Genomic DNA, 134,715 nt, shown 5'->3' with positions numbered 1-134,715 from the left:
GGGGTGAGTGTTTGGGAAACACTCAGCAAGTGGGGGCCGATCGATTACCACAAATACATATAAATATAATTTAAAACCCATATTGAAAACTGATTTTTCAAAACATAGTATCTTATATCAGATCAGATCAGAATCGAAAAAACAGAGATTATCAGACAATTCAGAACAGAACGAATCAGAACAAACGAAAACACTGTTACTCATCTCGTTTTCCATGGTCAAATTGTCCCCAATATGTTAGTCCTCTAAGGGGTGAGGCCAAAACACAGTTTTATACCCACTGATGGGGGCCGAAACACAGTTTTATACCCACTGATGAGGGCCATATAAATTTACAATCGTCGTTCAATATCCCACTCGAATCATAACAGTGCACCACAGAATCAGATGCATCAAACAACTCTTATCGGAATTTTTGAATGAACTCAGCAGAATCAAAGAACATTGGAAATAGAAGAACATATCGTACATCGATCGAGATTTTATAAAATATATAATAGCATTTTCCGAAAATGTTTTGACACACATAGACGCATGTCATGAAATACTTATACAAAGTTTAAGTTACAAAGAAATACATAGCAAAAGCCCACTTACCTGATTTCGTTTGGATTAAGGCGCTAGAGAGACATGCTAAAAGAACTTCGTTCGAACAAGGTTGCGGTAGAGCTTCGACTAGGCTGCTGCAAATGCTAAATTTCGAATTCTTGAAGTTATGGGGAGGGAGTTTGCTTCTTATATAGGCTTGAATAATCAACTATAAAGGTAAGCTCGTATCACTCCAAGAATGTCGCTGATTGCTTAATCAACGTGATGATTGTACTTTTCTCTCCCGAATGAACGTGTCCTCTTCTTGATTCAAGATACACACCCGAGATTCACGAGTGATTTTGGTTTTCCTCAAGTGCAAATGGAGAGTGATTTTGGCTACATTAATTTCTTCCAAGATTGGTGCACTTCCATATAGTGATAAATGATCAGTAATGAAAGGACAATGACTATTCAAATTTTCATGATTATGATTGTATGGAACTAAAAAAATGTTGTATCAAAAATGATCAGAAATTTTCTATGACATATATAGATTTTCTCGTTGCAAAATTTCGGTCCATACACATATGTGATTTTTATAAAATAGTGAACCCATATATATATGACTACATATAAGATAAAATTAACCCTCGTCACATGTCGTTTTCTTTTCTTGACATGCTTTGATAAGGCGCATTTTGGACCCGTTGCGTGAATTGGCAGAAATGCCCTTGCTTCCCGATTGCCTTGCACGTGACAAACTTTTCCTCTCGAGTGGTTTTGAGTTTATTTAAGTTATATGAGGGCGAAAAGTAAAATTTGATGCCATTCCAGTTCCGAGCTTTTTTGACTCTGAACTGCAGAATAGAAGAACGCTTACCCCTTGCACACAGAGCTACACACAGCGAATTTCACCCTTTTCTGTGTTAAAAATCGCTCACATTTTGTTTACTGAGCTGAAATCTGAGCTTTGCTATAACTATTGTTTGGATTCACTGTTCAATGATGTGAAATTTAGCTATTTTTTTAAACGGTTAGGGTTTCTGCTGTTTTTCAAAACCGTAGTTTAATTGGAAATCCCCGATTTGGATGGGGAACTGCTGCAGATCTCCAGCGGCTGTAGCCAGAGAAGACGTAAAGTCCTCCAATTTCTCCGGCCACGATCAAGGCCGGAAGGACAAGTCTTCGGGTAACATTAAGAAAACTATCACCGTTTTAAAGGATCTTAAGAAGGAGAACATTGAAGAAAAGTACTTGGTTGATAGAGAGCTCGGGCGTGGTGAGTTCGGAGTTACTTATTTGTGCGTTGAACGGGATAGCAGGGAACTGTTGGCGTGTAAGTCGATTTCGAAGCGGAAGCTCAGGACAGCTGTTGATGTGGAGGATGTGAGGAGGGAGGTGGCGATAATGAAGCATTTGCCCAAAAATTCAAGCATTGTGAGCTTGAAGGAGGCGTGTGAGGACGAGAATGCTGTGCATTTGGTGATGGAGTTGTGTGAGGGAGGAGAGTTGTTTGATAGGATCGTGGCGCGTGGGCATTACACGGAGAGGGCTGCTGCTTCGGTGACGAGAACAATTGTGGAGGTCGTGCAGTTATGCCATAAGCATGGGGTGATTCACAGGGACTTGAAGCCGGAGAATTTTTTGTTTGCGAATAAGAAGGAGAATTCACCACTTAAAGCCATTGATTTTGGTTTGTCAATCTTCTTCAAGCCAGGTGAATGAATGATTTTAGCTACTTTCATCTTATGTTTGATAGAATGATTTACAAATAATAAGAAATCTCGTGGTATTAGCCGCCGATACATAGGAACTTATTATATTTCTTCTTTGATTAACTAATTATTTTAGATCACTTGTTGACATGGAAAAACTGTATCTTCCTATCATCCTATGTATTTCTCTGTTTATAGAATTGGCCATCAGAAGATCCACCTCATATTTCATAAAAGTGAATTCATTGATCTATTTATTTTAGTCTGACAGGGTTGTAGAAGATTCCGTACCTTGATCATATATAGTGTACCTTAGTAAGGTTATAAGAGATACTGGTTGACCAAGTGTTTGAGTTGAATAATATGACTTAAAAGGATGGAAGAGAGGACAGTGTACTTAATGATCTTTTGTTAAATTCAAAAATGAGTTGGAATAGTTCAAATGTACTAGGTAAGGATAATTCTCTAGTCTGGAATCAAAAAATTTCACTATGTTATTTTGTTTTCTTTTTCTGTGAATTGCACATGTTAGTCCTTTATGTCGTTATCTCAATGTTGTGTGACTGCAAGTTAATGTGCTTCACTTCTACATTTGAAATCTAGTTTTTTTTAACCTTAAAACAGCATCACGATGATAAATGTTCTAATTGTTACCACAGAAATTGAAGTGGTTAACCAAACGAAACTAGCTTGTTTATATAGGATAGGGCATACTAGCCTTTGTCCAATCTGTTCTTAAATGAAATATTTGACCTCAGTATTGTTCTTTTTTTCTGATTGATATGGATGATATGATTTTCCCTTATCACATCTTTTCTATTTAAGTCCTTCAGGAATCAGTTAAGATAATGTTTTTGGTTGGGATGGCGTGTTTTTACATTATATTTTTGAAATTATGAGCTATAAGTAGTTGAAATTTCAAGTCCAAAATGAATTATTACCATCAAGAACTATGTTTTCACCCCGTTCATATATTGCACATCTATTTTTTTCCATAGTGTGAATATTCTTAGCTTTAGAAAACATTTCGTAAAGGACAACAATGATGAACCCACAGTAATAATCTTCTTCTTTTTAGTTTAATTAAGTTTGTTATACTTCCTCGCTCCTTGATGATGAATCCTGTTAGTTTTATATCGTACAATTTTGCAACTTTCAATATTCCATCATGATCCTTCATTGATTATATAAATTTGTAACTAATGGAATGACCCGGCCTTCTGGCTTTCACCGACCAAGTGGTTTCATCTTTTCTCAAATTGTCATGCTATAATCTAAATAAACAGGTCAGAGAATCCTCTGGTTAGGATTATAAGGAAGTCAATCTACCTGCTTCATTATGGAAACCTGTTGCTTTTAAAGATGCTTTATGGTTGGTGAATACCTTTTGTGGTATATTAATATGCGTGATTGATCCCATTGTGCAGATTGATGTTTCTTCAGATTCTGATTCCAGACATGCTGGATACGTGTCTATCGTTATCAATATGTTTCTCGTAACTTATGAATGATAGTATGTTATTAAATGGAATCAACTTACGTAGACCTTGTATATTAGGTGAAAGGTTCTCTGAAATTGTGGGGAGCCCTTATTATATGGCTCCAGAGGTGCTCAAGAGAAACTATGGGCCAGAAATAGATATATGGAGTGCGGGCGTGATTCTGTATATCTTACTGTGTGGAGTTCCTCCATTCTGGGCTGGTAACTGTTGTCGACTTATTTTACTCCTCTTCTCTCTGAGTCAGTTTTCATCCCCCACACCTGCTAGTTCTATAGGACTTGTTTTGCAAGAGTGGTTGTCATTTGCCCATAATGTGTCCTGTTTTATTGGGCAGAGCATGTTTTCAACTTTATTAATAAGCTTGAAAACTGCTTTCCATTTACACAGAATCTGAACAAGGTGTTGCTCAGGCCATCATACGCGGGAAAATAGACTTTGAACGTGAACCGTGGCCAAGTATCTCAGATGGTGCCAAGAGCCTTGTCAAACAGATGCTGGAGCCAGATCCTAAACTTCGATTGACGGCCAAACAAGTTCTTGGTATGTTAAATTTTACATCTACACTGTTACTTTATTGCATTGAATTCGTGAAATGGTAAAATAGTTGCATTTTCTAACTTCCATTTCAAAGCATTTTTTTGTTACATTTGAAAGTTATTTACTGATGTTTATTGACACATGAGTTGTTTGAGATTATCAGCTAACATGAGATTTAGCTATATATTTGAAGATCATAAAATAAAACTTTGTATGCTGTTGTATGGTTGCTATACAAGTGAGAAAGCAATATGTAGAACACTGCAGTTTGTAGATGTCTAATGAACTGAGATGTGAATTGACTTTTCATTCTTCATCAGTTATATATTCTGAACAAAGATGAAAGATTACATCATTGTTCAATAAATGTAGAATATGCGATCATATGGTTTTCTATAAGTTGTTTTTTACATATTTGTACCTCCATTTACAAATTGAATAGTAAGATGGCTCTTTTTTTGGTGAATTTAATGCATTCAAATGAGACGGACGTGATAAATATGAAAGAATATAATCTATAAGAATTGCTATGACTGCACTGTCTTTTTTACTGGAAGAAGTCAGGTTCCTTAGATGGCTATGCAATCTTGCAAATCTGTTATTCATAATCTCATGTGGTTTCAGGATGAACAGGACTTTGTTTGAACATTCAATTTGATCGTTTTTGCAAACTTATATTCACAGAACATTCTTGGCTCCAAAATGCAAAAAAGGCTCCAAATGTTCCCCTTGGTGATATTGTGAAGTCAAGACTGAAGCAGTTCTCATTAATGAATAGATTCAAGAGGAAGGCTCTTAGGGTTGGTTATGATCTTGTTAGTGACATAGTATCTTCTGCAATTATTTCTTTCATGAAAATTTTGTGATCATGATTCTTTGATTAGGTAATTGCTGATTTCTTGTCTAATGAAGAAGCTGAGGGCATCAAAGAGATGTTTGCTAAGATAGACACTGATAATGATGGCATTGTTTCATCAGAAGAACTGAAGGCTGGATTACTGAAATTCAATTCACAGCTTGCCGAGTCTGACGTACAGATGCTCCTTGAAGCTGTAAGTTTGATGCTTCATAAACCACTAAAAATGCATACAGCTTTCACCTCTCGTATTGATGTTCACATTCTTTGCTTTGACTATTATTACAAAGTTTGCGCATACAACTCCATGAAAAGGAATGAAGGTTTCTATTCATGATCTAAGTAATTTACGTTGTAATGCAAGATGAGAGGTAATCCTGGTGGAAGGTTAGGCATACCATTGACCGAGTTTGTGTTGGTTGCTGGGGTATGGTTGGCTATGTATTTGTCGTTATTATGATTGTATGCTTATTATTTCTACTTCTTCTTGATGTAAGTTATATTAGCTGTTGTAGTGGCAGCAATAGAGTTATCTGGAAAGAGGTGGTGCTACAGTCATAAAATATTCACTAGTTCAACACTACGGTTTATGGATGCTTTGGGATTGTACGTGAGCTACAGATGTTGTCAGAATGTCCTGAAAACTAAATATTGTAAAGTAGATCAGCCACTTGAGCTGTCACTTTGGGAGGTTTCACATTACGAGGTTCCTGGTTTCAGGGACTGGAGGCTGAGTTGACAGATAGGAATGAGTTCGATGGTTTTGGATTATACTGGTTTGGATCAGGGATAAAAGCTCTGAATCAGATCTTTAGTTAACTCGATTTTGTTCCTCCGGCTGAAAATTAAATAAACCTTCCATAACCAAAGTCTTATTTTAATCTGTGCAAAACCATGAGTTGTTGCAATGTGGTGTATGAAATTTTTTAATTAAGTTTTCCAACCGTAAAGTATTTGAAGTTATCCTTATTTGACATCCAGTGGGAAATCTCATATCATTTCTCCCTGACAGGGTGATGTAAATGGTAAAGGTACCTTGGATTATGGGGAATTTCTTTTCATTTCACTCCATGTCCAGAGGATGGCCAATGACGAACATCTTCGCAAGGCATTCTCTTATTTTGACAAAAACAGTAGCGGCTACATTGAGCCTGATGAGCTGCGAGATGCATTGATGGAAGATGGAGTAGAAGATTGTACAGATGTGGCAAATGACATTTTCCAGGAGGTTGACACAGACAAGGTGAGAACTAATCCTGTAGCATCTATTTATCGTACAATTCGAATATATTCTCATCATTTATGATAAAAAATTCAGGATGGGCTTATTAGCTATGATGAATTTGTGGCTATGATGAAAACTGGGACTGATTGGAGAAAAGCTTCTCGTCATTACTCTAGAGGGAGGTTCAATAGTCTGAGCATAAAGTTGATGAAGGATGGTTCTATTAACTTGGGTGAGTAAATAAATATACATGATGGACTGTTTTCTTCATTTGTATGAATAACTGAGTTGTTGCCCACGTGTATTGAAGTACCTTCTTTATCATTATTTGTGACCTTCCTGGGGTTCGAATTGATTGGTGGCTTTGTAAGGCTTATAGATGAGGCACGTAGATGTGACTAGCCTCTTCACGGTGTCAATTTTAGTAAAGCATGAAGCGTTGTAGCTTATTGAATGTGTTTGATTCTTTTCTCGTCTCTACCAACAACTCGAATCTTTCTCCGTTGACATAATGAATCAGGCATTTTGAACTGTAGTACATATAGGTGTATAACAGAGCCCTTGAATCTTTCTATGATTTTGTTTTCGAGGTTCGGATATGGCTGGGTGAATGCAAACATATGCTTGAAATCTGAGAATTTGTGGACATATCTATCTCAACTTATGGAACAAAGATTGTTCTTTCTTTTAGTTGAGTTGGTTGAAACTTATGCTAATCCCAATTTGAGTGATTCATTTCTTACTTGGCTGGGGGTGAAGCTCTTGAGACCAGCTGAGTGACTCGTCTGGAAAAATTTAACCTTTGTTTTAAATTTCATAATTCGTATATATTGTGCCTGTCCCAAACAATTGAGTTACTTTTTAAAAAAAAAATTAAAAATGAAAAATTCCAGATGATTATAGATTTGATTGGAGCATTGGAGAGCACAATCTCCTAGATTACAAAAGCACATAATCTCTTATAAATAATATTTTTTTAACAAGTATGTCATTATTAAATGATAATTTCCGTGATCCTTGAAAAATAAATAAAAAATATTTAAAACAAATTAAAAGTATAAATTTATGGAGAAATTACAAAAACTTTTGAAAGAAAATTCTAAGAAACATAAATTATTGAAAAAATAAAAAATCGATGGAACTATGTGCATTACATAAATATCTATTACACATCAAATGATTACAAATACATGCGATGCAGTTGGTTGTAAATAAGTATAACTAAATTTTGCAATTTAAAACCTTTTTAGAAAGAAAAACTTGTCAAATGAAGCATGTATTTCATTCAGTATTAGTTATTTTCAGTGAAACATGTATCACTAGATTTTGTATTTTCTGATTTTCACTAGCGTCTATAAGTTTTTTTCCCCAAATTTTGTTGCAATAAAAGAGTAGATTATTGTCATATTTTTATTTTTTATGCGTAATGCAAATAAAATAATGACCGAATTTTGAGATTAGTAATCTAATTCGACAAAATCCTTTCTTACTTTAAAAACTTAGAATTTTTTGTAATTTTATTTGTTTTTTTGTTGGAGTGTTAAGTGAATCAAATAATCAACATTTGATTGCAATTCAACAATGATCATCAGATGCATAAGCTACATACGGTGACAGCACTCTAATGATCAATTTCATGTCATCAAAACATCAAAAGGCTAAAATTACAAAGACGTAAAATCATTACATTACAACTGAAATCTGAATAATTAGAAGATAAGAAAACAAAATCAAGCAAATTTTCACGAAGTGATACACAGATTTTAACAAAAAAAACAATATTCATCAATCCAGTAAATCTGGAAAAAAGCACTAAAAACAACTTCTAAGAATTTATTGATTCTCCGGAGATTAAAAAAGCACCTTTCTATGCAGTAGGTATAATCCTTCTCCAATCTCCCTTTCATCACGACCGATGAGCCTTTTCAGATTCTAAGGACTCCACGTTCTATCTTGCAACAAAAACCATGAGAATACAAGATACCAAATTCCTCTTGTGAAATCTGATACATTCTACACATTTTTTAGGATTCTTTACATTTTATTCGCGCGTTTCAATCTAACAGATACAATGCCAATCACGTTACCGTCTTTGTTGTTGCCAAGTAACATCTGGGTTTCTTTACAAGTCTCCTATATGACAAGAACCACTCTCTATGTGTGCACATGTGGAAAAGGACATCCCAAATCAAGAACTCATTCTCGATTTGTTTTCCTTTCATTAATCACTCGGAGAACTTCTGAACCTTGATCTCCTTCAGGCACTGTATCACTATTTCCATTATTATTCTGCTTGTCATGGAATTGTTTCTTGCGTTCTGGGCAATCTCGTTTTTTCAGTCCTTCAACTGTTAGCTTTAGAACCGAGATATACGTGTTAGAATCTTGATTCCCTTCCGCCTTCTTCTTCAATTCCTTAGAAATTTGGGCTGGTTGGACTTCTTCTAATTTCAAAGAAAACCAGCTGCCAAATATGAGAGGATTGGATATATTCTCAAACTCGCTGGACTTCTAATGTACAGATTCTCCAATTTCCACCTAACCGCAGCACCCAACTTCTCCTTTGAAACTTCCCTGAGAAGTGAGAACTATATCCCTCAGACATAGAATCAAGGCGATCTGTGTTTTATTAAGAATGTCCTCTTCTCCTCACCCGAAAGCATGCTTGGCAGATTCCTCTCACCATCCAAAGCAATCTCTCGACCATGTTGAATAAGTAGAGCCCTCGTTTTCAAACGCCACAATCCAAAGTTGCTTTTCTCGTGAACTTTACAACATCAAATTTAGCGGAAGCTATTCTTGATCGAATTTCCCAGATGTAGTCTGACTTTGAAACTAAATTGTTATGGAAAAAACTTGTAGGCAAAAATCGGAAATAAAATGAATCATATCGATACCGCAACACAAATGGTTCCTAACCCAACTAGGACACTTGATTCCAGGTACGTATCCAAGAATCAGAGTTGAGGAGAGCTTGATCTATTAATATTAAAGAAGTGGGCTAGGCTTTGAGCGTGGAAGAGGTGAGAGGTATCCATATGTATTGTTGGTGAACTCAAACTTTTCGTCACGATCATCAGGATAATCATGGATATCAAAAATATAACGTTCCACTTTTCTCACTGTCTCATCTTCTATATCTTCGAACCATCCTCTACTGAAACATTTTTGTTTGTCTTACACGCATCGGTTTTCCATGTTTTCACTTCTGACTCTAGTGCAATGAATTACGATTCCTTTTTTTTCTTCTCATTATTTATGGTAAATTCAAACAGGAAGAACCTCGAAAATTCGGCTCCTTTATCATCTCAGGTTTGTTCTTTTATTAATCATTTGCTATTTGATTTGTACATAATTTCATTTGCAAGGTGTGTGCACGGTTGCTAGTTATTAACTTATTATTAAAGAAAGGGCCAACTACTTGGTACATAAGAGAACAAAGCTAGTTGATATGTGAGTCTCGTTTAACATTTTTTCCGGCCATAATTCAAATCTCAACGGAGGAGAGTTTTTATGTACCAATAATAAATATACATATAATACGAGGATAATATATTGACAAAATATGGAAAATAGAATCTTGTATAACTCAAGTTAGAGTAGATCTCTTGTGAAACAGTTTCACGAATCTTTATCTGAGAGACGGGTCAACCCTACCGATATTCACAATAAAAAGTAATACTCTTAGCATAAAAAATAATAATTTTTCAAAAATGACCCAAATAAGAGATTCATCTCACAAAATACGACCTGTGAGACGTCTCACAAGTTTTTACCCTCAAGTTATCATAGAACTCGAATAAAAAATTGGATGAAGCATAAAAGTATGAAAATATTCGTTCTCATACAAGTTTTTACCCGCAAGTTATCATAGAACTCGAATAAAAAATTGGATGAAGCATAAAAGTATGGAAATATTCGTTATATTTATCTTTCATGCCTAATAGTTCCTTATTTTATCATGATTAACAATTTAGTGACGAGTCTCAAATGGGCCACATAAAATGCTTGTTTTTATTCGGGAAGGGTGTCTTGAAATAGAAACACCAACCAATATATATTTTGATGTGGATAGACGTCTCACCTTTAAAATGAAATACAGTTAATATATTGTTATAATATTTTCGAAAAATATATTTGTTCTATTTCAAATAGTAGCATGGGAATACAGAGATTTTGGGAGGGAAAACAACGTGACTTTCATACATCCATACTGCGAAAAAGTATATTTATAAATTGTTTTTTTCATTCTTTTCATTTTTGTTATTGGCGACCGAATAAGATTCTGTGTATGTTTATATTTTTTTAAGGTCGATTAATGTCAAATGAATGATAATGACCCGTACACATGAAATAAGGGGTTAACTTTGAGAAAAATAATTCATTTTGTCAATTATCCGCGGTAATATTGCTTTCCAAATAAATTTTTAAAATTCTTTTATCTTGTCGGACCATTAGGTTGGTAGTAATCCTAAGTCGAGTTGAGTCATATCCATTACGAGAAAAACTCTCGTCATTTATCTGTTTATTTGCAAGAACTCATCGAACTCGAAATCCGGCTTAAAAAAGAAACAAAATCTTATAAATTCAAAGGAATGGAGCTCCATGCAAGACTCGAATCATTCATTCAGTTATAATCCACATCGATAAATTGGCACGATGATAAGAAAATGTGCAAATTCTTAATATTTATATTTATCTATTAAAATGTGCAGCCCCAAGAATATAAATTTCATTACGTCGCCATTGAATGCTAAAAAGGTGCAAACTGATTGCATCAATTAATATTAGTAGGTATCTTGTGAGATGATCTCAAAAATCTTTATCCGTAAGTCGGGTTAACTCTGCTCATATTCACAATAATAAGTAATAATTTTTTCACTGGTGATCCAAATAGGGAATTCGTCTCACAAAATTGACTCGTAATACCGTCCCACAATTTTTTTTTGTTAATTTATCCATCTTCTATGAGGAGCTGGTTCTTTATTTGGTTTTGAGTTCTTATGTGCCTCAAATATTTGATTTTTCTCAATAGTAACTTGAGATATGTTCATATATATATGTTACAATAAGCTGGCCTTATTTTTACTTCTAGTAATTTTTCACTAAATGACAAACGTGACATCACATATATCAGCAATATTTAGCGCCACATCAGTTCCATGCAAAATATTACTAAAATAAAATAAAGACCAGTTTATTGTACTAAGACCAAAAATTCAAAGAGACAAACCTACAATACCAAAAAAATAATAATTTTCTCTTCTATGGACACACACTTCAAAAATTTACTTTAGTTTTTTTAACTACTAACTTGCTCTGTCTGCTGGTTGGGATCATATGATGTAGCATACTGAGTTTATTAATGATTTTGATTTTCCAAATATTCCGTTCTGTTCGAATCAAATTTGAATATACAATAAAAAAAATAGTGTATAATAATGCATAGAGTTCACATATTTTATTTTGTTGAATAAAATAAACTGATAAAAAAATATATAACTAAAAGTGTTGAGTGCAATAATTGTCCTTGCTTGATAAAGCGATCAAACCGTGGTGCTTGAGCTGCTGTGCGGTTTAAAAGATTTGAGTTACACTATTACCACCAGTTATAATTTTTGGTAAAGCGGCAAGCACTCGGTCCTACAAAAAATATTTAAATATGTAATGTGTGTGTGAGAGGATGTTGCCCACGATGTTTATAAGAGTAGGTTTTTTGTGAGACGGTCTCACGAATATTTACCTGTGAGACGGATCAACTCTACTGATATTCACAATAAAAATTAATACTCTAAGTATAAAAATAATACTTTTTTCATGGATGACCCAAATAAGATATTCGTCCCACAAAATATGACCTGTGAGACTGTCTCACACAAGTTTTTGTTCTAAATATATTAAATTCATGATACTGATTATATATATTATTAGTTGAATATGTGAGATGGGTGCCGGTGGAATATGAAACACGAGTAGGAAGGATGATCAAAATTGATCTTTACAACCCCACAAGACCAATTAATAAAACGAGATTTTTTTAGAAAAATGTGGAAAAAAATTATTTGGGTAGAAATATTAAATTAGAATATATTTGGGAGATGACCCAATCAGGTCACTCAATAATCACATGTGCTTGTGTAGGTTTTTATTTTTTGACGCTGCTTGTATAGGTTTTGATCATGATTCAGAGAGTGATGCAGTAAATAAAACTGGTTATCCTAAATAAGTGGATCCGGATGATCGGTTGATCTGGGTAGTAAGTCAATTGGCATGATCTGACGATCATTCAGTATTCCTAACAAATAAACTTTGGGGATCTTCACATACGTCACAAACAATTTAACTAAAATTATCAGATTAATAATTAAAAATTATCAATTATATATCAAAGCTGTTCGAAGGGCATATTAATTAGATATAAAATGATTTAATTTAAAAAAGCCTTTTTAAATAAAAATTTTAAGCGTCTTTAATGAACATATAAAAAAGTGACATTTTGCCAAGAGAAAATGAAAACAAAACTGTATTGTAAAAAATATATTTTCTATATATATGTTTCTCCCATCGCCGTTACCCGCTGCCACTTCTCTATCTCTCTGTGTTTCTCACACACAACACACAGTAAACGAAGAAGATGAACCGCTTGGAGAGCTGGCCCGAACCAGTCATCCGTGTTCAACATCTTTCGGACAGTGGGATCCGGATCATACCCGAAAGATACGTGAAGAAACCCCAAGAAAGACCCAATTTTGACGAGCCAGTCTCTGGCAAAATCCACATCGAGATTCCTGTGATCGACATGAATGATCTGTACTCAGACGACGCGTCGCTCCGCTGGAAAACGGCCGCCCTTCTGGGCTACGCGTGCCGCAAGTGGGGATTCTGCCAGGTGGTGAATCATGGCGTGAGCCAAGAGCTGATGGCACGGACGCAGGAGGCGTGGCGTGAGTTCTTTAAGCTGCCGATGGAGGAGAAGCAGAAGCTCGCAAATTCGCCGAGCACGTACGAGGGCTACGGGAGCCGCATCGGGGTGGAGAAAGGGATATCTTTGGATTGGAGTGATTATTTCTTCCTCCATTATCTTCCTTTAGGGCTGAGGGATCAAAACAAGTGGCCTAGTCTCCCTATTTCTTGCAGGTATATATTAATAAGTCTAACTTGATCTCAAATTATATTTCATTAATTAATCCATCGCATTAAAGGAAAAATTAGCCTTTTATTGAAATAATTAGTTGGTCTTTTTTTTTTTTACCTTTTTTTTATTTTTACTGTTCATGTGAAGTTGGATACTTCAACAATATTTTCATTAGTAACATTCTAGAATGACCAAAAAAAAAAAGATTAACTTACTCCACTGAAACCAGTATTTTAATGACACTACGTAACCAAAATCCTAAATAGGACAACTTATGATAATTTCTCCCCTGAAATTTTAAATGATTGTAGGGAATTGGTGGGAGAGTATTGTAGGGAAGTGGTTAAACTTGGAGGAAAGTTAATGAAGGTTTTGTCGGCTAATCTTGGGTTAAGAGAAGACTATCTTCAGGAAGCCTTCGGAGGAGAAGACATGAGCGCATGCATGAGGGTGAACTATTACCCGAAATGCCCTCAACCGGATCTCACATTAGGCCTGTCGCCCCATTCGGATCCGGGTGGAATCACCCTTTTATTACCCGATAACGATGTGTCGGGCCTCCAAGTCCGACATGCTGATAAGTGGGTCACCGTCAAGCCCGTTTCCAATGCCTTCATCGTCAACTTGGGAGATCAACTTCAGGTCCTCTATGATGATTATTTTTTTTTATGTATATATCACACAAACACACACTAAGAGATTGCTATCACGATAGATTTTTATGTCTCTATGTATCAGGAATGCAACTACCATCACAACTAACATTTATGGACTCATAAACAAACAGCCGCAAAATCAAGATTTTTCAGAGATAAGAAATTTAAATTCTTAATATTTATATGCATATATTAACCGATAAAATGATTTTTTTTGGTATATTAACTTGTCTGATTTTGGTTTTAATCTTCTTTGGTTTTTGTACATTAACTTTTAATTTTCTGCCATTTTTGTCAAATTTTTGACGTCTTGTCAGTTTTTTCTGATGCCATATCAGCATTCTCTTGTGTCGCATCGACAAAATCAACAAAAAATTACAAGTTAAAAGTGGCAAAACCAAAATTTAAAAATTTAGTGTATATTAACCACCCCTTCGATCGGCTCCATCCATATGATGTATCTAAGGAAGTTGAGCTAAATAACTTGTAAGATGCAGTGAAATATTAGTAACTGTCTATACTTAGTGAGCATGCCAAAACATGACAACATCTGAAGGTATCTATATCGATCTGATTAGACGAATATCAAATTATACAGATAATGAGCAACGCGAACTACAAAAGTGTGGAGCATAGAGTGGTGGTGAATGCCGAGAAAGACAGACTATCGCTTGCTTTGTTCTACAATCCAAGGGGTGACATATTGATCGAACCGGCCGAACTGCTCCGGACCGAAGAACGACACCCTCGGCTATACCCGCCTATGACCTTCGACGAGTACAGACTCTACGTTAGGACCAAGGGTCTTCGTGGAAAATCCCAAGTTGAATCTCTCATCAACTCGCCTTGATGGTGAAATTAATAATATGACATAATTATTAGTAATAATTTTAACTGTTAGTGTGGTTATATATATATATATATATATATATATATATATATATATATATAGTGGAAAATGTTAATGTAATTCTAGATATGTTTGTGTGTGTTATTAATATTTTATGTATTATATTTGATAAGTATTATTTGGTGTCGAATTTTTCTTCTAAATAACGTGTCATTACGCTAGACTGATTTTAATTTGGAATCTACTAAATCAATTCCAGCAGAAATTATTTTGTTTTTTTTTTTAAAAAAAATCATTCATATAAGATTAGATTGGATTAGATTAGCTGTTTGTAGACAAAACGTTTAAATGAATATTTTATTTTAATAACAAAACGTTTAAATGAATAAAATATTTTATAAAATATGAATATCAAACACCTGTAATGGATAAGACAACAGCAGCAACTAATGCTTGTCGGGCTTGCGTGTTGCACTAATTAATGTGCCCAACTCCCCAATATCTTTTACTCGCACGTTTTTATTTTTGTGGACAGGATAAAACGGCGCCGTCATACGGGTGGAAAACATTTTGACCTTATCCAGCAATCTGGCCAAATCGCATCTTCCCCTAACAAAATATACATTTTGGTTTATCAAAAATAGATGATATATTATTTATAAATATTTTTAATGGGATCGACTTTTCCACAGGAAGCAATGACGTAATGAACGATATAGAAATGTCAAGATAATGAGAAGACGATATAAAAAGATACATTATGACATCAGATTATAAGCGAGAAGATAAAAAGGAAATCTCAAATCAACCGTCAAGTTTATAAATGATCAAATTATGATCCAACTATTAGTAGTTCAACACATAATGGAGAAATTTGAGCTCTTATATTATTTTAAGATTGAGATTTGGATGATTGGATCTAACTCCACTCCAAAAATTAGCTCAAAAAAATTGTCAAAATCTATATACAACTCTTAAAAAATTTTATCCAACCAGTGTTGTACGACTAACATGATTTACACCTTGAAAAGATAATGATTTATACATTGATACTACAAAAAAATGGATGGATTAGCGACGGTTTTAATGTAACCGTCGCAACATTCGCGACGGTTTTTCTCAAACTGTCGTTATACAGCGACGGTTTTCAGGAAACCGTCGTCCAAAAAAATAAGCGACTGCTTCCTAGACACCGTCGCTTTTTTAGCTACGGTTTAATAAACAACGTCGCTATTTTAGCTACGGTTTACTAAAAACCGTCGCCTTGTTAGCCACGGTTCATTAAACCGTCGTAATATATTGCGACAAATTTAATAAACCGGACCAAGCGACGGGTTATTAAAAGCCGTCGCTTTTTTAACCACGGTTTAATAGACACCGTCGCTTTTTTAGTCACGATTTACTAAAAACCGTTGCCTTTTTAGCCACAGTTTTTTAAACCGTCGTAATCTAGTACGACGAGTTTCAATAAACCGTCGCTACTCAAAACAAGCGACGGTTTATAAAAACCCGTCGCCCCTATGTGCGACGGTATAATACAACATGTCGCAATATACGACGACAATTAAATATAAACCGTCTCAATATAGCGATGGTTTTGTATAAACCGTCGCCGATCTGGATCGGCGACGGTAATGTTCTAACCGTCACCGATTTAGATCGGCGACGGTTTTGGGTAAAGCCGTCGCTATTGGCGACAGTGTAATCTTAGACCGTCACTGTAATTCTTTAAATATCGAGGTTCGTGAATATTTTTTCTTACGTGATTTTCACAACTCTATAAATTTCTCAAAGTTTCGGTTTTTTATTTTGTAATAACTATTTCGTATTTATTTTGTAGATTTGTTACTCGGTTCGATTTTCCAGGGTTACGTGAAAGCAGACATATCTTCGCGCAACATCAGGTTTAAATGGTTTTTTTTACAGAAAATTTAATACATGATTTTAATTTTTACGTATTAATTTATTTGTATAAATTTAATACATTAATTTTTCTTAAATTTAGTATCTTCGCGATCCATTAGGTGGGACTTTCATTACATACCGTCGCTATTTCAAGCGGCGATTTTTTTAAAAAACCGTGGCTAAAGTTAGCGACGGTTTTACTTATACCGTCGCTTCATATAGCGACAGATTTGTTTAACCGTCGCTTATTATAGCGACGGGTTCAAACAACCGTTGCTTATTTTAGCGACGGTATAAGTATAAACCGTCGCTTAATATAGCGACGGTAAACGTATAAATGTTGCTATATTTTGGCGACGGCACTGTACAACCGTCGCTATAGAGCGACGGTCTTCTTCATAAAAACCGTCGTTATGAAGCGACAGGAGATGAAAACCGTCTCTTTCAGAAAGCGACGCCAGGTTCTGTTATGGACGGCCAAACCGTCGTTACAACCGTCGCTAATTTTTCGGTTTATGTAATCGAACATCAAACAAGAATCAAAAGTAACAGTGAATAAACAACGTCGACCCAATATGCCACTACTCATGAAAGTACGAACATCGGAATCAAATGACAAACACCAGTGTGTATTAATCTTAATTAATGCTTGTCATTCGGTATAGTCTGTCATGCTAAAAAATAGCATATTTGCCCCCCAACATCAATTTTTTATTGCATATTTCTATTCGTATTAATGATTGCAATATCTAAAATCAATTATTTTTCTCAACTAACTATCATATATATGATAATCAACGTTTAATTTATGTATCCAACATTTTTAAATGTAAAATATCATAATTACATCATATGTTCAAAAAATAAAAATAAACCAATTATTAGAAAAATAAAAATATATTACGCATAAACAACACATAATTACCATATATATTATATTATACGCAAGAATCGTATATGCGTCGATACCAGTGGTTAATAATAAATTCGCAACAACATAATATATCATAAATTAAATGAATTAGTGGGGGAAAAAGGATGTGGATTTAAAATCCATCACCTTTCTCTTCAGAAGCACTATGAGTGGGAGAGTCCTGCTCTTTCGTCTTCATAAAGACGAGGTCTGAGCGTCTGACACCTCTTTGCTCGTTTTCCATTTCCGGAAAAGTAATCTTTGTTCCATCTTTCCACCCAGACTCGATCGCAATGGTGAGAATTTCCTCCACAGTGGTTGGTCTCCTGCAAATGGAAAATTGGTCGAACAGGCCTTAGCAAAATTATTTTGTGTACGAAATAAATTGAATTTTGCTATAAAAAAATAAAGATAATTGCATACATTATCTTTGTGAAATCTCAGAATTTTTAAAAACCATATATGGAAAATTTGAGCTATTAACTTAATTATCACAGTTTCAAATCTTGAGAACACACACAAATGACAAATCATAATAAGCTCTCATTTAGTCAAATTAAATCACGCAATATCGAAATTATCCCCTCTTAAATTAGACAATTAAGTCGAACAGCTTCGTTATTCAATGCTATAATACAGAAATTTTATTTATAGACTATAGTGTTCAGCTCGATCGATAGTTTCAAGTCGAGAAAAAAGATTTTTTTTTTTCAAAGCGAAGAAGACAATGGCTTCTCTATACTAGTATTTCAGGGCATTTTAAACATTTGCTCTAGTTAAAAACATACACTTACCATAGTGTGTTGGGTATAGAACGTACGAGCAAAGTTGTGTGTGTGTTTGTTGTTTGTGTATAAGAGACATGATACATACATATGTCTGTGTATGTATAATATAAATGAAGAAAAAGTGGAAAAAAAAACAAATTTAATAAGTTTTGTATGTGATATTCAACGGGAAAATAATCATTTCGGTGAACTTAGAAAATTTGGAATTTAATTAGTTGTCAACTAGTAAAATTAGAGTAATTGATGTCATAAATAAGGAAAATTTTTATTAAGATATTTGAATTGGGTCTATAAAAAAATTGTTTGAAGTTTTTAATATTTTAGATATGTGAATGAGTTTTTTTTTTTTTTTTTTTTTTTTTTTTTTTTTTTTTTTTTAATGTGACAAAGAGTAGAGAAGATGAGAAAGTTTGGAATGATATTGAAGGGATGCATGCCCTATGACTATGTTGCTTTGTATTATATAAATAAATAAATAAATAAATAAAAATAAGATTTTTAAATGCGTTTCTACAAATTCTCGCCGCTGTCATTTGAAGAGCCCCAAAAACAAGACAAGCTAAAGATAAGATTCGCGATCGCTAAAACAAGCACTGAAATCATATCCTACAATGGAAATCCAATTGAGACACCGCCACCCACCACCCAACCACCTCCGCCGTCCGTTATCCGCCGCCGTCGCACCGCGCTCAGCTTCTCTAACAGTCAATTCCGTCTTAGGCGGGAGAGCCCAGGAGCTCATCCAATCAGGCGCTGTCAGCCCCATAGCGCCAAAGGACGCATCCTCGGCCATTGAATCTCACGGCTACGCACTGCTCGACGTAAGGCCGCAGTGGGAGTGGGAGAGGGCCCGTGTCTCAGGCTCCCTGCACGTGCCACTCTTCGTGGAGGACAAGGATAACAGCCCTCTCACGTTGTTGAAGAAATGGGTGCATTTCGGGTACATCGGGCTGTGGACTGGGCAGTATTTCACGATGATGAATCCGGAATTCGTTGAGCAGGTGGAGGAAATTGTTCCTGACAAGGATGGCAAGATTCTTGTGGCTTGTGGAGAGGGATTGAGGTAATGAAATTATGTATAATTTGGGATGATGCATGGCATTTTAGCTTCAATTTTTTAGATAATTTTTTGAAAATGTGTTGGGTTTTTGAATCAATATGTTATTTTTTTAAAATACTACTTTTATACTTTAGCTCTCACATACAAATTTAATGAACGATGGGTTATTTACGGAAATTGTTATTTGGGATGAATTGATAGAATGTTTTTAATTAACATTTTAGTAACCGTTTCTAAGCTGCTTAAAGAGTACATAAAAAATTACGAGTATGTCTTTTGGGTCTCACGAATCTTTATCTGTGAGACGGATCAACCTTACTGATATTCACAATAAAAAGTTATTCTTAGTATAAAAAGTAATATTTTTTCATGGATAACTCAAATAAGATATCTGTCTCACAAAATACGACTTGTGAGACTGTCTCACACAAGTTTTTACCAAAAATTATCGAGTAGAATTTTTTTATAGTGTTTTTTAAATATCAAGATGCGTTTTGTGCTATAAACTATTTTTAATATCAGTAGTTTTAAGCTCGGTTGACTTATCTGATCTGAATATTTTAACAACTTATATTTAAAATAACTTATGAACCAGCTAATAAAATATTGGGATATTTTAAGGTCTTTAAAATAAATTTAAAGAAACAGTCTCGAAATATCTTGGCCTTCAGAAGAACCTATATTTTTCATCAGAAAAAAATAAAGTCCAATGATGAAAATAGTAGACTTGCATACGCATGCAATTTAACTCCATTCTCTCTGGATGGATGAACAAGTAAATTTTGTAGGTCTGCGTTGGCCGCTTCAAAACTACACGAAAAAGGATACAAGAACTTGGGGTGGTTGTCTGGAGGTTTCAACCGCGCGACGGACATCGACTTCCGAAAAGTCGAAGGAACTGAGAAGCTGCAATATGCCACCATTGGGGGTGCATCCTATATCTTCCTCAAGCTGCTTACTGCATTGCAATCTGTGGGAAATGTGGAGAACAAATGAGTCAAATTCTTAATGATTTGCGTCAATTTTAGCCATTTTTTTATGATTTCTTGAATTCATTCTCCTGGAAACCACCGTAACAGACTGTTATAAAAATAGCTCCATCTTTTTGGTAGGTTGATCATGATTTTAAGAAGATCTATTGTTACGTCTACAATTGATGCATGGTGGAATCAAATTCGAACTTTACATTTGGTACGACTTTTGTTCCAATCAAGTTATGATTCGAAAGGATTTGAATAATTTTTTAAAAAAATTAACAGTGAAATAAATAATAATACGACTCGTGAGGTAATCATTTAATAACTTATACCATTCCATGAACTATTTTCAGTATCAACTGTTTAGTGAAAAAAAAAAGGAAGTAATGATATGATTAAATTAAATTTATATAAATTAAGTAGCTTAAATCATATAAATTGAGTTATTTATGTAACTTTACAATTCCGATTATGATTTTGATTTGTTATACCTAAGTTAGAAATTAAAAATAAGTATTTATTAATATTAGAACTTGTACCTAACTCAACCCCAAAAGCTAGATGGAGGATTGCCTAAGTCCATACATGCAACTTTCAAGAATTTTATCTAATTGATGTGGGACAACTAACACACCCCCTCACGCCGATGAATGTACATCTGGAGCGTGAAGTTTATAAATGACCAAATTATGGAAAGAACGAGTGTCCTATGGGTAATCTAACACATAACATAAGCCTTAATATCATGTTAAGATTGGAATTTGGACCTAACTCAACTACAAAAACCAACTCAAGAGGAGAGGATTGCCAAAGTCCATATATGCGACTATCAGAGATTTTATCTAATCGATGTGTGACAACTACCAGTACTCGTTGAATTTTATACTGTAACAGCTAAAAATGCACAAACCCACACAGTCCACGGACAAATTGAAACCATCAAACAGTTTAGGCCAAATTGAATTTATAACTCTTGTCAAATATGGAAAGGTATAGGTTGGATAATGTCTAGGGTACACCAAGAAATTTCTTTGCATTCTTTGCATTGTCTCTCTTTATTTTCTTTTAAATACTACTGTTAATTGGAGTAATTTTTATTACTTTTAGGTCTCCGGGGAACTGCAGCATTTGCATTTTTCATTACTATCTATTTTATAAAAGGATCATTCTATGCTACACCAAATGTGTTTCACCTTATATATTTTAATATAAAAAGATCAATTAATCATCTGAATTCAAATCAAAATATCGTGAACTTCACAAGAAGATCAATTATATTGATCATCTGAACCGAATGAAGTGCGCTTAATAATTATTTTTTTCCTTCTACAGTCATAGCTTCTGAATTCGTTTATGTGTTGTGGTTTGGCTTTCTTATTATTATTATTTTTTTAATATCTGGTAAAACTAATTCTGGGCTTATTCAGTTTTCCACAATTCCTCTAGATCCTTCATTTGCTAATCTATTAGTGTCTAATCCACCTCAGTTTCGATTAGGTTTACAGAGTCTCCAATGTCCCATAATCCATCAAATATATGGGCCAAAAATGCATCACTTGTCCTAAATACATAGCAAGTTGCCGCTGAAGGAAGCTAGAAAAATGAATTTGTACTCCATTGAATTGAGGGATGATAATTATTTTGTGAGATGGAGATGCAAATCATGATTTTTGGTTTACATGCTGAATTATAACAAAGTGAAGGATACTAAGAATACCTTCCACATATGTTATATCCAGATAAAACGCAAAGACAACAATCATCGATCTCTATTATGAGCACGGTCGTCGGAAAATTATGAACAAGACTTTATCTTTGTGGGGACCCGGACGCTAATCAAGTTCTTAATCGTCATTGAGACTAATTAATCAATTATAAAACATGGTCTAAATTTTTTTTAAAATACAAAGCGGAAACGTAATGTAATTTAATCAAATTACATATTAAACATGAACGTACAAATCTTGTGTTATCTACAAGAGTTCAACTAGGTCCAACTACATATCAGTGCTGAATCCTACGTTGCTTCGAAGCCCGGATCTCCACGCTATCTAATCTTCTCTCATCCTCTTCTTGACCCTGATCCAGCCCCACCTGTTGTCATGCACACATACAAAACAAGACAACAGCCGGATAACTCCGGTGAGATATAAATATCCCAGTATAAACAATGTAAACATGCAATCATATAAAAGCATATACGAAAGCATATAAGCATTATCCATAACATGTCTCAAATCAGAAACATAAATCAATATCAAACATTTAATAATCATGAATGGTATAAATAATGTAAATCAACATGTCATATCAGACTCAACTCAACCGACACGTCGTCTCAGACTCGACTCAACTGATGCGTTGTCTCAGACTCGACTCAACTCTATCCTAGGGATCCCGATGTCTGGGTATAGGTAATTATATCGAATCTCAGTCGATAGGAATGAATCAATCCCTAAACGGCATCGATATAATTAATATCTCCAATGTCTGGGCGAATCAGCCGCAGAATTGACGACTCAGTCAATAACCTGACGAATCAGCCAGTAATTAGGCGAATCAGCCAATAATCAGACAATCAGCCTGTAATTATGCGAATCAGCTTAGTTTTAGACGAATCAGTCCATAACCAGGCGAATCAGCCGGTGACTAGGCGAATCAGCCTATGACTCAACGACTCAGTAATCAATACATGCAATCAGTAGCTAAGCAAATCAATCAATGACTAGCGAGTCAGCAGTCATTACATGCAGTTACTATAAATCAATAGATTACATTTATCAATCTTATCATACATTAGCTATACATCAATAGACTCCAGTCATAAGTCTCACCAATTGCAAATATCAATACAATAAAGTAAAGTATGTGATTTAGGGAAACTCGAGTCGAACCACACTCGAGTTGTGCAACCCCAACTCAACATTAATTTATACCTTTCTTTCTGATATTCTGACTCGGTCGCAGTCTCGAACCCCAAGCCTGTCAATACTCAGTCTGACAATAACGATATCAAGGGTATAATATCAATACATCATTCAATCAATACGGGATATAATCAGAATTCAATCAAATTCTGTTTCAACAACATAACGTCATAGTCTCAATATACCCAGCATTATCTTCTCAGTCAGATATCAATTCTAACGTCTTATACTCGATAATCACTCAATCTTGATATCAATTCTTATTCAACTCAACTCTAAAAATCATAACAATTTCATATGGTATATGTTCCTCAGTCCGGTTTCAATTATACGATGTCTAACATGACAAGAACATCATATATGAATCATATCAGATTCTGACAATACCATAATTTCCAATCATATCAAAACGTAGCAAAACTTACGTCTAGTTGTAGCCTACGTTGATAGGAACTCAGTACCGCAATCGGATTCAAAATCGGACAGACGGATTTCTCACAAAAGGCGTAAGGATTTTCAACCCTTTTTCTGGAACCTTTTTCTCGATATTCTTTCCGTATGAATTCTTAAAATGAATTGCATGTATATATATATATATATATATATATATATATATATATATATCTCGCGCATGCAACAAGGCAAGTGGCACATCCTTCCTGCGACACGCCTCGCGCTCGAGCGGTAATAAATTTCCGCCCGGGCGCGAGCTCGGCGCTCGGGCGATCAAACGCTGCCGCCCGGGCACGGGGCGCTCTGTCTCCCTGCACTACTCGATGGCGCTCGGGCGGTCAAAAGCTACCGCCCGGGCGTCCAGCTTTCTGCCCGAAGCCTCTTTTATTGAACATTGGCGCTCGGGTGGTTAAAAACTACCGCTCGGGCGCCAATAGTTCTGTCCAATTCTGGTATAAGTCATATACTTGGCCCCGTTCGGTCTCGGCATAATGCATCTATAATCATATCAGTTCATCATCAATAAATTATCTCAGATTACGTTAATCATCTCAGATTACGGTAACCAAATCCTTGGGCATTACAATCTTATTATCCAATACATAGAAAATTGCATTTTCAAAAATAAATATATAGAAAATTGGATAAAAATTTGTTGAACTAAGTCGAGATTAAACTAATCAAATGAATTTTGGGAACAAAGGAGAGTGACAAGGGTGCAAAAAATTTCTATAGAGAAGGACAATTTTTAAAAATCTTCTGTAGTGGGTTGTTCTGTTTTATATAGAGGAATATGACTAAGGAGAAGAAAGAAAAAAAAGAAGAAAAGGTACTGCATTGATTTGTGTATCTTAGAAATGATTTGTGGGGGCTGATATATTATATTAGCAAAGGAACCAAATGTTCAGAAATGTGAAAAAAAAAACCATTTTTAATGTTAACTCATTTTTGGGATCATTATTATATTTAAATCACGCATTAACTGAGATTAATTTGTAGGTTACAAGCCTTGGGACATATTTTATGTTGCTTATTTTGAGGTTTTACAACTTACATATGCAACAATCACCAATCTCATGAAATCATATCTAATACAGACTTTATAGGACGAGGCTGGTTTTATCTTATGGTAAGATAAATACAGATGATCGGACAAGGGAACAGAGAATGGCTTAAATTATTAAATTTATGACATATATAAAAAATTATAGTATTAATTTTTCGATTGGAAAATTTATACAAGAATCATAATATTAATATTAATAAATTAAAAGAGCGATCTGATTTTACCAAAACTCGAGGATATTCTTTGTTTGGGTTCTTTTTCTGTATTTTTGGGGGAAGGAAAAAGAAAATATAACATGAGATGACTGTAATATTTGTACATTAGGCCGATGACTTCTCAAAAGGGTAAGTATGTACCTACTAACCCTGTCTCAGAATAGTAATCAAGAACAACCAAGTTAACCATGAAATACAGCTGGAAAACTACGAATTCAAAGATTAGATTTGATGCCATTTGTCCACTCTATTTTCCAACTAGAAATTGAATTAGAGAAGTTCCTAGTAGTTTTCCCATCAGAATCAACCTCATAATAAGGCGAATCCTCCGGAAATTCAGTTGGCATTGATAGCCAGTAGAGGCTCGGCTTCCATTCAGACTCTTTGAGTATCTTCAGTATCTCCCTCACGACGATTCTGCTCCCCTCGTTTGAAAAATGAATTCCATCTCTAGACAAGACACCAAGAACATTGTTAGTAAAAAAAGTATATAGTCATCCATGATAATTGCATTGTTTGGTACTTTGCAAGATGTCGAGTTATTGCATCTTGTATAGGAATGAGCTTTGTAGTGTAGTGTAGTCGTAGAGAGCAACATTTCATAACCGGGAAAAAAATGGAAGAAACATAATAATATAAACAATGAACTTACGTTAAGCAAGCTGTTGACCAATCATCTCTCTGCTGAATTGCTGCCCAAAGATTGATGACTTTGATGTTTAGTTCCTTGCCTAGTGCCACCAATGCTTCAGCATATGCATGGCAGGCTTCGTTTGTACGAGCTTGGTTATTCAATGATTTGCTGGTTTAGAGAAAAGGGTTAAGTAAAACACCAAACCTTCTAAGATGATATGTTCAAAACATGGAAATGGAATAAATCAAAGGAATTTGAGTAAAATTCACCCGAAAAATTTGTCGATCAGTTGTTCGTTCACGGGAGGAGAGGTAAGAAAAATCAACCGTGTCTTCTTCGAAAGACTCTGAAAACAAGAGTAATTAGCACACAAAGCATGATATTAATGTGCAGGAAATTGGGAACAAGCACGTTGCGGCGGCAGAGATTTTGAAATCATGCATGGATAAATTCAATTGCTCCTCCTAAATCCAAAGTATTTACATATTCACTGAAACAGCAAATTTTCACCAACTTAGGTTGTCCAAATCACTTTAGCTCATGATTAATGATAAGAACTTACTCCACAACTAAGTTTGAAATGATAATAATATAATAATAACAGAAGCATTCTCTTACCTTAATGTGATTAGCAATCTTTGTCATGTTTTCAACATATTCAAGAAGAGGAACATGAGTGCCTAAGCCGCTAGGATGAGGACGCATCGCATCATTACCACCAAAATATACAATAACGAGCGAAGGCTGGACAACTGCATCCTAAACACACAACGTAAATCACCAGAGAGCATGTTGCATTAGATTCAACCCAGACCTATGAGGCTCAGGAAGAGGAGGTGAAAATTGAATTTTTTAGAAAAAAATGCTTCGAGCCGAGGGTCTTTCACTGGATCTTCCCCGAGTTCAACGGTTGGAATCAGGGTAACCATGTATTCTTTTCTTTGAAACCAAACTGTATTCACTCCATTAACAAAATGAGGGTAGTTCAAAAGCGTTGTCAATAGTAAACTTCCTAAAATAATGAACCCGAATAATTTTCCGGCAGATACCTTGGGAAAAACTTGGTGCAACACTTCCAGAGCACGCCTTGAATTCCAACCCGAATATCCGCGTAGTATTATATCCGCCTATGATGATCCCAGAAAAAGAAGGTTATTAAGGGAAAACTCCTAAATTCAGAGGAGAAAAACAAGAAACCGAGGAGCACAAAGGCACATAATCTATTTCCTATTTCCTTCCTAAGCACCATAATAATTCCATTATATACCAATCAATGCATCTTCTTAGTCAGTATCATTTAAATAAGCTCCTATATATGATCAAGAATATGCGAAACGAGTTCATAACACTAGACCAAGATCATTCTTTTAATACATAGATTCGACTAAAATGCCATAAATCAATATAAAAATCGAGAGATTTCATCCTTTGTGATCCTAATAATGGAAATTGAGGCAAATTACATAAAATCCCCACATATCAACAAAATCTACTGCAACAAATCATACTAAAACCTGGGATTTCTACGCACCATCAATCTATCCATTCTTATCAAGGACACCATAAAGGAAAATCACAAACCGACCAACAATAAAGCTACAGCCAGTAAAGGGATCGAAAATTCTTGAATTTTAAAAAAATATTATTTTGATAACTATAGCAGCGGGTACCTTTCGACAATAGAGATCGGCGAGGATAGCACCCCAGCCCCCAACGTTATAGCTCTGCTGAACTATCGAGGACCCGAAAAGCACGAACTGCGGACGGCCCGGCCCGATCATGATTCTTCTCTTCTCACCTTCACTGTGGTCTGTGTATATGTTACTCGGTTTTTGACTGTTAGGTTGGTTTGGATATTTGGAAATTTGAATTTTTAATTTTTGATTATTTTAATTTAATAATTGATGTAACATTGAAAAATTTTGATACAGAAACATGAAATTTTTACGTGATATCGAATATGGTTGATCTGTCATTATGTCACGTGAACAGTTCGACCAAAATAGCAAAAAATTATAAATTAATGTAAGAAAACCGAATTTGATCACCAAAAATAGTCTAAAACCAAAATTGAACAAGTGAATGACCCAAATAATTCATTTTCCCAATTTTAAAATTCTGTTTGCTATAAAAATTGAGAATTGAGAACATGTATGAATACATCAATTTGAGCGAAAAATAATAAAAATATAATTTATAAAAATTAAAATGACTCTATTACAAAAATGTTATTTTAAAAAAATACAATTCATAGATGGGTGTTACAACTTACAATACATCAACAAATAATTGTTTCAGTTCATATTATAATTTAGAATGCGATTATATTCAAATAAAATACTCTCCAATATTATTGGATGCATTTTATGGAGTTACCATTGTGTATTGGGGATTCAGGACAAGATTATCTATGTAATCGAGAAATAAATACTCCAAAGAAATATTCTCATAGGATTCGGATACTTGAAGCTTATTAATCGAAATTAGGATGCATGGAAGGTCCTTAGGCTATTATTAGAAAGCTATCGAGAGAGGAAACGACATTTACACAAAGTGTTTATCGACCTAAAAAAGATATATGACCGAGTGTACGTCAAAAGAAATTATGTGGAAGATTTTAGAAATGAATTAGACACTTAGAAATGATATCGAAACATACAAAGGTGACCAATAGACTATAGAGAGTCCAGTAGGACTGGTAAAGGATGTGCACGTATTATATTTGTTATTATTATTTTTAATTTGATCAAATAATATTAAACAATAAGCACAAAATTATTTTCAATTTAGAAGAGTCGTTCGATTTAAAAGAAAAGTTTTGTTTAGATTTTTTTTCCTACGTAGAATATGGAGTGACTTAAAGGAGTTATAGAATTAAATATTTTGGTGTCCTCTAAAATAGCTACTTATCACACTTAATAATATAGTATAGATATGCGAGACCACGACTAATTCCCATAATAATAGACAAAGAAGTAGACCAAAAAATAATTGGATACAAACAATTAAATATAAACGAGGATATAATATGAGATAACACACAATTACAAATGTGGAATCATAATAACCGACCTCATTTGCTAAGATAAAGGCTTGTGTGTTATTGTTGACTACGAATTTATTAAAACAAAAAACGAAAAAATGAAGAGAAAATTTATTAGGATAAGTTTGAAGCAACATGAAATCATAAGCGTAAGCTAATATCAAGCTATTTTGGACCTTTGAGCTAGAGTTTGTTCACAGGAAACTTCGAGGAAACCTCCCTTGTTTGTTTTCATATTAAATTTTCTGTTCCGTGCCACTCTAATTATGATATCCGTGACCTGTAATTGTTGTGTCCCCATGCATGTGGTGTGTGTGACAGTTGTATATATTAGTTGCCACGTGTTACATGTTTGTATCATATTAAGATATCTAACGCGTAAAAAAAATATCACCCAATTTTATAAGAATTCAATAATTTTCATCGATTAAAATATTATAATTTTGAGATTGATTTTTAAACAATCTGAAATTATTTTCCCCACAAACTCTGAATTGGTTAATTTTTTCAAGAGTAGGTCTCTTGTGAGACGGTCTTACGAATTTTTATCTGTGAGACGAGTCAATCCTACTGATATTCATAATAAAAAGTAATACTCTTTGCATAAAAAGTTATATTTTTTCATGGATGACCCAAATAAGAAATCAATCTCACAAAATACGATCCATAAAATCGTCTAACACAAATTTTTGTCTCTCTTCAATCATAGCCGACAAGAGGTCTCACAATTTTTTGCAAGTATATATGATGATAATTGGTGCCGAGATATTCACAGGTGGTTAAGATTTGTTTGGTTGTCTATCGAAGGAAACTTCCTAGAAAATCCCTCGCAACATGGGCAAACTAAGGTCGTTCCTTCACGAGAAAAATCAAGTGGTTTTGAATGATTATTTTATCAAAAACACTTGATATTTCATATAATTAATGTTCATAGCCTCAAACATTTTTGTGATGGATGCTGAAATGGACGTGAATGAGCACAATTTTTTTCAATTGTCCCAAATATATAGTTTAGTTTTTATATTTTGTAGTATTTTTTAATTTTTTTAATTAATATAAACTTATTTATAACTAAGTTTTGGAAAATTGCGCAACTATTTTTCAAGGAAATAAATAAAGGTTTTTTTTGTTTTGTTAAATTCACTTTTTTAATGATATTCTTTATTTTTTATGAAAAACAAACAAGTTTGTATATCTGAGACTAGTAAAAATATTATAATGAACTTAAAATTATTCAAACACGAGATTTGATTGAGGAATAATTATTTCAATATAATAATATTTATACAAAAATATTTTATGTTTAATTTATGGTTTATATTATAAATTTAATATATTTCAATTCCATGCCTCATATTTTATTTTTCTCAAGAATCCTTCCTACTCGTGTGTGTATATATATATATATATATATATAGTTTTGATATGCTGCATACCTATCATGCACACTTATATGAGTACGGATGAGGTGTCATTCACCCATTGAATGCACAATTTTTTTTTATTTCATCACATCTAATGGATGAATGACACCTTATCAGTATTCACATAAATATGCACGATAAATGTTGATCGAGTTTTGATATGCTTGAAAAATAACCTGTATTATCTAATGGTGTTCAGACAAAGATACACGCAATCCTATATTACGGTATCCAACGCCGCCTGAACTGGCCAAAAATAGAAATCAATTTTTGGGACAGTTGTTAGGATGTTTTGAAAATGATAAAGAAAATGTATCTCGAAATTTCCAGGAAGTTTCATGGCCGTACATGTACTTGAGCGATGAAAACTTTTTTTCGAAAAAAGAAAACTGTACTTTTTGTTTCTGTTCATAATATAAAATAAATCATTTATTTCTCCAATAATAAATAAATAAATAAATATTATTTAGGTTAAAATATATTTTTAATTGGAAAACAAAAATAGGTAAATATTTGGGCAAAAAAACTCCTATTAATTAAATCTAGTTGACTCGGTCTCACAAAAATATATATGATATTACATAAAAGACCTACTCGTATTTGAAAGCAATAATCTAGGCAAGTTCTTATCATTTAGATGATTTAATTGACATAAGTAAAATCAATCAAGAGCACGTCTAACGTTGGGTCCAATAATTAAACAATTAGTACTAAAACCAATAGTTTATCATATATATCCGATTACTATGAATTGTATGTTGGTGTAAGTTTGAGTACTAAACTTTACGTCTTTGTGGAGATTGATTGAAACATTATTTAAATTTGAAATTTTCCCAGCTATGAGTAGCAATAATATTTTCTATTAATTTTATAGTGTTCTATAAAAGAAGGGAAAAAAACCAAGAAAGAATTGAACCTACACAACTTGATATTTAGAAAATAAAAATTATATCTGATTATCTGCTAGGATATATATTACTTGAACTAAATTTTTAACACTTTATTAATATATATAAGTATCAAAACAGACAATGAGACTAAAAGTTAGTTACTCTAACAATATGTTTGGATGTTTAAAGTTTTGGATTTGGGAGTAGAATTGGATTTGGAATTGGATTTGAAAATTCATGGATTTCGAATTTCATGTTGTGTTTGGTTGGAAATTTAAAAATTCTATTTAGAATTCATTTTTTTGTTTGAAAAAAAAGGTCTGAATTTAGAAATTTAAATTTTATTAAAATAACTTAATTATCTTTGACATAAATCAATATTTAAAACATATTATTCACCTTATTAAAAAACTGAAAAATTAAAATTAATTTTATCATATATTTCTCTACATCATTCAATTATATATTTGTGTTATATAAACTACATAAACTCTTATATAATAATTAACTACTGTTAATGTACACAAAATATATGAAACATAACATATAAATATTCAGACTTAAATTATATGAAATAAATTATTTTAAAATTAAGCATTCAATCACGTCCTAATTTTATATATAGAAAAACAAATTATTATTATTGGAAAAATAATTATTCCATATTAAAGACGGCTATAAGAATATATCGAATAAAATATACAAAATAAAAAATAAATAAATTTGTCATTGTTTCCAACCATGACATATAAAGATGAGATCAGAATCATGATAATTGAAATTTTTTGTGATGGATATATTTTTTTATGTTTATTCAAATCCAAATTCCATAAAATATGATCAGAAAATTAATTTATACACAGTAAAATCAAGTCAAATCTAAAGTTTTTCTCATCATTTACGTAACATACGTGCATGTCGGCATTGGTAATTTGGTCTGAGGCGAAATACATCACATTCAAACCAGATTACCGACCATATACCATGCATGCATCCGCTATATATGGTCAATACATTCAGCTCACATAATATATATATATATATCAGTTAGCATCTTAATTAATATGAAAGGTATATACAAACCTATCATAATGTTATTTGATCACTATTCCTAACAATTATTCGTTCTAAAATAACATCATCCGTACGAAAGTACTGTATAATAATCAATCACATCAAAAAGTCAAAAATAATATATTTATGTTTCATGTAAATACATAGCTGCTATCTTTTTTTTTTTTAAAAAATAATAACAATAAAAAAAAATACATTGCTACTAGCTAGGCATCTATATAATTTCGAATTCTTTTAAAGTATAGGCAAGCTTTTCATTATAAAAATTATGTACAAAGTTTTTGGGTTTTTAAAATAAATATTACAATTTTTAAAATCATTTAATATAACAAAATTTTGTTCTTTTTAAAATTTATAATAAAGCTGAGTTTCAAACCCAAACTCCTCTTTAACATGAGAGAGAATGCGAAGTTTGATACCACGTCTCCTTTTTAATATGAGAGAAAATGTGAGTTCTCATTAGGGATGACAATTTTTTTTTTTTAATCCATTGGAAGATTTGATACCTCACTTAGGTGGAGGAAGGTAATAAGATATTTTTTGGACATGATTAAATAATCGAGTATGTTGATTTTTGGTGGAGGCAGTTATGGTATAACCATAAACATATCCACTATAATACATACATATATATGTATGTGTAAATATATTTTATACATATATATTTATTAATTCTATTATACTTTTGTTGAATTATTGTAGTTGGATAAAATGAAGAAAATTATTAATATATAGTTGATGTTATTTTTGTAGGATAATAGTGTTGAATTGTTAGTATATTGTAGTTGAATCGTACAGTAGCTTAAATGTCTTTCAGTGCGGGTAATTGTTGTTGTAATCAACGCTTGGGCCAAAGCCCTCATGAGATCACATGTATCATTACTTACAGGATTATCCCACTCCTGATAATTGTTTATCAAGTTTTTCTCAGCATTTGAACTCAGCATCTCATGTCAAATACATAAGTTCTGTTTAGTGTAACTCTCGTGCTCGACTTGAGGTAATTTTGATATAGGTGACCTCTTGAGAAGTTTTCTCAGGCTGCTTGTGATTGCACACATAAGCACGTTGGAAAGATCAACGTTAGTACAGTGTGAACAATTGTCGAAATTAGGATGTTACAAAATGGTATTAGAGAGGACCTCTCTTGGTACGGTGTGGTTCAGAGGCGAACCAAGTGAAATCCGGTATGCATGTGACGCCTGATTCCGAAGAGGACAAGCAGTGATCGCAGATGCCAAAAGATTTTACGAACAAGGAACATTTTCTGACATGCTTCTAGGCAAAGAAAAACGTGAACCGATCCAACACCGTAATATGAGCGATTCCAAAAATTGTGCATGTATGAGATTGTAAATTTAAGTTGATGATGACTTAAAAATTTGATAGGTAAAACTCATACTACCAACAATATGCATATTTTTTTGGGAGCTAAAAACTTCAAAGTTAAGCATGTTTGACTTGTGGTAATTCTGAGATATATAATTGATCCCTTATGAAGTATTTCAGGATGTGTATGAGTGATGACATAAACACACTGAAAATACCCATGTTTGTATAACGTGGACAATCGATATAAGCACGCTGAAAAGACTCATGTTTAATATAGTGTATACAATTGTTGAATCTAAAACGTTGCAAAATATTACTTACTCTCAAATATAAAAAGATATGTTTTTTATACAATGTAGACAATCGTCAAATCCGAGACGATGTAAAGTGAACTTGCCACATTCATGGTTCTATATTGTGTACGGTGGTTTAGATAGTTTGGAGGAGGTCATTACAAAATTATGTAGAAATAGCGAAGGATTCCCTGGATACTTGTGTCACACAACATAATTAGCGACATATTAAATGCATTTGAGAATATAAACTAATAATTCACTCTTTAAAGGTAATATCGTAAAAATATTTTCTAAATTTGTCTATTTTCTGTTTTTGGTCATGTGCCTTAGAATTTTTTTTTTTTTTTGGTTTTTTTTTGCCGAAACATTAGCATAATATCGAAAAATATTGATATAACGTTAAAAAATATTGACGTATCCATGACACCTCAACCCTCGGTCAAAAAAAAAAAAAAAAAAACCAAAAGCCCACACACAATTTTAACCCAACTCTAAATACTTTATAACCAAAATACAAAATAGAAAAACTTAGATAAAATCCATCGATCCACATCCAAGCTAACAGAAATCCCTATTGGCCATATGCATGCCTTGCCAAAATAACGAAATTTCGCGGAAACAACAGCACTGGCCGATACTGGTTGTATAAGGTTGTATAAGTTGAGACCGAGAGATTATCTCGAACATCGAAAACCACAAAGTGTTCAGAATTCTTCAGGGCAGTTTTATCCATTTAGTCACCCCTTTCCCGTTGCAGCTGTTACATATCGCAACATTGCTGATTAATTAAACACAAGAAAAAAGAGAAAAATTTGAGAGATGGCGGAAGCATGGGCCATGGAGAACGGGAACATCAAGGGGCTGAGCAAGGATATGAGACATGGCCGCACAGCGCACAACATGTCCTCGTCTTCCCTGCGCAAGAAATCCGATCTTTCTCTTGTTAACAGAGTAAGGGTCGGATTTCTGCGAAGCTTTCTGGCAAACCTGCAGGAGGTCGTGCTGGGAACCAAGCTCTCCGTGCTGTTTCTGGCCATCCCTTTCGCCATTGTTGCGCATTATTGTCATTTTGGGAATGTGAGTATAACACCATTGTTAATATTTTCATGTGATTTATTTGTACTTGGATTGAGTTTTGTAATGGGTGGCGGAATAAAAAAATTCAATGTGAGAAATGGGATTTGGACAACGTCAAAGTTAAAAATAGTATTTTTAATTTCATCCTTGTCGACAAATAAAATGTTATTTGGTTCAGAACCCTATGTTTTTAAAAACTTTACCATAATATTATATGTTTTTATATGTAAGTTAACTTTGAGTGATTAATACTCGTAATATACACAATATTTAGATTGATTATTAAAGAAGGTGGACTAATTGTCTCAATTATTTTCTACTCAGCCATGGGTATTTGCTTTAAGCTTACTCGGAATTACTCCCCTTGCCGAACGAGTTAGTTTTCTCACAGAGTAAGACCACATATATACCGAATCCATATATCTATATCTATACACACACATACATATACGTACACATTATATAGATATATATGTACATTTGTGTATATGTTATGATCGAGGATTTACTAATCAGCATCCTATCATTCACTCCATAATGCAGGCAAATCGCTTTCTATACAGGGCCAACAGGTGACTTACTTCATCTTAGTTAACCAACTCTATGCAAATAATATATATATATATATATTTCAACCAATTACTGTGTGTGAGAAAAGTACGATCAATTACACTTTATGTAATAATTTTTGGTGTTTGCAGTTGGAGGACTCTTGAACGCGACATGTGGAAATGCAACAGAGATGATAATAGCCATACTTGCGCTAATCAACCACAAAGTTTCTGTGGTTAAATACTCTCTATTGGGATCTATTCTTTCTAATCTTCTTCTGGTTCTTGGCTCCTCTCTCTTCTGTGGTGGCATTGCCAACATTTCGGTACAACAAAAATTCGATCGAGTAAGAAAATAAAAGGCATATATGTATGAACTTCTCGACGAATGATCAATTGATCTAATCCATTTATATTAACTTATTTTTATTGCAAAACTACAGAGACAGGCAGATGTCAACTCATTGCTTTTGTTCCTGGGATTATTGTGCCATGTACTGCCTATGATGTTCAAATTTGCTGGAAAATCTGTGGAACAAACAGCGGTTGGGGCACTCCAATTGTCTAGGGCAAGCTGCATTATCATGCTCATTGCATACATTGCATATCTAATCTTCCAGTTATGGACTCATCGACAATTATTCGAAGCTCAAGAGGCAAGTCCCATGCAAGATTTTTGGCACATTATTGATCTCGGATGACAATTACTTGTTACCCTAGGTTCAATTAAATAAATTTTTTAAAAATGAAATAATAATGAAAAACGGTTGTTTTCAGGACGACAATGTTTACGATGACGATGTATCAGAAGAAACCGCAGTTATAGGGTTTTGGAGTGGATTTATTTGGTTAGTTTTCATGACCGGAATCATAGCTGTTCTGTCCGAATACGTTGTTGCCACAATCGAAGTAAGTACACAAAGTTAAATGCTAATGTTAAATAGTTCAACATACTTTTAATTTGATTCGTGTTCAAAATTATGTTCGAAGTTAAGAAAATAAAAAATTTGTTCATATTTTGTAAATATACATAGGATGCATCGAATTCTTGGGGGTTATCCGTCAACTTCATCAGTGTGATTTTACTACCAATTGTGGGAAATGCGGCAGAACATGCCGGGGCTATCATTTTTGCATTCAAGAACAAATTGGTGAGTTTTATTAACTATTTAAATACCTCAAAAACAATTGATCTTTAATGATTCATTTTCTAAAATATTCCGGATGCTTCTGCGCAATTTTGGAATGTTCTAGAAATATGAATCACCATTTAACAATATTTAGTTTTTGGTGAAACATTACAGTGAAATTTATTTAACTTATATCTGATGCAGGATATATCCTTAGGCGTGGCACTAGGTTCAGCAACTCAAATTGCCATGTTCGTGGTACAGTTATTTATACATCATTCTCAAAATTCTTTAAAACAATTTTTCGAATTACGGAACAATCATTATATATATTTTAACTACGAATAATTTTAAATGTTTAGGTCCCATTAAGTGTAATTGTTTCGTGGATCATGGGTAACAACATGAGTCTTGACTTCCATATCCTGGAAACAAGTTCTCTTGCCATTTCAATTCTGGTCACAGCATTCACTTTACAAGTAAGTTGATTCGACGGTGAAATATAGTCCAAGAACTCAAAATTTTTTATGTTCTATCAAAATTATCCGATTGATTTTAAAGAAAAATTACATTTTTGCTTCTATATGTTTACCTTTTACGATTTTGGTCCTTTATGTCAACACATTTCGATTTCAGTCCGCTATCTTTTTTTTTTTTGTTGTTTGCCATTTTAGTCCTTTTTCCCGATTTGGTGTTGATATAGTGCCAACATGGTACTGATCCCATGAAAAAAGATTAAAATTATCGAAAATTGAAAGATACATGATTAAGAACCAAAATCGCAAAGAGATAAATATTTGTTAAAATGATTATAAACGGAGGCAACATGCATGAATAAGTTATTGATTCAATTGCATTTTTATTTTTAAACCCTATAAAAAAACTTGCAATTTTGCAATGTAATGACGCTATTTTTTTTAACTTTTACAGGATGGAACATCACACTACATGAAGGGTTTGGTTCTTCTGCTGTGCTATGTTGTTATTGCCGCATGCTTCTTCGTGGTCAAAACGCCATTTATCAGTAAGAATTTAATTATCCTAACACCAAATAATTAGGGGAAATAACCGAATTCGTCCAACAAATTGGACAATTTTGAATTTTGAGTCTCTAAGTGGTTCTTGCCATATATTAGTTTTGTGTTTTGTTTTTGTTTTTATTGCCCTTTTTTCCCAAAGTATCGACGTGACACTAGAAATTTTCACGGAATGTCACCAGATACTGTTGACGCATTTAGCAACATGACAATACTCCGACAAAATTAAATAGTACTAACAAACAAAGTGACCATAATAAGATCCAAGTTTTATAAGTTAAAATGTCGAAAACAAATGGACATATTTTCCCAAATATTTATTACATTCATATGTTCACCATAGATTTTTGTTTGACCATTAATCTCATGACTTAATATTTTTGCTTCTTAAATTTGTTCACTTGCAGATGATGGAAGTGCTTCAAACATAGGGCTAATGAACACCTCCCAGGGTCAGGAAATCATGAGAATCTGAATGGATTTTCAAGCGAACGAAGGGAGATTCAGCAGAATATATCGGATCGACGACACGTTCATTACTTCATGCGCTCGGATGGAGTCGGATTCGAGAAGTCGAGGATCAGTGAGATTCATTATTATTAATCATTTGATCGAGATCCCCGGTTCTCAAATTCGTGGATGAACGTAGCTAAATTAATGTTGGAGTGATTCTGTTTATGAATAAGGGTTTCCGGAGTGGCTTCTTGCTACGGAGTAATACCAGTTTGACAGCCAAGTTGGGGGTTGTCCTTTTATTCTTTTTCCTTTACTTATTGGGTTATTTTCCTATGATGTTTATATGTGTATTGTTTGATAAGCTAAAGTGGTAATTCGGGAGATATTTGGTATTATATTTCATATCATTTCATCTGGATTAACATGCTATGCGAAATTATTTAACGTGTCTCGCGTTAGATTCTTAGAATTGCTGGAAAATCTGATAATGGAGAAATATAGGAAACCGAACCGTCGCGGCAAATAATAAACTCCAGATATATATCACCCAAAAAAATTTAGATCGAGGCGTGCTGAAGCATTATAGTCAATAATATTTAATTTTCTCTTGATGTAACAGGATTAACGGTCAAACAGTACTGCTTAGAATACAATGGATCTCGTTTTCGACGCGAGTTACACGGTTTGACACAAAGCTACCTTTGGTATTTCTTTAAATTTAAAAGAATTTTTTTTAATTAGACAGTTAAAAAATTCTGAACCGTTCATGTAGGTTGAGCACCTCTTTCAAGAAGTAATATATAGAATAGCAAGAACATTTAAATAAGTTTGATTTTCCATTGGATCTTAAACCCCACTTTTCTAAGATGTTTTCCTTCTTTATGTAATTGAACATTAATTGCAACGATTCGATATGATTCCTTGGACATGTCACGTATTATGTCACTACAGCAAGTGAATATATATATATATATATATATATATATATATATATATATATATATGCATGTAAATTTGAGAAGTTGGCTTCATAGACCAAATGCAAAAGCCATATAATAAAGATATCAACACTATAGCATTTGAAAAATAGATTGCCCTGCGCCTGACTCAAAATAAGACAAAATTTTCTGAAAACTAAATTATGTGTATATCATGTCTAACAGGAATAACATATATATTTCTTTTGATTATTTATAACAAATCAAAAATTGGATTACTGAAGTTTTTAAGAATAGCTTACTTTATGAATGTACAAAAATATTTGGTATCTAGGCTCTCTCACGTGTGCATGTGCAAGAGGTGCAAATCAAGAGCCTGATGATTTTTGCACTGGAAAAAGCTTGACTTGTATGTAAGTGTACGACCGCGACGTGTGTGCGTTGAATGTCATGTCTATCAAGACAAAATTGCCCCTAAGGTTCACTTGGATTATTTTGCTATTTCATGAATTTTTATTTCGAAAATTCACTCCATAAGTTTTTGTTTCAGAAAAGCAATGTAAAGTTAATTTTGAGATTAGAAAGATTCTCAATCTTAGAGTACGAGAAATCATGAAATTTAATGTCATATGGCCCAATCTCATTAGTTAATTGAATTTTTTTAGCATGTATGAAGAAGAAAAAGAAACACAGTTGGTTAAAGCTACTACATATCAGTGATGTTACATGAAGTTTTGAAGTAATAAAAGAGTAGTTGGTCAATATTGTGGCTTTGTGCGATGACTATAAACAATTTAAATTTTCTCTTTGAAAATCAAAAATAAATTTATTGAGTATGTTGATTATTTGATATGTTGTTCAATTTCTGGTTGTTATCGAGTTGATTTTTTTAAAACACATTTTTGATAATATATTCTGTCACTTGTTTTTTTAATAACCTTCATAAATATAGAATAAACGAATAAACTTCTGGTGTAATTGCTATTTTTATTCTTTTAATATAAAATTTAATTTCGTCAACACAAATAATTTTATTTCATTATTCCGTTATATTTTTTAGTTACCAATCATAATATATAAGTAATATTTATTACATTTCTGTATGTCCAATATTTCTGATATTTGTCATGTTGATTTCATTATCACCTATCGCATTCTGTTGTTTCAATTAAATACTCATGGATTGTTATTAATGAGATAAGTCAATCATGCTCATATTTATAATAAAAAGTAATATTTTTGTATAAGTAACATAAATATAATGTTTGTCTTACAAAATTGACTAATGATACCGTCTAACAAGAATTTTGTAATATACTATTATATAAAAAATCTATCAAATAGAGACAAAAAATTAAAGACATCATATTTTGTTTCTCAAATTGCTCTTATACCAACATTATTTTTTTGTATCAAAATTACAATTGTAATTTATTTTCAATATTATCTCTATCAGATTTGCAAGCTGAACCCTCGCTAAAATCTATAGTTAAGATATAACTTTTATTTTATTATAAATCAAATTAGTTATTAAAAAAAATTTGTACATGCATGCACCGCGTATGTGGGTGCACTGGTACCATATATATTAAAATTTCAACCCAAAAAATTTGAAAAATAACCTTGGTCAATCTATTTCTGAAAATTAACCATTTTCAACTGTTTTTGAGTATATTCAAATACATTCGAGAGAGATAATTTTTAAATAAAAAAAAAATGGACCAATATTATTATATTAACTATCTCGTGAAACCTCGTATATCAAATATGAGGTGAGGGTCACTTCATAGCCTCTATATATTGTAATAAATTTTTAACTTATCTATAATAACATTTTATTCACTTTCAAAACTCTTTTAAAAATTACTAAATGTTATAAAAAATTAGATTACTATATGACACTTAATAAATAAATATTAGATAAAAAAAATCAATTTAAAAATAAGAATTATTATTTTCCAACTGTAAAGTGCCATTCTGTTACTTTTGATGATCATCAGTGATTTAGTATCCATGTGATAATAGGCCTGATTAAAAGCCCATTAGTGAAGCCCATTCCATCATTCTTATTCTTGTCTCCTCCTCATCCGTAGTCACTTACCTTTGAAGAAAGAAATGAGCACTACTGGAGCTACACTAAAATGGCGGAGAATTACGGGTCTGGGCCCGAATGACGCTACCAAACCCGACCAATGCGAAACCAAATGGTTAGCCGCAGTGTGCAATGGCGATAGGCGTAATTTTTCCTGTATTTCTGTCTCGGAAAAGAGGGAGGGGAAGGACTTCTCGCCGACATGGGCTCAGCTTATCAATCATCCATTGACTATGGTTGCGTTGGTTCCTAAAGACGCCGCGCTATTCGCCGCCGGAGCAATTGCCGGAGCTGCCGCCAAAACAGTCACCGCGCCACTGGATCGTATTAAACTGCTTATGCAGGTGTTCTTTTTATCAAAATCGTGTGATTTGTTCATTCTATCTGGATTTCATATGTATTTACGCTATCGATTTTGCTACTGTGATTCTGTTCGGTATTTAATTTTCTCGGTTGTTTATGTACCAGAATGCTGCTTTCTGAATTTAAGTTCGGTATGTTTTGTTGTCCGATGAATTTCTATTTTTTATGTTTAGGGTTAAATTTGTTGCACAATACCTCGAATGATAAAGTATAATAAACTTAAAAAAAAAAAACCAGTGAACGAAATGACGAAGAAGAAAAAATAGTGCAAAGTTTAAAGTATATCAACATGAGGCCTGCACGAATTACATTGTCCTTAAAATAGATTCGTCTCTTCATGTATGTGATTCGAGGATCGGATCGGATTGGACGTCTGTTTCTCAGGATACAACGAAACAACCAGCGATAACTTAGCACGAGACACTGCTACGTCAAATTGAAAACGTCCTTTTACTTTATCGTCGAAATTTAACTGAGGTCAAATGGAAAGTTAACAATATGAAATGCAAGAGAATGCTTGAAAGATATGAGATTTTCATGTATTTGAAATGAGGAAATGAACACACTATTTATAAGCTCCATAATGCACACCAAGAGTCATGAAAGATTCAATTAATCTTCATTCTTCCCATTACCTCAAGAATATGAAGAACCAAAAACCTTCACTTAACTTGTGGAAAGTCAAAAGACACTTCCACAATAATGAGCCACAATTAACTTAAGAATGTAGAGAACCAAAAAACACTCTCACATTCATGAGACATAATTTTTATTCAAACTCCAAATTTTATTCAAATTTCCAACAAAATTTCCGCTAAAGCTAGATTAGAAAGTAGTAAATTATCCTCCAACAGTTTTCTTCTGTAGATTATGTTTGACGATTTGTAAAATTTCGAGTTAAAATTAGACTGGTGCATGAGTCCGCGTAATAGTCGCATCGTGTGAACGTTATCAGTTCAAGTAAATCAATTACATGCTGATAAAGTAAGGCCGTAGTATTCTTATATGATGATGTGTAAAGTTTTACTTTTTTATAGAACATTAAAATTACACAATGTATCTGAAGATCTTTTTGTATTATGATTTGCCTTTGTTTTATATACTAAAAGATGACGTGTTCTTATTATATTTATCTGTTTTTTCCTCTAATTTTATGTAGACTCATGGACTCAGAGCTGGACAGGAAGGTGTGAAGACAGGAATAGGATTTATAGAGGTACCTCTGTTGAATACTTACGCTTCCCTTTAGTTCACACTATAAAGTGGTTGATACAACCTAGTGAGAAGGGGTGTTTTAAGCGATGTTAATTTGTTTGTTTATTTTTAGTTGCATGGAAGACAATGAACTTGTTCCATAGACTGAATTCAAACAAATGTGACTAAAACAACTTCATTAAGAGCCTTAGATGTTCTGATTTCATAACATCGGCTATCTTACTCTTTTATTTAAATGATGAGTCCATTTGCAGTTTCGTCTATATATTTTGTTCTCACACAGCACATCTTCGCCGTGCCTTTTAAATTTGAATGTAGGCTTTTGCTTTAATTGGGAAGGAAGAAGGAGTAAAAGGTTACTGGAAAGGAAACCTACCCCAGGTTTGATGTTTTGTGCCCTTTATAAAACATAAAAAAGAGCTGTTCCTTATGGTCATACAAATTTCAAAGAATTTATTTTTAATGGGGCTTTACACAGGTTTTAAACATCATCTGATATCATTCTGATGTGCTCTAGGTGATACGGATAATACCTTATAGCGCGGTACAACTATTTGCCTATGAAACATACAAGGTAAGGCAAAACTATATCCTACAGGATCCGTAGTTTCGGATCATGCTTGCATTTGAATAATGCAGTTTTTTTCCCTAAATTCAGAAACTTTTTCAATCAAAGGATGGGGAACTCTCCGTACTTGGAAGATTAGCAGCAGGTGCTTGTGCTGGCATGACTTCAACATTCGTAAGTAAAATAAAAAACAAATGGCCGACTTAGAAACTTATTGGATCTGATAAATAGTTTATTCTGTGCTTTCCATGTTAAAGTGTATGTAGACTGTAGAGTGAAATTAGCCAGTGGAGCAAATTATAGTATTTGTATTTGGTGGGCTGCTTGTTCATGGAGCAAATCAAATATTTGGAAGGTCACTTTGTTATACAATTGTTCAAACTTGCACCACACATCCTTTCATGCACTAAAAACCAACTGTTAATCTCTATTTGATTTCGAATTGCCCAGGTTACTTATCCGCTAGATGTGCTTAGGTTGAGGTTAGCTGTCGAACCTGGATACCAAACTATGACACAGGTCATGGTTATTTAATCCGTTGTCTTCTTTCCCACATGAGATGTCGCTTTGCACGAGCTGACAAATTATTGCATCCGCTTTCCCTTTCATGCAGGTTGCCTCAAACATGATAAGAGAGGAAGGTTTTGCATCTTTTTATAATGGTCTAGGACCTTCTCTTATTGGAATTGCGCCCTATATAGCAGTGAATTTTTGCGTTTTTGACTTGTAAGCTTAAATTATTTTAGAAGCTGTCCTGATGTATTGCCGTCCAGGCAGAATAAGCTTGAGGTATGTGGACTTAAATTGGATCTGTTCTGAATGCCAGGGTAAAAAAAGCTCTCCCCGAAAAATATCAAAAGAGGACTGAAGCATCCCTGCTGACAGCACTGGTGTCAGCCACTGTAGCCACAACCTTGTGCTATCCTCTGGACACTATTAGGCGACAAATGCAAATGAAGGGTACTCCTTATGTGACAGTTTTGGATGCTTTTCCAGGTACAGTGATACTGAGACAACACAATACGTACTCTACGTCAAGTTTTGGAATACATTTAGAATACTTCAACATGTTACTTTTTCTGGTAGTGTTCCATGACATAGCACAAATTTAATGTATCTAATGCATATGCTATATATGAAATTTTGGTTGAGGTTTTACGCCCCAATGTGATGAGTGAGCAAACATTACTTGATCACGCTATGTTGCTCTCTCTTTTCATACCATGATTCTGCAGCATTTAGGCACAAGCAGTGAGTTATGCTATGTATGTCCTGATGTTTCATTGCCATGTACACTTAAGCTGTGCCCCATTTACTATGATTGGATGAAATTGTGTATCAAGTTTTTTTGAGTAAATATACGTGTTCATATATAAAAGCTAGCAAAGTGAGATTTGAGAAAAAAATATGGCTTTCATTTCCTTTTATTGTGTGCTCGGGTACACGAGTTTCTTACGACTAGAAGTTGGTAATTGTCTGGTTGGACGTTTTGATTTAGGGATTGTGGCACGAGATGGCGTTGTGGGACTGTACAGGGGTTTCGTGGCAAATGCATTGAAGTCATTACCAAACAGCAGGTTTACATCTCTTTCTTTCTGACAAACATATGCATGACAATTAATCGCTGTGGATTCAGATTTCAGGCGATTGGTGACCTATCAGAATCTGAGGCAATGTTTGATTTTGTTTTTAAAATGACAATCCAAAACTGAGTTCGAAATTGTTTTACGACTTCCTACAAGCTAACAAGTCTGCTAATGGTTCCATTTTTCTTTTCCGATCCCACCTACAGCATAAGGCTTACGACCTTTGATGCTGCCAAGAGTCTCCTTGCGGCCGCGGAGAAGGAATTTCAAAAAATTAAAGACGAGAATCAGAAGAAACGAGAGGAAGTTGGTAGCGATAGCCTTGCCTAAATCTATTAATGGAAAGCATGTTTTCAGAAAATCAATTTTTCGAACGAGTTAATTCTATTGCTCAGTGAGTTATCGGATGTATGTGCTATCATTTATATTCCTGCTCGTGTATTTCTAAGATTCCTTTTCTTTTCTTTTCTTTTCTGTTGGTGGTCCTTTGGTCTATGTTATGCTACATCGGGTGTTTTTCTCGGTTTCACCCCATGTAGCATGGCATTTTCTTGTTAAATCAATGGCCGAAATGTAATTTTGATCATCGGAATGCTGTATCGTGCTATGATTTATGATTTCAGTGAATATTTTAATGATATATTTAACATCCTATATACTGTTTTTTTTTGTTACCATGATTTAAGATTTCTGTTATGGTTCTATTCTGGTTACTTATTTTTGAAAACTGAAATCTATTACTAACTGCTGAGTTATTAATTATCGTAAATTTGAAACTGAAATCGAAAAACGATTTTTTTAAAAAAATTTTATAAACGATTTTGTTATAATATTTCGGTTTTGGTTCCCGATTTCAAGAGAACCGTGGTCGGGTTAGCGATTATTCATACATAGCTAAAAAAAAGTGCGTGACGTGGATTCGTACTGACGTCCCTCTCTCATCCACTGTCTTCTTAACTAAAGTAAGGCAAAAATATAATAGAAAATTTTAAAAAAAAATGGCTTCACCTCTGCGACTCTGTCACCAAAATTTCTTCAGTGATTGCGGGAGAAAGTCATCACCGGCGAGATTTGATCGGTTCCGGGTGTCCTGTTATCCGGTTCCATCCGCCGGAGCAGGGGGCCCCCAGTTTTCAAAGTAAGAAGTAAATGTCTTCAGATTTTCAAGCTAGAACTAGTTTCAGTTCCGATTCAACTGTATATATAGTCCGATTTTTGTGAATTTTCTGATTGGTTGCAGTGAGGAAAGTCTACCACGTCTGCCTCTACTGGAAAAATATGGAAATGGGACTTCCAAAAGGTGCCCACTGCCTGAAAGCCTGATAAGTTTAGATTGCATCGATTTTTCAGAAGTTTTGTAATTCCATGTTGATTTAGTGATTAAATTTTATGATATCAATTAAATTACATAAACCAAATAACTTAATAATCTTATACCTCAAACGAAATCATAGTAATAATATGAGTTTTAAACGTTAATACAACCAATATTGGCTAGCCACTGTCTTGACAGTCTGAACCGTCCAACCTAAGAATTGTCCCATTGAATCCAGTGTCCAAGATGAAAACAAGGACGTGAGCAACAATCATTAATACGAGAATATACGAGTGTACAAACTGATACGGTGCATGTAAAATGCAATATGCTCGGATATCAAGGATCAAATCAAGAAATTTCATGCTCAGTTTAGAGACGCATGAATGTGTAGTCTCTGATTTGCCTTGGACATGTTTTGCCTCTCACAGTCATCGTTAAAATGTGTACCTACAATGTCTAGGGACATCAAAGTCTGCGGGCCCCGTCAGACATTGTAGCTCTATTACCCAACCGTTCACAATACAGAACAAGGCTGAACGGTCTCAACAAACGAGTTATATCTCAAAAGATATCAGGTTCAACGTGATATGTAATGCATAATATGTCAAAGCATTAAAACATGTATCATACAACAGATAAATATGCAACATATAAGGGCATATACTATGCTTGAATATCTCAGTCAGTATCTCACGTACCTCACTAAAATAATTTGATAGAAAATCTACTTGTTTGAACCTAGACAATAACAACATACTGAAATCACTTTCAAGCAAGATCCAGAATCACTAAACATGCTTCAAAGTTCTTAATGATCCTTAAATCTCTATTTAATTATGACTTTGGGATTATACATACGTCCGTCGTCAGCCCATTGATGACGGTCTCAATCTGCATGTCCTCGTTCGCCGACCCTTCCTTGAGTCAACACTAACTCTTAAGCTTCCTGACACTAAACGGCCCTAAAAACTGTCTAAAAACCTAAGTTATATGGCTAGAACTCGAGAGAGAGCAACCGAGAAAAAGTGGTATAAGAAACAAATGAAATCAGTCTCCATTTATAGGCTGCATCTGGACTAGTTAAGAAGATCCGAACTCAATCTTATCTGCCACGTGCTATAATCTCCATCGTCTAGTTGAATTTCTCGGGATAATATAATCTGAAGTAGATTGGGATGTCCATTTTAAATTCGGTGGATCCCAAATGCTTAACTAATAACTTTTTAATCATATCTCCATTAATAATTCATTCAAATATAGACTTGGGTCATTACGTTAAGCAATCGGTTTGTTTTTGTACAAAGATATATCTTCTCTTGTATTTTCAATGAGTGTGGCAGTAGTATTTCTAAATGGTACTTAATGCTTAAAGGCTAGTAAGTGTAGCTTGCATTGATAGTATTTATTGATTTAGAAATTTGCTGTCTAAATAGGTTCAATTTTTTTTTTTGTAATTGTGTCGTAATTATACTTCCTAAAGGTTCTAACTCTTGAAAGTCTAGCAAGTTTAGCTGGCATGGTTAGGTAATTGCATGTTGATTAGCAATTGGTTGTATGTAAATAGATAATAATTTATTTGTTTTTGTAACATGGGATGATAGTACTGCTTAATGGTACTAGCTTGAAAGTCTTATTAGTTGAGCTTGCCATTGTTTTAGAGTATTTTTGTAATTGTGTTTTGATCGAACGGTTTATTTGTATAAATGTATACTTAATCAGATATATCATAGAGAGTGATTCAAGGATTAGAACAATCCTTTGCGAACGTGTACCTGAAACTAGTGTATTTCAAGATTCGGCCTTCGTGGAACATGACACAAGACTATGTTGGCTTCCAACAATTATTAAGGACTTCATTCTGCCTGCTGGTTTCCCTGGTGATATATCTCTACCTTTTAAGTGCCACTTATATGTCATAGTTCAATCACAATTCACGTCTCGTCATGGTTATGCGAACTTTTTGGGTGTTACAACATGTTTAATTTAATATTTAGAGTTGTCCTGCAGATTCTGTTTCAGATGATTACTTGGACTACATATTGCTTCAGTTCCCAACTAATGTGACGGGATGGATTTGTCATACACTGGTGACTTCCAGTCTTTTAAAGGCACGTGAATCTAATTCAGGCCATAAATTCGGCTTGGGTATGTCACCTAGTCAATAATCAGCAAACATTTCAAGACTTCTTTAGTTCATTAGTATATGGAATATCACCAAATCTGAAAAAGTTTAGTTGGATTATAGTAGAGCTTAGAACTTGTTATATCTTGAAAATCTGACAGAAGCTTTGTTTCAATTTTCATATTCCTTTTAATGCATTAAAGGGTCTAACTTTGCAACTCTTAAACAAAAATAAAGGGGGCAATTTTTCCTTGCATATATGGAGGATGCTATGGGTAAACTCTTTGCATTCTTTCTTAAAATGGTGTAAAATTTATGATGCTCATATATTATTTTATAGCATCAAGCATTTTTTCAAATAATTTTTCTTTCTCAATTAAAATATTGGTGTTAAATGTCAACTTTTACTGGCGTTCTGCGCTAGTGCACTTAATGTTCACCATTCAAAAATTTGTGGTGTTAATACAGGCTGTTGGATTAGGGTCATTTTCAGGATCCACAGCGGCGGCGGCGGCTGCCACAATCAGGTATGGTTAATGATTCTTAGTAAATGAGCTGTTTTTTACAGTTTTATTTTACTTTCGTATGTCTAGACATTAATTTATTATGTGCCCGTCATGGTAATCGCCCTGCTCTATTGGTAAAGTTTTTTTCTGTGGTCAATATTTTTGAAGGATGTGGAAGACACTTTTATTCTCTTAAAATGCTGGGGTTCCATGTACTAATGTAAGGATGTTCTTGTTTTTGCAGATGGGTGTCTAAGGATGGCATTGGTGCTGTTGGTCGATTATTCATTGGTCTGGATATCTACTGTCGCCATAGAAAGGACACCGCTGATATGAAATTTTGAGTGATTATGGCTTCTTTATTTTCAGGTGGAAGATTTGGTAATCTTTTTGACAATGATCCTAAACAATGGCGCTTGTATGCAGACTTCATTGGTAGCGCAGGAAGGTTTGAATTCTACTTCTTCAAGTGTTAAGAGCTGTTTCATAATTTTTTATGATGCAAATGTGAACTCTTGTTGCAGCATCTTTGATCTCAGCACCCAGTTATATCCTGCTTATTTCCTGCCGTTGGCATCGGTTGGTAATCTTGCCAAGGTAAAGTTACTTAATTTTTTTTATAGGTGACCCGATTTATTATTCATTAAATCTCAGCATCCCTATTCCAGTACAAAAAAGTTTTGGAAGAATTTTTCTGCCCAGCTTGTTCTTTGAAAAAAGGAACCCATTTAGAAGAAAGCTGATTCCTATACTTCCACGTTTTCTTAAGTTAGTCTGAAGACATAATTTTGATGTTTATAATTGTCGAACAGTTGATACGGTATACAAAATTTCTGGAACTATAAAATTTTACCATATGTAACGAAGAACCACAATATAGATTACTGATATTCAATACTTGTAGACCGGGAAAAATGTGTGCTCAAATTATTTTCATGAGTACGTCCAAACAAATCATATGCTTTGTTGTTTTGTCCAATGTTATACTTGACTGTACAGGCTGTTGGGAGGGGCCTAAGAGATCCATCATTCCGGGTTATACAAAACCATTTTGCGATCTCAGGAAATCTGGGAGAGGTCTCTGCGAAGGTAGGTCGCGATGACGTTTTTTGCTATCCGAGAAATACGTGGCTTAGATTGTTGATTTAAGTTTTTGCAGAGGTCCTCTATTGCATCTTTTTATCGGTCTCTGATTTTGTTTACATGTTTGGTGTATATTTTTATTTGAAGAGTGAGGGGGTTGAATACCACTTCACTAATCTTTTAGACCTTTTAAGATTCTGGAAACTACCTATGCTAAGATTTTTTGATAACTTTGTGGGGAAATTCAATTGTTATGAAGTTGTTGTACTATGTATTATAATAACTGTGCCTTGTGCTAAACTATAGAAATCAAGGTAATGCTACTATTACAGAACTAATTCAATTACAGAATAATTTCACTTCATTTTTCTTTCTTTGTTTTTCTTTTTTGTGCCAAAATCGGCAGGAAGAAGTTTGGGAAGTAGCTGCTGAGCTAGTTGGACTAGGTCTAGGCATACTTGCTTTGGTATGTAGAATACCTGGATATCAATTTATCTTGATATCAATCTCCACTCATTTCAAAATTCATTCTTCATTCATTTCAATTAAAATAAAATGTAGGATACTCCTGGTATTTCGTCATCATATCCTGTGATGGCATTAACTTGGCTGGGCATGCGGCTACTACACCTTTGGTTGCGCTATTTGTCCCTCTCTGTTCTGCGGTTCAATACAGTAAGTAATTTTTTCTCCAGGCTAAAGCAGAGATGGTCAAGTCTATATATTTTGCAAATTCATAAAATGTATTTTTTATGTCCGAACTCCTTAAACTAGATCGATAAAGGCTTTTATAGTATCCGTGCCATAAATAAGGGAGACTAATAAAAGGAAATATTCATAATTTTTCTCATTGGTTAGTTGCATTTAAATTCTTTACTCATCATTTTCTGGCAGATAAATCTTAAGCGTGCTCGTATACTGGTAAATTCGCATGTGTTGCACTGTAAAGTTCCAGGTAAGCTTATTCTTATGTCACCCGCTTAGGCAATTTTATCTGGATTAAAAAAATTAAGCTTCCTTCTGGTCAGGAATCAATTACTGTAACAAGATGGAAGATATATTAGTATGGGAAAGGTTTATAAAACCAAGAATTATATTTGGTGTGTCCTTGGAAGAGATGATTACTGGCAATAGACGTGGCTTCATGGTATGATATTATTTTCTCAGTGGTCAATTTCTCTTAATTTGCATTTGGATCGTGGGATTTGGAATAAACAATTTCAAATCATTCAGTAGTCAATATCACAAATGTTCCAAATCCCTTTGTTCTGAGTTATTTTTTTTATCATAGTGATCCATTTCAATTCTTACTCCATGAAATCATTTGAGATTTACTATTCATAATTTGAGATTGAATCCTCCAATCCAGATGGAGCATTAATTTATCTCAGTCCAACATAAATTTCTCCACGCCAGTGTGAACTTATATTTGTAGAATTATGATCAAGTTGATCGCAAATGTTATGCTAGAGTTCAAATGGTTGATTTTCTCCGTTTGTTTTAACAGTTGAGGATCCTTCTTAAACTTTACGCAGAAGAGAATTACTTACTTGTTCTGAATCAACAGCGAACAGAATTTGAGGTCTTTGTATCCTTCAAGGTATTTATATATATATATATATATATATGTTATATACCGCCATAGGATTGCATACAAATTTCTAACGATGTCAATAATTTATCAAGCTAATTTATTCTCCAGGAAGGAGCTACAAGTGTATCAGTGTTGCGAAGTGTGTGGCAGTCCTACTGGCTCCATCAAAACTGGAGTAAATCAGATGATGCTTTCCATCAACTCGAGCAAAGCTTGGTGGAATTGAATGCTAGGTTTGATGATTTCCTGCTACAACTTGAAGCATCTGAATGGGATACAAGTCAAATAAATTTAAAGGTGCCGAAAGAAATTTTGGTACAGGAACACCATACTTTGTGATCCGTTGGCTTGCAATTCAAAAAGGGCGATCTGAAAACACTCCTGATAACAACTGAACATAGAGTGGCGCCACGCGCAAACAAAAATCGACTTATGCGTAGTATTTTAAAAAATTCAAGTTCCACCCCGTGAATTTTATTGTTTTTCATCCTATTGCACCCTACTTCTATGAAGTTTCTGGGTCCATTCTTGCTCCTAATCTGCTTTTCTATCCTTTGAAGCTGAGTTCCAACTTCAAGAAGACCTTAGGCACTGTTTTTTTAACACCATCTTGCTTTTCAAAGAGGCAGCTGCCTTTTCGCAATCATCCTTGAAAGTACGTTATCCATTGCATCAGTATATTGGTAAAGTTCCCCTCCATGGGGTGTGATTGAATTACAAGGTTATGACACCCAGGCTACCTTTTTAGGATCTGAATTTTGGATTTTCGCCCCTCCATTATGATATTTATTATAGATTTACATATAGAATACAAAAAATATGATTTGGATTCTTAAATTTGCCCCTTCTAACGCAAATTTCTGGCTCTGTTGCCCCTCTACTTGTTCTCGCATGTGCAAAAAGAGAAAGAAATGAACTTTAGCGGCTTCTACTTTTGTTGTTGTTGTGTCTTCTGGACCATTATCGAGATTATTCAAAGGTTTTTTGGGCATTTTGTAGAAATGGAAATGCAGCATTTTGGATATACAAACTTTACATCTTTTAAAAGAAAATGCCCACGTTTATTACTACGTAAATTAAAAATATACCCTTTTAATGCTCCAATATGTCGTTCATTGCGCTACATTTCCAATTTTGTAAAGATTTGTTATGGTCCATGATATCACATATAGATGTTGCATGAAGTAGATTATTATAATTTTATACAGTCTGCTCACCCTTCCACTAGGAAGGGTTTAGTTTCTCTTGGGCTGTAATACTTGTCTTGGGAGCATACATAATTTATACAGGAGCGTATCTGATTTGGAAAAGGACAAGTATGTGAAGTCTGGGGAGACAAGCACCAGATTGCTGGTACCAGAAATTCCTCCATACTATCTTTCCTACTACCAGATGATTACGGTACGCCTATCCAACACCTAAACCGGTGTGACCATATCCTTTGGGATGGACCTCGTTCCAAAATAGAGTTGGAACAAATATTTTAAAAACGTTTTAGTGTTTTATAAGTGAAAATATGTATTTTTTTGTAAAAAAATTTATGAAACTATTTTTTAAAAAAGCTCTTCTCCAAGTATAGTTTTTAAAGAATATTTGAGAGTTACTTTTTGATGTTTTTAGAATAATAGATAAAGGTTTCCAAAGACTTTTTAATTTTAAAAAGGTTTTTATGGAGTCGTCCATACACATTTATTCTAAACCAACTTTTAAAATTTTTTAAAAAAATTTTTTTGAAGTGTTTGCCCAAATGGAGACGCGACTCATGATTTAACGCTAAAATTACACAAGAAGTAACTTTTTAGCATTATTAGGGCGGGACATTCGTTTATGCTATATAAGGTGAAATTAATATCTTGTAGACTAGCAAAGGGAGTCCAGGTGATCGCAATGGGTCTATGTGTTTTTAGTTGATGAAAATATAAATCAGAAAATTACCCGATATTATTAAATTAGATATAATCTCAAATATGCTATATTCGTCTTTTTTTAAAAAAAAAAACTCAAATATATCCTAAAAAAACTCAAACATTCTTTTTTTATACTCTTTTATTAATCAGAAAATTACCCGATATTATTAAATTAGATATAATCTCAACTGTGGGACTATGTGTTTATAGTTGATGAAAATATAAATCAAAAACAGAATTTTTGATTTGGCTGGGTCAAATACGGTTAGTTCGATTATGGGTGTGTGAGCAGTGCCCACACCCCATATGAGTGGTTGAGATTCCACCTCATGGGGAAAAAAAAAATTAAAAAAAAATAAAATTGGGCCAGAAAAAATTATGACCCTTAGATGTACCCCTGCAGGCAGTGCCTGCAGGGGTAGGATGAAATGCTCCGTCAAATACCTAACCACCCTGATAATCCCAACAAAGTAGAAATTATTGTTCACACGAGTCATGATTATTGCTACATAAATAATCTCTCGTCAATAGTCATGATTGATTATAGTCGTATATTTTGATCAATGATTGCCATTTATGCGATAAAGCAAATATTTTGGGCTGATAGGCGAAATTTACGAGTTAGGATCTAATCCTTTATAATCTGCAATTCCATAAGGCTCAAACAAATCTTTGAAGAACCCTTTCTTTCTTCTTGGATTGCACCCAATATCTTTGCAGAGTTGATCATTGTACCAAATATGAGTGCTGGCAATACAAGCTCTTCTGTACATATTGTTGCCGGCATACTTCTTCATATGATTCTCCCACATCTTGACATCATTTTCCATTTGTTTCACACTTGGAAATTGAAACTTTTGATCAAGAAAGAATGAGAGCCATTGACACCTCATCTCGAATGTGTAGAGGTTCGCGATCGACTCGGAGTAGCCCACTACTGCTAGTTGAGGGATTTTTGGATGGATCATTTGTCTGCATTAAACCAACAGAGTCTAGGAGTCAATAAATCATAAAATGAAATACAATTGTCCCTGCCAAACCCTAAGGGAAAGTGAAGCTTCTATTTCGGGGGCATAGGCCTCGTGTTCTCAGAGCCACGTTGGCCAAACTAATCCAGAGTTGAGCAGAGACGACCTTATTATAGTCAGAAGCTTTCCCAGTATACATTTCTTTATTCACAAGAGTGGAACTTGACATGCAGCTTAAGGGGAATCAAGTTCCTTAACACTCAGAGTAACACCCATCGATAATTGTAGCTATACTTAGTGACAGAGTATCAAGTATGTGTAGTGTGTTGAAACAAAGTATTAATGACAAAGATAATTAAATAATTTCAACAAAAAGAACCCAAACGCTTGAAACGAACACAAAGTTTTCAATTTCAGGAGTATTTTCCACGTAAAATCCTGTGGCTTTTATTAATATATACTTGTCCCAAGAAAGTTATTCAATGACATTTGGTTCAACAGTCTAAGATAAGCAACATTACCTATACAGAGGAACTGATGAGGTGGGAGTTCCTGCGATGATGTTAGCGAAATTTGGAGAGGCAAAGATATTCTTGAGCTTTTGATCACCCCTATAGCCCGTGGCAAAAATCGCGATATCCGCTTTCAAGGGATCGACCTCTCCATCGACTAGCAAACCTTCTTTGCAAAAGCTAAAACGTTTTGATTTCTTCAAAACGATGCTCCCTTCTTCAACTCCATCAAAGAACTTATCCGGTAGGAAAAATATCGTACAAGAAGATATTTCATCAACAAAACTACACTTCGGTATCATCCCGTATTTTCTTAAGGGAAGTTTCCATCTAAGGTAGCTCTCAACAAACTTCGACATGCCCCATCGCTACACGGTAAAAGAAGCACATGGACTAGTCATAAATTATGAATGTTGAAATCCATTTATCAACAGCACAAGTTTTATTGGTCGAAGGATTACCAAAGGTGTAAGTAGAAATGCTAAGATGTTGTGAAAGAACCCTTCCCCGGGTTTATGAATCATTAGCTCTGAGAATCGGTTTAAAAACAAATAACCGAAGTTAACTCCCCATGGTTCCGCATCAGGAAGCATCCAATGAATGGTTCTCTGGATCATAGTGCACGGTTTCTCGATCCCTGATCACCGAGTATCGATTAAAATTCAATCATTTACGCATTAGATGAACGAAACAAATCGAATTTTTGTACCATTTTCCTGAGCACATTCGAATGCAATGTCGACTGCTGATTTCCCGGAACCTATGACCACAATGTTCTTTCCTTTAATGAAATTTGCAGCACTTGCATTGTCCATGGCTGAGTAATCCATTGAGTGGATTACTTTCCCTGAGAACACTTCCGGGCCGTGGCCTTCGGGGAATTCCGGGATGTCTGCTAATCCACTGAATCTTCCAATACACAGTATCACAAACTCAGCCTCATACACCTGCCAACATAGCTTGTATAATATCACAAATTCAGCCCGCAGTTTATCACTATTCTTGATTATCTACACAACAATAACATCAAATTGCGCACAATTCAGAACGATTACCTTCGTCGAATCCTCCTTCGTGTGATGAACTTTCAAATTCCATTTCCCTTTGGATCCGAAAGCCTTTCCATCTCCACCCCACAGTTCGTAAGACTGAATCTCATCTTCAGACTCCCCCACGTAGTCAATACTAACCACTTCACTGTTGAATTTCACATATTGCAACAGATCAAAATGTTGAGCATAAGATTGAATGTACTCCAGAAGCTGGGAGCTGTGGGGGAACATTTCTTTGACAGAATCCGGCCATGGGAAATCAGAAAATTGGAAAGATGGTTTCGCATTCTGAAGTTTGGTGGACTCGATGGTTTGCGTCCAGAGCCCACCAACTTGATCTTTCGCTTCAAAAACAATGGGTTTGAACCCTTTGGATACTGCGCATTTGCAGGCAAGAAGGCCACTTAGTCCTGCTCCGATGATTGCTACCCTTTTCTCCATTGATGAAATCTTGGAAATTTTGACTAAGAAATTTTCTTACGCGGCTATCATAAAAGCTAAAGATTTTCCACCTAAGAACTTGATTCGGGCTGGCCTTATTTTGGACCTGCGTCCCCTGCAGTGGCGGCAAGCACATGGCATTTTTTTTCTCACTTTTTTACCTCTCCTTTACTTTTTTGTTTTTCCTCTGATTCCTCCATTTTTTTCCCAAATTATTCACACAGTTTTATATGAAATAATATAAACGTCTTAATTTTTTTTATGTTAAATTAATAATTTTGCAATTAAAAATTACAATATTAAATTTTTACACGTGAAAAACCGTATCATTTTTTTCGAATTTGATGAGTATTATTAATTTTTTTCAATGAACAAAATTTTTAACAATATAGAACTATTAACATATTAATGCTTAAATTAAAATTTAGAACATTTCCATCATGCAATATCAAAAACTAAAATTCAACACCATATTTCCATCAAAATAAATAATTTACATGTTTTAAGTTTCATTTCAACTAACAATGTTAATCGGCTATTTTTTAAATAAAAAACTACTCGAGATTATTATTGGATATATATCTCCATTGAAATTCATGGCTTCAAAAAAACTGTGAGGATGATCAAATTATACCTACGTTATAAGAATAAATATTATAAAATCAATTTTACCATATAAAATCAAATTTGTGAAAATTTGAATTATATGTAATGCGGATGTTCGAAATACATAGATTAATTAAAGCAGTGTTTTCAGAACATATTGGTGACGATGATATTCGTGTACAAATTGTCGACCATTCACCAAATCGAAAATCAACACACACAAGTGTGGGGATGTAAGGAAATTTTTGAACTAAAAAATAAAATATCATAAATAGTTTGGAAAAACTATACATCAATTAATAGTATATAGAATTTTTCATACGTCAGAAAGATGTAACGTTCGAAATAAACAATTAATAGTAGGCAAAAACTTGTGTGAGACGATCTCACGGGTCATATTTGTGAGACGGATCTCTTATTTGGGTCACCCATGAAAAAGTATTACTTTTTATGCTAAAAGTATTACTTTTTATTGTGAATATGGGTAGGATCGACCCGTCTCACGGATTATGACCCGTGAGATGATCTCACATGATACTAACTCTTAATAGTATATAGAATTTTTCATACGTCAGAAAGATGTAACGTTCGAAATAAAAATATTCTTAGAAGATGTTAAGAAAATTACAATAAGATCCGTACCATTTGTTTTGAGTTCTAAAATAATTAAAGTTCAAAATAACAATATCATATCTATTTTTTATTTATTATTTATTGTAGTATAAACATTTTGTTAGTTTTAAATAATCAATAAATATATCAAATTTCATATCGACATAATATAATAATATTAAAATAAAATAAAAACACCTTGCTTCACATTTCCGCTTCGTTTCCTTCGTTCTGTGCCTCATTTCGTTTATTAAACTCATTAAATCAATCAAACCAAGCAATCAATCAAAACACTACACGCTTCTGAGATATATTTTTTTTATACAATATACAACATTATTAAATAATATATGCATATAATTAATATGCTTGATAATATGTCATGCCCAATGTCCGGACCCGGTGATATCGACGCTAACTCCAAATAAAAATTTAAAAATAACAAAACTCGATAACACAGAAATTCTGAAACCAGTATTTAATTACATATACTATAAAATGTTATCTGTATATCATTAAATCATCAATATAACAACGAAAACAAAAGAAACTATAATATAATTACTACATCACCATCAATAGCAGCTATCTACCCTCCCAAAAATGTGGTTCTATTCAATCTCATTTTCCTTCTCATCTTCGTTTTTAACTGAAAAGGACGAGTGAGTAATATGATCATCCCTCACAAGTAACCATAAGACACTTCCCGATTTTTATAAAATATATACATTTTCATCTGCATACATTTATCATACAGTAACATTTTCTCCACTCTTCTAACAAAAATGATTATTTTCAATGATAAAGCTCCTAATAATTGGACTATATTACAAGTTACAACTTATAAAGTCGAACATATAACATTGAATTTGATATCAAATATAAATTCTGATTTTATCACTTTATCAAAAATTATACCGAATGATTTCCATAACTCGACCATTTAAATTGTATAAAAACAAAAGTGTCATGTTTCAACCATCTTCCATAAAAATTAAAAAAAAAAACCAATTAATACTTCCCGACATATTTAAATAATATCCACCTTGAAGAATGGAAAACTTTTAATGGTATTGTGGCGAGATCTGTCGGGATAATATATTTTATTAGATGCGTGTATGTTAGTCTAAAATATGCAAAGTAAAATGAATCTACTGCCACTTGTGTAACATATATTGGAATCGCACAATATATAATATATTAGTTTTGCAAGATATTTGGTGGGAATTGTTATCGTTGATGTAGACATAGTTTATTACTTAAAATATCTTACTAATTTAGACATTATCAAAAAAACTAAATTTATATTCCAAATATTCCATCTAGATAATAAAGGGCAAAAAAAGTAATATTGTTTTGGAAATTTTGACCCGTGATATCTTTTAAAGAACATTGACTGTGTATTTATTTATTATTATAGAATGTAATATTGCACATGCTTATTACTTATTTAAATTCCTTTATATTCCATTTGCTTTTGTATACTTTTCTTATTCAATCTCGATTATTAATTAATTCATCTCTCTTATGACACAACAACAAATATATATTAAATTTCGAAAACAAGACCTTGCTTTCCTGGCAAAAATATGTTATCTTTTGAGGAGGTTTATCCTGTCGGTTTGAAAATTTGGGTATTCGATTATAACCAACCCCGTCATGGGTTTTTAGATAAGAGTGAGTCTCATGTTGTCTCACGGATCAGACGGGTCAACCCTACTCATATTCACAATAAAAAGTAATATTTTTTCATGGGTGACCCAAATAAGAGATCCGTCTCACAAATATGACCCGTGTGACCATCTGACATAAGTTTTTGCCTTTAGAATAATAATATTAAAATTGAATTTCTAGCACATGTTGGGTTCCAACCATTCGGGATCACAAAAATTTTAATGAACGTAATTGTGGATTGGGTAAATCACAATAGTTTAGTTAATGGCAAAAACTTGTGTGAGACGGTCTCACGGGTCGTATTTTATGAGACGGATTTCTTATTTGGGTTATCCATGAAAAGTATTATTTTTTATGCTAAGAGTAGTACTTTTTATTGTGAATATCGGTAGAGTTTATCTGTCTCACAGATAAAGAATTGTGAGACCGTCTCACAAGAGACCTACTCAATTTTTTTTTTTTTAAAATTGAGACCTACTCAATTTGCCATTTGACTAATCATACCAAATATATCACGCACGTATCAGATTAGTGACAATTTTTTTTTACTTAAAAGTTTTATATGTAGTTCACTGTATTAATGAAATTTTCATTATTTTATGTATAAAATAGAGTAAGGTTACATAAATTAAAATGTAAATAAAATGATATACCTAACTAATTACAGCTTGAAGCTTGGGGCTGGGTCCAGTTCTAGAAAATCCTAATCCTTAACCAGCTTGCTCGTCGCCGGTTAAGGACGGGTTATGGAATCGGCGGTACTGGCCTAGGACTGGGACCGGTTCGGCGCGATTCAATTTAAATTATTTTATTTAGACAATTTGTTAAAAAATTATTTTTAAAATACAAAATTTTAAAAAATGCTTGTACGTTTGTGTGTAATTAATTCAGCAATTTTTTATTATATGCTGGTGAGAATTGTAAAATGAGCATCGAGTGCTTATATGATGATTATTCCCGATGCAATTGATGACACGTTTAATTTTTAAACCCACTCATTCAATGTATCTATTCTTTGACTTGAAAGATATTTCTTTATTATTATTTATTATATATTTAGACTTGTGATTTTGTGAGATTATAGTCTATACTTTGATTAAATAGTTAAGAAAATAATTTGTGAAAATACAAAACTTTAAGATATAGTGAGTATTTTATTAATTTTGACAAATCATTTATTCATGGTTATTTAATTGCATTAAATAACTAATAAAAATAATCTGATGTGAAATATATATATAAAAAAACGTGTTATTAAAATACAACTATTATAATTACTTGAAGTCATGATGGAGTGTGGACTATTTTTTATAGAGTGGATCTCATGTGAGATCGTCTCATGGATCTTAATCTGTGACCCAAATAAGAGATCTGTCTCACAAATACGACCCGTGAGACTGTTTCACACAAGTTTTTGTTTTTTTTATAAGTAACGTCTCTCCAGAAAGGTTTATGCCAAACCATATGGTTGGCAAATCACAAACGATTTGGATTACCGTTTAAAAACACAATATAGCGTTGGCATTATTGATGATGTTCAAATATGGGTTTCACCCTTTAATAATTGATATTGGTGGTCTTTGGTAAGAGTCGGCATTATATAAGTTAAATCAAATTAATCGATTCAAATGAATTAATCCGGAAAATTGATTTGGTTGATTCGAAAAATTTGTTTTAATTTTGAAAATATCGATAAAATCGGATCAGTTTCGGTTTTCGTTAAAAAATCGATTAACTAAATTATTATATGATTACATTTTGATTTTTTTTATTATTAAACTTTACATCTAATTTATAAAATTTGTTTAATATTAATATTTAATATTCTACATATTTTTTGTTATCTTTAATTTTTTATGCATAAGCTTGATTATTATGATAAAAATCTGATATCAATTGTTAATTTTTTATTTTATTTTTAAAAAAATCGGTTAATTTGATTTTAGCTATATATTCGATTTGGTTAGCCTAAAAAAAACTTGGTAGAATTAACCGAATGTTCACACATGTTTCTTGGTATACAATGTGTGTGTATATATTATATATATTAAAAAGTTAGATGCTTAATATTTTACGAGTAAGTCTCTTATGAAACAGTCTTACTAATCTTTATATGTAAGACGAGTCAATCCTACCGATATTCACAATAAAAAGTAATACACTTAGTATAAGAAATAATATTTTTTCATGGATGACCCAAATAAGATATTCGTCTCACAAAATACGAATCGTGAAACCGTCTTACACAAGTTTTTGTCATATTTTATACGAGAATTATAGAGAAATTTAACGGGTTTTTTTTGTCTATCAAATAACATGTTAGACCACCCCAATAGTTACTCTAGAGAGATATATTATAAATTCAAATGGGGCTGATTTATTCGGGGAAGGGGATGAGATTCTCCGGTGATTCAAATGAATTAAGCAACAAATATTGATTTGTTTATTAAAAAAAACATGGCTAGTCATACGCACCCCTATAATCAAAGAGGGTAGAATAATTTGTAAAAACTATATAGATGAAATATGACATTGTCAAAGTAAAATTAACCAAGTAGCAATGGCCGAGAAGGCTATAAATGCTTGTGTTCCACGGTTGTATTCTGATTATATATAAGTCTTGAATTTTTGCCCAAGTAACGAACTAGGAAAACACATCTTCTCGCAAGATTATTATTCGGCGGATTTTGGACACATGGTTATGGGGCAAAAGGAGATGAGAAGATGGAGGAAGAGACGTACATTTTAAGAAGAGTCGGAACTCAACTAAATTTCAGGGTATGTGATGCACATAGTTAGCTGAAATATTGGTTTTTTCTATATTACATCCTCGAATAATTCCAAACATCGACAGATATATGTGTACAAATATTATAGTGACACATATTCATATAAATGGACCCGATCCAAATGGTTTGAGTAGAAAACCAAGTTATATACAATAACTTAAAACTCATGGTTAATTAGTACAACATATATATTAATATTTTTAGATTTGAAAAGATTATTGGACAGATGGAATGTGAAGCTTGTTAGCATATATATTTTTAATTGAAATAATCAAACAATGGCCATGATAAATAAATACTAATTACCAAGCAGATACACACGGCATCCACCAAACGCATTACTTCATCAATCTCCTCCCTCGACTCGAAACAAGAAATAATTTTTTTTAAAAGAATAATAATAATAACACAAAATCAAAAGACCTTAAATTCATCGAAACAAATACCCGCAATTGAAGCGTGTTGTCCAAGCGAAAAAAGCATGAGCGTGCCATTGCCTTGCCTGTTGTGTGAGCTCTTTAGTCCCTTTCCCAAGAAACCCCCAGTTCTAAAGCTTGCTCCTTTACCAAATTCCGGTTTTTTCTCTTCCTAAATAAACAAAAAATTTAAAGATACGTCGTTTTTCTTCGTGGGTTTTACGAGTTTGGTGTTCTTTTGTTTCTTGTGAAGGGGTTTTAGGTTTTATGTGGAAAAAAGGTGGAGTCTTGGAGATGGTGGGGGAGTTTATGTGGTGTTTTTGAATGAGGAATTTGTGGTTTGGAAAGTGGATAAACTAAATATTTTGGTGAGTATTGAATGGGAGTAAGAGAACAAAGAGTGGAGGGTAATGAGGAAGTCTTTCAAAGATTCTCTCAAATCGCTTGAAGCTGATATTCAACATGCCAACACTCTGTATGTGCTTCATTCCCTGAATAATAGATTTGTTGCATTATTTGTCTTTTAGTTTTGTTGATTTTGTGTGGGGGCTCTTTCTTCTTCTTTTTTTTTTCTGTGTTTGGACCCTTTTTTAAAGAAATTACCGCGAGCTGCCTAATTTAAAATCCAAATTTGAAGCCAATTTTATGATATGGACACGATACGATGGGTTTTTTTTCGTGGATTTATCATTTATGGGTTAATAATTTACTTGTTTTTCCCAAGAAAAGCAACTGTTCAACATTCAGAAGATTGGTGATTGTTTTTTTATCGTTCGAGTATTGAGTACTCATCATAGGCGTCCACCTTTTTAAACTTTAAAGATAGTCAATGGTGTAGTTGCTTGTACTGTTACTTTTCTTGCAAGTTTGTTTGAATTTGGTGACATAGATGCTCTATTTTTGGATGCATTCTATGTTTAATTGAGATACAGGGCTTCGGATTATCCGGGGGAATACGACGGTGCCTGCCTGCAGATGCGGCTGTCTTACAGCCCTTGTGCCCATGTTTTCCTCTTCCTTGTTCAATGGACTGATTGTCACCTTGCTGGTGCACTTGGTTTGATTAGGATCCTTATTTACAAGGTACACTCAGGCCTTAGAAAATTCGATGAATGGGTGTTCATGTGGGGGCGGTTTGGTATGAGTATGGATTTGATATGTTGAGGATGGAGCAAGAATTAGAATTCTTTTATGAAAAAGATACAAAATTTTATGAGTATGCTTCAATTGTGATTCGTATGTATTGCATCATGCTGTGTTGTTAAAATTGATGAAACGTTGGTAACTGTAGGCATACGAGGATGGTAAGACAACCATGTCAGTCCACGAACGGAAAGCTAGTTTACGGGAGTTTTATGGTGAGGGTGTTTAAAGCTTCGACATTACGTTATTTCCATGTCCAGAAAATTTTTTATATTGAGTATTACCTTTTGGACTCTCTCTTATGTTCGGACATTCTGCTCGAAAAATGTATCATGTCTGGTATGAATTTGGTAGGTGTGATATTCCCGTCTTTGCTGCAACTTCAAAGAGGAATAACTGATGTCGAAGAGAGGAAACAACGAGAGATTTGTGGGACGAAGTACAGGAAAAGCGATGAAATGAGCAAAGGCAAGCTGTCTGAAATCGAAATGGAGAGAGATGAAGAATGTGATATTTGCATGGATTTGAATACCAAGGTTGTCCTGCCCAGTTGCACTCATTCTTTGTGTATCAAGTGCTACAATAACTGGTAAATACATTATTGTGCCTTCCTTTTACATAAATTGTTTATGTTACAAGTTTCGGCTCAGGTTGATCATATGAAGTGTTCATGAATATTTGTCATTCCACTTGGTTTCTTTTTGCCGGTGATAAAAATTGTCGAGGGATTCATCGATGGTTGTATTTAAGACTCGGTGTCAAGAAATTGAGTTTAAATGACCCCAAGAGTTCTTCACTCACACTAGTAATTGGGATAACAATGTAAAAATACCAGGTTCTTTTTAGACGGCAAGAATTTTGGTTGCCATGCCTAAAAAGTATGAGGCTGTAAAATTCGACAGATGTACAAGGGTCGGAGCTATGTGGATACAAGGGTGATGAACTCTAACTCTTCAAAATAACTCTTACCTCCACAGAAATTTCTGATAATTGACTGCATTGTAATTGGTGAAATACTAATAGAAGATTTCGAATTTGTGATTTGGTCCCCTACACCCGAAATTCAAGTTCCCTGGGCGAATGATCTAGACTCAAGACTCTAGAAGATCAGGTCTTTTGCACAAAACAAGGAGAATGGGAGACACCATTTGACACGTTTCATTTCGACTCATCGTGCTTTCAGTTTCTTGAAATTTTCCTTCCGTTTCACAGGTGTTCTCGATCCCAGTCGTGCCCATTCTGTCGGGATAGTCTGAAGAGAATGAATTCCGGGGAGCTTTGGATCTACACCTGCAAAAGCGACATTGTTGATTTATCAGCCATTGCTAGAGAAAATCTGAAGAGATTATTCTTGTATATCGACAAGCTACCTCTAATTGTACCCAATCCGATGATGGTTTCCTACGACCCTCATTTTCCTTGAATTGTAAGCATGGCGTGCCTACTCTTTGTGTAGATTTCAAACATTTCTTATGTGTATATATATATGAAGTTCGTTTGTAAGTATTTCTTTATGTAGTAGTTGTAAACAGCAACTCAACTTGCGTTATTGCTTCATATATAAGATTTTAATTGTGGATTGAATTGAACCATCATATCCTCGCCAATGTTCCACTTCTGACGATTTTTTTAGAACTCCTTATATTTGATCGATTGAGAAAATTTTCTAGGAATAGATATAATATATTTTGTGATGACATGTACATATTAAGTAGATATATATAAATAATAGTGTGATAAGATAAATAATTAAAAAAAACTTGGTGTATGTATAGTTTGAGATAAAGATGTTGAATTTGTAATCTCCAGCACTTGTGTCAACCACAGGAAGCCATCCTACGTGTACGACCAGATAAGAATCAGATAAGGCCGAGGCTCCCACCACTCTCAGATGGATTCACTCCCAGAATCCAACGGTTATCGTTTCTCCATCCTACCAAGAACCTGCTCTATATCCTCTCAGCCACATTTTCCTGCACCCATAACTCAAAACTCCGTTTCTATCTTCCTCGCAAAATGGCCGCCGCCTCCACAACCGCCGCCGCGGCACAATCCTTCATCGGCACCCGCCTCCCTGTATCCCGCTCCGGCTCGTTCAGGGTTCAGGCCGCGTTCTCATTCGGTAAAAAAAAGAAAGCGGCCGCCAAGAAACCCGCGAAGAAGTTCTCCACTGATCGGCCTTTGTGGTTTCCCGGCGCCACATCTCCCGATTATCTCGATGGGTCCCTCATCGGAGACTACGGGTTCGACCCGTTTGGTCTGGGCAAGCCCGCTGAATACCTGCAATTCGAGTTGGACTCGCTGGACCAGAACCTGGCCAAGAACCCCGCCGGTGACATTATCGGGACCAGAACCGAGGTCGCCGACGTGAAATCGACGCCGTTTCAGCCTTACAGCGAGGTGTTCGGGCTGCAGAGGTTCAGGGAATGCGAGCTGATCCACGGCAGGTGGGCCATGCTCGCCACTCTTGGCGCCATCACTGTTGAGTGGCTCACCGGTATTACCTGGCAAGATGCTGGAAAGGTAAGAAGTTTTTTACAAATACCAATGATTATCCTTTTGCAAATGATTTGTACTAATTGTCATTCTTCAAACCAAGAAATGGGTGAATTGTGCATTCATTCCACATCCCTAGTTAGTAGTTTGAGACGGGTTCAGGTTTTAGGTTCAATTGGAACAAATATACTCGGACAAAAATAGTCGATGAATTTGATAGTTCGTTGACAAAATGCTTGAGTTGAGTATAATTTTAACGAATATAAAAAATTAGGTATATTCAATTATATCACGTGTGTGCATGTTCTATGTGAAAAGAAATAGGTTAGCGTCTTAGCCATATTGTTTTGATTGAAATTTATCATAATTATTTATAAACCTTTGAATAAACCAGGTTGAGTTGGTCGACGGATCCTCATATCTTGGGCTACCACTCCCATTCTCCATGTCCACATTGATCTGGATTGAGGTGTTGCTCATTGGGTACATCGAGTTCCAGAGGAACGCCGAGCTCGACCCGGAGAAAAGGCTGTATCCTGGTGGATCCTACTTTGACCCGTTGGGCCTCGCATCCGACCCGGAGAAGAAGGCCACCCTCCAGCTGGCTGAGATCAAGCACGCCCGCCTTGCCATGCTCGGGTTCTTGGGCTTCGCCGTGCAGGCTGCTGCCACGGGCAAAGGCCCACTTAACAACTGGGCCACCCATTTGAGCGACCCGCTCCACACCACCATTTTCGACACCTTCGGACTTTTCTCTTGAGCTCTATGACCACTCTATATATTTACGTATTATAAGCCAGTTAATTAATCAGTGCCTCGTGTATTAAATCCCAATTACGAGGTTATTGTTGTCTTGTAAAGATTGTAATACTTCTGTTTGTGTCGATAACTTATATAATTCTGTATCTCTAGGCAACGTGACTAAATGCACGCATGTCCCGTGTAACGTGAACTCCGATAAATGAGTACAACGCTACATCTTTATTTGCGGAAGGTTTTGTTATAAAACCAAGAGAATACATCTCAAAAAGTTTGTCTTACTTTTTATTAGTTTTAACATTCGAAATTTTTGTAGCGTTGTCGATCTCTTGAAAAATCAATGTTTAGCGTCGGCAAAATATAAATGGTTTTCACAAACCTTAAATTTCTTAGTGTAAGAATCATCTACTTCAACCTAACTTTTAATATTACTCATCGATATTGATATGATGACTAATTTTAAGTTATCTTTTTTGTAATGATGACTCTCAAAGAAATAATCAATGTTTAATTATAAATTCTAGAGTGTTAATATCCAAAAGAATTACTTATTAGGTATTGTAATTTTGAGTTTACTAATTATTTTTTATTAAATTTAATGATCTACATTCGACGTGAGATATTAGTAAAAAAATGTTTAAAACATTAAATGATTATAATTTTTGTTTTTTATAATGTTTGGCTTAAATTTTTTAATTGATTATAATCATATCTCATTCTGTTAATAAAAGACTCATCGGTATCGTATCAACATGATGCACGATCCTCGTAAGCTCGTGCAGGCACTCCGAGAAGTCCGGATTGTTTCACCCTGCCCGTGCAGGCAGTGCCTGCACCGGCAATGAACGGCCCGGATCACTCCACATGAGTTATCCGGGCCCACCTCCATGTAAAAAAAATGACTCGGAAAAATCCGAGCCGTTGGATCGACCCTTGCGGGCACTGCCAACAGGAGTAGGGTCGAGTTAACCGAGAAGCCCGACTTCCTATTGTTTTTATTCCGGATGAAATTCAATAATAAATCTTCTGAGAACCCACCTCTATACAATGAAGATGAAGCTTTCAATTGCTTCAATTCCTCAATTGTGTTTTATGGATATAAAGTTTATAATTCAAATCAATCCAATGTATTTTATTGATAACGTTAAAATTGTGGATTTGAAGTTCTTTCTAATTTTTAGATTTCATTTTAGGGCATCTGAAATTTCCATTGAAAATGGGTTTTGAACTCCATTGATTTTCGATTTTATTCGTTAATATGTCATTTGGATTGATAGATTTCAAATCAGTGATTTCAATTGTATTTTTATTATTTTAGATAAGTAAAATCATGAATTTCAAATCTGTTTCTAACATGTTTATATCCTTACATCTTTTATATTTTTTCTTTTTGCTACAATGTATCATACCCATGTTTGATGCTACCGTTTAGGTATCCTACCACGAAGGATTCGTTCTCATGGTGCATTGAAAGTCTAAAAACGTTGGCCATCGAGTTCACAATAGAGGTGTAAATGAACTGAAGCGAGTCGAATGTTATGAAAATTTGATGGCTTGAATTCGGCTCGAATTAGTTCTATCGAGTTCGAGCTCGATTCGAAATTTGAAAATTTTAGAATTTTTGGTTCAAATTCTATTCAAATTAAAGTTCGAGTTCAACTCGAAAAATTTGAACATGTTTGCGAACTATTTGAATTATTGTTCAAATTTATTTACTTGTTATATAATTAAATTAATAAAATATTAAAGTCTGCGAGCGGTTCGCAAAATATCAAACATATAATTAATGCTCGAGTTCGCCTCAAAAAAAATTTAAAGATGTTCGAGTTCAGCTGGAATACGAATTAAATATTTTTTGAATTGGGTTAAAAAGCTCACGAACATGCTCTGTTCGTTTACACTCTTAGTTCACACTATGATTGAGCGTCGGGTCGAGTTCGGGTCAGTACCCAAAAAATTTGAGTAGCAAAATTGCTGCCTGAACACGAAATTAAATCCGTACTATCCGACAGTTCGGGTACCTGAAAATTTCGAACAATGTCTAGTACCCGACCGTGGTTACCCCAAATTTAAATAAAAAAATTATAACCCTTTTTTATTTCTTTCAATCATAAAATTAACTCATGTCTTTTCATTCTATCTTGACAAACTCCAATAACAAAAAACAACATATTTTCAATATATTTCATCATATCTCGAATAAAACATTACAGTGAAAAAATATATCACATAAAATTAATATGGTTAAACAAATATACAAAAATACATATTACGCGCAAAATAGCACAACAACAATAAAAAAATTATAAGAAAACCATCAATCTAAATAAAATATATTGTAATAATAATAAAAAAACAATAATTCAGCACAACAAAAATCCATCACGTTTAAACAATAATAAGATATTAAAAAACCATCAATTTAAATAAAACACATTTCAATTAAAGGATAAACCCCTCGGATACACCACAAACAAAAAATCCTTAACATATTAATCAATCATCTTCGAAAGTAAAAATATCAAGTTCTTCAATTCATCAACAATAAATTAAAACAAGAGGTAATACATCTTCCAACTTCCAAAGCAAATCATCATATGTCCAAATGAATCATCTTCCAATTCAATAGTGACTCAAAGACTCAAAATCATATCAAAGTACCTGAAATGTTATAATTATATGAGTTTCCTAAGACAATCATTAAAGTAGAGAATTATAATGAATTTAAACTTTAAAACTTACAATCATCGAATATAATGAATTTTAATTTTAAAAAATTACAATAATCGATTGTCGATGTTTTTCATAATCATATATCAATTATGGTTGATTTCTTCCTTGATTTTGTTAATTCTATGCAATAAAAATTAAAAAATCAAAGAGATTAGTCATTAGAGAATAAAACATAATTACTGAGATTAAATATGGAAAAGTAAAGGAAAAATATGTCTTTATCAAGTATTTTGATTTTAGTCAAATCTTCCTCCACGTATATAGGCTTTGAATCCAACCTTAACCAATCTTAGGCATATACAAAAGCTTGAACGATCTAGGGGATAAAGAACTTCTAAAACCATTCAAAACAAGACCACGTATACTAAATGATGTTTCCGAAACAACAGTGGTGTAATGCCCGAGATTTTATTACCGTAATCTGAGATTAATCTGAAATGATTTATAGACTAATCGAGACGATTATAGACAGAACGAATCAGACCCGGAAAAGTCAAGAAAAGAATTGACAAATGGTGCCAAGTTCTGTCCTCGCGCACATGCGCGATATGTATTGGCGCACATGCGCGGAGGAGGCAGAACACTTGGCGTATATGCGCGGCGAGTGGGCGCGCATATGCGCGAGGTGTCCCGTAGCCAAAGTAGAAATCCAGAAGAATTGGTGCACATGCGCGACGGAGTGGCGCGCATATGCGCGAGCATGGCAGAAGATGTGGCGCACATGCGTGGAAGAATGGCGCGCATATGCGCGAGTGTTGGTTGCCGAGACCAGTAGGTCTCGCGCATATGCGCGGGTTATGTCGCGCATATGCGCGAGTAGTTCGGTGGAAAATTTCGGAGATGACACGTATGATTTGCATGCAATATATATATATATATATATATACATATATATATATATATATATATATATATATATATATATATATATATATATATAAATATATATGTTTGCAACTCGTCCCTTATGCATTATTCAGAAGGAAATGGGAAGCTGGGAGAAACTTTTGATTCGTGAGTTATAATTCAATTTACGAGAAATTCGTCTATCAGATTTTGAATCCGATTTCGGTATCGTGTTCCTAGCAACGCAGGCTACAACTGGACGTAAGTTTTGTTACGTTTAGACAAGATTTGAATTTATGATATTGTCAGAATTGAATATGAATCAGATATGATGTTTCTGCTACCGTAGATATTATAGAATTGAAGTCAGATTAAAGGACAGACTGTTTCTATAATTGTTATGATTTTCGAAAGATATTGACTGATATTTCATATCAGACTTATAGACAGAACGAATCAGACCCGGAAAAGTCAAGAAAAGAATTGACAAATGGTGCCAAGTTCTGTCCTCGCGCACATGCGCGATATGTATTGGCGCACATGCGCGGAGGAGGCAGAACACTTGGCGTATATGCGCGGCGAGTGGGCGCGCATATGCGCGAGGTGTCCCGTAGCCAAAGTAGAAATCCAGAAGAATTGGCGCACATGCGCGACGGAGTGGCGCGCATATGCGCGAGCATGGCAGAAGATGTGGCGCACATGCGTGGAAGAATGGCGCGCATATGCGCGAGTGTTGGTTGCCGAGACCAGTAGGTCTCGCGCATATGCGCGGGTTATGTCGCGCATATGCGCGAGTAGTTCGGTGGAAAATTTCGGAGATGACACGTATGATTTGCATGCAATATATATATATATATATATATATATATATATATATATATATATATATATATATATATATATATATGTTTGCAACTCGTCCCTTATGCATTATTCAGAAGGAAATGGGAAGCTGGGAGAAACTTTTGATTCGTGAGTTATAATTCAATTTACGAGAAATTCGTCTATCAGATTTTGAATCCGATTTCGGTATCGTGTTCCTAGCAACGCAGGCTACAACTGGACGTAAGTTTTGTTACGTTTAGACAAGATTTGAATTTATGATATTGTCAGAATTGAATATGAATCAGATATGATGTTTCTGCTACCGTAGATATTATAGAATTGAAGTCAGATTAAAGGACAGACTGTTTCTATAATTGTTATGATTTTCGAAAGATATTGACTGATATTTCATATCAGACTTGTATTGTTATTGAGATTATGACTGGTATTATTATTGATTACGAAGTCTGATATTATATCTGTGATGTTTAGACTGATGGGGTTATCGAGATAATATCGTTATGCCGTTGAAACCTCAGTTGATTTAGATTGATCAGATATGATATTGATTGAGATTCATGATTATATTGGTCAGATATTGATCAGATTATGTACTGAGTTGAGTATTGATCAGAAGAGATTGTGTATTGAGTTATGTACTGATACGTTGTATTCGATATTGTCATTTCAGATTTGAGATGAACAGAGTTGAATACCAGACTTCGTCTTCGTCAGACAGGGACGACAAATGTATAATTCATGTGATATCTGGGAAGATACAACTCAAATCAGATTTCATTTGAGTTTCCCAATAAAATCACATACTTGATTATTGTTTATCTTCTGATATGATTATGATTTGTTTATAGACTTTATATTCAAATCTTTTGAAATGAGCATGCTTTGTGACACCCTGACCCGATACAATTAAAATACAGCGGAATTTAAAATTTTCTTTCAAACATGGAAGGAGTTTCAAAATACATTTTTATAAAAGTGTTTACAAAATAACAACATGATCATTCCAATGACATAACAAAATACAAAATATCATTAGTGTGATCATGTTACAAAATGGTACAAAATAATCATCCTTCCAATCTTTGTATGCATATGACCCCCATCCACAGTCAACGTCCCGGTCCGTCGCTCTTATCTGCATCACATGAAAAATAACTGAAATGAGAATAAATCTCAGCAAGTGGAACTCTTACATAGCAATGATACATAGTATACACTGTAAAACATGGCTTTTAAATCATAAATACCATCGACTCTGAAACATGAATAACGTAGCAATAACTGTAGCAATAGCAATGGCAATAGATAGCAATACGATGGTATTCTCTTTTCTATGGTTGGATTGATATCAATAGTATCTGTAACTGTGGTTGCCAATATCCCATCGATATAAATCGATAACTGTGAGGGGATAAAAGCCTATGGTCGATGATCATCTAATTGCATGCAATGCCATGGCTATGATAAATCAATCCAATAAAACATTTGAATTCTCAATAGCATTTAAGGCCGTCGTTTCGCAATCTCATAATATTTCTTGTATTCCCTTTATAACAATGGTGAGACATACAATGCCTCCAATAGATAATCAATGAAATGAATACATAGCAATGGATCAATGGAAGGGAATAACACTTTGAAACCTTTAAAACACAATACATATAATATCATGTGAGCAAAAAGGATGAAATTCCACTTACTACCAATAGAACACCTCAAATAAGCTCTTGGTACACCACCTACAACAATAATCCATAAATAACACCAATATCAACTCTAGATCCACAAGTACAAGCCAAATAATCCATTAAACAACTCAAACATCAAATCCAAAATAACCCTTAACTCAAAACCTCGTTAGAATCGCACCAAAAACTTACCTAAGCTTCCTTATACCACGGAGAACGATGATCTCAAGTCGGAAATCCAAATAACTCCAAGAATCGAAGGTAGGAAGCTAAAGAAATGGATGAAAACCCTTGCCAATGGAGAGAAAATCGGTAAAGAAGAGAAGGAATAGGATAAGGTATGGTCAACAACTCCCAAAAAGTGACTTAAAAACTCGCCCATACTTACACCGCGGGTGCGCCAACACAAGCACCGCGGGTGCGCCATGCTCTCGGCATACCAAAATAATTCTCATGCACGATCACCGCGGGTGCGGTGCTACAATTACCGCGGTTGCGGTGCACACCGCGGGTGCGGTCCTTGCACTGCCGCGGGTGCGGTCATGCCACGGCCCTCAAAATGCAAAATGATGAATAGTACACCGCGGGGGCACTCATCTAAGAGCGCGGGAGCACTCTACTCACGGCAATGAACAGTACAAACTCAACTAAAATCGATCCGAAACGCTGAAACGAACAATCAACACCAACTAATACCTCAAATAAATAATAACCAATAATACTATAGCCCAAAACACAACTATAAACGACTAATCATAAACCCAATTAACACAATAAAGCTTAAACCGTACCGTACACCGGGCTCGGCTATTACAATCTCCCCTCCTTAGAGGAATTTCGTCCTCGAAATTGACGTCACGGCACGAACAACTCAGGATACCTCTCTCTCATCTCAGTCTCTGGTTCCCACGTAGCCTCCTCAATCAAATGGTTCCTCCAAAGGACTTTAACGATGCCGATCTCTTTGTTCCTCAGAACTCTAACTGTGCGATCCAGAATCTGAATCGGAATCTCATGGTAAGTCAGACTCGGCGTCAAGTCCAATGGCTCATGGCGAAGAACATGGGAAGGATCTGCAACATACTTCCTGAGCATCGATACGTGAAACACATTATGGACTCTGTCAAGATCGGGCGGTAGGGCTAATCTGTAGGCTCGGTCACCAACTCTGTCCAATATCTCGAATGGACCAATGAATCTAGGGCTCAACTTGCCCTTCTTGCCAAATCGCATCACACCCTTGAGAGGTGCTATCTTCAGAAAAACATGATCGCCAACCTCGAACTTCAAAGGTCTGCGACGAACATCTGCATAACTCTTCTGCCTCGACTGAGCAGTCTTCATCCTCTCTCTGATAACTGCAACAACATCGGCAGTCTGCTGGACCAACTCGGGACCCAACATCTTCCTCTCTCCAACCTCATCCCAAAACAAAGGGGATCTGCACTTCCTGCCATAAAGTGCCTCATACGGTGCCATGCCAATCGTCGCCTGGTAGCTATTGTTGTACGTGAACTCCACAAGTGGCAGCTTAGAATCCCAACTACCAGAATAGTCAATAGTACAAGCTCTGAGCATATCCTCCAGAATCTGAATGACTCTCTCTGACTGACCGTCGCTCTGAGGATGATAAGCTGTACTGAAAGCTAATCGAGAACCCAAAGCTCTGTGAAGACTCTTCCAAAACTCGGAGGTAAATCTAGGGTCACGATCAGACACAATCGACACGGGCACACCATGAAGTCTAACAATCTCGGCAATGTAGTCCTCGGCATACTGAGACATCGAATACGTCGTCTTGACTGGGAGAAAATGAGCCGACTTGGTCAATCTATCAACAATAACCCAAATGGAATTGAAACCCTTCTGCGTCCTGGGTAAACCAGTCACGAAATCCATGGTGATGTGCTCCCACTTCCACTGAGGAATCGGCAAAGATAGCAATGTCCCAGCAGGTCTCTGATGCTCAATCTTAACCTGCTGACAAGTAAGGCACTGAGAAATGAACAAAGCAATATCTTTCTTCATACCTGGCCACCAGTAAAGTCGACGAAGATCCTGATACATCTTCGTACTGCCTGGATGAATCGAATAAGGTGCGGTATGAGCCTCTGTCAAGACGTCTCTACGAATATCGTCGCCAGAAGGAACACAAATACGACCTCTGAAAGTCACCAAACCATCACCATTCAGACTAAACTCTGAATTCCCTCTAGCCTCAGCTCTAGCTCTCAACTCTGTCAACTGAACATCAGTCGACTGCTCTCTACGGATCCTGTCCGTCAAAGTAGATCGAATGACCAACGCTGAAAAGCGAGCAATGGTACCTGGAATTACTAGATCAATCTCCTCTCTCTGCAAATCCATCAACAATGGTCTCTGAATCAAAGAACTCAAAGAAGCACTCGATTTGCGGCTCAAAGCATCAGCCACCACATTCGCCTTCCCTGGGTGATAGCTGATGGTCACATCATAATCCTTGACCAGCTCTAACCACCTCCTCTGCCTCATGTTGAGCTCTTTCTGCGAGAACAAATACTTCAAACTCTTGTGGTCTGTAAAGATCTCACACTTTTCGCCATACAGATAATGTCTCCAAATCTTAAGGGCGAAAACCACAGCTGCAAGCTCCAAATCATGCGTCGGATAATTCTTCTCATAATCCTTCAACTGGCGAGACGCATAGGCAATGACCTTACCTCGCTGCATCAACACTGCACCAAGGCCTCTCTTCGACGCATCGGTATAGACAACAAAGTCCTCTGAACCACTGGGCAAAGAAAGAACAGGAGCTGTCGTCAATCTGTCCTTCAACTCCTGAAATGCACTCTGGCAATCAATAGACCACTCGAACTTCACAGTCTTCCTCGTCAGATTGGACAATGGCAGGGCAATCTTAGAGAAACCTGAAATGAAACGACGATAGTAACCTGCCAAACCAAGGAAACTGCGAACCTCTGAAACAGTGGTAGGAATAGGCCAACTCTGAATCGCCTCTATCTTCAATGGATCAACAGCAATGCCATCTCTCGAAACAACATGGCCTAGAAAAGAAATCTGATCCAGCCAAAACTCACACTTCTTCAGCTTGGCAAACAACCTCTTCTCTCGCAACAACTGAAGAACAACTCTGAGATGCTCGGCATGAAGCTCTCTGGTCTTGGAATAGATCAAGATATCGTCAATGAAGACAATGACGAAGCTATCCAGATAAGGCTTGAACACACGGTTCATCAGGTCCATGAAGACTGAAGGGGCATTGGTCAACCCAAAAGACATGACAAGAAACTCATAGTGACCATACCTGGTCCGGAAAGCTGTCTTAGGGATATCAGACTCCCTAACCTTCAACTGATAGTAGCCAGACCGAAGATCAATCTTCGAGAACACAGTGGCACCATGGAGCTGATCAAACAAATCATCTATCCGAGGCAACGGATACTTGTTCTTGACAGTCACTTTGTTGAGCTCCCTGTAGTCGATACACAGCCGCAAGGAACCATCCTTCTTCTTGACAAACAGAACCGGAGCTCCCCAAGGCGAAGAACTCGGACGAATAAAGCCTTTGTCTAAAAGATCCTGCAACTGAGTCTTCAACTCCTTCATCTCGGTAGGGGCCATCCTGTACGGAGCCTTAGAGATAGGAACCGTACCTGGAGCTAAATCAATCACAAACTCAACATCTCTATCCGGCGGCAAACCCGGAACATCATCCTCAAACACATCAGCAAACTCCCTCACCACATCAATATCATCTACATTCAACTTAATCAATCTATCAACATCCACAATAGAAGCAAGAAATCCATCGCAACCTCTACACAACAATCTCTCAGCCTCAAGACAAGAAATAAAAGGAAGGACCAGCGAAGTACCTGCACTGGCGAGCGCTCCTCCCTGGCCATCATCTGCAAAAGTCACCTTCTTAGCAACACAATCGATAACTGCACGGTAAGTCGAAAGCCAATCCATGCCAAGAATAACGTCGAAAGCAACCATAGGGATAACAATCAAATCAGCGAAGACAACTCGCTCCTCAATACGAACAGGGCACGCAAAGACAATCGATGTCGGGCACAACACGTCCCCCGAAGGCAAAACAACATTAAGATGAAGGGGAAGAATAGAAGGAACTATACCCAAAGATCTCAAAAATAATTCAGACATAAAAGAATGAGTAGCACCAGTATCAATCAAAGTAGTAGCTACTCTGCCTGAAATCAAAATAGTACTAAGGATCAATGAAGATTCACGATTAATACCTTCCTTCGTCATGAAAAAAATACGACCCTGCACCTTCCCTTGGCTATCTCCCCTCGGGCAATTCCTGGCAACGTGGCCTGCCGCGCCACAACGAAAACAAGTATGAGTGCCCAATCTGCACTCTCCTCGATGATGCTTACCACACTTTGGACACTGCGGCTTCTCAGGATCAAATGGAACTGGAACTGGCGGAGGTCTAGGACTCGACTCCATCTTGCCCTTGCCCTTGAAACGATCCCTGCCCCTCTGATTAGAACCCTGGCCTCTCTGAGCAATGGCCTGGTGTCTCTCTTGCCTCTCCCGGGCAATGTCCTTCTCATCCTGCTCGGCCAACAAAGCTTTGGATACAATCTCCTTGAAAGTAACAGCTTTGGACATGTTGATATCACGACGAATCTCCGCTCTAAGGCCTCGAATGAAATGAGCGCCCTTGTCCTTGTCGTTCGAAGCAATATACGGAGCAAATAGGCAACCTTCCTCAAACTTCAGAATATACTGGCCAACATCCAAGCTCCCCTGTCTAAGTTCCAAGAACTCCGTAACCTTCCTCGCTCGAAGTGCGTCGGGGAAATACTTGTCGTAGAACAAGTCAGTGAACTCTGACCACTTCAGTGTCGCAACATCAACTCCAACTTTCGTAGCATTCCACCAAATGCGGGCAGCCTTAACCAACATGAACACTGCACAGCTAATCCTGTCTTTATCCTCGTACTGGAGATGATCGAAGATAGCTTCAAGCGCCTTGACCCACTCGACAGCAACTAGAGGATCGGTGCTACCTGCGAATTCCGGTGGATCCATTCTCTTGAAAGCAGAAAAGACGGCATCAGTGCCAACGGCCTGAGCAACTTGACCTCTCACTTGGCCTCGACCCTGACCTGCTCCTTGCAATCGTAGCAACTGCTGAATCTGATCGCTATGCACCTTAGCCTGCTCCTTAAGCAACTTGCCGAACTCGTCGACAACTCTCGAGGAAGAACTATCCTCACCCTCTGTCGCCTTACGCTTAGGAGGCATACTCTACAATTGCTCACAAGACACCAATCAATAAATATAACAATGGATAGATGCAAGAAAACATACCCGGACAGTTGAAAGTAGACGAAGTCATATGCATTGGTCCGAAGAACACCGCTCTGATACCACTAAATGTGACACCCTGACCCGATACAATTAAAATACAGCGGAATTTAAAATTTTCTTTCAAACATGGAAGGAGTTTCAAAATACATTTTTATAAAAGTGTTTACAAAATAACAACATGATCATTCCAATGACATAACAAAATACAAAATATCATTAGTGTGATCATGTTACAAAATGGTACAAAATAATCATCCTTCCAATCTTTGTATGCATATGACCCCCATCCACAGTCAACGTCCCGGTCCGTCGCTCTTATCTGCATCACATGAAAAATAACTGAAATGAGAATAAATCTCAGCAAGTGGAACTCTTACATAGCAATGATACATAGTATACACTGTAAAACATGGCTTTTAAATCATAAATACCATCGACTCTGAAACATGAATAACGTAGCAATAACTGTAGCAATAGCAATGGCAATAGATAGCAATACGATGGTATTCTCTTTTCTATGGTTGGATTGATATCAATAGTATCTGTAACTGTGGTTGCCAATATCCCATCGATATAAATCGATAACTGTGAGGGGATAAAAGCCTATGGTCGATGATCATCTAATTGCATGCAATGCCATGGCTATGATAAATCAATCCAATAAAACATTTGAATTCTCAATAGCATTTAAGGCCGTCGTTTCGCAATCTCATAATATTTCTTGTATTCCCTTTATAACAATGGTGAGACATACAATGCCTCCAATAGATAATCAATGAAATGAATACATAGCAATGGATCAATGGAAGGGAATAACACTTTGAAACCTTTAAAACACAATACATATAATATCATGTGAGCAAAAAGGATGAAATTCCACTTACTACCAATAGAACACCTCAAATAAGCTCTTGGTACACCACCTACAACAATAATCCATAAATAACACCAATATCAACTCTAGATCCACAAGTACAAGCCAAATAATCCATTAAACAACTCAAACATCAAATCCAAAATAACCCTTAACTCAAAACCTCGTTAGAATCGCACCAAAAACTTACCTAAGCTTCCTTATACCACGGAGAACGATGATCTCAAGTCGGAAATCCAAATAACTCCAAGAATCGAAGGTAGGAAGCTAAAGAAATGGATGAAAACCCTTGCCAATGGAGAGAAAATCGGTAAAGAAGAGAAGGAATAGGATAAGGTATGGCCAACAACTCCCAAAAAGTGACTTAAAAACTCGCCCATACTTACACCGCGGGTGCGCCAACACAAGCACCGCGGGTGCGCCATGCTCTCGGCATACCAAAATAATTCTCATGCACGATCACCGCGGGTGCGGTGCTACAATTACCGCGGTTGCGGTGCACACCGCGGGTGCGGTCCTTGCACTGCCGCGGGTGCGGTCATGCCACGGCCCTCAAAATGCAAAATGATGAATAGTACACCGCGGGGGCACTCATCTAAGAGCGCGGGAGCACTCTACTCACGGCAATGAACAGTACAAACTCAACTAAAATCGATCCGAAACGCTGAAACGAACAATCAACACCAACTAATACCTCAAATAAATAATAACCAATAATACTATAGCCCAAAACACAACTATAAACGACTAATCATAAACCCAATTAACACAATAAAGCTTAAACCGTACCGTACACCGGGCTCGGCTATTACATGCTTTGTTTACAGATTGTTATACATTGCATTTGAGATAGGAAAGCTTGACAGATAGTCAGACTTCTAGACGTTCGGTGTATCGTTACGTAGGAGCAGACACCCTCCTATTGTAGATTACTCGATACAGCTCAGACCGAAGTCTAGGAATAAGACGTACATTCACCCCGATTGGGAGAGTAGGTGACAGCCATTGACGTCTTATTCACCCCGGGATCCCTAGAGTTAGTTGAGTCGAGTCTAGACATGATTTGACTAGAACTGCATGTGTTTGGAGATGTGGTTTCATAGACTATGAAACCCATGTTTATTGCTTTCGGTATGATAGCATGTTTATATGATTTGATTTGAATTGCATGTTTATCTGATTGGAGCTGCATGCTTATTTTGATTTGATTTCATAGATTATGGTATCTATTGTTTTTAAGTTTATTCATGATAGAACATTTCATGAGTTACTTTATGTATATACATGTTACCATATTTTATACTGGGATTTATTCTCACCGGAGTTACCCGGCTGTTGTCTTGTTTTGTATGTGTGCATGACAACAGGTGGGGCTGGATCAGGGTCAAGATGAGAAAGAGGCTAGACTAGATAGCGTGGTGATTCCGGACTTACTGTAGATTGGTTTTATTACTAGAACTTAGTAGTTGAACCTTAGATTAGTTAAAAGACTGTTGTATCTTTATACTAAATTGTAGTTTTGTACAGAGATGTATATTATTTAGATTGCATTACCTTCCGCATTTACGTTTTAAAAAGAAAAATTTTTAGACCCTGTTTATCAGAACTGATAATTAAATCCCAACGATAATTAAGAAGATGATTAGCGTCCGGGTCCCCACAACAGGTGGTATCAGAGCGATAGATCCTTTAGATTGAGATAGTCAGAACTGATAGATCTTTTAGAATGCGATAGTAGAGGATGAGCGGGGTAGATTGAATTTTCTTCCTTGCATGTGATTGATAGCATGAGGATTATTTCAATGTTGACTTGCATGATGTGTGCTAGCATGATTTATTGCTTTCCCTATTACATGTTGTTTGTTATCTGAGTTGATTGCAGCATGTAATTATTAAGCCTGGATCAGAACCGATTCTAGATCAGAGGTATATGATCAGAGAAGGGCTGAGACAGATTGTATAGATTGTGTACTAATCTGTTTGATATTCAGATATACCGCCTCGAAGAATTTCAGAAAAGGGCAGTACTTCGTCTGAACAGAGAGATGTATCAGAAACTCAGTTAGAAGAAAAGATGAAAGAATTTGAGTTATTACAGCCGCCGGTTCTGAATGGTACCGAGACATTTGAAGACTGTCAGAACTGGTTTGATGATATAGAAATCTTGTTCGATTTACTTGACTGTACAGATGAACATAGGGTTAAAATGGTGCCTTATCAGTTACGAGAAGCCGCCAGGAGTTGGTGGATTACCAGCAGAAGAATGTGGGCACAGAGAGGTACAGTGATGTCGTGGGAAATATTCAGAACTGAATTCTATCGAAGATTTTTCTCAGCTTCGTACCGAGAGGACACGAAATTAGAGTTTGAGAATTTGAGCCAATGGCAGCTGAATATTGACCAATATATTGCTAAATTCTCTAATCTACTGCATTTTGCTCCTCATTTAGCTGGAAATGATGAAGCTGTAGTGAATCAGTTCATCAGAGGTCTGAATTCGGAGGTAGTTGCATTTATGAACTTGCAACGACCTTACCATTTTGCTGACATCTTGAGTAGAGCAAAGAGAGCTGAGGCGAGTCTGATTAGACAATTGACAAGGTTGTGTGTGAAGCCACTTCAGGCACAGCAATCCCCTCTTCGATATGATCACGGCAGTACGAGTGGGAAGCAAGATTTGCTGAAAGCTCGGAAGAAGCCATTCAAGAAGTTAGGAAGTGGTTCCTCGAGTTCCAGTAATTCTTGTCCGAGCTATACTGGAGTGTATTGCAGGAGTTGCGGAGGGAGACATTTCACCGAGCAATGCCAGAGAGTGACTGGTAGATGTAATATTTGTGGACATCCGGGACACTTTGCTAAAGTCTGTTCCCAGAAGCGTTCCCGAAGATTGTAGGGAACAGAGTTCAACTGAAAACACAAATCCAGAATTCACAACAGGTACTATTCTTTATGATCTATTGCATATGTATTGATATATACTAATGCATTTGTTAAGATTATCTTTGACTGAGTTGAATGGAAATATGCTGTATCTGTTGGGTTTATATGTACTGTAGTATTGATGTCCTTGCTTGTTGAGGAAATGTTGATATCAGAGATTTCTGTATATATTGTATACTACAGTAAGATGAGAATGAAATAGAAATAGATTATGATGTACTTGTGTTTTCTGATTCGAACGCATTATTGATGTTAATATGCTGAACAAGTACAGACATATGGTAGAATTTTGCCAGAAATTGTAAGAGTTAGATCAGAGATGACTGATCAGTGGAGATACCACGATAAGGATTCTAGATTTAGAATTCCTTTGATATCTGTAATCAGGGACGGATCCAGGAATAAGAGTTGGGGTGGGCTTGAACTCAATATGATAAATTATATATTATTAAAAAAAAGTACATTATATCGTTCAACGAAGTTGTGCCTTACGGGATTTTAAAACATAAAATTCATCAATAATAGAATTTACATCAATATGTTTAGCTAAATCTCGTTCAACATAGAGTGTCAAACAATCGGCAAGAAAGTCATCCTCCATTTTATTGCGAAGTGCCGTCTTCACATGCTTCATTGCTGAAAAAGCCCGTTCAATAGTGGCAATAGACACAGATAATGTCAAAACAAGATGAATCAATCTAGTCAACATAACATAAACACTTGACCGTCCACTCTCGGTCAATTGCTGACACAACTCAACAAGTGTAGAAACCTTTAAATTCTGCATCACATCGAGTTTATAAATGTATCAATGCATACTTCAAAACAACAATTTCTTGATCTGTGAAATCTCCAGGATAAAACTTCTTCGCAAGCTTGCAAATATCATCACTGTTAAATGAGTCAAATGAATTTTTAGGATCTAAAACTATACTAAGAGAAAGAAGTTTCACCGATGACTCATTGAACCGATTATTTAACTCCATCAAAATGAAATTTATTGCTGCGTTAAAAACATCAAAGTGATAATGATGTTCTATTGAATAAACCGTCGCTAATTAAAACCGCCGATCCACCTTTTTTTTTATTTTTTAATACTTTAGCGACGGTTTTAGAAATAATCGTCGCTAATATTTGCGACGGTGTTTGATAAAACTGTCGCCTATACACATCGGCGACGGGTTTACTAAAACCGTCGCAAACGTAGCGACGGTTTTTAAAAACCGTCGCTAAAACCGTCGCTAAATAAAAAAAATGGGCTGGGCTACAGCCTAGTATAGCTCTAGCGTAGATCCGTCTCTGTCTGTAATGTCTATGACTCGATAAATACAGAAAGGAACAGATAGTATCCTTATGTATTCAGTAGATCTACTGAAATCGAGCCTAGCATTGGCAGATTTGCCAGTGATATACAAGTTGGCTGATGTTTGCCTAGATAAGATTTCAGAATTGAGTTATATCAGAAAGATAAATCTCAGAAATTGAATGGAGATCAGGTATTGTTGTATGCTAGATTCAGTACAGAATGATATTGAATATACAGAATAATACATACCGAATTAAAAGAATTGAATATTTGAAAATTATAGTGAATATTCTGAGAATTAGAATTCTTGTATACAGAAATTGTTCAGATAGGTATTCTGTTTGAAACAGATTGTATTCAGAATAGATGATATCTGATGTTAGTATACTGATTGATTTTGAGACAGTTGATATTGTGATCAGTGACTGATCAGATACCGATATCAGAAAGACCAGAAAGTTCAGAAATGTCAGAATTGTCAGAGATTGATATTATATGAGTTGACAGATTATCTGATATGATTGTGTTTTGAACTGCTTGAGAATGATTGCTTCTAGATCAGTATTTTATACAGATTGTATTGTGTGGGGAGCATATTATATTTGCAGATGATATATATAGCAGTGGATCAGAATGGCATAAAGATCTGATTGATTTGTCAGAATCGATAGTTTTGTTAGAACTTACAATCCTATATATTTACTAGATTAATATAGATTATTGTTATTCTGAATCAGTATTGATACAGATTTTATGAACCATTGAGAGTATAAACAGTTCAGCTTGTATCAGAAATGAATTCAAGAATTTCAGTCGTTCAGAAACGTGATCAGAGTGGTCAGAACAGTATTTCGATAATCAGAGCAGAGTATCGGTCAGAGAAACAGATATGTGATTTTGTGTTTTGTATTGGACCGATTGTGTTATGATATCAGAAGGTTTCAGAGTTGTATAACAGAATTGATATTTATATCAGAGCTGAATATCAGGTAGGTATTTTTCTTTAAATTTTATTATTAACTGATTTGTTTATACCGAATAGTTTGAATCTGAAATTACAGACAGTGTCAGAAATGCATTGTAGTGGATTCAGTATTCATTTTGCTGACTGAGAATGTATGAGATTCGAACAGACATGTATGATATAGATAGATTAAATCAGTTATGGCAGAATTTATGCTGAATTGTTGGCAGAAATTATACTGAAATGACTGAATTGCCAATAAATGAAGACAGAAAGATAGGAATCAGAAGAGTTAGACAGAACTTGTAGATTTCTGATTCGACATGGGAGTATATTTCGATGAATTTCGTAATGAGATTATCCCAATATTTTCCAGATTGTTATACGATATGATTGTGACTGACAGGTTGTTCAATCTATATCTGTTAGTTTGTACCAGATCACGGACAAACATGACCAAATGACAAAGATCGATGTCAAAGAAATGGTCAGATTAACTAGAAAATAGCCAGAATGTGCTATCCAGATATGAGAATATATCCAGGAAGCTGCAGTGCTAAATGCTAGCACCAGTAATATGACAGATTGTCACTGTGTGAGTTATGATATGATGGTATTTATCAGTTTACCAGAGGGGTAATGAGATAGGATCTGATACGGTCAGAGATATGACAAAGAATAAAGATAGCTCAGACCAGACAGAATTATTATGCCAACGTCGGATGGTGACGATTGGTATTTGAAGACAAAGATTGAATATATCCGGGAATGGGATAGACAGAAGTGATAACAGCTGATGATGTTGATTTGCTATAAGCTGTGGTTTGGTATATACAAATGTTGTATAACCAGTGTTGTGAGATTGAGATCTCAGAACAGATTCCTTGAGAAGAGTGCTGCTTTGAATTCTGTGTACGTTTCTTCTAATATATCTGAATTGATTACTTATGAGTTCGAGGACGAACTCAGATTTAAGAGGGGGAGAAATGTAATGCCCGAGATTTTATTACCGTAATATGAGATTAATCTGAAATGACTTATAGACTAATCGAGACGATTATAGACAGAACGAATCAGACCCGGGAAAGTCAAGAAAAGAATTGACAAATGGTGCCAAGTTCTGTCCTCGCGCACATGCGCGATATGTATAGGCGCACATGCGCGGAGGAGGCAGAACACTTGGCGCATATGCGCGGCGAGTGGGCGCGCATATGCGCGAGGTGTCCAGTAGCCAAAGTAGAAATCCAGAAGAATTTGCGCACATGCGCGACGGAGTTGCGCGCATATGCGCGAGCATGGCAGAAGATGTGGCGCACATGCGCGGAAGAATGGCGCGCATATGCGCGAGTGTTGGTTGCCGAGACCAGTAGGTCTCGCGCATATGCGCGGGTTATGTCGCGCATATGCGCGAGTAGTTCGGTGGAAAATTTCGGAGATGACACGTATGATTTGCATGCAATATATATATATATATATATATATATATATATATATATATATATATATATATGTTTGCAACTCGTCCCTTATGCATTATTCAGAAGGAAATGGGAAGCTGGGAGAAACTTTTGATTCGTGAGTTATAATTCAATTTACGAGAAATTCGTCTATCAGATTTTGAATCCGATTTCGGTATCGTGTTCCTAGCAACGCAGGCTACAACTGGACGTAAGTTTTGTTACATTTAGACAAGATTTGAATTTATGATATTGTCAGAATTGAATATGAATCAGATATGATGTTTCTGCTACCGTAGATATTATAGAATTGAAGTCAGATTAAAGAACAGATTGTTTCTGTAATTGTTATGATTTTCGAAAGATATTGACTGAGATTTCATATCAGACTTGTATTGTTATTGAGATTATGACTGGTATTATTATTGATTACGAAGTCTGATATTATATCTGTGATGTTTAGACTGATGGGGTTATCGAGATAGTATCGTTATGCCGTTGAAACCTCAGTTGATTTAGATTGATCAGATATGATATTGATTGAGATTCATGATTATATTGGTCAGATATTGATCAGATTATGTACTGAGTTGAGTATTGATCAGAAGAGATTGTGTATTGAGTTATGTACTGATACGTTGTATTCGATATTGTCATTTCAGATTTGAGATGAACAGAGTTGAATACCAGACTTCGTCTTCGTCAGACAGGGACGACAAATGTATAATTCATGTGATATCTGGGAAGATACAACTCAAATCAGATTTCATTTGAGTTTCCCAATAAAATCACATACTTGATTATTGTTTATCTTCTGATATGATTATGATTTGTTTATAGACTTTATATTCAAATCTTTTGAAATGAGCATGCTTTGTTTACAGATTGTTATACATTGCATTTGAAATAGGAAAGTTTGACAGATAGTCAGACTTCTAGACGTTCGGTGTATCGTTACGTAGGAGCAGACACCCTCCTATTGTAGATTACTCGATACAGCTCAGACCGAAGTCTAGGAATAAGACATACAGTCACCCCGATTGGGAGATTAGGTGACAGCCATTGACGTCTTATTCACCCCGGGATCCCTAGAGTTATAGTGGAGTCGAGTCTAGACATGATTGGACTAGAACTGCATGTGTTTGGAGATGTGGTTTCATAGACTATGAAACCCATGTTTATTGCTTTCGGTATGATAGCATGTTTATATGATTTGATTTGAATTGCATGTTTATCTGATTGGAGCTGCATGCTTATTTTGATTTGATTTCATAGATTATGGAATCTATTGTTTTTAAGTTTATTAATGATAGAACATTTCATGAGTTACTTTATGTATATACATGTTACCATGTTTTATACTGGGATTTATTCTCACCGGAGTTATCCGGCTGTTGTCTTGTTTTGTATGTGTGCATGACAACAGGTGGGGCTGGATCAGGGTCAAGATGAGAAAGAGGCTGGACTAGATATCGTGGTGATTCCGGACTTACTGTAGATTGGTTTTATTACTAGAACTTAGTAGTTGAACCTTAGATTAGTTAAAAGACTGTTGTATCTTTATACTGAATTGTAGTTTTGTACAGAGATGTATATTATTTAGATTCCATTACCTTCCGCATTTACATTTAAAAAGAAAAATTTTTAGACCCTGTTTATCAGAACTGATAATTAAATCACAACGATAATTAAGAAGATGATTAGCGTCCGGGTCCCCACAAGTGGAGAGATGGATCACTAAGATATTAAGTGCCAACTAAGAAAGAGTAGAAAATTTGAGAGAATTAACTTTCTATCACTAAATGATATAAAAAATTTCATCATAATTCTTAAGATCTTCACCTAGATATTTCTTCAATTGCGATTTCAGACATTATTTTTTCTCACCAAGCTTGTATTTTCTAAACTCATCTTTCAAATACGTCAGAGAAGTAATGGAGAATTTCATATCTCACTTTATAATCATAAAAAATTTCTTGCATTCCACTATTCACTTTTTGTTTCATCATCACGCTCTTTGTAAGAGTTGTCGTTGTAGTCTCGACTCTCAAGTATGTAGAATTAGGGATTTAGTTTTTATTTCCTAATTTAAAAAATAAAACTTTATACATATAATATATTTATTAAAAATATATATAAATAGATCGAGTACCCCCCGATATTTTTGGGGTTCGAGTAGCTACAGAAGCTGAATTTTTGAGGTCTATATTTTCTATGGATCCTATTTACAAGATTAGAACGTTTGGATACATCCTTAAATTTAAGATAATATATTTTAATAGCGATAACAAACGTGTATGTAATTGAAAAGCCAAGTGAAATTGTTCATTTCCCCCCCTTTTTTTGCTATTTTATTTTTAAAAAATAATAAAATAATTAAGTATCTTCTTTATTTTCTATTTTAACAAACTATATGTGGAACCGAAAACCAACTAATTACTTAAGGTTTTTCATAAACTTTCTATTCTTCTTAATGATAAAATGTTTGAATGTGTATGCCTCCGCGCATCATATAACAAATTATACTGGTATACAATATACTTCAAATTTTAAACAATTAATTCCTAAAGCATCTTATTATCTGTAACTTCAATATTCAACTTATAATTTAATTACATATATTGTTATTTATTAAAAATAAATTTTTACGATAAAAAATTATTTTCCAAAAAATATTAGTAATTGTATACTTGCTTTATGTGTAGTTAAATTAATAACAAAAAAACAATTTGAAGAAAATATCGTTAGGAGATAAAATTTTCAGGACTTCCAAACTGTGATTGAATAACATGACATTAGAATATTTATTATTTGTTATATATATATATATATATATATATATATATATATATACTAAATACGTTATTTGTGTTATATTTACGCAAATCATGTACCTCGATGACTACTATCAATAATCTGTCGTTATTCTTAATTATTTCATATTATAATTAGATAAAAACATTAAAAATTACAAAGTTTCGTGTTCAAAATTTAATTATAATTAATTCCACACGACAAAAAAAAAAATAAAATAAAATAAAAAAATCCAACTGTTGCAGCACATTAGTATAAATATTGAGATCCATCAGTGCGAGGATTTTGCCTTCTCCTGTTGGCCCTCTGCCCTCGCCGCTGTGTTCGAGGTTGCTTCTCCACTATCTATTTTCTGTCATAAGTATCCTTACTTTGTAGCTCTGTATCCGTGTTGATTCCTGATGTGTTTTTTTTGTTACCTTTTTGTTTACATCTGTTATTTATTTTGCCGGGATTTTTCATAGGTTTCTGTTCACGAAAATCAAAGCTGTTTTGGGTTTTGATTATATGATCGTGGAGGGGGAGGCATTATGGGGTTGATATATTTGATTTCTCTTGAAGGGAAAGCGTATAGTTGCACACAATGCCAAACGCATCTCGCTCTCTACAGTGACGTCATCTCTAAGGTAATCTTTGTACCACATGTTCTGATTTTTACTCACCAGTCTATTTTGATCGGTGTTCTAAAAAGTGTGAAAAACACGGAGTGATGGAGAAAAAGCTTGGCTTAGGGCAACAAAAACGCGAAGCGCCTGAGGAAAAGCTTCGCTTAGGGCAACAACGTGAAAAAAACTGTTACGCATGAAAAAAAAAGCAGAATTTTTTAGATAAAATTTTAAGTTAATTTTTTTAATAAATTTTAATAAATTTTAACATTTAAAATTTATTTTAAATAAGAAATAATTAATTTACTTCAAACAATTTGTTATTTTGAAACTTATGTTATTAATAACTTGAAAAGTTTATGCATATATTCTTATAATTTGATGTTTATGTTCGTTTAATTTATTAATGTACTTGATATCATTAAAATTATAATAAAAACTAGAATAGTTGTACCAGTCAAGTTTGAAGCTTTATTAACGCTTTCAAAACCTTGCTTTTGGTTTAAAGTTTGTTATGACATATGATGATATGAGAGTGAATGTATATGAGCAGTGATGAGTGATTAGCAAGAAACTTTGTAGTGGTCATTGTCAATTTTGAAGAAGAAAATTGTTTCTAACTCCTGTTCAACAATTCCATTGAGTTTTTGTTTTGTCATTGAGTTGTCCCTCTTCTCCTGGTATCGCCCTGCTCCCCTGATAAGACAGTTGATCTTATTGAAGTCTGTGGTTCTGAGGATGGGATGGCTCGTATATCCTACTTACTCTTGCGCCAGAACCAGAATAGCTTTTTACTTTTGATTTGGTGTGGATTTTATTTTGTAGTTCTGAAGTGAAGTAAGGAGCTGGTGTCTCGAGTCTCGCTTTTTTATTTGTTTTATTGCGTTCAGTGTTTGTTGAAGTTAGAATGTTGTGTATCAATTTGCATCAGGAAGTCGTGTAATGTTTGCTAAAGTAACTCTTTTTTTCTTTCTAGGCTGGTTCTTTCGGAAACACCATCAATTTGTTGGTTTACAAAGCTGTCTTGGACACTTGATGTTTGAGATATATAGCTCGTGTATTTTCGAGATTTTGGACTCAAAGTTTATCATAAGAACAAATAGGCAGAAATATATATACCTCGAAAAATAAATCAAAACATGGCGCTTTATAGCTGTTTGAACTTTAAGCTGAGAGTGTGCTTCATGGTTTTTCTCTTTGAACACAAACTTTTCCTCATTGTTTTCATAACCCATGTTTTCAGGCTTTCCTTTGCAAAAATGGGAAGGCTTATCTCTTCGACAAAGTGTGAGTGCTTTTTTTTTATATGGTTAACGTTTAATTGACTGGATTTTTGGAGCTCATTGCTGACAAATTCAACTTATGATTCGTCTGCTAATTATCGATCCTACTACATGTTTTTTAAATTGGAATTCTGTTGTTTTGAAGCATAAAAGGTTAGAACATGTTTAAGAGCGAAAATGATTTGGCCATGAACAAGTTGCATGTTTCCATCAGCTGTAATTCTGGCTAAAGTTTTGCCTATTGACATGTGCCTTATGTATGTGTTACTTGATACCAGTGTGAATGTTACTGTCGGAGAGAAAGAAGAACGGATGATGATTACTGGATTACACACCGTTGTGGACATTTTTTGTGTGGGATGTGGTTCCATTGTTGGATGGAAATACGTGAGTTCTTGTCATGAAAACTTGGATCATGCTATTTGTTTCTTTTCATTTTTCTATCTACATTGCTTATAATACCTTAACGCGTCCCTCTTTCGCTGTTTTCTCAATTTCAGGAAGTCGCTTGCGAGAAGAATCAGAAGTATAAGGAAGGAAAATTTATCATCGAGAGGTATGTAATGTAGTGTTGGCTCTGATCTGGGACGGACCCAGAAATCACGAAAAGGGGTGAGACCAGTGGGGGAGACGCAACGTATGTGGGGGTGAAACTTATAAATTTTCGAGAATCACACTTAAATATTTAAAAGTTTCCCGTCTCCCCCGCCCTGTTTGCTTCTGTCTGTGATGTTGTGCACTTTTCACTTCATCAGTCAAAACTCGCATTCTTCTCGTTTGGCAGGTTTAAAGTATTAGGTCCTGACGGAACCGATATGGCTGAAAGCGATGATGAAGACGCTTGAATAAATGTCGAACCTACTCGTTCTAAATCGACTGTCTTGTTTATCCTCCTACTCTGCTTTCTTTTTTTCTTTGGAGCTGATTCTCCAGTCTTTTACTGATTACAGTTGCACATATCGAAGTAGACTCCAGTTTTTTGGGATGATTTTTTAGTGGCCATCATTTCTTGAACTCAATTGAATTGTGCCCTTCAAAATAGCTATGTTGCTGGATGTTTGGCTCAAAAGGTTTATTCAACCTAATTTATTTCTGAACTTTAGTTTGGAATTTACTAGATATTAAACATCCATTTGCTTAGATGGGAATGTCCCCCCTTAATTTGGGTCCAAGGCCGCAACTTTCAACGAGTCCATGTAGTTTATGGGACTCGAATGAATGAGAGTGCTGTATTTGTTTTCGCTTGTAACCCACGATCCAAACTTCTATCGATGTGTGACCCATGTGACCAGATTTGAACGATTCAGGCTGGTTGAATGGTTTCAAGTGCCACGTGATTGCTAATTGCTCTCAATAAATCCAACTACTTTTGACATGTTTGAATTCGATAGGAGATCTTAATTCTTATACTGATTTATAAAGTCGCATTTATCGTTATATCAAAAGTTTGAATATTATCGCCCTAATGGTACTCACAAGATAATTGCCAACACTACTCCAGAATAATAAATGCCATATATATTAATCATACAATAGGGAACATTGTAGAGCACTTAATATTTTAGTTATCAAATTTAAAATTAATTTTAGTAAACCCCACACAAACAACCCCTAGATTTTTTTTTATTATTATTACTAGTGTTTTTTCGTACACGATGAACATATATATTAAAATTTTGTTATGAAATAATTATTTCTGAAATTTTAGATATTATATTAAAATTAAGAACTATAAACTATGGTTTTGTATACTAATTTTTTGAGAATGTCTCTTATTAGATCGTTTTATATCTATGAGATGAGTAGATCCGACTCGTATTTATCATAAAAAATATTTTTTTGCGTAAAAATAATAATTGTCATGAGTGAACCGGGTTGGATATTTGTCTCACAAATATGATTCATGGGACGGTTTCACAAGAGTTTTTTTTTTTAATGTAGAGATGATATAATCATTTTAAATTCAAAAATACAGACAAATTTAAAAAAAATTATTAAGATATGTTAGATATAGATGAGATACGCCATCACTAAAATAACTTTTTATGATTTTCTAATTAAATGAAATGATTTTAAAAAAAAATTGAGAAGAATTATATTTTTGATTTATATGATGAGATAAATTTGAACTTAATTATTTCTGACGTTTGGAGCCGGTGGTCAAACCTGAAATCAAATGAAAGTAGTCTGTAAAGTACAAAGGCTCAAAACTCTGGGAAATACAAAAGGGCCCACAATTATTTTGAACTACACGACTCTCGAGGTCCACGAAGGCCCAGCCCATCTGAGATGTTTTCTACTTTTATTTGTTCTTTTGGTAATTACCCATATGAGATATTTTCGTTGGGGTTCATGTATATATTGGGTGGGGTGTTCATCGGTTGGTTCGGTTCGGTTTTCGGTTCGATTTTTCGGTTTTTTATTTCGGTTTTAGAAATATATAATCCGATATCCGAACCATTTTTCTTCGGTTCGGTTCAGTTTTCTACCAAAACGGTTCGGTTATTTCGGTCGGTTATTTCGGTTTTGGTATAATTATTTAAATAAATAATGTAAATATATTGTAATATATAATATGTTAACTTTCTATATGTTTTCTTAGTAAAATATTTAAATATAATGTCTAAATTAATTTAACAAACAACAATCAACTAAAAATTATTCAAAATGGTTTTTCATTAACTAAATATCATATCAAAATATATAATATAAATAAAAATATAAAAAAAAGTTATTAATTTAATGAAATTTCGGTTTGTTCGGTTTTGACATATATAATCCAAAACCGAACCAAATAAACTTCGATTTTAACATTTATATCCGAATTACAAAATTCGACTTTTGGTTCGGTTTGATGTTCGATTTTTTGGGTTTGGATTTTCGGTTTTTTCGGTTTTATCCGAAGTTTGAACACCCTTATATATTGGTATTCAATTTTTAAAACCAATGTAAATAATATGCATGTTGAACGTCTAGATTCCATGGACTTCTATAATAATTAGATCAATCATTTTACAAAATGGGTACATTTATGAAAAAGTTGGCATAATTGTATATTTACACGCATATTTGAGCTAAGTAATGACAAAATAATATCATAGTTAATTCCAATAAAAACACCGAGAGATAAATTATGTGGGAAAAAAAATGTAAGAGTAACATATTGTATTTGCGAGGCAAAGTGTTACAAATACGAAAGCCACACTACCTCTTGAATCTCCACACAAGCCAATTTATGGATTTATAATGTCGGCAAATCAATGAGTCAAGCTCCTGCGAGAAGATCGTGCTTTAAATGATCGATTATTGCAAAATTCTTATATAATGTTTCGATTGCTTCGTTCGTTTGTATGAGTCTAGCCTAGAAACATGACATTACATATAATGCTTGATTATGCATATACATTGTTTACATTTTTTAAAATGAATCTACTAATGATGAGATTCGAACCAATGCATAGCTTGAACATTCTACCAGAAACGTATTTGGCCGAACGTGCAATATATGCTAAGAATGGTGGTTGAAAACGGAAGCCAATGCATTTACTGTCAAGAATTCTTGAACCTAACACATTTAAAGACTTTATTTATGTTGATACAGCACCCCAACATTGCCCGCTTCCCCTCACATGTATTTATTTCCTATTTCAAACCATTATTTTATTCTCTCTCAAATAATTGCCCCATGTGGGATTCCAATTAGCATCATTGATTGTGAGTGCATGTTGTCAAATATATTACGAATAGGAATGAATGGACGGATAAATTTTCATATCAATAACCTTTTTTTTCTTGTTTTGAGTTGTGTGAGATATAGGTTTTGACCCTTGGAATTTTATTATAAGATGAGCGGCAAGTTATCGCCATATCAAATTTTTTTATTTCGCGTATTTTTTTTTTTTTTTTGAAAAAAAGGAATATTCAAATCTAGAAACAAAAGAGTATGCTTTTCAACTTTTTGCTTTAGTTTTCTTTTTTCCAAAAAAATAATAATTATTTTACTATTACCGACAAATAGTTGATAAAGACCAACTTTATGATGTAATTGTTGAAACTGTGAGTTCTTGTCCAAACTTAGTCCATGATAGGAGGAGAATTTGGCACATGACATGGGACTTTTCACGAATTTCAATTTTAAAACAATAAAATCCTTGTTTTTATATTATTTTACTATTTTTAAAATTGTGCGTTTAAAAAAAAAAATCAATATGTAAAAAACCTAGTGGCCAAAGGTGATTTAATATTATTACCGTTCATTTAACGACTTTGATTTGAAATGTTCCTCGTCCAATCTTGCTACGTATTCAAATTTAATGTCAGATTTAAACGTTAGTGGCCAAATTTAATGGGCATTGTGAAATCCATGAAAAGGATATTCGAATTTATAATGAGATTTGATTAATATAGCACATATTCGAGTAATTTAAAAATCTAGAAGAAAATACTACTATTTTGAAAATGAAAACCACACTTACCATGTAACTTTTTACAATTTTAAATATTATTTAATTGGCAATGGTTTAACAGCAACTCAAACCATAATTTCTGCACTATATGGACTTTCAAACCTTAAACGTAAAATAAAATAATATAAATCAAGTTCCCCAAAAACTTTTCTATAGTAGTATTATTATTTTTTTTTTAAAAACATATATAATTTAGGAACTATATTATAATATTAATTAGTTCAAGATTTTTTTAAACTCTACCAGCCACATGGAAGTGAGCGTGAGCTGATTTTCAAATTTTCACTTAAATGGTTTTTTAATTCAAAAAGATTTATTTAAAACAGAGTGTCCCATTGTACAGAGGAATCAAGCAAGAGGCTCCTGGTTCATGAACTTCCTTTTCTTTGTTTCCTCACATTTCTCGCGTTCCAATCCTTGTTAGAAGAAGAAAAATCTAATCATCTGAAAGAAAAATCCAGTATTTGAGCCAATATCCCGCATAAAACTAAGAACTGAATAGCAATCTCTCTGCATTTCTTCAATCCATAATTTGTTTTCTGTTTCGATAACAATGGCTGTAAGTGCTTAACATTACATTGTCTGTTTTTGTTTTACAACTTTCTTTTTCTCTGTCTTGATGACTATGGTGTTTCTTGGTTTGTGGGAACTTTTCTGAGGGGATCATCAGTGATAAAGTTCGAATCTTTGGGCAGTTTAAATCGAAATGTCAGATGGGTTTTTGGCATTGAAGAGTTTGTTTTGATTGGTGTGGTGAATATTTGTGTTTCTTGCAAGAATGATCAAGAAGGTCTTGATTTTGTTTTGTATGGGACTTTAGACTACGAGACTTTTAACATCTTTTTTTCTTCTTCTTGATTATGCTCCATTTATGAATAGCGTGTGGAAACAAATTGAAAATCTATAATCTTTAAGTTTATAAATAGGTTTGCTAGTGAACTGACACATTGTGTTACGAAATGGAGAGTAGATCGATTTTTTCTATGATAAAAACTATTTATAAACGAGAATTAAGTTTATTACCTTTTGAAGTTCCTTATATTTAATCAGTATACATTCATGAAATGTTCTTAAGTTGTTCACAAGCTTTCAAAAGATCACATGGAACTTCGGGCACAAGCTCAAATCGAACGGTTCATCTTAGCTCAGCTCATCTTACACTCGTGTTTATTACATGTGATTGGATTTGCAATTGTATGTATGTTAAATGACTAACTTTTGAACCCTTCTCTGTTGCTGTATGTATAAAGTGAATGAATTTGATCAAAAGATTGGATATTTGGGATGATTTGCATGTATTTTGATTTAATTTCTTTGGAAAATATAGGCCTCCGTACAGTTTAGGCCACAAAACAGAAATCTCGGGATGCTTATGAGGGAAGTAGATGAAGATCTGGCTATCTTTTTGGGAATGCGGAATGTTGTAAAGGAGAGGAGTGAACATCTTATTATGGACTCTGTTGAACTTGATGACTCAGCTGGTACTCTGATCTTGGTTTAATCCTTTGTTTTTATCGTAATTCTTGGATTTTTTTTTCCTGTGTTTGTCCCATCATTATCAGTTAATCATGTTTCTTGAGTGTTTATTACTATGATTTCAGATTAAGATTTGTTCTTAGATTTTTGTCCATGGGGTTTAAACTAACTTTTGGTCAGGGCGAAAGTCGATCGGCAATTTGGAATCGAACATCTTAGAGCTCGAGATTGTTCAGAGTGCAGCTGATGAAAATTCCCTCAATTTGGAGATTGATGAGAATGACTATGATTGGTAAAATTTTTATTCTCTCATTAAATTTTGGCTGTCATAATTTAGTGAGCGTATATGCCATATTGCCATTTGATTTTTTGATTGGCTTGTCGCATTATGGTAAGGGTTTATTCAACCATCTGGCTTTCTCCTTATTTCTTGGGATGCTTCTCTTCTTGAATCTTCTTTCAATATCAAATTATGTTTTCAAGTCGTGATTTTGCTTCTTGCATGATGATTTCTTTGCATTTTCTAGAAGATGAATACGATATATTTATCGATGTATCGTATTGCTCATATTAGCCTTATAGGCTTATAGCGCGCCCTGTTTCTCATGTCTGATGCTAACACCGAACCTCTCTCAGGCTATATGCACAACCTGATTCCACCTTACATCCTCCGCTAGAGCTGGAAGTAAAAGATTCGGAGTCGAGTTTAACCGAAATCACAAATGGTGGAGGGATTGCACTGGAATCTGAGGCAAGTGTTGAGACTCGAGTGTGAACCTTTTTTAAGGTTTCCATACTGTGATTTGACATGATTATAGCATTTCGTATCGATATTGTTAGTGCTTTATGGTGCTATATCGTTTTCTATTCATTGCAGTGGTCTACACCCAACAGTACTGACTGTGTTGCTTCTGCAAATAAAAAGCCTTTATCATCAGGTGATCGAAGAAAGACCCCTAGAGCAGCAACACCGACTACAGGAAAATCAGTTCTGCCTGCAAAATCGAAGTCCCTCTCGCGCTTCCACGCCTACTTCCAAACCAACAATGCTTTCTGCCAAGCCAACGTCTGCTAACTCGAGATCCTCTACTCCAGTAAGAGCCACACCACGTTCTTCAACCCCGGTTGGCAGGCCGTCTATACCAGTCAGTTCAAAGCCTGCATCGAGGTCCACTACACCTACATGTAAGCCAGCCACTAAATCGACCACTTCTGGTGTATCTGGTTCGGCAAGAAAAATAGGCTCCACGACTATGAATAATCTAGGATCTAGGACGTCGAACCCCTCAGAGATTCTCTCTTTGTCACACGGTGCCTCTGAAAATCCGAAAATTCTGATGCCTAAACGGACAGTTTCAGCTTCCAGAGGAAGGCCGAATGGACGTAATCCTAATTTGTCTTGTAATGGAAAACGAAGACAAAAGTCATGCTCTCCTGCTAAAGTGCGGGCTCCAATTGTTAATACTACTCATAAAAATGGGAGCATGTTACAATCAAGAAGTCGAGGACATAGCTACGGGGAAGATGACGTGAATCCTGTATTGATCGGTTCGAAAATGGTTGAAAGAGTTGTAAACATGAGGAAACTAGCTCCACCCAAACAAGATGAACACTCAACTCATGATAACTCCAAGAAATCCTCCCATGAAAATTCGGGCTTCGGAAGGTCACTCTCGAAAAAGTCTCTAGACATGGCTATTAGGCATATGGTATATGTTTATCATTTAGTGCCACGAATTCGCAATGAAATCCAAATTATTCGAAACTATCCCAAACAGTGTTTTTCCTGTATAGTTCTTTCTATTGGTTCACTAATGACCTGTTTTCTTGCATAGGAAATTAGACGAACCATTCCGGACGACTTTCGCACTATAGCAACCTGTGTTTTATCTTCTGTCTCTGCTAAATGTGCTGCAGCTGGTATTACAGAATCGCCTCTCACGTCGAGCAGTGACAGTTCTAAGTCCAGCATCTATAATAATCCGCGTTTTCTTGATGGGAGTGAGACCGAGGACAGTGTTTCCGTTGATAGTTAAATCTCAGCTGCCTCATGCCAGTGAATTTGGCAACTGCTGAAATGTGAAACGCTGAATGTATGATTTACTAAAGAGTGAGAATATTGCATTTGGACATGTATTTTTTGGTGATGATCCTTTGCAGTATCAGTGAGACTGTTATGTTATTATGACTAAGCTTTGTGTATTTTATACAATAGAACTTGAAGCTCTCCCAGCTTCTTTAGATCGTAGCAATATTTATCTAGACCGCCCCTTTGTTTTTGCTTTTTTTCTTTTTCTTGGAGAAAGTTGTAATGAAATTTATGTAGGACAAAAATTGTTGTTTTCCACGTAGTATGTTACTTAGGTTTATTTTATTTATGAATGACAATCAAATTATCAAGTTATTTCCACCGAGTATGATCCTTGATCATTCTCTACTTAATTAATCATAATTATATCTGACATCATTTATATTTAAATATAAAAACCTAGAGATTTTCACAATCAGTGATTTGTAAAGAAGCCAAATATTGACAAATTCGCTCGAAATCAATATTCGTGTTCTGTAGTTGCTACCACGGTTGTTTTGACCCACCCGAAGAAATTGATAAGACCGCTGGTTATGAGATTTAAAAGTTTTTCTGTGTTAGTCTTGAATTCTTGAGATCAATTGAATGAACCACAATTTTTATTTCGGAGAAAAGTGCAATACACCCATCAAGAATCAAAACTAAGTCACGTTCCAAAACATATAATATATAAAAGAATAAGTCTCGTTTGAGACGATATCAAATATTTTTATCTGTTAGACGCTAGATCCATTCCATAATTATAATGATAATTTAATACTTTTAGTATAAAAATGATATTTTTTCATGAGTTGAGTCTGATCGAAAATTCATCTAATAAAATTAACTCGTGAGACTCGTAAAAAAATTTGTTTATATCATTAATCTAATCATTTGGATTGAATATTATAAAGAATCGAAAAAACACATACTTTTAAGTTATCTAAATTACATTGAGTTGATATTGGCACATTCAATTGTCTCTTCATTCCATTAAAATTAATTAGAGGGATAGAAGATATTGAGTTAAGTACGTATGAGTGAGAATAATATTGAAATGAGTGATCTCCTCGGAAGTTCTCGTGCGTCAAGTTGCTAATATTGTGTCGCTTGATCTGGTTGGCTAGGTGGCAATAAGAGAGTGACGTCAAATTTTAACGGATAATATATTCTATGTTGGGGACAGATCATGCGGCAGAGAAATGTTAAAATTGATCTCTATGAGATATGAAACAACACCAACAGATAGATATATACTTTCTCGGACTCATGAGCCTAACAGTTTGATCCGTCAGCACCCAAGTAGGTACATTGTGCGTTGTCACAGATATAAGTAAATAAAATTGTTTCATAACTAACAACTATAGTTTTTCACTTTGTGTAAGCGCTTGATCTGACATAAGATATTAAATTTGATATAGTAACAAACTTTTATGTGTCGAAAACTAAATCATCCCATGAACTAATTCAAACCTATGAATTGGATGAATTAATTAATTAAAAAAAATAGAGGATAAATATTCTTCTGTTGAATGGTTCTTGTTTTTGAAAATCTGAAAGTCTGGTCAACTATGAAAGAAAAGACTACCCCTTTATTTGTGTTGTCCTACTATTATATTACTATAGTAATTATATTGTTTTTGAAACTGTATTATTGTAGTAAAAGGTTGAAATTCAGAACGTTAATCGTCTGACCTTTTCTTGCTTGCGTGTGATTGAATTATATTTGTTATACCATTTTCCTCTTTGACTTTAGGTTAATTAGCTAGAACGATTATCCGTTAGAAAAACATAATCCTACCTTGTCTTTGATTTTTGACTTCATTTATTCCCACAGCCGCCGTTGACTCGCATATTTTTACGTGGCTTTCCGGCGAAGAACTTCGATGAGAATCGCTCTTCACGATTAATTTAATGTCGATGATATTCTATATTTTTAGAAGAATAATTCGAGAGATTTAGAAGATACGATTATTTTTTATTATTATTATTTTGGATGAAACGACAATCTCTCACGATTTCAGTATAAGGATAATTGTAAATTTAAGGGATATGCAGCCATGTTAAAGATTTAATTCAATAAATAAAATAATTAAAAGGTGACCTAAAATATAGCAAATCATTATCACACAATTGAAGGGTGCTGCCATAGCCTAACTTTTATTTCACATTTGAAATGAAACATGGATTAACGAGCTCCACCCACAAAAAGGGAATTTTATCGAATATGATGCGAACTGGATTAAATATATTATTTTTTTGTTAGGCTGTAGAGTTACATAACGATAATTTAATCACAGCATATGATTATTTATATATATATACATTCCACATAAAATGGAATATCAAAGATCATTGATACATGTGAATTTATAATTTTCATTACACATGATTACTTTTCTGTAATTTTGATGTAATGTGTTCAAAAGTGAGTTGTATTTTCTTTCAATTTTGAACAATTTCACGTTTTTTTTATTATCGAAAGTAGGGATATAAATGTTTGAGTACATCTACTCACATAAGTATCACGTCGAAAAAACCAAAATTACGAAAAATATAACGAACTAAAATTTAACAATACAGATTATTAAAATCACAAAAGACTCGAATATATAATATAAAAATGATAATTTCTCTAATATATTATTAACTCAAAATTAATAAACGAAATATACTTTATCTTATAAAACTTATATTGTTTCGGTTGATATGGAGCTGTCAAAAATATGGTTGAAATCAATTTAATTACGCTCGCATTAAATCAAAAACATATTTCAGCTCAATATCTACCTAAAATCCAGCCTAACTTTAAATTTGCATTCATAGCAATAAATGGCAAACCCTTGCTCGTGAGAGAAATTAATGCAAAGTACCATCTTTTTTCGATCCAAAGCCAATAATATGTTTTATATTTAATTATGTATTCATAATGCCGATTTTATATTATATATTTATTATTACTTTAGATATCTTAATGTATTCATTAATATAGTATATCAAACGTACTTGTTTATTTTGTTTTCAATATTAATTATCAATTTATAATTAAATATATTATATTTAATGTTTAAAGTTATTCAATTCTATTTGTATGAACTCTAAAACTTTATATATATATTTAATCGAAAACTTTTTATATATATATTTAAAACCAAATTATTTATTCTCTCCTTACTCAACGGTTCAACTTGACTGACTTTGAATTTGTACATGAAAAATATTTACATCTGACTAAGAAACCTCTCCGCCTTATCCCACGTTTGGTACGTTTTAAAAAGCCCATGATAATATCATGAGCCCTTGATAAATACATTTTTAGAAAGATAAAACATCCTTAGTAAAAGGTGTGATAGTTTTAATCTAATGATAAAATATACTACAAATTACTTAATTACCCCCATTTATAAAAATCCAAAACCCTATCTTCTCTCATTTCATTTGGTATCTCTTTGTTTAAATAATTTAAATGCATTTAAGTTAATGTTAAATGTTTATTAAATACGTACATATATACAAATATATAGATACATATATATACACACACAAAATAGTTACTAGGCCCCTTCGATATGAAAAAGATTATAAAAAATAAAAAAAAAGACAAAAATCAAATTTGACCGATGATCACCTTTGAAAAAAGAAAAGAAATTGTTTAAATAATTTCAAAAATAAGACGAAAGAAACGAAAATTATTCTTTAGGACCATATCTATATATATATAATATATATATATAATTATATATTTATATATATATATTAATACTTTTTTGATTTGTCATACTCAAATATTTTACATCTGTTAAAAACAAACCTCTCATTATAGATGATAATATTTCCTTACTATCATTCTATGTACCACACTTACTTACAGATATATATAATATTCTGTAAGTATTTAAGCTGAAATTACTATTAATTCAGTAGTCTTGATATATCTTCCCCGAAATGAAAATTTTTCCCAATATAAAATTATAATACAATAACATTTTGATCTTGAAGGAGGAAGATGAATTGAATTTAATTGTACGTGCAAATGTGAAATGAATAAAAAAATATATTTACCGAAAAATTGTAAAAAGAAAGTAGCTTTCTTCCCAAATAAAAACAACCCATAACACGTTTTCAGCTAAAATTTGACATTGCTGGAGTGCAACCAGTAAAAACGCAATTTGAACACGATTTTGTGGGGGTTGAAGGTCCCGTCATCATGACACAAGACCCCACTATACCCGCGGTAGAAAATTTTCGCCCCTCGAGTGCTATATCGGGCGATTGCCGATACGGCTGGAGGTCACCAACTTGGCTTTTTCTGCCTGTTTTTTTCCCCTATTCGCTCATTCTAGAATTTCTCTCGCTCTCAATGTCGTTGTCGAAGCCCCTCAAGTCAGGTGTAAAAAATATACTAACCATTCACCACTTTGAGACGACTTTCTGGTGGCATTATTTTATTCGTTGATGATGTTTCGTAAGGTGTACAAGCACATAGGATGTATTTATATGTACACATGCATTAGAGGTGTTTTCAAAGAGCCCAATATGCTCGTGTTCCATATTTCTTCTCTGGTACAGCTTCTTGGGTTCTGTTTTTTTTTTTTGGGAATCTGTGGTTGGGTTAATTTTGTTAATTCTTATATTGAGTATACTCATGTTTGATGTTCAGGTTAAAAGGGTATTGTGTGGATTGGAGATTTGTTAAGTGATTTGATTCAAGATTGGATTTTTATGAAGCGAAGAGGTGTTTGATTTAATGGGTTTTTCGAGTTGCTCTGGTTTATTTGGTTCCTGCAAAGAAAATGCTGTGACGGAGGCTCAAGGTGAGTTGGCCATTTATTCACTTTATCAGATTTTTGCTGATTAAATTTTTATGGGTTATTTGTGTGGTCTTTGTCTTGCGCCTCCAAGGATCCTGCTCTGTTCCTTTTCTCGTTAACCTTTCTTTCACACGAGCCAATGTGATTTGCTGTCTAAATGTTGGGAATTATGCCCATTTGTTTCGTGTTTCTTCATTTTGACAGCAGTTTGATTCAGCCTGGTAGGCCCCGATGAACCGGTTCAGGACTGATCCGGATCAGCTTGGTGTATGTTTTTAACCTTACATATGCGCTCACACTTTGGATTTTTGTTTGCTTCTGCATGGTCAGGTGTTAATGTAAACAATGTGAGGCTGTTTTCTTATAATTCATTGAGATCAGCTACAAGGAACTTTCATCCTTCGAACAAAATCGGTCGCGGCGGATTTGGTGAGGTCTATAAGGTGCGGTTAGTTTATTGTTATTTGTGTTTTTACCAATGGCACCTATTGTCTGTCGCCTTTAGCAAGGAAGTTGAGTCCCGTATTTTTTCTAAAACATATGCACTTTCAGGGAGTTCTGAGGGACGGGACCGAAGCTGCAATCAAGACTCTTTCTGCTAATTCTAAGCAAGGGTGCAGTGAATTCTTGACAGAGATTCAAATGATATCGAAAGTCCAACACCCGAACCTAGTGCAGCTCATTGGTTGTTGCATCGAGGGTCCCTATAGAATCTTGGTGTACGAGTATTTGGAGAACAACAGTCTAGCCACTGCCTTACTCGGTAATAATCAGCACTTTGTATTCCTTGAAATTCGGCAAAGTTTATGTCAGTATATATACATCAGATTACTGTCACTATATATCTCAGGCTCGAAAGGTAAACTTGTTGAACTTGATTGGTCGAAGAGGGCAGAAATCTGTATGGGTACGGCTTCCGCCCTTGCGTTTCTTCACGAGGATGCTGTGCCCCGTATTGTCCATCGAGACATAAAAGCTAGCAACATTCTCCTCGATGAGAATTTCCTCCCTAAAATTGGTGATTTCGGGTTGGCAAAACTGTTTCCGGACAATGTCACCCATGTCAGCACACGAGTAGCTGGAACAATGTAAGAACATATCTCTATTACATTTCTTTGACATGAACCCTATATGTGATCCTACAAAATTATTATCAATAGCCACACGATACGATGTGAGACAAGAGTTTACAAACCGAGCTTTTTTGTCATCATGCCCGCCATAATATATATTACATTTTCCTTCATGTTTTTAGTTTTTCTGTCTCCTATACCGCAGGGGTTATCTAGCTCCTGAATATGCATTGTTACAGCAACTCACAAAGAAGGCAGATGTGTATAGTTTTGGGGTGCTCATACTCGAAATCATTAGTGGAAGAAGTAGCAGTCGAGCTGCTTTTGGGCAGGAGTTGTTGCTTCTTCTTGAATGGGTACAATTAGTTAATTTATGCGTCAAGGCCTATTATTATCAAATTATATACTTCTGTACAGAAACTATTTGGCATGATATTCATAAGCTTATGTATCTGATATTTCAATGCTATGGCAGACTTGGAAACTGTTGAATGAAGATAGGCTTGAAGAAATTGTTGATCCGGACTTGGTAGATTATCCTAAGAATGAAGTATTACGGTTCGCCAAAGTCGCACTCTTCTGCACTCAGGCAGCTTCTCACCAGAGACCGGACATGAAACAAGTGGTGAGAATGCTATCAACTGAAGTGAAAATCAACGACAAGTTGTTATCTGAACCGGGATTGTACAAAACTCGTTCATCTTCCACGAGATCGAATGATGGTTGTACCGAGACATCGTCTTCTCGGAGGAAGAATGGCAAACAGTCTGCAACACCTTGCATGACTTACATTCAACACCCTACTACACAGATGCTTCCCAGATGATGCATATATCAGGATTTTTGTACCAGGTTTCTTGCATGAGTAAATGTATGAACAGTTTCATTCTTTTTTAACCAGCTTAGAAGTATCACTCTTGGTTGCATCCCTTGGGAATTCCCCGCAACTGTATCTGAGCCGAAAGGGCAGGGGCAGGGGCAGATCCAAGAAATGAAACAATAGGAGGCGATTTTTAATAGGGAAAATTTGATTTATAAATTTCAATTTATGATCTGTGTTCACTTTAGTTTTAGACATTATCCACACTTGGGAGTATGTTTTTGTAAAACAAGAAGCTCGTGAATAACTAAAATGTCAAGGAAGTTCAAAAACCAAAAAAATATTTGATGCAAATTTAGTATCCAATTGCTTATGTCTTAAATTTGAGACGAGTTCTCGAGTTTGAGATCTGATTGTAACAAACTACACCTATGACAAAAACATAAAATTAGAAATCCGAAAAAATATGGATTTTTTTTTTAAATAACGAGACAGATAATATTATCAAATTTTTTAAATTTATAATTTTTTTAGGTTTTTTTTCCCAAGACCTACACATTTTAAAAGTTTAAACCATAATACATTACTCAATTTAAAATTTGAAATTTATGCTTTTCCAAAAAAAAAAAAATAACGAAATTTATGTTAATCATTTGCCATTTCGTCCCTCGAAATATATGCTCCCAATCCCCATTGAGCCCATTCCTCGCAGGAAAAGGAGACTAAGAAAAAATGGGTAAACAGTATTTTAAATAAAAATATTATAAATGTACCCGGAATTTTTTTTTTAATGTAATTATTGCTTTTTTTTTCCTCAACAAAACAAATATTCATCGTTATTAAGCCATATTAGAAAGTTATTCCAAATCCTAAATAAATGCACTTAGATTATATATATATAAAAATGAAAAATAACATTGAAAATAAGTTTTGTTCGGTGCAATAATTGTCTCTGCTTGGTAGAACGATCGAACCGTGATGCTTGAGCTGCTGTGCGGTTTAAAATATTTAAGTTGCACTATTAGCACTAACTATAGCTTTTGGTAAAACGACAAGCGTTCGATCCTACAAGTTTTACAAACAAATTTCCTACCGCACTTATTTAAAAAAATGAGTGCACATTTTGTAAAACTTAGTTAACGAATTTATATATTATTATAAAAAAAAGAAGACATACTCCTAAAATAGAAGCAATGCTACGTATCGTATATATCACTAACCAAAAGGAAATAAGACCGTGAGAACATTTTATTTGCACTCTATTAGTTAGCTAAGGTTGATAGAAAAAAGTAATATGTTATTAATATGTCTATGGGCTAAAGCGATATTTTACTAAAATTCACTAACATTGATACAAGTATAAAATGTCCATTCGATAGCTGCTTTTGTTATTTCTTCCAACTCTCAATTTGTACGAGAGATTAGAGCTTTTCCCTTATGATTGATTTATCTTGTAACTAAAGATATCTTGGCTATGAAATAATAAAAGTGTTAACCGTAAAAAAAGAATTATCATCCAATAACTTCTATGTGTCAATTTCACTTTTATCATAATACGAAAATAAACTAAAAATGAAAACAAAAAAAATATCAATATTAATAAATTTAAAAATTTTAACTTTGAGAGCCCAATCAATAAATTGTAAAATCGAAAGTACCATTTTGCAGTTAATGGAGAAATAAAGCATTAAATTGCGACAGTAATCCATAAAATAATAATAATTCCTTTTCTATATCATTTTTAGCCCAAAGATACCCCCCGTACGGACAGAAGAACTGTATTGGTATATCCGTAATTTTATCCAAAAACCAAGTCTGCTTGTGTAACCTTCGACACCCCCTACTTCTATATAAGGCTCCCCACCCCATCGATTCAAATCGCTGTTCGATGAGTGTGAGAGAGAGTTTTTTCTAGAAAGAGAGAGTCCTCAGTAGTTTAGGGGAGAGTGAGCCCAGGATCATGCAAAGTTACGGGGAGTGATTTTCTAGTAATAAATTCCACCAATTGTTCTTAGAACTTGCATTTTTCGGCGTCTTTTTGTTTTGTTTCTTGGAAAACGATGAGTCGATTAGGGTTTAAATCATCGGTTTACCACGGGGACGTGTTTTTGGGGGAACTGGACAATGTCCCGGTGAAGGGTGTGAATTTCCAGTTTGCCAAGAATGAGATAAGGATTCACCACATCTCTCCGAACAGTGAGAGATGCCACCCACTCGCCGTTCTGCAGACAATTTCGGCCGCTTCTATACGGTGCAAGCTCGAGCCTGGAGCTAATTCCAGTCTGAGTTCCAATCCTGATGAGTCGCCATTGATCAATCTCCACGCGTCTATGTTTTACGAGTTCAAGGTTTATAATTCAGCCCACTTTCTCATTTCAACTGATGTGAATTTTCGTTGTCTCAACTTGATGTGTAATTGGCTTGTTTAGTGGTTAAAGAATGAATTGATTGAATTCCTCATGTTTTATGGGTTCTTAACTGGTAGGAATGATATCGAGATTTGTAGTTTATCAGGCTTGTCTGCTGCTTTGATTTAAACAATCGAAGTTGGTTTCATGCAATCAATAAATGTGCTATGTGCATGTGTTGATGATTGTTTACCTAATCTGCCATGGAACGGTTTCATAGCGGGAACGAGGGCTGCCGTTATTTTGCTATTATAAATGGCCTGTATAACGGTGTCACAGGGAACATTTTTTTCCTTCAAAATTTTCCAATTCTTTCGAGTTTTTCATTAAATAATTTTCAAAGTTCAATTTTTTTTAAAATTTTTTACTTTAAAAATATGGCTGACCGTTACGTGAAATGTCCATGGAACTGGAACAATATGCTCTGCGACAGTTGCAAACCATGGAACAGCTTTTTTTTTCCATGGATGGAATGCTTAAACTTGTGCATGCCTTTATTTGGCTTTTAGGAAGAGTGGAATTTGTGCCATTGTTTATCTTCTTGTTGATAATTAATTTGCTTGAATGAGTTCATTATTGTAACTTTTGACCGATTTGTGTAGACTGCTGTTGTGTTGCTTGGTAATGAGGAAGTTCATTTGGTGGCAATGCCTAGTAAGCAGAAGAAGTTCCCTTGTTTTTGGTGCTACTCATTGCCCTATGGTTTGTACAATTCATGTTTATGGATGTTGAACATGCGCTGTTTAGCAATTGTCTTTGATCTTGATGAAACTCTCATTGTGGCCAACACAATGAAGTCATTTGAGGATAGAATTGAAGTTTTGATGGACTGGATTGCACGTGAGGGTGACCCTATTCGGGAATCTGGGATGACGGCTGAGATGAAGAGATATGTTGAGGATCGTGCATTGCTGAAGCAGTATGCAGAGACTGACAATGTTATGGATGGTGGGAAACTATTTAAATACCAGCTGGAGGAGGTGCCCCTGCTATCTGATGGACATGTACGGGTTGTTCGTCCTGTTGTAAGGTTGCCTGAAAGAAGTATTGTTCTTACACGTATTAATCCCGAGGTTAGGAGGCACTGTTGGTACTTGTTAAATTTTCTCTTCTGTCTGTATAATCCATCTTTTGTAGCTTTGATTTTTTATAATTATATTTTGCAAATGTTGGTATTTTGTTTTTCAATGAGTTTAGTTAAACCAAATGCAACATTATTTTTAAAATATCGGCTCGTTTAATCAGTTTTCAATTTCACTTGCCTTCTTTTGATGGATGTTCTTGCGTGCAGAATAGAGATACTAGTGTGCTAGTCAGGTTACGACCTGCTTGACTAGATTTGAAAAATTATTTGACTGCGAAAGGCCGGAAGAGATTTGAAGTTTATGTTTGCACCATGGCTGAAAGAGATTATGCATTGGAAATGTGGAGGCTGCTTGATCCAGAAGCACACTTAATTAGCTCAAAACAACTGCTCGAGCGTGTTGTATGCGTGAAATCAGGTGAACTCCACTTTTTTTAAGAGGCAAATTCTTAAGTTTTATCTTCCATAAACAAGTTCCTATGAACTAGGTTAACTAGTCATTAGACATGTAGGGGTTGGAAATCTTTGAGAGTTGAAAGCTAAATTTGTCTGCCGATACACATTTATGCTATTTTAACTCTGGGATTAAGCAGTTCTAAAAAATTAGTACTGTGTTCCAGCCCCTTCAAATGTTGCTATTCCTTGTGAATGTTATAGTTTATCTTGATGACTTCAATCTCATATACATATTTTTTCTAAATCCCTTTTGATTGAAGGGGCTAGGAAATCTTTGCTTAATGTCTTCCAGGATGGCAAGTGTCATCCAAAGATGGCAATGGTAATTGACGATCGTTTAAAGGTTTGGGAAGAAAAGGACCAGCCTCGTGTTCATGTAGTTCCTGCATTTACTCCATACTATGCCCCACAGGCTGAGGTATCATTATTACTAATTTATTTTGGCTGCCTAGCACTTGACCCATATTATATATTTGAAAATAATGTATATGCAGACTGCAAATGCTGTTCCAGTCCTTTGTGTAGCGAGAAATGTTGCTTGCAATGTTAGGGGTGGTTTTTTCAAGTGAGTTCGATCACATTATTTATTATAACACCTGGCATACACACAAATTGTTATTTTCTTGTCTGGTCTTTTAGTATTGTTCTAGATGTGCGTGGAGTCTTTGTAACATGGCCTTTTTGAAACATCAGGGAGTTTGATGAACATCTATCCCGAAGAATATCAGACATTTTCTATGAGCATGAGGTGGTAAATTTACCTTGCGCACCAGATGTGAGCAACTACTTGATGTCCGAGGTATAGAAATATAACTCTTGCTCAAACTACAGCTGAAATTATTTTATATATGCACATGAGTAATTTCGTAGGATGCTGGTCCTATAACAAATGGAAGTTCAAGTGTTCCGATTGCTGAAGGAATAAATGGACCGGAAGTTGCGCAAAACTTGCAGTATTTGGTAGTTTCTTATACCTGATCAATAATTTTATGAAATTTTGTTCATCTCTTTTCGACGCACCATAAGATATTTTGGTACTCAGTTTGCATTCTCCCACTCACAAATTTGTGATTTTTGTCATTATTGTTCACTTCTATCTAATTTTGACCAGGATGACAAAAATACTACAAATTCTGTTTCTCATTCAATGGATAATATCACTGAGTTTAAGCCTGAAAGATCCAAGCTCCCCACTGTATCTATTGCAATTGCTATTGCTTCAGCATCCGAGAGAGCAATATCAACAGCTGAAAGTAAGGTTTTCTCATATAAATCTTTGAATATAGATAAACGGAGACAGGAGATAAATACCTTCCATGACTTTTTATGAGAATTTAATTTGGTTTAAACCAACTATATTCCAGAAGCTAGTTTGCTTGGCGATCCACTTCGAAGAGAGAATATGCATTCAGGTTCCACAGAACAGCCTCTGTTACTTAAATTGCCTCGACAGGAACCCCTCCTACCGCCCCAAGGAGGTTTAACCGGAGAAAATGCTAACAGAGGGCCTGTCAGTGGCCAAGTGCCAGGAATAATTCCATGTGATCCACCGGATAGGCAACAAGGTGATCAAAACTCACTCAGTCACAGCACATTGTCTTCTGTTCATGCAGAAATGTTGCATGTTTCTCAATCAAAGAATGAAGAGGTTCTATACACTCTTTATACTCTGTTTTTTGGATTAATATCAAGTACTTTAGAAGCATGTACATAAGTGAAATTTATCGATTGCAGGCTAAGATGAGGTGTGATATTCAGAAACAGAATCTTCTACCACCAAGGCAGCTTGCAGGTGTCTCAATTTAAACCTTTGGTTAACTTATAGTTTTCTACTGTGGGGAAAATCGATTCGTATTCTGTTACCCTAGATTATAATGAGAAGTATAAAATGAGCTCTACCTCTCTGCGCTTGAACTTGAAGTAGCAGCTTCTTTGATTCAATGCCTGGTTTTTAACACAAGCGTGTCATTTTTCCGAGACAGATCTTTTTACAGCAGTTAATGCCAAAAGATTGATTTTTGTTATGTGTTTCTATTTAATGGGACATGGGTGCATAAAATGTACAAAAGTGCATGATAACCTATTCATCTTTTCGATGAAAAAGAACATTTTTAACCATCTTTTTCAATCAGTATGATGGAATACGTCAATGTGTGTGAGGACGTATACCACATCTATAAGTTTTCATGAGTGCATGTTTCGCCAAACTGCAACATAATTTTCACTGAAACAACAATCAAATCAGTAGAATAAATTCCGATAAATTTGCCATTTTGTTGATTGAAATATTTATTAATGAAACTGTTAGAAGTTTTGATTTGAAAATCTTCCTTGATTTTACTTTTTAAAGCTCTCATATGCGATATATAACTTGATGTAACTCTCCTTTTTCTTTCCTAACTGTGCTATTGTTTTCTGTACTTGGTAGATTTTGGTGCAGCTCAAAACCAGACATCCTATAGTAAAGGACTTAAAACAGATGATGATATGATAAACATGTTACCAACGTTGTCAATTAGTGTGCTTCAAGAGATTGGAAGGAAATGCAGGTCAAAGGTATATCCTTTTTCTTAACAAGGTTATGACTTATGATTTCAATTCTCCTCTTACCTTCATCGAGTCTCACCGTGTACACCTTGTTGCTCAGGTTGAATTCAGGCCTGTTGTCAGTGCCAGCGACAATTTGCAGTTCTCAGTTGAGGTTAGTACTGTGGTTTTAATTATGATGTAGTGGTATTCTTTTTATAAGGTCTTCTGGGTTCTCTGTTTGAAATGAGTAAGTCTGTAATATATAACTTGACCAATGAAACATTTTTGTCAGACTTCTTTTTTCTATGAGTTTGTGCTTTCTCATGTAGGATGTCTATGTGTGTGTCTTACGGAATTTACGTTGTGTGAGTTAATGTGCATATCCTTAGAGTCAATTAGTTCATTTTGTTTCATATACACTCTGCACCAGGCTACGATCATTGCCCTGTTTGGAGATTTTCCAATTATTGTTGGCTTAAGCAATGTTAGTGGAATTCAGCAATGAATACATAATCAAGTGAACGTAGTAGAGCTAAGTTATATCTTCACATATTTTGTATTTGTTAGTTCGCTTGAACCTAGTCTTAGTCAGATTTGAAAATGGTGAATGATTTTATTGGCATACGACTTGTAGTATTGATAAAATGAGTCAAATTGTACCAAGCTCATTTAGAGAACTTCTGAAAGTGACTGGTGTGGTCCACGTTGGATTGTGTTTGTATAATATTTGTAGCAGCGATAAAAACTTTAGTAATTTGACCGAGTTCTATTATAGACATCTAAGTGTATAGAGTCTCTTAACTGTATAGAGTCTCTTTTTGTTAATTTTAACCGAGCCATCGGGTGCTTAAGCTGTTATTTTTCTGATATTTTTTTTGCATGAACAGAATCACCTTATCTAATCCATACTAAAACCTTCCTTCTACTTTTGGGATGTGTGACGAACTAACACCATCTGATTTGTATTGATAAAATGAATGGAATTGTACGCTTTAAGCTCATTTAGAAAGCTTCTGAAAGTGACAAATCCACGCTCGATTATCTTTTATGATACATGTCGGAGCGATAAAAACTTTAGTGATTAGATCGAGTTCTATTATGGCGCACCTATGTGAATGATAACTTGAAGTGATTGTGGATTCCAATCTAGCCATCTGGTACTTAAGCTGTTATTTTTCTGATATTTTCGACATGAATGGCTGATGTTTTACCGGTAGAATCACCTTATCTTGTGATTGATGCTAAAACCACCCTTCTACCTGTGGGATATGTGTGGAACTAACACTCTCTGATTCTTTTATGACCACCGTAGTGCTTCTTTGAGATTTGAAGCTCAGTTGTCTAAATGTGTAGGTTTTCTTTACTGGTGAAAAAATTGGCGTTGGCATGGGCAGGACAAGGAAAGATGCCCAGCAACAGGCTGCGGAGAATGCCCTTCGGAGCTTGGCTGGTATGACCCCTTTTCAGTGATTTACTCAATTACTCCATACCATAATTTAAAAGTGACGCAATTGTCAATACCATCCACTAGTTCAGAGCCTAGATATAGTTTTTATTTGATCTTTATCATTAAAAAATTGATTTACTCAATTACTCCATACCATAATTTAAAAGTGACGCAATTGTCAATACCATCCACTAGTTCAGTGCCTAGATATAGTTTTTTTTTATCTTTATCATTAAAAAATTGTTTCTTTAAGTTCCATATCTCTGTGTTATTCTCCATTGGAGAATGCATCAGCATATCTGGTGGGTTTTTTTTATATATAGAAAATGCTAAAGAGGGTTAGAATTATGTTATTCGTAATTTCCTTGTAAATCCAGATTTATCTAGTTATATCTATATCCACATGGTTAATTTTCGAGTTAACGCAACCAGGGGTCTCGTAATGATTTGCTATGGCCCTGTGGGTATGATTCTCGGGGACGCATTAATGTGCTAGAATTGGCATATCTAGTATATAATCTGTTGATTTTCATACCTGTTTTTGGAGTGGCCCTATGGATATGATTCTTGGGACACATTAATGTGCTAGAATTGCCATATCTAGTATATAGTATGTTGATTTTTCTACCTGTTTTTGGAGTGGTGTCTTTCGGGCCTGTTTGTTTTCATCTTCGGAAACAATTTTAATCCTGCGAATGAAAACAATCCAACTCTATCATTACTTTTTAACTAGAAATTGTTATTGTTTGCCCAAATACTGATTCTTATATTGTGTTTGAAACAAAATATGCTACTTAGTTTTAAAATAATTATCTGCAATAATTGTTTACATGTATCACATGAGTTAATATTATTTCTCCAATGTCAGACATTTATTTTGTTTCCCTAATAATACTTTTCGGCTCCCCAGAATAAACTTCCTCCAAAAAAACCTAAAACCAAACCGATTTATCCCTTTTGTTTTTTATTTCCAATTGTCCAGAAAATGATATTCCAAATTGTCCTCTATTCATAAGTTGAATTTCAGTGCGGTCAATTCTACCTGAAATTCATAAATTTACTTTCAGTGGGTTCAGTGCCATTGACATTCATAAATATACGCTCGGTGGGTTCAATTCCACTATTTTATTGAGCAGGCTGCTTTTACTGTTCATGTTGTCCATGAGGGGTAACACTGATTTTGTACGCATTTTAACGCAGATCATTATGTAGCTTATATTGCACCTCATTCTAGATCTCTGGATAATGATTGCGATGGAAATGTACTTGAGAGGGAAAATGGGTTTCTGTGGGACACTGTGAAGCCTGTGTCAGAACAACAATCCTTGAAGAATGGTTTTCCCCAAGTAAAGTAATTCAGAGGTGGAAATTTTGGACTATGCTTCCCACCGTTTGATTGAGTGATTACTTGAATACATTTGGGATTCTTTGATAAGGTTGTGTCGCATCAAGATGCGGTCAGTGAGATCTTGACATCTTTCACCAGATTAGAGAGCCGAAACAGTGCAGGGTGGAATCTGCTTCATTTTTGGAGGTGAGAAATTTGATGGATCCCAGCTAGTTTCAAACCACAATTCCAGAATATCCGTGGGGTTTTAACTCCCAAGAATCATAATTGTCATAATTTTTTGCCTCAGCTGCAAACTTCTTCTACATGTGATCTTTTTGTACATCAGATTGAATCAATTATATCCAATCAATGCTTTTTATTGATGGTCAAGGACTACGAATTTCTCTTTTTTTTCCTTATTTTTTGTATGACTTTTACTTTCTGGAAGGCAGCGTTATATATTTGTCTGTGGTCCCCAATTGTTTCAAAAATGGTATTTGGCAGTTTTACTGTCTCGATAGGCCTTATTTTTGTGGACCCAATATAAGCAGTCTTTGGGTTTCTGCATATCTTCGTTTGATGTCAAAGATCTATTTATTTCAAATAAATCTATTTTTATTTGAACCTTACCATAGGAATTTGACATCAACTTTGTTGTTCCTTGTGAAACTATTCTATCACATCCAGTAATGGGATAACATCACCTTCTATACGAATGATTTATCTGTCTGGGCATGAATATTCTTATTGGGACATATTTATTGTTGATCATGTGGAAACATCAATCTAATTGTTATCCACCAAGGGCTTTCCACTAACGTTGTCCTCCCAGATGCGCTGAATAGTCACTAGTTTCGTCCAAAAATATGACAGGTTACCGTTCTGGTAAATCATCAAGCACAAAAGCATATTCACTCTGCCAGGTAAAATACTACTTTTAGCTTCTTTGTGTTTTTTATTGTAATTGGGTGCAAAGTGATCGAGGGCAGATAGGAATTTCAAATTTAAACATAGCGAGTGTGTCTTGTAAGAAAGTTTATGCCTCTGCTTCTGTTTATTTGTGGAACACCATCAGAGTGATGCCGAGAAGTTGTTCAATTTGTTGCTCTTTGATGAGTGATTTTTCTACTCATTAACAGGCAAGGATACCTAGAATCTTCCTTATGTTAAGCTAAGTTATTTTTTTTCTGTTGTGTTGTATTTTAGGCTCTCACATCCCATCAAAACAAGCGTTCAACCGATCTCGCTCTTGGTGGTATCCCGATAATGAGCTTTGCTAAAGAATATAACAAATGTCTCAATATGCCGAGCAAGCATTTTGTGCAATCAGACATAGGAAATTTGTTACTCGAGTCTTGACAAGATTGTTCAAGTTTTGTATATACAGGCGTCTTTTTACCCGGATGCCTCCTTTTCCAGTCTTATTACCATAATCAAGACTTTTGATTAACAGTATGACTTTATAGCTTTTGGAAAACCAAATGTACATTTCGGAAAACTTTTCTTGTTAAGCTATTACTGGTCCCACACCAGTTGCAAGGTACCTTCACGATACTGTCAGTGACCTGTGTGTGGTCTGCAAGAAAATGTGAAATGTTGCTGTTATTGTACTGGTTCTTTGTCGGTATTATTTAAATTGACCGATTGGTATGGATCGATTTATTACTTCAAAAGACGAGCCCAAGTGACATTACCGTGATTCTCAAAAGTAGATCCAATGGTCATTAACGCTTATATCTGTTTTCTCAAGTGGGCTCCTAGCTTAATTCATCGTCTCATCTGAAAAAATGATGTAGTCCGTTTATGGTTTGAGGTATGGGAAATATGTGGTCCGTTATGGGCGTTGGATCTCCGTGAAATCGAATTATGGTTTAACATTTGGTTCCCCATGACCCAACTTTCAAGACTCAAATTCATGAAACCTCTTCCAAAATAATTTTTAAAAATCAAAATAGCATAACTACCTGATCAATCGAAATAAAAAAAATGCATTAAAAATTACTTACCCCCAAAAATTTGATTTAAATTCAAAAAAGACTAGAGTTCCTCGTTCAACCCCATGCAAAAATCCCCATGTATATTCTGTAACGTGTTTCTAAGAAAGATGGGGAAATGGAATTGCGGAAAAAAGTGCCAACAAAGTTTCCGAATGAGTGAATCAATTGATTGCAACTCCCATTGACATTGCGACTTATTTTATGGTCCAAACCATAAAATTCAACTATGTACGCATGTGAATTTGATAAAGCATTCAAATTGATAACGATGTGATATCCACAAATGCCATGTACCCAAAAAATATATAATTCTTCTAACTTTAAAAAATTTTAAGTTTTTAATGTGTTATATATATATATGCGTGTGTTTGCATTGATGTAACCGTAACAAATCAATGAGGTCAAAGTCTTCCATTTCGAAGACCATTTACTTCATTTTTTCAAGGTCTTTAGGGACGACATTGAAAAATAAAAACGACTTGCTGTGCTCTGAAGTGGAGGCAATGGACCACGATGGAGCTCATTTCTCTCGAAAATGTGGGTAATGATGTTGAGATATTATCCTATGCATCGAAGGTAAAATTTATCAATATATGTAAAAAACATTAATTTTTTTTATTAGACTTTATATATTGATATATATTCAACTTGCTTAAATACATCATTGGAGAGTACCCTAAGGCTGCGTTTGGTTTGAAGGATAAAATAAACTAATGATTAGTAAGTAAATGATTGTTGTAGGAATGTAATATATGGTGTTATGTTTGGTATGATTTTTAAGTGTAAGATAATTTTGGATTTTTTGATGAAAGGACAAAATTGCCCTTTCTTCTTTTTTTTTCTTCTTCCACTCCGGCGGCGGTCCGGCGGACTGCCGAAGGCGGCGGTCGGGGGCGGCGGGAAGTGGTGGTGAGTTTGTATATAGGAGAAGGGTAAAATTGGAAAATAGGAAGGATTAAGAGTTGGATAAATAATCCTAGGGGTGAGGATATATTATTTTAACATACCTAATATAACCTAATCATTCATATGAGGGATAGATTTGGTTAAATAATCACCGTACCAAACATGTGATTAGGTAGGTTAAAAAAAATAAACCCATCTAATCACCCCTACCAAACGCCCCCTAAGAGTAACTTAAAATTTCCTTACAAATTCATAAATAACCCGTACATACTATATATATGTCTGAATATCCAAATAACCGAGTGACGATGTCAAAGTATTCAAATAAAATTTAATTACATAAGAAGCTATATGATAACAAAATTGTTCAAACATTAGGAGGATAATAAGAGCATCACTTCTAACCCACTCAGCATATTGGAAGATCAAATATGAACTTGAAAATAACAAGTTGTTGATTTGGATGAACCCGAAGCAAGATCCTCATCTCCAAGGATTAGTTGTAGGTAAACTAAGGCACCTGCTTAATTTCCAAGAATATAGCTTTATCCTTTTTTTTTAGCACACTCATATTTTCTTCATGCAACACATGATCTATATATTTCCACTTAAATTATACTCCAAAAGTAAAGAATTAATCTTGAGACTGTATTAATCTTTTTAATCAAACGAACATTCATTTATTATTAAATCATTAGAGTTCCAAGATTCAGAGTTGCTTAACATGTTAATGAACTAAAAAAAATTGTACTTTCTAGAAATAATATGGATGTATTAATTTCCCCGAGTAAAAAGGCCTATGCTCAAGCGTGAAAAGTTCGAAATCACGCAAATGGCCAAGTGCCAAAGTCTACTGGAGTCATTATCGAACTTTTGAGGAAGAATCTTTAACTCTGTATATATAGAACTGTAATCATCTTCACTTCATCTAAGCACAATTAAGCAGCCATAGCCATTTTCTTTACTCCATTTCATTGCTTCGATGCCGTTTAAATTTGTAACCATTTTCTATTTCTTCTTCTTCTTCTTCACTGCACTATCTTCAACCTCTGCAACGCAGGAAAGAAGCAATGAAACAGATAGACTTGCATTACTCGCCATTAAAGCAGAAATAACCCACGACCCGTACAAAATCTTGACATCTTGGAATGGTTCAGTGCATTTTTGCAAGTGGGTTGGTGTCATTTGTGGAAGTTTGCACCAAAGAATCGTCACCCTGAATTTGGCTTCACTTGAGTTAGTAGGTACCCTGTCACCTTACGTGGGTAACCTTACATTCCTCGCTGGCATTAATCTTGAACTCAACAATTTCCATGGGGAAATCCCACCTGAGATTGGTGGTTTGTCTCGCCTCAGGCATTTGAATTTAACTAATAATTCTTTTTCGGGGGTGATACCGGCTAATCTTTCGGGTTGCTCTAGTCTGGAGCTTCTCAGGTTAGGCTGGAATGAGTTAACTGGAAATGTACCTGCTCAGCTTGGAACACTGCAGAATCTTCAAAGATTTCAGCTTCATTTCAATAACTTTACAGGAGAAATCCCTGAAAGATTTGGTAATCTTTCTTCGATCAGGTCTCTTTCGTTTGCTGCTAATAATTTTCAAGGTTCCATTCCTGCTGTTCTCGGCAAGTTAAAGACCTTGAGTTTTCTTGGATTGGGTGTGAATCGGTTCGATGGCATGATTCCTGTAGAAATTTTCAACCTTTCGTCGCTTGTAACTCTATCTATTCCTTATAATCAGCTTGAAGGGATTCTGCCGTTAGACTTGGGATATAATCTTCCTAACTTGCAAGTACTGAATCTTGGTCATAATTTGCTAACCGGGCCGCTGCCTTATTCATTATCAAATGCTTCAAATCTTGTTGAATTCGATGTTACTGGCAGTAGTTTTACTGGGAAAATTTCTATTGATTTTGGAGGTTTGCCTAATCTATGGTGGCTGATTTTTGCTTCTAATCCTCTAGGGATAGGGGAAGCTAGTGATTTACAGTTCTTGGATTCTCTAGCTAATTGTAAACAATTAAAAATGCTTGATTTGAGTGACTGCCAGTTAGAAGGTACATTACCTTATTCTGTTGGGAACTTATCAACGAATCTTGTGTCGTTAAGATTTGGAGGCAATAAACTATCAGGTGGACTAAGTGTGGGATTTGAGAACTTGGTTAACTTGACTGAAATACAGTTACAGAAGAATAGATTCACAGGTACAATTCCTACTGCTTTGGGTAATCTTTCTAAGCTTCAGTTGATGGATTTGTCGGAAAACGAGCTTTTAGGATGCATTCCTCCATCAGTGTCTAAGCTAAGTCAATTGTACTCGCTCCATCTCGAAAAAAATCACTTAAACCAGAGCATTCCTATAAGTTTTGGAAATTTTCAATATTTACAACAGCTGGACCTTTCTCACAATGAACTGACAGGCGCCATACCCGGAAATGTGATGAGTCTTTCCTCTCTAACATTGTCACTGAATCTAGCTCACAACCAATTATCCGGCTTGTTGCCCTCTCAAGTGGGAGGATTGAAAAATCTTGAATATTTGGATGTTTCTGAAAATGAGTTATCTGGTGAAATTCCTAGTAGTATTGGTGGTTGCGTGTCTTTGGAACGCCTTAACATGGCCGGAAATTCGTTTCAGGGTCCTATACCATCTTCTTTTAGTTCTCTGAGAGGTCTAGAGTATTTGAATCTTTCATGCAACCACTTATCTGGTCAAATTCCTGAATTTCTTCAAATTCTTTCTTTGAAGAATTTGAATCTGTCTTTCAACCAATTGGAGGGTAAGATACCAACAGAAGGAATATTTAGAAATGCATCTTCATTCTCTGTCATTGGCAATAATAAGCTTTGTGGGGGTATACCAGATTTGCACTTAGCCACATGCCCAGAGAATAAGTTTGACAAAAGAAAGCTTCATAGACGTCTTGAGCTCATGATCCCTTTACTTTCCGGGCTTCTGGCTCTGGTTTTGATATTTTCTCTTCTCATTATACGTCATTTAAGGAAAAAACACCAAGAGACTTCCGCAGAGTTTTCGTTAGAATTCAGAATGTTCTCTAAAGTTTCTTACGAGTCTCTGTATAAAGCCACGGATGGATTTTCGTCAGCAAATTTGGTTGGTTCTGGCAGCTTTGGAATCGTGTACAAAGGAATACTCGAACCGGATGAAATGCCTGTTGCGGTGAAAGTATTTCATCTTAATAATCGCGGGAATTTGAGGAGCTTCATGTCTGAATGTAGAACCTTGAGAAACATCAGGCATCGAAATCTTGTCAAGATCTATACTTCCTGTTCGACGTTGGATTTTTCAGGACATGAATTTAAAGCATTAGTTTACGAGTTTATGTCCAATGGAAGTTTGGAGAGCTGGCTCCATGGTAATCCAACAGAGCAAAACAGAAATATCAAGATTTTAAGTCTGCGAGAGAGACTAAACATTGTCATAGATGTTTCATCTGCTCTCGATTATCTGCATCATTCTTGTCATGGAAAGATTGTTCATTGTGATCTGAAGCCGAGCAATATACTTCTTGACGAAAAGATGATAGCTCATGTGGGAGATTTTGGCCTAGCAAAGTTCATTTCAGACGCCTCGAACAAATCTCATCCAACTAGCAGTTCAGCTGGACTTAGAGGAACTATTGGTTATGTTGCACCAGGTAATGCTAAAATCCCAATTAGTACTTACCAATCTTTCTTCAAAATCGACTGGTTTTATAGTTTTATCTTACAGAATATGGCATGGGCAGCAAGTATACACCAGAAGGAGATGTCTATAGTTTTGGAATTCTTTTGCTAGAGCTGTTTACTAGTAAAAGACCTACGGATAATGCCTTTAACAATGGAATGAACCTCCATAGTTTCGCGAAGACAGCGTTTCCTGATAGAGTGAAAGACATTTTAGAGCCTGCGATAGTTCCAACGAGTAGAAAAGATGAAGAGGAGAGAAACACCACAGACTATGATAGTAACGCAGCAAAAGCAAAGCTAGATCAAGAGCTAGAGTGCTTGGTCTCCATCATCAGGATTGGGGTGGCTTGCTCGGTGGAATCGCCTTCACAACGGATGGATATTGCTGATGCTGTGAAGGAACTGCAATTGATCCGAGACATTCTTCTTGCATCCAGCATCAATGGGTGTTCTTCAAGCGGGTAAAACTTCACTACTGCTTGTTTCGGTGAAATCCGACAACATTTTCCGATTCATGAAATGGGATCGAGCCTTTTTCGCTGACTTTTGTTTGCCTGTTTGGTGTCAGGAGCCTGAGATTTGGAGGTTCTTCAAGCCGTTCCGCCACAAGCAACTGGCAAAATGTTTTATGACGGGATCATTGCCTAATCGTTCGTGTATGAACCTCATGCATCACTCAAACTACATCTTCTGCTAAGCAGTTTGATCCGACTGCTTGCTGCTAATATACGTAACCAAGATCTATCGCATGAAGTACCTGTCATTTCAAATGGCATTCGTTTTCATATAAAGAACATGATCATTGGCCGGCAGATCAATCTGTTTTTAGCCATCATAATTTAGAAACATTTGGTCTATGTTCTTGATGGTTTATCTAACTGATTCTGCAAAATTAAGATTTGTATTTCCAAGGTAATTACTATCGAACTTTATATTAAAACTCAATATTCCAAGAATTTATGATTCATAATGGATCTTCACAGCAGTTAAAGTCCTGATATAACGTGCAAAAATGCCATTTATGAGATTTAAGAAGATGTATTATTACATCAAGTTATCCATATTTCTATGATTTTCCGATGATTGAATAAGATGGGAGACAAGTGAAATTTGACAAATTATGGAGGGACTAAATTGATATTTGAATGGTTGAAATAAAAAAAATTAAATAAAGTATGTGTTGAAATTTTAAAAAAAACAAAACGAAAAACAAAAGTGTAAAGTCACAACCTTTTTGATGAAAGACTAAAACTTGTGTAAGACTATCTCACGGGTCTAATTTTGTAAGACGGATATCTTATTTGAGTCATCCATGAAAAAATATTATTTTTTATGCTAATAGTATTACTTTTTATTGTGAATATCAGTAGGATTGACCGTCTCACAGATAAAAATTCGTAAGATCATCTCACAATAGACCTGCTATTAATAAAATTTGGTAAAATTGTCAATAAACTTAACTAGACGATAATCATTCCTCAAGCCAAATTCATGAAATGTGTTGGGATTATCAAAATGTAGATTGTATAGATAATCACAATTAATTTTATTCAATTATTTGGGGAATCGGGCACTGATCTAAATAAAGCCTATTGTAGTCCCCTAATTAATGAACTTCAAAGTTCACACGACTAGACAAATATAAATAAAAATCTTAATTAAGACGTGCATTAAAGTATTATTAGCTAAAGTACATTATACATTGTTTCCATGTTCATTTGACTTGAGTGGCCTATTTAATGCAGTCTTTTCCAAAGGAAAAATATTATTTCACACATTCATGGTCACTCGTATGCATAATTTTCAAATTAATTTTAAAATGATGAAAATCAATGATAAGTCGTTATATATTTTTAATATAAAAAAAATAGAGATTAGAATGGAAATTATATTGGAAGTTTTACAAATTCAAAAGATTGGATAAGGATAGAGAGAATGTGTAGAGAAGATGATAAGGTAGTAAAAGTACAAATCGCTAAAAGCTTCCTCTAATAATTTTTATTAAAGAAAAAATTAGTATACATGCATGAAATGCATGTTTAGCATTTAAATAAATAAATTGACTTTCCCACGAGATATTTTATAGAGTCATTAAATTGAATATAATATATATATACTAATTAAAAATCTTTTTATTTAAAAAAAAAACAGACCCACAGATTTTTTTAGCTCTAATATTGATAATATATGCAAATATAAGTAATTTTTATGATACAAATCAGCCATTTTTTTATACGGGTGTCAGCTAAAAATCTTCATAAATTCAACTGCTTAATCTGATCCTAACCCAAAAAATCACACTCAAATTTCATACCATTTCATGCAATATTATCTTTTTTTTATGTTAATCTTTATCTGCTCAATTATTCCGCATCGGCCGCCATGAAAATCCTCACTTGAGTTCTTAAAATCCCATGACATCATATAGTTGGGACGTTCTTTAATTTTTATGGGGATGAAAGATATGTTTGATTCTTTGAGAATTATTTCCCTGAAATCGAGCATATTCTCCACCTTCACTTTTGTTTTGATCATTCTGGCTTTACTTTTCGCCGACACAATTATATATAATGGAAGCAGTGATCATCATCAGTTGCAGACTCAGATTTCAGCAGAAGAGATCAAAGTCAAGTCATTAACAGATGAAATTTTTACAGAAACTGATGAAAAGTTTGTTCGTCCAGAAAGTAAGTTCAAACATGTGGAGGAATCGGAATTGTTTGAATCGTCTGATTTATCAACGAAGTTTGATTTGAGGGTTAAGGAATTCTTCCGCAGAAATGAATGCAAAGTTAAGTTCTTCATGACATGGATCGGGCCGGCGGATTCGTATCGAGAGCGGGAGTTTTTCGGGCTGGAGACCTTGTTCCAAACAAATCCCCAAAGCTGTTTGATCATAATGTCAAAAAGTATGGATACAGTTTATGGAGACAAGATTCTTGAGCCGTTGATCGGGTGCGGTTTTCGGGTTCTGGCCGTGACTCCGGACCTGTGGGGTCTATTCAAGAAGACTCCTGCTGAAACATGGCTCAAAGAAATCAGGAACGGGAGCAGGGATCCGGGGCAGATCCCTCTACCTCAAAATCTGTCCAATCTGATGAGACTTGCTGCTCTATACAAATATGGAGGGGTTTACTTGGACACTGATTTTGTAATCTTGAGAGATTTTTCAGTGTTGAAGAATGTAATCGGAGCTCAAAGTGTCGATATCAAGGGAAACTGGACAAGATTGAATAACGCAGTTCTTGTTTTTAACAGGAAGCATCCACTTGTGTACAAGTTTATGGAGGAATTTGCATCGACCTTTGATGGGAATCGATGGGGTCACAATGGGCCATATTTGGTCTCTAGAGTGGTTGATAGGGTGGCAACAAATGAGGAGTTTAAGTTCACAATCCTGCCACCAATTGCCTTCTACCCGGTGGATTGGACTCGAATAGCGGGTTATTTCGCCCGACCCCATGACCCAAACCAGGCGAAATGGGCCGACACCAAAATTCGACAACTCAAGAAGTCGAGCTACGGGGTGCATTTGTGGAATAGGGTAAGTGATAAATTCAAGATTGAGGAAGGGAGTATTATTGATAGATTGTTGAATGATCACTGTGTCATATGCAGTAGGGATACTTCAATTTCTTGAGAAAAAAGGGTCCAAAGCAGCTTAATTGGCATAGCTTATGTTGAGCAAAAGTGGCCCCTAATTGTGCAGATTTGAGAAATGGGTCAATTAGCTAGGCATTTTTCTCTTCTTATTCAAATAATAATCACAGGCTCGAGATGATTCCAAACTTTTCCAAATGTGGTTAGGTATGTTTAATTTTCCTAGCTTTTCCCAATGTAAAGGCAACATAAATTTCTTTTCTACTTGCTCTGAAAATTCTATGCCAGATATTTCGTTTGAGTTGTTATTTTATATCGTATTTTGTTATCTTGATTGCAAATAGTATAAACATGCAACGAATAAACTCAAAAACAATTCAATTCTTGAATAACAACCAAAACATGTATGTGTGTTTTATAATGTCAAAACTTTCTACCACGAATCATAATTCTCAATCTTCTAATAAATTTTAGCTTAATTTTGAACCTCCCACATCTCCAAAAACTTATTCTTGGCAATTTTCTGTAAGAAACTGTTCTGATCAATCTTCTCTTGACCCTTCTTTTCATTCCTGCATGCTGCAAAAAACCATCTTCTTGTTCATGATCACGGTTTCTTGATCCGAATTCGCGAATTCGCTTCATTCCAGCCCAGGGATCATCATGGATATCGTGATCAGAGTCACTTCCCCACAGAAGAATAGGTTTAATGACTGGAGAAGCACTGTAATCCTTCAAATAGTTCCCCAGACTAGTGTGTTCCATGTCGAATAATCGACCCAACGACGTGCTTCCTCCTTTCATCAAGTCCAACAAGGTGCTGCTCTTTCGAGGGGAGGTAAACGAAGACAAATTCGTGGCGGCTGGGGAGGAGAACGGAGAGGAAAATGAGGAGGAAAAGTATATGGATTTTTGGTATTTTATGATTTTCATGATTCTTGATTTTTCGAGCTTTCGATCTTCGATTCGACGACGACTTTCTTCTTCATCTTCTTCTGTTATTTCTGATGCCATTTACGCATCATGTTCTACTTATGAAAGAGTAAAGAAACTTGAATTCCAAACTGCCCATAAAATGGCGTGGCCGGCCTGCAAGAGAACTACTAATTGCATTTGAACCATATGATTACGTCTCCTTATTCATGATTTACACATACAAAAAAAAATTAAATGTTTTATATATTAATAAAATATTTAGTAATTTTTAGAAACTAAAGTTTCTTAATCGGGAATATTAAATTATTTTCCAAATTATGCTCCTTTTGGAACAAGTTTGAGCTTCATTCAAAGATGATTAAAGATAATAATTTAATTTAGTGTAGTGTGACAAGTGGATTAGCACTAATCTATTTGATAATGTATTAATTAATTCAATGTATTTAATGAAGTAAAGGACTACTGTTATTAATTAGGCGTACCTATCATGATTAGTGTTCTTAATCTCTTATTTAATTACCAGAGTGCCCGACTGATCATGTGTATTAAAAGCCACTACAGAATTGAATTTTAGGCTTGGAAAAATGAAGAAATCAAAATATATTTTTTTAAATTTCAGATGATTTTAACGAGATTGTAATTTTTGAATTGCTAACATAATTGAAACTGAAACCATGAAATTTTATTAGAAAATTTGGAGTCCTGATTTTCATAAATAGTAAGATCCAACTCCAAACATTGACCAATACGATTTAATGGAGCGAACAAGAAATTAGACCCACACATCACTTTATTTGGCCACCCATTTTTTGTATTTTTGTTTGCCTTTTTCTTGCTTATTGTGGGGTTCAAGCACAAATAAGTTTTTTTTAAAAAAAAAATTATTATTATTATTACAACAGTAACTAATAGTACTCTTTCTCGTGATTAATTTATACTTCGGTCATGACGGTAGCAGTAGTTTTCTCAAGTAATCATATATAACTTTTAGGATAGAGTAGTCTCTTGTGAAACTGTCTCACGAATTTTTTTCGTGAGACGGATCAACCTTAACGATACAGTGTAATTATGCAATGAAACGACACATTTGTTTCTAAAAAACCCTAACATCTACGGTCTACCTCTTTTCAAAAAAATGCAAATAAAAAAAGTAGCAATGTTCAAATAAACAGTTCGCTGATTTTTGTAACTTGTTCATTTTTCCTCGAAACTTTTCAATGGGACTTGATGAGGAGCTTTGACGAAAGAATTAAAACTCCACTACTAGTGGCTTTCTGGTACGAATTCTTAAAAAATAAAATACCCTAAAAAAAATTTAAGAGTAAAAACTATATGATACGAAATATATAGAATCAAATAATTTCTCTGCTACTATATTTTATTTCAACAATGTGTATTATTAATCTCATCAATACCTATATGAAAGTAAATATACTAAAAATTTATGTGTTACACTAATTGCAAATATTTTAACGTATTTATTCTATATTTTTACGTAAAAATAATTTTCTAGTTAATTTTTTTTAGTTAGATAAATTGTCAAAAACATAATTAGATATGTTTTCATAAAAAAGTTTATTTAAAACGAATGAAATTATCTTAAGTATGATTATTTATTAATATTTAAAAATTATTGTTACGTGATTTTTAAACTATATTGATTAATTAATTAAACAAGTCGAATTAATTTGAATAATCGAAATTTAAGTGTGATAAATTTAGTATCGACTTATTTATCGTGTTTCATAAATCAAATCGATAAGTAAGTAAAAATATATTTACTTTGATAGATAAAAATATTTTAATTAAATAGAAATTATTTACGTTCAACTACTATTTAATTATATATATAATATAAATACGCTTTGAACATTTAAAAGAATAAATTCAACATGGTTTTTTTTACATGATAGATATTTATAGAGGTATTAAAAAATGTGAAGCGTGACAGTCGATTTTAAGTTTTATAAGCTTAAACGAGTTTAGTAGTGAATTTAATTTTCACTATAATTTTAGTTATAGCGAATCATTCAACAATACATAATCATACAAAAGTTAAGAATAATAAAGCTATATTTTTGTAGCTATTATAAAAACTAAACATTAACTAAGAATTAATAAAAGGTAAAAGAACGCTTACCATCCACTCACTATCGTCTTGTTAGGCCCAATATCAAAATGGCTCCATTCAAAAAGGCCCATAATTACATCAAATATAGATTTTTTTATATATATATAGGGGTTGGTTAGATATATAATTTGGTTGAACATTTTTTCTATTCTAGATTTTTGTAAGACAAAATTAGAAGAGAATCCAAGCATCTTCCTTTCTCATTTTATTCTACAGATGGATAATCCACATCATTAATGGACAATGGTCAAACGATGTGAACCCATTTTTAAAATGGGCACAAGAGTTAATGATTTTTTTTAAATAATAATAGAGTAGGTCTCATGTGAGACGATCTCACGAATCTTATCTGTGAGACAGGATCAATACTACTGATATTCACAATAAAAAGTAATACTCTTAGCATAAAAAGTAATATCATAGATGACTCAAATAAGAGATCTTTCTCACAAAATACGACATGTGATACCGTGTGATACAAATTTTTTCCAAAATAATATCATATATCCCTCAAAATTAGCTAATAAAGTATTCACGTTAATTTAATTACGACCATCAGCCAATTGCTTATTCGTTTAATTAACTTTGACCATATTTAGAAGGATACACGCATAATCCCACATGTCTAAATATATCTTAATTTCTCGAGGTGCGTTTGTTTTCTATTCTGTGTATGTTTGGTAATAATATAATGAGTGGGTCTCCTGTGAGACCGTCTCACGATCCAACCTTACTCATATTTACAATAAAAAGTAATACTCTTAGTATAAAAAGTAATATTTTTTCATAGATGACCCAAATAAAAGATCCGTCTCACAAATACGACCCGTGAGACCGTCTCACACAAATTTTTTCCTAATATAATTCATTATATTTTAATTTACGTTCTTTTTGTGTTTCCTTTTTCACTTGCTGAATAACATCGTGTATTGTGCGTACTACTTGGGTTGTCCAAAAAATAATTATTAAATGTTATGCATAAAATTTACAGTCGAGAGAGAGCCTTGTGAGACTAATAAAAATGAGATAGAATTTGGCACGTGCAGCCCATGTGAGCAGCTTGGGCCCACTATCACAGAGGGAACAATAGGCAAATTGGTAATTTCAATATATATATATATATAAATATATATAAGCAAGTACAAATTGTATATAAAAGTTAAATTCTATTTCAACAAAAAAAAAAGGCAATCAATATACCACCTTACAATGACTTCATTGTAAAATAGCTCATGACACTTCAACACAAACTCATTTATAATCAAGAAAAATCAAACTATTTAATTTAATTTATAAAAAAGAAAAAGGAAAAAAAGAAGTTGAAAAAGCACACATCACATATTGTAGGGGAAACATTGCCAAGTCCCCATGTATATTACAAGATATATATGGAGATGGAAGAAAAGGGGCGTGTTTGATTAGTGATATTCTTCTCTCTCTCTTTTTCGACTAGAGAAATCAATTGTGGGTTGGTGCCAGTGCAGGGTGAGCCGGAGTTTTGCATTGATAGCACTTCGCAAAGAGCCCGAAAGTATCGATTTGTTTCACAAAATTCGTCACGCTAGCCCATCCCCCAAACCCAAAGCCGACTACCAATACCCAGATGACGATGAAGGCGTTTACGAGATACATTGCTGCCCAACTTGGCATTAAGAATGGTGGCTTCTCCGCAGCATTCTACAACAAACATAATAAGAATAGGAAAAAAATACACAGTAAATTCAAATACTCATATAACAAATTTTATTTTTTATATATTTATTATAAATTGTTAGTTAAAAATTAATAAATAAATATATATAGAAAAAATGGACATGATAAAACTTGGAGATCATAGCAAATAACTAAACTGAAAATGACTTACCACCAAAATCAAATCCATGCATTTAATGTTCCTAACTTATGCCTACACTCTCCACTCCACCCACCCCAACATCGGAAAATTCTTGCACAAATTTCTACTTTAATTTCACTTTTTTAGGCCAAAGTAACTCAATTATTCGTTGCAATCTTTACCTTCCGAGAAGTGGCTTTTCTGTATGTGAGCATGTGAGCCAGCGCAGGTATGACGTAGACTGTAAAGCTCACTAAAAGTGCACCAACCGCCGAATTAATTGGCCCGAAAAATGGGAAAATAATGGCCAAGAACCATATCGGGATCACCACCGGCAACCTCGCAAGCGCCCTCAAACATATACTTCTTGTGTCGTGCATCCCGATCACCTTCTCCCACACAAAGTACAGAGGCGTGCAAGCGAACCCGAATGTTATGAACTGTTTTACAAAAGTGTTAGTCGATAGATAATAATGTCTGTTTCATTTCAATTTTGGAGAACGGTGTAGAATGATCAACCTGATGGATGAGCATGAGTATAACGGCAGTGTCACGCCAGCGGGTTTTCGGGAGGAGAGCGAATGCATTAGCGTGGGTTAGCAGTTGATCGCCAAATGCCCAGTAGACGGCTGAGGCCGAGGGCAAGGTAAGGGTGAACACATAGAGTGTGGCTAACAAGTATATGTACTTGAACTTTTGAGGCTTCCACATGGCGTGCATGATTTCCCTATATATATAGATATTTTTACCAGAAGTAAAAGACGATCAGGACTTGATCTTTTATTCATCTTAGGCAAGCTCAGTCCACAAATTAAGGTAAAATAACAAAACAAATGAGAGATTTATTTCTCAAAAGATCAAAAACTTAACGAAGAAGGGACAAACTTTATTTACTCCGGGTCAAGGATGGGGACAAGATAATTTTAATTAATGTCAGTGTTCCTTTTATATCTTATTACTCAGTTCAAATAAACAAAGAAAAAGCAGTTTCTATGATTCTGTCTCGTAACACAGTCCCCTATGTGACCAGCAAAAGCTGCACAGAGAAGCCGGGAAGAAGAAGAAAAGATGGCATTTCTCATATTTTTTAAAAATAAATGTAAGAAAAAAGTAAAAAAAAAAATACATTGAAAAAAGCTTACACAGTGACAGCATGTCCACCAAATGTGTACAGTATGTTGGTGGCTCCGGTGAAGTACAACACCAGCTTCTTTGGACCCGAGTGTTGCACACCTTCAACCTATAGTTAATCCAAATTAATTAAGCACAAAAAAAGAAAAGCAAAACAATATTTTAAGAGATCCCATTTGCAGAAAAAACCTAACTTCACCATTAAAAACATTGCAACCTCGATTTCTTGACCAAGAATTTAATAACAGTGCTGTAAAAAAAATCAACCTGGCCATGAACAAGGGCTGCAATAGTCAAGTACCAAGCTGTGTAAGTAGTCATCCCAAGTCCTAAAAAGGACCAAATTCTGTAGTTGTGGAAAGAAGGAATAAAAACAGTGGTGGCACAGCAAGCTCCAAATATATAAGTCCATGTCCTCTTGTCCAGGTGGTCATTTATGTAATATATGTTGCTGAAAAATCACGTGAATTATTTTTGTGAATATTCAATCTTTTTAATCAAGATTATGATTTGAAATGAAAAAGTAGTTTTTGTTAATATTTGTTCACCTTGCACAGGCTATGAGTTGGATGACAGATCCAAAGAGGAGAAAAGTGCAGTTGAAAGCTAAACCTGCAGCTTTCCAGTATGGGCCAAGTAATCCATCAAGAACTTCGAACCACTGCATTTTGAGAGATGAAATAAAGGATTAGAACATTTGTTTAGCTTCTTTTTTTTCTTGTTTCTGATAGATTAATTAACGGACCTGGATGACATGATTCTTGAAGCTGACACCTTCCTTTTCCTTTCTGCTGCGGTATTCGATGTATAAAACACTGATGAGATACGCAGTCCAACTTCCCATTAAACCATAGAAGATTTGAAAAACGATCCCCGAAAGCATTCCGAGTTGTGAGAAGGAATAAGGGAGTGTTAACAAAACTTGCGCAACCTTCAAAAAAATCCAGATTAAGAATGGTATAGAATGTAAAATACAAAGAATCAGACTGGTAAACGGAGAGTGGGGAGGCGAGAAATGAGAAATGTGCATACTTGATTGGAAGCACAGCTGAACCAGGCATCGTAGGCGGATCCACCGTGCCAGAGGGCGTTTTTTACGCTGAAAATGGGCTGCTCATCCACCGTCTCTTCCTCCTTTCCGCCGCCGTCAAGCTCAGTTTCATTGAAGCTGGATACAATAGCTTCTTCTGCTTGCTTCATTGTCCCCTATTTCCTCTACAGGAAATCTTATCACGGATCTGAAAGCGAAGAATAGGGGCAAAAAATACACGCAGTGAGACAAAAGAATCGCACGGAAGTAAGCGCCGCCACCTTCTTCCAAGAAAACGAAAGCCCAGAAAAATTCTCAGATCCAAAGCAAATGGGAAATTGAGGAAGAAATAAATAAAAAGAGCACAATCCCAACAAATACAAGGAACAAAAAGAAAATGAAACTCCTAAGTTTCACTTTCCCAAATTCCCCATTTGTGACGAGTCTTTTTCTTGAACCCAGATCTCAAAAAACAAAATAAATTCTTTCCAGACTAAAAATAAAATTAAGAGTCCTACTTTTATTTATAACAAAAAAAAAGAACGGAATTTTTCAAGAAAACCTTCACTTTAGAAGAATCATAATATCAAGAATTCTTCATTTCAAGGCAAAAATAACTGAGATTTAGTAAATGCCTGTCTAGAAATTCTTGCACCGAGCGTAGCTATAAAGCCAAGAATACAGTCTAGCCGCACAAAAACTAAATGCACTACTTAAAATCTTTGCGCAGCGGCCGTAAATTAGAGGCGGCGAGGGAGACCCCTCAAAAGCAGCAAAATTTCAGGTGACAGAATAGAGTTCCCTTAATTTATTTTTCTCTTTACAGTGTCCAGAAATACAGAATAGAGCAAAAGCTAGTGAGTGAGAAGACGAAAAGAGGACTTTCTGCCACTATTAAATAAAGAAAGAAAACCGATATTATATATATCTATATATATATAAACATAATAAAATGCTAATGCTGGAGGAGTGTGTCAGTGTGTATTTATTGATTTCTTCGATTATTTTATATTCTTGTAATATTATTTTAATAATATCATTTATTATTATTTTTGGCATTTTTCCACTTTATTTTGTTCTTGGATTATCCCTTTTTATGTAATATGTATAGTCCACGGTATTCTCTTAATAATTCTTATTTGAGATTTAAAATATCTTATTATCAATTTAAATTTTTGAAAAATTTATTAAGATAATATCAAAATAAAAAGAACAAAAGAATACATAAATATAGTTGAAAAAAGCAATTAGTTTGTTGAAATTGTAAACAGTATTGGCAAAAACTTGTGTGAGACGGTCTCACGAGTTGTATTTGTGAGACAGATCTCTTATTTGGGTCACCCATGAAAATATAATACTTTTTATACTAAGAGTATTACTTTTTATTGTGAATATGAGTAGATTTGATCCGTCTCACAAATTATGATCTGTGAGACGGTTTCACACGAGAACCACTCAACAGTAGGCAAAAACTTGTGTGAGACGGTCTCACGGGTCATATTTGTGAGACGGATCTCTTATTTGGGTCATCCATGAAAAAATTTACTTTTTATGCTAAGAGTATTACTTTTTATTGTGAATATAGGTAGGGTTGACTCGTCTCACGGATTAAGATCCGTGAGACGGTCTCACATAATACCTACTCTCAACAGTATTAATGTTATTACTTTAACAGTTTCTTTATATTTTACTCATATGCAGACAATGTGTATTATAGTTATTAGATATGTGAAAATGGACTTTAATGAAGGAGATTGATTGATTGATTATTTGAATCTGAGATTAAAATAATACGAATGCTTAAAATATAAATTAAATCTGCATGATCTGATTTTAGGTATATATTTTTTGTAACAGTTGTGTCCTTTTTCGAATGGTATTGGTCATTTTGACTAGCAATTAAGTAAAATTAACGTTCATGCAGGTCTATAAAATTAAATGAAATTTGTGAAAAAACTATGAATATTTGTATATTAACTCACGACACAATACATAAATTACTGAATAAACAAAATAAATAAAGTGACGGTGCCTTCTAGGGAAAAATGACTATTTAATAATTGATAAGAACATGGAAATAAGTAGTAAACAATCCGATTTGGGTGTATGATAAGATATCGATATCAAATAATTGAATTGTTAGTAAACTACCCATTTACCATGAATATATACATACATACACACAAAAATTCTTGTGAAGCGAGAGTCGATTTTATGAGATAAATATTCTATCTGTCTCACCTATAAAAAATATAATTTTTTTTATTTTTATTATAAATATGAAAATCTTTTACTAGTCTCGCTAGAGACCTACTTATATATAAATATGTATGTGTGTAAGTGCGTATGGCTATAAATTCGGTTAATGCAGGGTTTATTCCGATTTATGAGGAATGTGAACAGTGGTTTATGGATATCTAATTGTATTAATTAATTAATAAGAAAAATGGTGGAGATCTTGACCAACGTTAACAAGAGAAAACACAATAATTGGAACAAGGTAATGAAAGAGGAGACATTTGGAAATCATAGACGGTCAAAGCTGTTGATTTTCTCGTTTGTTTTCGAACAAATATGTCTAATTTTGGACAAATTAATGATTGTTGTTTTACCTGAGTTGTCGTAATTGCATGGAGGCAATGGTAGCTTCAAGCCGCGGAAAAGGCGTGAGTGAAAATTGTAATGATGTTCATTATCACCATACATAAAATGATTGGTAAAATTTATTAGATTATAACATTTAGGAACCTGTAATTTGTCATATTTTATTTTGAA

The 134,715-nt window shown here is 34.7% G+C and overlaps 16 protein-coding genes, 1 long non-coding RNA gene and 1 pseudogene across 25 annotated transcripts; 14 read left to right on the top strand and 4 right to left on the bottom strand.

Annotated features, from left to right (window-relative positions):
• The first annotated feature begins 1,339 nt into the window (after positions 1-1,339).
• On the top strand, positions 1,340-6,904 carry LOC140826225 (calcium-dependent protein kinase 13-like). The gene is made up of 7 exons (XM_073188419.1): positions 1,340-2,248; positions 3,805-3,948; positions 4,136-4,288; positions 4,970-5,085; positions 5,170-5,337; positions 6,154-6,384; positions 6,460-6,904. The coding sequence occupies exons 1-7, from the start codon at positions 1,621-1,623 to the stop codon at positions 6,604-6,606; spliced, it is 1,587 nt and encodes a 528-aa protein (XP_073044520.1). The 5' UTR covers positions 1,340-1,620; the 3' UTR covers positions 6,607-6,904.
• Positions 6,905-12,935: 6,031 nt separating this feature from the next.
• LOC140828209 (jasmonate-induced oxygenase 1-like) lies at positions 12,936-15,075 on the top strand. Its single transcript, XM_073191191.1, has 3 exons — positions 12,936-13,503; positions 13,813-14,143; positions 14,756-15,075. Exons 1-3 carry the CDS (start codon positions 13,001-13,003, stop codon positions 15,005-15,007), a joined length of 1,086 nt encoding a protein of 361 aa, XP_073047292.1. The 5' UTR covers positions 12,936-13,000; the 3' UTR covers positions 15,008-15,075.
• Positions 15,076-19,125: 4,050 nt separating this feature from the next.
• Positions 19,126-20,867, top strand: LOC140828208 (rhodanese-like domain-containing protein 10). The gene is made up of 2 exons (XM_073191190.1): positions 19,126-19,676; positions 20,462-20,867. Exons 1-2 carry the CDS (start codon positions 19,225-19,227, stop codon positions 20,667-20,669), a joined length of 660 nt encoding a protein of 219 aa, XP_073047291.1. The 5' UTR covers positions 19,126-19,224; the 3' UTR covers positions 20,670-20,867.
• Positions 20,868-25,397: 4,530 nt separating this feature from the next.
• LOC140826224 (GDSL esterase/lipase WDL1-like) lies at positions 25,398-27,802 on the bottom strand. The gene is made up of 6 exons (XM_073188418.1): positions 27,616-27,802; positions 26,995-27,072; positions 26,564-26,704; positions 26,215-26,291; positions 25,964-26,113; positions 25,398-25,761 (listed from the first exon to the last, which is right to left on the bottom strand). The coding sequence occupies exons 1-6, from the start codon at positions 27,724-27,726 to the stop codon at positions 25,527-25,529; spliced, it is 792 nt and encodes a 263-aa protein (XP_073044519.1). The 5' UTR covers positions 27,727-27,802; the 3' UTR covers positions 25,398-25,526.
• A 6,878-nt stretch (positions 27,803-34,680) lies between these two features.
• LOC140826222 (vacuolar cation/proton exchanger 3) lies at positions 34,681-38,638 on the top strand. The gene is made up of 11 exons (XM_073188416.1): positions 34,681-35,081; positions 35,406-35,473; positions 35,625-35,653; positions 35,783-35,979; positions 36,076-36,288; positions 36,410-36,541; positions 36,667-36,783; positions 36,967-37,020; positions 37,125-37,241; positions 37,693-37,786; positions 38,207-38,638. Exons 1-11 carry the CDS (start codon positions 34,824-34,826, stop codon positions 38,272-38,274), a joined length of 1,347 nt encoding a protein of 448 aa, XP_073044517.1. The 5' UTR covers positions 34,681-34,823; the 3' UTR covers positions 38,275-38,638.
• Positions 38,639-41,276: 2,638 nt separating this feature from the next.
• Positions 41,277-45,585, top strand: LOC140826223 (thylakoid ADP,ATP carrier protein, chloroplastic-like). The gene is made up of 10 exons (XM_073188417.1): positions 41,277-41,629; positions 42,808-42,864; positions 43,182-43,244; positions 43,381-43,437; positions 43,522-43,605; positions 43,882-43,950; positions 44,045-44,157; positions 44,258-44,427; positions 44,930-45,008; positions 45,224-45,585. The coding sequence occupies exons 1-10, from the start codon at positions 41,309-41,311 to the stop codon at positions 45,345-45,347; spliced, it is 1,137 nt and encodes a 378-aa protein (XP_073044518.1). The 5' UTR covers positions 41,277-41,308; the 3' UTR covers positions 45,348-45,585.
• A 400-nt stretch (positions 45,586-45,985) lies between these two features.
• Positions 45,986-52,049, top strand: LOC140826221 (protein root UVB sensitive 5-like). Its single transcript, XM_073188415.1, has 15 exons — positions 45,986-46,155; positions 46,258-46,317; positions 48,055-48,212; positions 48,343-48,443; positions 48,926-48,984; positions 49,208-49,254; positions 49,333-49,411; positions 49,488-49,560; positions 49,963-50,052; positions 50,453-50,512; positions 50,608-50,721; positions 50,941-51,001; positions 51,075-51,193; positions 51,554-51,646; positions 51,749-52,049. The coding sequence occupies exons 1-15, from the start codon at positions 46,016-46,018 to the stop codon at positions 51,977-51,979; spliced, it is 1,485 nt and encodes a 494-aa protein (XP_073044516.1). The 5' UTR covers positions 45,986-46,015; the 3' UTR covers positions 51,980-52,049.
• Positions 52,050-54,160: 2,111 nt separating this feature from the next.
• Positions 54,161-56,639, bottom strand: LOC140826220 (probable flavin-containing monooxygenase 1). 2 transcript variants are annotated; one of them, XM_073188413.1, is made up of 5 exons: positions 56,083-56,639; positions 55,737-55,986; positions 55,489-55,664; positions 55,037-55,395; positions 54,161-54,519 (listed from the first exon to the last, which is right to left on the bottom strand). In XM_073188413.1, exons 1-5 carry the CDS (start codon positions 56,518-56,520, stop codon positions 54,162-54,164), a joined length of 1,581 nt encoding a protein of 526 aa, XP_073044514.1. In that variant the 5' UTR covers positions 56,521-56,639; the 3' UTR covers position 54,161. The 2 variants fall into 2 exon arrangements, with proteins under 2 accessions (XP_073044514.1, XP_073044515.1); XM_073188414.1 differs by having other exon boundaries at positions 55,737-55,974; positions 56,083-56,638.
• A 5,884-nt stretch (positions 56,640-62,523) lies between these two features.
• Positions 62,524-65,896, top strand: LOC140826217 (E3 ubiquitin-protein ligase AIRP2-like). 2 transcript variants are annotated; one of them, XM_073188409.1, is made up of 6 exons: positions 62,525-63,092; positions 63,550-63,700; positions 63,909-63,975; positions 64,115-64,349; positions 64,973-65,186; positions 65,588-65,896. In XM_073188409.1, exons 1-5 carry the CDS (start codon positions 63,028-63,030, stop codon positions 65,181-65,183), a joined length of 729 nt encoding a protein of 242 aa, XP_073044510.1. In that variant the 5' UTR covers positions 62,525-63,027; the 3' UTR covers positions 65,184-65,186; positions 65,588-65,896. The 2 variants fall into 2 exon arrangements, with proteins under 2 accessions (XP_073044511.1, XP_073044510.1); XM_073188410.1 differs by lacking the exon at positions 65,588-65,896 and having other exon boundaries at positions 62,524-63,092; positions 63,507-63,700; positions 64,973-65,183.
• Positions 64,300-65,267, bottom strand: LOC140826219 (uncharacterized). The gene is made up of 2 exons (XR_012116795.1): positions 65,131-65,267; positions 64,300-65,050 (listed from the first exon to the last, which is right to left on the bottom strand). It is a non-coding gene; the product is annotated as an uncharacterized lncRNA (long non-coding RNA).
• Positions 65,733-67,249, top strand: LOC140826218 (chlorophyll a-b binding protein CP29.1, chloroplastic-like). Its single transcript, XM_073188411.1, has 2 exons — positions 65,733-66,283; positions 66,651-67,249. Exons 1-2 carry the CDS (start codon positions 65,777-65,779, stop codon positions 67,014-67,016), a joined length of 873 nt encoding a protein of 290 aa, XP_073044512.1. The 5' UTR covers positions 65,733-65,776; the 3' UTR covers positions 67,017-67,249.
• A 21,795-nt stretch (positions 67,250-89,044) lies between these two features.
• On the top strand, positions 89,045-92,092 carry LOC140826216 (protein yippee-like At3g08990). The gene is made up of 6 exons (XM_073188408.1): positions 89,045-89,158; positions 89,294-89,455; positions 90,678-90,721; positions 90,996-91,104; positions 91,218-91,273; positions 91,502-92,092. The coding sequence occupies exons 2-6, from the start codon at positions 89,360-89,362 to the stop codon at positions 91,560-91,562; spliced, it is 366 nt and encodes a 121-aa protein (XP_073044509.1). The 5' UTR covers positions 89,045-89,158; positions 89,294-89,359; the 3' UTR covers positions 91,563-92,092.
• Positions 92,093-95,498: 3,406 nt separating this feature from the next.
• LOC140826215 (uncharacterized) lies at positions 95,499-99,033 on the top strand (annotated as a pseudogene).
• Positions 99,034-102,951: 3,918 nt separating this feature from the next.
• Positions 102,952-105,792, top strand: LOC140826213 (cold-responsive protein kinase 1). 7 transcript variants are annotated; one of them, XM_073188406.1, is made up of 7 exons: positions 103,135-103,290; positions 103,388-103,541; positions 103,869-103,981; positions 104,091-104,301; positions 104,389-104,626; positions 104,817-104,967; positions 105,087-105,792. In XM_073188406.1, the coding sequence occupies exons 2-7, from the start codon at positions 103,475-103,477 to the stop codon at positions 105,435-105,437; spliced, it is 1,131 nt and encodes a 376-aa protein (XP_073044507.1). In that variant the 5' UTR covers positions 103,135-103,290; positions 103,388-103,474; the 3' UTR covers positions 105,438-105,792. The 7 variants fall into 7 exon arrangements, with proteins under 7 accessions (XP_073044502.1, XP_073044501.1, XP_073044507.1 ...); XM_073188401.1 differs by lacking the exon at positions 103,135-103,290 and adding an exon at positions 102,952-103,115 and having other exon boundaries at positions 104,091-104,626; XM_073188400.1 differs by having other exon boundaries at positions 103,134-103,290; positions 104,091-104,626.
• Positions 105,793-107,317: 1,525 nt separating this feature from the next.
• Positions 107,318-115,075, top strand: LOC140826212 (RNA polymerase II C-terminal domain phosphatase-like 2). Its single transcript, XM_073188399.1, is given in 15 exon segments — positions 107,318-107,779; positions 108,442-108,912; positions 109,131-109,341; positions 109,640-109,797; positions 109,874-109,944; positions 110,073-110,178; positions 110,250-110,339; positions 110,491-110,632; positions 110,744-111,027; positions 111,114-111,171; positions 111,808-111,935; positions 112,027-112,080; positions 113,262-113,358; positions 114,556-114,717; positions 114,792-115,075. Coding segments are annotated over 14 exon segments (2,313 nt in total). The 5' UTR covers positions 107,318-107,491; the 3' UTR covers positions 114,711-114,717; positions 114,792-115,075.
• Positions 115,076-118,415: 3,340 nt separating this feature from the next.
• LOC140826211 (LRR receptor-like serine/threonine-protein kinase EFR) lies at positions 118,416-122,139 on the top strand. Its single transcript, XM_073188398.1, has 3 exons — positions 118,416-121,247; positions 121,322-121,739; positions 121,847-122,139. The coding sequence occupies exons 1-3, from the start codon at positions 118,571-118,573 to the stop codon at positions 121,908-121,910; spliced, it is 3,159 nt and encodes a 1,052-aa protein (XP_073044499.1). The 5' UTR covers positions 118,416-118,570; the 3' UTR covers positions 121,911-122,139.
• Positions 122,140-123,506: 1,367 nt separating this feature from the next.
• LOC140826210 (uncharacterized protein At4g19900-like) lies at positions 123,507-125,191 on the top strand. The gene has a single exon (XM_073188397.1). The coding sequence runs from the start codon at positions 123,728-123,730 to the stop codon at positions 124,916-124,918; it is 1,191 nt and encodes a 396-aa protein (XP_073044498.1). The 5' UTR covers positions 123,507-123,727; the 3' UTR covers positions 124,919-125,191.
• Positions 125,192-129,142: 3,951 nt separating this feature from the next.
• Positions 129,143-132,848, bottom strand: LOC140826209 (auxin transporter-like protein 2). The gene is made up of 9 exons (XM_073188396.1): positions 132,576-132,848; positions 131,943-132,148; positions 131,656-131,841; positions 131,459-131,571; positions 131,178-131,361; positions 130,922-131,019; positions 130,299-130,506; positions 129,962-130,219; positions 129,143-129,622 (listed from the first exon to the last, which is right to left on the bottom strand). Exons 2-9 carry the CDS (start codon positions 132,108-132,110, stop codon positions 129,404-129,406), a joined length of 1,434 nt encoding a protein of 477 aa, XP_073044497.1. The 5' UTR covers positions 132,111-132,148; positions 132,576-132,848; the 3' UTR covers positions 129,143-129,403.
• Between the last annotated feature and the right edge of the window lie 1,867 nt (positions 132,849-134,715).

Source organism: Primulina eburnea, chromosome 3, assembly GCF_022965805.1.
Source record: "Primulina eburnea isolate SZY01 chromosome 3, ASM2296580v1, whole genome shotgun sequence".
Taxonomy (NCBI): Eukaryota; Viridiplantae; Streptophyta; class Magnoliopsida; order Lamiales; family Gesneriaceae; genus Primulina; species Primulina eburnea.
The sequence above is the reverse complement of the archived record's forward strand: the minus strand, read 5'-3'. Positions and strand labels throughout refer to the sequence as shown.

What these genes read in the sequence shown, in the direction of transcription:
- LOC140826225 (XM_073188419.1), top strand. Translation starts at nt 1,621, where the DNA reads ATGGGGAACTGCTGCAGATCTCCAGCGGCTGTAGCCAGAGAAGACGTA. An exon ending in TCAAGAGGAAGGCTCTTAGG is followed by an intron (nt 5,086 to 5,169) that starts GTTGGTTATGAT and finishes TTCTTTGATTAG; the next exon opens with GTAATTGCTGATTTCTTGTC. An exon ending in AGGAGGTTGACACAGACAAG is followed by an intron (nt 6,385 to 6,459) that starts GTGAGAACTAAT and finishes TAAAAAATTCAG; the next exon opens with GATGGGCTTATTAGCTATGA.
- LOC140828209 (XM_073191191.1), top strand. Translation starts at nt 13,001, where the DNA reads ATGAACCGCTTGGAGAGCTGGCCCGAACCAGTCATCCGTGTTCAACAT. An exon ending in AGTCTCCCTATTTCTTGCAG is followed by an intron (nt 13,504 to 13,812) that starts GTATATATTAAT and finishes AAATGATTGTAG; the next exon opens with GGAATTGGTGGGAGAGTATT. An exon ending in ACTTGGGAGATCAACTTCAG is followed by an intron (nt 14,144 to 14,755) that starts GTCCTCTATGAT and finishes CAAATTATACAG; the next exon opens with ATAATGAGCAACGCGAACTA.
- LOC140828208 (XM_073191190.1), top strand. Translation starts at nt 19,225, where the DNA reads ATGGAAATCCAATTGAGACACCGCCACCCACCACCCAACCACCTCCGC. An exon ending in GCTTGTGGAGAGGGATTGAG is followed by an intron (nt 19,677 to 20,461) that starts GTAATGAAATTA and finishes TAAATTTTGTAG; the next exon opens with GTCTGCGTTGGCCGCTTCAA.
- LOC140826224 (XM_073188418.1), bottom strand. Translation starts at nt 27,726, where the DNA reads ATGATCGGGCCGGGCCGTCCGCAGTTCGTGCTTTTCGGGTCCTCGATA. An exon ending in CCGATCTCTATTGTCGAAAG is followed by an intron (nt 27,073 to 27,615) that starts GTACCCGCTGCT and finishes GGATCATCATAG; the next exon opens with GCGGATATAATACTACGCGG. An exon ending in TGCACCAAGTTTTTCCCAAG is followed by an intron (nt 26,705 to 26,994) that starts GTATCTGCCGGA and finishes TTGTGTGTTTAG; the next exon opens with GATGCAGTTGTCCAGCCTTC.
- LOC140826222 (XM_073188416.1), top strand. Translation starts at nt 34,824, where the DNA reads ATGGCGGAAGCATGGGCCATGGAGAACGGGAACATCAAGGGGCTGAGC. An exon ending in CGAGTTAGTTTTCTCACAGA is followed by an intron (nt 35,474 to 35,624) that starts GTAAGACCACAT and finishes TCCATAATGCAG; the next exon opens with GCAAATCGCTTTCTATACAG. An exon ending in GGTCAAAACGCCATTTATCA is followed by an intron (nt 37,787 to 38,206) that starts GTAAGAATTTAA and finishes GTTCACTTGCAG; the next exon opens with ATGATGGAAGTGCTTCAAAC.
- LOC140826223 (XM_073188417.1), top strand. Translation starts at nt 41,309, where the DNA reads ATGAGCACTACTGGAGCTACACTAAAATGGCGGAGAATTACGGGTCTG. An exon ending in AGTTTTGGATGCTTTTCCAG is followed by an intron (nt 44,428 to 44,929) that starts GTACAGTGATAC and finishes GTTTTGATTTAG; the next exon opens with GGATTGTGGCACGAGATGGC. An exon ending in AAGTCATTACCAAACAGCAG is followed by an intron (nt 45,009 to 45,223) that starts GTTTACATCTCT and finishes TCCCACCTACAG; the next exon opens with CATAAGGCTTACGACCTTTG.
- LOC140826221 (XM_073188415.1), top strand. Translation starts at nt 46,016, where the DNA reads ATGGCTTCACCTCTGCGACTCTGTCACCAAAATTTCTTCAGTGATTGC. An exon ending in TCTGCCTGCTGGTTTCCCTG is followed by an intron (nt 48,213 to 48,342) that starts GTGATATATCTC and finishes GTTGTCCTGCAG; the next exon opens with ATTCTGTTTCAGATGATTAC. An exon ending in GTCTAGGCATACTTGCTTTG is followed by an intron (nt 50,513 to 50,607) that starts GTATGTAGAATA and finishes AATAAAATGTAG; the next exon opens with GATACTCCTGGTATTTCGTC.
- LOC140826220 (XM_073188413.1), bottom strand. Translation starts at nt 56,520, where the DNA reads ATGGAGAAAAGGGTAGCAATCATCGGAGCAGGACTAAGTGGCCTTCTT. An exon ending in CGAATGTGCTCAGGAAAATG is followed by an intron (nt 55,665 to 55,736) that starts GTACAAAAATTC and finishes CTCGGTGATCAG; the next exon opens with GGATCGAGAAACCGTGCACT. An exon ending in TCATCAGTTCCTCTGTATAG is followed by an intron (nt 54,520 to 55,036) that starts GTAATGTTGCTT and finishes GGTTTAATGCAG; the next exon opens with ACAAATGATCCATCCAAAAA.
- LOC140826217 (XM_073188409.1), top strand. Translation starts at nt 63,028, where the DNA reads ATGAGGAAGTCTTTCAAAGATTCTCTCAAATCGCTTGAAGCTGATATT. An exon ending in ATTCAACATGCCAACACTCT is followed by an intron (nt 63,093 to 63,549) that starts GTATGTGCTTCA and finishes ATTGAGATACAG; the next exon opens with GGCTTCGGATTATCCGGGGG. An exon ending in TAGTTTACGGGAGTTTTATG is followed by an intron (nt 63,976 to 64,114) that starts GTGAGGGTGTTT and finishes TGAATTTGGTAG; the next exon opens with GTGTGATATTCCCGTCTTTG.
- LOC140826218 (XM_073188411.1), top strand. Translation starts at nt 65,777, where the DNA reads ATGGCCGCCGCCTCCACAACCGCCGCCGCGGCACAATCCTTCATCGGC. An exon ending in CCTGGCAAGATGCTGGAAAG is followed by an intron (nt 66,284 to 66,650) that starts GTAAGAAGTTTT and finishes TGAATAAACCAG; the next exon opens with GTTGAGTTGGTCGACGGATC.
- LOC140826216 (XM_073188408.1), top strand. Translation starts at nt 89,360, where the DNA reads ATGGGGTTGATATATTTGATTTCTCTTGAAGGGAAAGCGTATAGTTGC. An exon ending in CCATTGTTGGATGGAAATAC is followed by an intron (nt 91,105 to 91,217) that starts GTGAGTTCTTGT and finishes TCTCAATTTCAG; the next exon opens with GAAGTCGCTTGCGAGAAGAA. An exon ending in GGAAAATTTATCATCGAGAG is followed by an intron (nt 91,274 to 91,501) that starts GTATGTAATGTA and finishes CTCGTTTGGCAG; the next exon opens with GTTTAAAGTATTAGGTCCTG.
- LOC140826213 (XM_073188401.1), top strand. Translation starts at nt 103,475, where the DNA reads ATGGGTTTTTCGAGTTGCTCTGGTTTATTTGGTTCCTGCAAAGAAAAT. An exon ending in GATTTGGTGAGGTCTATAAG is followed by an intron (nt 103,982 to 104,090) that starts GTGCGGTTAGTT and finishes ATGCACTTTCAG; the next exon opens with GGAGTTCTGAGGGACGGGAC. An exon ending in TGTTGCTTCTTCTTGAATGG is followed by an intron (nt 104,968 to 105,086) that starts GTACAATTAGTT and finishes ATGCTATGGCAG; the next exon opens with ACTTGGAAACTGTTGAATGA.
- LOC140826211 (XM_073188398.1), top strand. Translation starts at nt 118,571, where the DNA reads ATGCCGTTTAAATTTGTAACCATTTTCTATTTCTTCTTCTTCTTCTTC. An exon ending in TATTGGTTATGTTGCACCAG is followed by an intron (nt 121,248 to 121,321) that starts GTAATGCTAAAA and finishes TTTATCTTACAG; the next exon opens with AATATGGCATGGGCAGCAAG. An exon ending in AATGGGTGTTCTTCAAGCGG is followed by an intron (nt 121,740 to 121,846) that starts GTAAAACTTCAC and finishes GTTTGGTGTCAG; the next exon opens with GAGCCTGAGATTTGGAGGTT.
- LOC140826210 (XM_073188397.1), top strand. Translation starts at nt 123,728, where the DNA reads ATGGGGATGAAAGATATGTTTGATTCTTTGAGAATTATTTCCCTGAAA.
- LOC140826209 (XM_073188396.1), bottom strand. Translation starts at nt 132,110, where the DNA reads ATGAAGCAAGCAGAAGAAGCTATTGTATCCAGCTTCAATGAAACTGAG. An exon ending in GGTGGACATGCTGTCACTGT is followed by an intron (nt 130,507 to 130,921) that starts GTAAGCTTTTTT and finishes CTATATATATAG; the next exon opens with GGAAATCATGCACGCCATGT. An exon ending in GAAAAGCCACTTCTCGGAAG is followed by an intron (nt 129,623 to 129,961) that starts GTAAAGATTGCA and finishes TGTTTGTTGTAG; the next exon opens with AATGCTGCGGAGAAGCCACC.